The 144179-nt window shown below is 41.4% G+C and overlaps 1 protein-coding gene across 2 annotated transcripts; it reads left to right on the top strand.

Annotated features, from left to right (window-relative positions):
• Window positions 1-32665: 32665 nt before the first annotated feature.
• Window positions 32666-139469, top strand: GRB10 (growth factor receptor bound protein 10; the record flags this gene model as incomplete). Of its 2 annotated transcripts, XM_080610323.1 has the most annotated exons (16): window positions 32666-32734; window positions 55757-55850; window positions 85260-85476; window positions 88304-88445; window positions 117202-117358; window positions 123197-123312; window positions 126100-126174; window positions 128237-128374; window positions 128994-129104; window positions 130205-130303; window positions 132867-132944; window positions 133610-133726; window positions 134623-134689; window positions 135732-135819; window positions 138443-138536; window positions 139323-139469. In XM_080610323.1, exons 1-16 carry the CDS (start codon window positions 32684-32686, stop codon window positions 139467-139469), a joined length of 1791 nt encoding a protein of 596 aa, XP_080466449.1. In that variant the 5' UTR covers window positions 32666-32683. The 2 variants fall into 2 exon arrangements, with proteins under 2 accessions (XP_080466449.1, XP_080466450.1); XM_080610324.1 differs by lacking the exons at window positions 32666-32734; window positions 55757-55850; window positions 128237-128374 and having other exon boundaries at window positions 85143-85476.
• Between the last annotated feature and the right edge of the window lie 4710 nt (window positions 139470-144179).

Raw genomic sequence — 144179 nt, 5'->3', positions numbered from 1 at the left:
AGTGTACTGTTAAAGCTCTGAGAATCCTTGGAAAGGAATGAGGAGCTTTTATTATACCAGAGCACAAGTGTGGAATTAAACTTCAAGGAGCTGGAAAAGCTAAAAATTCAGAAGCTTGTGATATTTTTGTGTTGTGCCAAAGCCTTTCTTAAAAGGCTTGCCTTCCCTTCTGGCTGAAATGTATTCAAGTCCATTTAGGAGAATGTTAAGGGAGAAATATGTATTGCAAGGCCATTGATTCTTCCTGAATTAATGTCTTGTGGGTGATCATTCTTCATTCTAATAGCTGCTCGTGCTGACATCACCCAAGATGTCAGGGGATTATGTCAGAATTCAAGCCTTGATACTTTGCAGAACAATGGCTCAAGTGCTGGCAGATGCTTTCTCGGTGGGTCAGGTTGCTTTTGTTTTTCCTGTCCAGCTCTAACTGTGATGTTCCAGTTACTGTACATGGTCACAGCAAGGAATGTAGTAAACAATTTCCGAGAGAATTTTATCTGTGCAGCACAATTGTGAGGACAAAGTACTACTTTCCACTAGCTCTTATGCTAGAGGCAGATTTGCCATCAGCATCCATAGCCTAGACAGAATACATGCATTTTTAAGACTTTATAAAAAAGCTCACCAGCTTTAACTGTAAGTTTTCTTTTGTGTTGTGATAAAATATTTCATTCCAGGAATCCTGAAGTCCAAAAAGTTGAGGCTAAAATTGTTTGGGTTTTGTGGTAGAGGTGTTTTTTCTTTTTCTGGGGATGGTTGGTTGGTTGGTTGGTTTTCCTCCCTGGCTGCTGGGCACCTAACTTCAGTTTCTGTTTTTAAGTGATGGTTCGTAATGAAAGCCCTTGTAGTGGTTTAACCCAGCAGGCAGCTGAACACCACACAGCCGTTTGCTCCACTGGGATGGGGAAGAGGATGGGAAAAAGGTGAAACTCGTGGGTTGAGATAAAGACAGTTTAATAGGACAGGAAAGGAAGGAATAATAATGTGGTATAGTGGAGGGTGTCTGTGGCAAGGGGTTGGAACTAGATGATATGTGAGGTCCCTTCCAAACCGTTCTGTGATTCTATGGTAAAAGAATATAGAAAAGAAGTGATGCACAGTGTGGTTGCGCACCACCCATTGGCAGATGCCCAGTCACTCCCTGAGCAGTAGCATGTCACCCCCTGGCCAACCCGTCTCGCCCCAGTTTTGTTGTTTGGCATGACATCAAATGGCATAGAATATTCCTCTGGTCAGTTGGGGTTGGCTGTCCTGGATGTGTCCCCTCCCAGCTTCTTGTGCACCCCAGCCTCCTTGCTGGCAGGACAGTATGAGAAGCTGAAAAGTCCTTGATCAGGGTAAGTCCTGCTCAGCAACAACTAAAACATTGGTGTGTTATCAACATTATCCTCAGACTGAAACCAAAACACAGCACTGCACCAGCCACGAGGAAGAAAACTAACTCTATCCCAGCTGAAACCAGGACAGCTGTGTAAGGGGAAAGCAATCAAAATAGCCCTTATTATTATGCTCTAGAAATGATCCAAATAGAATGTCACAGAGCATATGTGATATTCATGAACTGATAGCTTTTGCTATTCTTTACTGGTGGGTTATTAGAACATTACCCATAGTCATTACATTTAACATCTGAAACATTTCTGAAGAGGCATTGCTGGTTTGGAGGTTTTTTTCCCGGTAAGGCTTCAGGAGAACTGAGCAAGGAGGCTATGAGATGAGCCGTAGGAGTGCAGAGCAAATGCTATTTGGGTTGCTGGCATTTCTGATGTGTGCTCAGGCTTGTTTTGCATTCAGCATGCATTTTTGTTATACAGCTGATGTTGAAAAGGTCAAGAAAAATCTCTGTGGAGTTCCTTGCTAGCAAAAGTGGATTACACTGTGAGCACATGGAAAGTCAGAGGAGTACTGCAAAGGATGTTGCAGCTGATCCTGTGCATGACAGTATGAGTTTAGATGTGTGATGACACTTGCAACACCTGGTTGAGTTGTTCTTTTTGTAACCTCCCTCCTCAGTGTCCTTTGAAAAACAGTACTGCTGATACAGCTTTTGGTAGGAGAATGGCATTGCAAGATGTCTTGCAAGCCTTAGCTAATTCTGGTAAATGTTTAATTGGTCCTGGTTTACTTGCAAATGGTTCAACTCTTTTTCCCAGGAGCAGGAGAAGTTCTCACAGGCGTCTAGAAAACGGACAGATTTGGAAAGTGAAGTGCATAGAGGAGTCCTGTGCTATAACAGCCTGACTTTTAGTTTTACTTGTATTCATCTCGGAGAACTTCTTGGGGCCTTCGTGTCCAACAGTCCAACTCTTCCTTACAGGGTTTGTTCCCCAGGGGCGTTTAATTTAAAATTCACATGAGCTGCGGTGACATTTTCTGTAGGTGATGTGAAGTATCCTGTCAGGTCAGTTTGGTAGCACTTGGTAGAGTTTAAGGGAGACAGCCAGTATGGAGCCATTGGTGATACAAGTAATTTTTTTCCTTTTATAAAGTGCTGAAATACAAATTTCTGTTGTGAAAGGTCTGGAATATGAAGAGGCAAAGAAGCTTTTTCCCTGCAGAAGAGGCAGATCTTCATTTATCAAAAGATGTGGGCCATGCTAAGAGCTCACTGTTACCAGAAGGTGATGTCAAGTTTGACCGAGTGTTTGGGTCTCTTAACTCGGGTGAACTTGGTCATTCACTACACGTGTTCATGGCTGACTCTCAAAAGCTGTCCTATGTACTGTTTTTTTTCTGGGATTGGTTTGTTCTGGGTTAGAAGATGGGATCAGCTCTTGGAAACATGCAGTGGGGTGGCTTCCAGGGGAAGGTGAGGTGCTCTTCCAGGGAAAGCAAGAGGAAGAAATGGGAGAGTAAAGAATGGGTCCCCTCTTCTTTCAGCGGCAGCAAACTTCTAGGCCAGCTTGACCAGAAGAGCCTATTGTATTTTCTGAAGAACCAGCATAGGGGTTTTTCTCTGTGAATTCCAACAGCATAATGGAGCTATACAAACAAGCTAGAGACTAGACCTGGCTTTGTAGCTGCAAGGTTTACCTGTTGAAGGGAATTTTCTGCAAGGGGGTGGAGATTAGGGGTGTAGGGTTAGGGAAAAGTTCTTGTGTTAACCTTGTATATGATCCATATGCTGTCCTGAAATGTGAATCTGAGTAACAATGACCTTCTTTATGTCTGTCTGTTTTTTTTTTTCTTAAAGGAAATGGACATGCGTTGTTGGGTTGTTTTCTTCAGATGAATATGAAATGTGTCAGTGCTAGGTGGGGTTTTTTATTGCACAACTCAACTGTAAAAAAAATGTTAGTATTGCTTTTGTACATTTAAAGAAGATAAAAATAGCACCTTCACAGTTTCAGAAGATTATGTAAGGTAGGTGTAGCTGTATCTTATTATGCGATCACCATAAACCAGAGCAACTGAGGAAGTAACTGGCATTAAATCCATCATTATTCCTATTATGAGAAATATCAGGCGTAATAGCTATTCATACACATGAGAATGCTATGAGGAATACTGGAGATTTGGTTGACTTGCACTGAAACGCTGTGGTAAAACATACTTGTCTCAGGCCAGTTACTGGCTGAAATGTTTTGTCCTGGAATGTTCCCAGTCTCTCAGTTCCAGAACTGCCTGTGAGCTGGTTCAGCTGCTCCACTCTAACCAAGCTGTGTTTCTATAGCTGAAGTCAAATAAAGGCATTGGAGGTGACTGCTCTTGTGTCTACTAGGGCTTGGTGGTTGTGGGGCAGATCTAGCCCACAAATTCCTGTGACTCTTGAGGGGCTGCCTTGGATAGAGCTGCAGATTTTGCAGCTTTGCTAAACCTAGTATGATTTAGCCTGAAAAAAGCCGAAATAACTGAACATCAACCAAAACCAAAACCCTAACCCTCTTCCCTGCAAATTGGAACCAAAAGTAAGTTCTTTGGTAATTTCAGTTAGTCTTGCTTGTGGTAAATCATGGAATGTGGAATGTAAATGTGGAATCATTTTTGGGGCAAGGTGACATGTCACGGCTTTCCTTCGTTTTGTCAAACAAGGCTTGGGAAGACATGTTCTTGGGTTTGGGTTCTTGGGTTCTGGATTGTACAGCGGTGACTGGTGGTTCTCTTCGGAAACATTTCTGGTTGGCTTTTTCTATAATTCTAACAAAAATGGTTGAGCTAATTGACTAGCTCAGTCTTTCTGGCTGGTACTAGCTCCATTATATGGGAATTTTTTGGATGGGCTGAGGAACAGATATTTTCTGAACTGTCATTAAAGGGATCTGCCTCTATCTAAAAAGAGTTTGTCTTTTTGCAAAGTCATCTGGAGAGCAACAAAACACATGAAGTGTTCTCTCCATACCCTGTGTTTTACTCTGAGCACTCTATACCAGCTGCTGAAGAAAGTTCAGGTTTTATACTAAATGCTACTCAAAATGCTTCAGTTGTTTTGCATAGCTGTGTTATGGTTTGGTGCTATTGAGATAAAGGAATTAATGAATGAGAAGTAATTTTACAGGCACTCTAACGTGGTTTCATAAAAATACCAGATTTCTTCCCGTTCTCTGTATACCTGGTTAACTGTATGCCGAACTTCAACCGTGTTGTATCTGTACTGACTTGGGCAGTGATTCATCCAGCCAGAGAAGCATCCATGGGGCTACTTATTTTTGTTTTATTTAACTTTTTTTAAGTGTGTGTGGACTGAAGCTTTCTTCCTGTACGTAACCATGGCTTGTCTAAAGTCAGTGTTTGAGGATGATCTACATTCAAGCTGTGTGATCAGAGTGAATTTTGGCCTAAACCTATGGTTGAGCTGTAAATCATTGCACTGTGGGCAAAGATGGTTTTGTCCAGTAGCTGGGCTTAATTCACCTCTTCCTGCCAATATCCTGTGATTCTGCAATTGTAACTCTGTGAAGCCAAGCAAGGAAGTGTGTGCTTTATGCGAGGAGCTTGCAAACTCTTCTAAATCCTGTCTTGCTGTGTGAAAAGACTGGAGGTTCCCAAAGTGGCTTTCTCTGCTCCCTGTCCTGTGGCCAAGGCCGCCTTCCTACAACTTGCTCATCAGCGGCATCACTTTCTGTTCCCAGCAGCCCTGTGCCCATGCTGTCTCCCATCCTAGCAACCCAAATACCCTGTTTCGCTCTCGGGGGTGGGTGAGGTGCATACACTTCAGGGTTTTGACAAATGCCAGAAGTCCCCAGTGGTGACTGTGTACAGGGAGTTGGAGTTTGTGATGAGCACCAGTGCTGCACAGTGGAAGAGGAAGCATCCTGACAAAGTATGCCACAAGGGAGGATGATGCAGTAAGACCAGTTCGCCGTGTGTGCTTTGCACTGTCTTAATGTGCTGTACTGACACTGTGAGTTAAAGCAAGTTTTCATGATAGGGACTGTGTCTAAGGCATGGTTTCTGGAATGTCTTATGGATGTTGAAGATTTGCTTATGAAGGCTCTTTGAGAGTTGATGTAGTTCAGTGATATGCTGGTGTTTGGTATAGGCCTTACAGTTGATCCATCTGTGCTGACTATTTCTGTCATAGGAAGATGAGGGAAAAGGTTAAAGGAAGAATGTATTGTATCTCATGGTCAGGGTGACAAATGTCCCTCTGCAGGTCAGGATTAGTAGATCATTAGCATGGTTTCAGAAATACATTAGTGTACTCTGTATTTTATACAGGCCCTTTATGGTGCCTGAGAGAGGTTATCTCCGCCACAGTTGAACGTGTACCACAGTCAGCACTTCATTGGTACCCTTGGAACCTTGCTACAAAGCTTTTCAGCAACATGATGTATGCAGGTCTGGTTTGTGTCAGAGCATGCAGTGGGAGCCATAGTCCCAGGCAGGGCTGGGGGCCATTGGGCTTGGTGGTAGCGTAGAAGCTTTGCGGGTCTGTGCTGAACTGAAAGGCTTGGAGGAGAAAGCCTTAGGTTATGTCTTCCTGTGGTCTTCTGGGATCCTTCTAAAGTACTGCTGTAACGGGATAACTTGTGCTGCCTGACACCCTAGGTTGAATGAGGTCCCCAGAAAACCAGTGGACTGAAGGAATAGTCATTAAAAGTGACTTTCACCTGAGATGCTGCCTCTGAAATCCATTAGCAGTTTAAAATTAGCCAGATACTCCAGGTAGCTTAAATGAATGTTAATGACTTTCTGCCACTTTTATTAGAGGAGTCTTTTTACAACCTTGTTGCCTTAATGAAGCCTGGATTGCAAAATGTTTTGGTTTTTAATCAATGAAGATGATTCTGCAGCATGGCTGGAATCTCTCTAAAGAGTGCCTGATCAATGAAGAAATAACAGGATTTGTGTATACCAGAGCAGCCTAAAGCAGCTATACCCTAAAACTGTGTCATGGTTTAAGCCCAGGCCGTAAATTAGAACCACGCAGTCTACTTCCCCCCACCCTTTCTTGCCCCTGCTCCTGGAGGGATGGGAAGGAGAATCGAAAGAATGCAGCTCCCACGGGTTGAGATAAGAACAGTTTAATAACTAAGGTATAACACAAATCACTGCTGCTACCATCAATAATAATGATAAAGGAAATAACAAGGGAAGAGAATGCAACTGCTCACCGACCGGTACCTCGCCCCCACCCAGCAGAGATCCAGCCCTTCCGGGAGCTCTCAGTTCTACATCCTGGGCATGACGTGCTGTGGTATGGAATACCTCTTTGGCTAGTTTGGGTCAGGTGTCCTGTCCCTGCTTCCTCCCAGCTTCCCCTCCTCCCTGGCAGAGCATGAGACTCACAAAGTCCTTGGTCAGGGTAAACATTCTGACCAGCAGCTGAAAACATTGGCTTTATCAGTATTATCCCCAGGCTGAAAGTCAAAACCACAGCACTGCACCAGCTACTAAGAAGGAGAAAAACTGACTGCTGCTGCTGAACCCACGACAAACTGACAACCTATAAAGCTTTGAATTACAATATCGTCTTCCACAAAGGTGCACTACAAAGTCTCCCAGCCCTTCTGCATCATGTAAGAAAGAACTGAGCTTATACCATTGTTAGGGAGGAAAAACTGAGTACAGACTGAAGACCTAAAATTTAACTAAGGATGTAAATTTAGCCTGAATTTTGGGTTTAGATGAACACCAACTAAATTTTTTTTTGTGACACTTGCTGTAAAAGAAGGATTAGAAACCATTCCAGTCTGGTTCTGAGGATTTGGTTGACACTTTCTAAATGACCACGCTGCTCATATGGGTGTTTTGTAGCTGTGGGAGGAGGGGAGGGAAGAGGGAAAGCTACTTTAAATGGGAGAGCCTGGGAGACAAATACAGAGAACCTAGAAGAGAAGGCACAAAGAAGGGCAATATTGACAAGGTTCTCAACTTTTAATTAACTTGACTTCTTTTTTTCCCTCTCCCAATGCACCTGCTTCTCATCAGTGAGAGGAGAAGGAATCAAACTGATTTCTATAGTCATGTAGGTATTTCTAGTGTGATGGACAGAAAAGGCAAAGCAGGCTGTCCCCTCCTTATCCCTCAGGTGAAGATGATGTGATGGCTTGGAGAGTGTCTTAGCTCAGAGCATGGCTGGATCACAGCTCTGAGAATGATTACTGATAGGATTATCTTTTCAGAGCAATAGTAGCACTTTCCTGGAGCTGCTGGTGGACATCTGGGCACATTGGGCATTTTTCCCCCTCTAATTTGCTCTTGTGAGACCCCACCTGGAGTACTGCATTCAGCTCTGGGGTCCTCAGTGCGGGAAGGACATGGACCTGTTGAAGAGGGTCCAGAGGAAGACCACAAAAGTGATCAGAGATCTGGAGCACCTCGCCTATGAGGAAAGGCTGAGAGAGCTGGGCTTGTTCAGCCTGAAGAAGAGGAGGCTCTGGGGAGACCTTATAGCAGCTTCCAGTACCTAAAAGAGGCCTGCAAGGAATCTGGAGAGCAGCTTTTTACAAGGGTATGTAGAGAGAGGACAAGGGGGAACGGCTTTAATCTGAAAGAGGGTAGATGTAGATTAGATAATGGGAAGAAATTCTTCCCTGTGAGGGTGGTGAGGCACTGGCACAGGCTGCCCAGAGAAGCTGTGGCTGCCCCATCCCTGGCAGTGTTCAAAGCCAGTCTGGATGGGGATTTGAGCAATCTGGTCTAGTGGAAGGTGGCCCTGCCCATGGCAGGGGATTGGAACTGAATGATCTTTAAGGTCCCCTCTAACCCAGACTGTTCTGTGATTCTATTTGTGTGGGAAATGGCTGCTGTTTCTGGGGGCTCTGTTTTGCCTGTGTGATGGCTCCATTGCTCTGTATTTGCTTCCACATCCCAGCTTATGGAAATTAATTTCTTGGAGATGATGATTGCTTCCTCAAAGGTGGAGGAAGTGTTAAGAAGAAGAAAAAAAGTGAGAGAATGAGTGTTTATACCTCATTGCATAGTAAACATCCCACTTGTGATACAGGTAGCTGATTTATGTCTGACACTTGGCCTGGCTTCAGCCCTGCTCTAAACCACAAGTGTCACTTTTGAGTAGATGTTTATTTGCCATGTCCTGTGGTCTGTCCCCATTCGGAAAGCCAGGGATTCCAGGGTTTACCACATGGTGAGGTTCCTGAGCAAAAGCGCTTCTGCTCTGAATACGAATGGGGGCATGTCTGGGCTTCGTGAAATGACAGTGCCCGGTCAACTACCTTGACTTAAAATGTCTACACCTACAGATTTTATTAAAGATAAAAATAAGGGAATTTTTTAATTCCCCAGCCCTGTCACTCTGTAGGAATGACTGGTGCTTTGCCTTTGTGGACTGTCAGCTTTGTTCCCCAAGATCCCAGTATCTGCAGTTGTAAAGATGCAAAGCAGGGAATGGACAGCCATTCGTGATATGGAGGGAAGGGCACTGGTGCTAATCCCTTAAATCCACAGCGGGCCCCTCCCATACATAGAAACCTGATCTTAACTCTTAGATCCTCCTTGCTGTTGCTGTGATATTTATATATAATTCCCACTTCTTAAAACAAGAGGGCGTTAGATCTAGTCAGATTTAAGGAAAACTGCATGAACCAGCCTCATAAATATTTATCCTTATATCAGCATTGTACTCTGGGATACTCAAGATGGTGAATGACTGTCATCTTGACAGTGTATGATACAAAGCAAATGCAATTTCAAAGCCTCCTGTAAGCCTCTGTGGCATGCTTAAGTATCTTGGAGTTGCACGGTTAAAGGCTAAAGTAAATCTTCTGCCCAAGAGTAGAGGGGTTTGGGAGATTTGTGAATCCTCAGCTACCTCCATTGATGGAAGTGATGAAGACCGAACTGTGGTGTGTGGGGAAACTGGAGATAGAAAATGGGCTGAATAAGATGGTAATGATTGCAGTTGTGTCTAATCAGAGTTCATTTCCTATAAATGCTTCCAGAGGTTTTACATAGTGAGAACAAATGCCAATGCAGTTTGGAATATGCTGGTGGGTGCAGCTCAATGCTCACAATACATACGCAAAAAAAAAAGACACTAAAAATTGAAGTGCTTGAGGTTTGTTTTTTGGGTGTTCTCCCCTCAAAACTCCAGCGATACTCACTATTGGGGAAGTGTTAATGCCAAGCTTGCAGAACGATAGGGTTGCACATTACAGTACTGACTTAATTGTGCTCAGGTAACTATGTATAGATGATTCTCTTCCATGCTTTTCTTGAAGAAATTTCTTTACTCCTTGTACTTTTCAAGAGCCTGACAACCAGTGAAACCTTGAGATTTTGATCCATAACTCGTAGATTGTGGCTAAGTATAAAAAAACTCATTCAAGACATTAAAGTGGTGTTTCTGCTGTTCATCCTCCAGGGTGAGACTGGAGAGCAGAATTCTTAGTGCTGCTCTCCACGGGATGCCTCTCTGTTGTCAGGTTCTTGTCTGCTTGTAGTGTTAGGACATAGTTGGATCCTTGTATCAACAGAGGCGAGTACATGGGGGTAGACTTTTTAGAAAAGATACTCTTAACATGTAAGGTTTGTAGCGGGTTGGGGCTTTTTTTTGTTGTTTTTTTTTTGGGGGGGGGAGTGTTTTTGTATCTTTTTATTTTAAGACATTTTGTTTCTGAAGGTTGCTGTTGGCATGCAGCTCACTGGTGTTCTCACTTTGGGTAATGTCCTTGTAAGAAAGAGAAGAGAAAGCACATCTGTGTTAGGCTTACTTTTTTGGGTAGCACAGTCCTAGGTCTGGAGAGGAGAGTTTAGAGAGGTCAGCTAGTCAATGAAAAGCTGAAGCATGGCTGTGTTTTTGACTGCAGTTTGGTGACAGTGATGGGGAGACTGCGTACTCCTCAGACAGTCTTGTCTGTTGACTCACTGTTTTTTTCCTTTTAGCAATTTTGACTTGGTGTTTTTCTTTCCTCTTTCCCCAGTGCCCTCACACCGCACCCTCCCTGCCACTCCACCCAGTAATGTTTTCCTAAATCTTCCCTGTTGCTCATTAAACCTTTCTGTTTCTTCTTCTGAAAGTTGGGGGCATGGAGAACACTCTTCCCTCTTTCTTTGCCCCAGGCTTTCATATATTTTAAAGATACCATCATGACCCTTGCTTTCTCTTCTTCTGGCTGAGCTCCAGTTCATTTTGTTTTTCCTTTTTTCCTCCCAGATGTCATGTTTTTCTAAGTCTGTGGTGTTCCTATTGCTTTTCCTTGGATATTTTCCAGTTGATCTTCTCTGAAATTTGCTGAAGAGTGGATACAGCATTGTGCTGGAAGCTTTATCAGTCACAAGTAGAACAGAACTGTTGCTTCACGATTCTCACATATGTTCCTCTATACATTCCTATATGGCATTTGCCTCTTTCTCAACAAAGAATTTTCCAGTTTTTAAAACTTGCTTTTAATTCAGTCTTCCAGTAAACCGGCAGCTTAAAGTTAGTAGCTTCCCCAAGTTTAATGAGTGTCATTTTGCTCCTTCATTATCTAGATCATTAGTATTAGAATAGTGTGGGACCGGGGCAGATCTCTGCGGAGATTATTCAGTATGTCAGCCTATTATGTGAGTTTTCCCATTTTTCCAGCTCTTAGCAAAAATGGTGCAGTTATTCAGTCACTTTCAAATCTGCCATAAGATGACTGATTGCATTGATAATGGTATGACAAAGTTTTCTTAACTTTTCGTAAGATTGTGGTTTGAATCTTTTGACAGTGTTTTTTGCTAATGTCAAGATTCAATGTCTACTCCTGCTATGTTCCTGTGACATATTATTCTGCCATAATGTGAAGCTCAATTGGTTTGACTGGCTTATCCATGAACAATCAGGTTTTGTTGAGTTCAGTCTTTTATGTTCAGTGCTAGCAGATGGGTTTAATGGGAATCCACGTGCAAATAAGCAACACCTATCATTCTTCAGGTTGTTCCTTCCACTCTTTTCTCCTCCCACTTCTTTAGGATATCACTGTTTGCCATTCTTCAGCCCCTGTTACCTTGTCAATCTGCTATGAGCTCTCAAAAATAACTGCTAATGGTTTGAAGTCTTAAGAAAAACCTGAACTGTTCAACATGTTCATAACTGAATTTCATGAAAAGCAGCTAACTTGGTAGAAAGTTGATTAATCTAACTTTTATCGATTCAGTCTGGGTTTTGGTTTTTTTCCTTCTCTTCTGTCGTGTCGCCACTAGTATTGGGTTTTGTTGCTTGTTTATGTGTTTTTGTTGTTGTTGTTTTGGCCTTGTTACTTGTAGCTTGAGAAGGTGATGAGTGGACTGACCTTTCCCTTAATCATTATTTTATTGCTGTGGAATTACAGAATGAGGGCTTGATACTTTCTATGTCACTTGCTTCACCTTCACTTATTTTGATATTGCTATAATTGTCTTCAGGCTATTGCTTTTTTAGTGGGGTGTAGATGGATGGACTTTGTTCGACCTCTTTAGCTGATGAGGGAGAAGTACTAACTGTTGCTTGCTTTTGGTCATGTATAGATAACTGCACAGCTTAAATCCCTTGGGTCTGAGGATTAACTGGAAGCCAGTTGAAAACTGGAGGTGAGAGAACAGTCACTGTCAGAAAGCTCTCTTCAAATACAGTGGCAAGTTCTTTCATCCAGAATCAACCCATTGAAATCGTTCATCGGTGTATGCCAAAAGGTTGAATCTTCACATTGGCTAGTTCTGTCAAATTTGGGTTTGAGAGCATCATTTAGTTGGTGCTAAGCCATAATTCGGAAGCCATGTAAGGTTTTATGTGTGGTGCTTCTGCTGAGTCTAGAATGGTTTAATAATAGAAACTACTGAAATATACTGAACCCAAAATGGCTAGGTAATGTCTTGATAAACTAGAGGCTTTGTTTTCTGTCACCACCAGGTCTAGAAGCTTGTTGGGTAAGGGTATGGTAACAGAGTGGAGATCGTGAACAATGCTAACGCTGTTCGCAAAATAAGAAGCCTCCGAAAGGAAGCGTACAGTCTCAAGAACAGATTGTCTAGTGGTAATAGAGACTTAACAAATTTTTGTTGGCTGGCAGCTGTCTTTCAGGTTAGGATCCTGTCTTTGAAGCTCTTTTATAGAGTTCACTTCCTTTCTGCAAAGTACATGATGAAAGAGACAGAGTAAATTCCTCATGGAGACTTGTTCTTCCTGGTCTAACAAAAATGAATTTACAATGAAAGCACAAGGTAAGCAGCATTAAGCTCATGGAGGCAGGTAAGTTTTGTTGGAGGAGCCTGTGGCTATTTCAGATTTTGTTCTGCTCTCTGTACTCCAGAATTAGCACGCTGCAGGACGGTTGTCACCCCTTTGATGGAAGGTGGGAAGACTAACTTGGTAACACGCACAAGTCTTGCTTTCATCATCTCGCTTCTTCTGCAGAAGAAGCATATTGTTTGTGAGACAGAGCTTACATAATCCTCCTTCTGTGTGTGTGTAAACATATTTAACACAGGCCTTTTGTTTCTTGACTAGTTTAAATTTATCCATAGTGTACATACAGTGTGGAAGGGGATGGGAAAGGGGTGAGTTAGCAGGAGGCATTTTTGGGGCACTGGAGGAGAGGAGAAATCAGAATTTATATGGACCCATAACAAGCAAAACAGAACTGAAATAATCCCTTTCTTATCTTCTGTCCATGCCCTACCCTGCTAAGAGTAAACTGACTGTCTCTAGACAGTGTATCACAGCCCTTGCTCTTGCTTGCTGGGTTGATTCTCCTGTTGCACAGTAGCTGGTAGAGAGGCTTTAAATGCAGAATTATCTTACAAGCTTGTGCCATTTTTGGCCAGCTGTTAGTGTTTGAAGTCTTTAAAGTCACCCACTAAAGACAACGCAGAAGAACAAAAGTCAGCCTGGATATGTGGTGTGTGTGTTCTTGTTTAGTATCGGAATTCCTGGTATGGCCAGGGACACATGCCAGCTTTGGCAGTACAGGGCACAGTTCAGATACTTAAGTACTATACTAAAAATAACGGAACTATTTTAGACTGGGACCCAATTAGGGAGGGAATAACTTGTTGCTCTGCAATCAGTAATGTGAAGTAGCAGGCAGGCTTCAATATGCAAGTAAACTCGGCTGTTTTGCTTGCAGAGTTGCCAGTTTTGATGCTGCTTTCTCACTGTGTTCCTTAGATGCTTTTCCAGAGGTTAGAAAGAAAATAAAATCCTCCTCTTAAGGCAGAGTGTGTGTGCGCTAGTTCAGATTTTGATATTGCAGTGTTTAATAGCATTACAGCTCCTAATCCTCCAGCAGTGGCTTGGGGAATTCCTAGAAGGCAGGGAGCTGGAGGCAGGGAGCCGCACAGTGCCTTCACCATTGCAGCAAGCAAGCTTTGCCCTGCCCTGCTGCAGGGCAACGAGGGTGAATCTGGGCAGCCAAGGAGCAGAGAGGCTGGTTTGAAGATAGTCACTTTTCTCCTGGTTTGCTTACTGGGGATGGAGGAGAAGGGAGCATGGTGCTGCTGTTGTTTGCTTTCATATGGCAAGAACTATGGTGAAAATAACTTGCACATTTAAGTGCCTGAAACAAAGCATTACTTTACACTTCAGTAGCTTCTCCCTGGTCTTATTATTGGTGATGCTTCTTCCTGCCACCTTGTTACTAGATTGCTCGGATTTCACTGAAGTGAGTTAGAAGACTGAATTTTTCCATGTGCAGGGTGTGTGGGGAAGGAGCAAGCATGCTCCAGCATCCGAATCTTCTGGAGGGCTTTCAAGTGTTTGCCTGCATTTGATCCCAATTCTGTGCTGCTCATTAGAGCAGGGTTGTGGATGAGGGAACACTTTATGGACACTTACGCAAATACTGCGTTGGATAGACTTGTGCTGGTGCTGGAGATGAAAGCTAAATGCACCTAAACCTTCTATTTTTATAGACATCTTTCTAGCATGCTATTTTGAGAACATGAAAAAGCTGGAATCTTTATGGTGTTGTGACTCTCATGCTATTTTGAAAGTAGCTTTTTGTTATATTCAAAATAAGAAAGTGATAAGAGGTGTCCAAGGCCTTGTTCAGCTGTGGTATCTTAACAGCTTTTGTTATAGTATTGAGCTTATGTTGGGTTTTGGGAGGACTTCATCAGATATGTGCAGGAAGCTTCATGTTCTTTAAAATCTTATATTTTGACTTGTTCTTGTCCTAGCCTGAAATGCAAAGGAAGAGACTTCCTAGATGCCCATTATGAAAACAACACCTTTTATATGCACCACTGAAATGTATCGCATCCTGGATGAAGTAAATTCACATGGAAATAGTGGGGGAGGCACCCTGGCGAAGGGGATCATGTTTTGTGTCGTAGGGAGCCAGCGTTTAGGCGTGTGCTTGTCAACTCGCAAGCTACATGTATTCTACCTTCTGCATACTGCAGCAGCCTGCGGGACTTGCTGTTAAAAGTAAATGTTACATGGAGGATGCTTAGCAACTGTAGTTTTTAAGTCTGTGCCAAATTGTTAAAGGTGCAAATCTGTTAAATCAATGCAGTGTTTCGTGGAGGACGCAGCGTGGCAGTGCTGAGGTTCTGCTTCTCGACCTCTGTGGTGTGGCTGTCCCTCCAGCTGTCTTTCACCGCCCCTGTTAGGTTAATGTGGAGCACCCACAATTCACAGCCAGGACTATTAGTTTTTAAAAAATAATAATGAATGATGATAATTTGAATTGTGAGCTTAGTTCATGCAGAAGGGCTGTGTTTAGTGAGCCCGGCTGAGTAGCCCTCTGTCCTGCTGTCACCTGGAGCAGAGGGACCTGCGGCCAGCAGCTGGTAATAGCCATGTCTTGAATGCAGAGCTTATGGCTCAGAAACCTGCCTTCTGCCACTGCCTGGGGCCTGCTGGGTGACCTCAAAATCCTTTCTGTCTGTCCTGGTTTCTCCATTTGAAAGCGGAGTTGGTACAGGGCTCCTTTCGTGGAAAAAGGGCAATAACCTGCTTCAGAGTGAGCATAGTTTTGGCTGTTCCTCTCTCAGTAAGCATAGCTGTAGTGGATTGAACCACAGGTTAACCAAGAACACCGTGTATGTCTCTGGGCTATCGGTAGCAGTTGCTTAAGTAGAAAGCCTGCAAGTTTTTCTCTGCTTCTTCGTCCTTCTGCTCCATTGTAAGCTGTGCTGCAGTTCTCTGGAGTGTGCATCTCCCACTGATAAGCCTTCTCCAGTGCTTAATCTGAATTATTGTTTTAATACATTGATAGGTCAAATCGCTCCATGGACACGATTTCCATGTTTCCTGTCCACTTCTAACTTTACCTACCCCTTTCTTTAGAGAAGGAATGGTCATTCTCTGGGCACTTCATGCGTGTCCTCTGTAACTGACTAGATGTCTGTCCTCTTCTACCCCGGCTGTCTCTCTTCTCTATGCTGAATGAGCCAGGTCTGTTAGTTTCTGCTTTAGGAATTCCTCTTCTCTGTACTCTTTCTAATTCTGTTTTACCCTTAGTGTCATAACAGCCCACAGATCTCAAGGAGTGGGTGTGCCCTGGGTTTAATGACTTGTCATGATTCTGCTTTGCTTGCGGCAGTTCCCTAATTCTTAATGCTGTATTTCCCTGTGAGGTAGTGTCTGCTTCCCCTACACCCCCGCCCACCCCACCCCCCCAAAAATGATACGTTCAAACAGGACTTCAGACTCCTGGTGCTTATTCAGCAGTACTCACAGGCAGGGTTATTTTTGGTTTTGCACATTGGCTTGAGTTTGTGGAAATTAAATCAGTGTTGCCCTCTTGGTTGCCTGTTTGCTCATGATCATGGGATTGTTCCACTGTACTTTGTGTGAAGCTCCAGCTCTGAGTGAACCCGTCATACCGCCAGCGAACTTCATGTCACCTCCCTGTTTGTCGTGTTTCAGACATTATGGATATGTTGAAAAGAATGGCAAATACAGTCATTCTTGAGATTCCTTGTATGGAAAAGGTGCTTTGTGTTTTCTTACCTTTAATTCTTATCCTTCAGCTGGGTGTTAAGGGAGGAACCACTCCTGCAAACTATAGCAATTCAGGTCTTTTTAAGAGCCTCTAGGTAGGGGTAACATCCAAATGTCTTTGTCCATACGGTATCATAAACCTTGAGTAGGTTTGAGTCATAACTTATACAAAAGCTGTACTGATTCTTCCTCATGCCATCTTGCTTACTATTTGTGTCTATGTTATCTAGTTTTAGCTGGTTCTTTTTGTAAAGAAGTTGCTTCCCGATTTTTCAGTTCCCTGGATTTACCTTGAACTCACTTCTGCAAACCGATCTGACTTACCATCCGTCTTTCATGCTATGTCCAAGTCAATTCAGGTGTGACAGGGTATATACAGCAGTCAACAGCTTGGCAGTTTGATAATTTCCTTTAGAAATCTTGGCTGAATTCTTTATGTTCTATCAACTTAGTACAGTCTTTTAGTGGTCTTAAAATGTCATCTGTCACCAGTTGTTTAGTATATATGGTGCTTGGTGTACTTCTGCAAGTTGGCTTCCTAATTTATTTGTAATTTATTTTTTTTTTAATGAACAGATACATCCTATCTTAAGGAACTAAACCGTAACAAGTGCTCACCTTTTCTTCAAGAAAAGAAACCTTGGAGGCATTTGCAGCTCATATCAGTTTTGAGGTGGGGGGAGAAGATTTGATTTCTGGTACTTTGCAGTAGAACTGGTAGCAGATGCCATTGTAGCCTGGTCTCTGGGTTCAGCCTGATGTCCAAGTTCACTCTGGGCATTTGTTTGAAGGTAACCATAAACATGAAACTGATATTTGCTATCCTGACTTCTGGGACTTTTGCCGTAGGTTATAGAGAGTGCCTGTTGCAGCATCAGTACATCCTGTGTTTCATTTCTGAACTTCAGTGTTGCTTCTCCGCGTTGCCTGTTCTCAAGTTACTGGGACACCAAGTTAATATCTTTGAGTACACTTGGCAGAACAAAGTCAGAGGAATGTACTTAGTCTCCAAATTCTGCAGCAAAAAAATGAATGCAAAATTTCCATGCCTGAGCAAGAAGTCTCGGGCAAGCCTCCCACTAGCAAAGGAAAAGACCTGGGAAGCTCTCGTGTACCTTCTGCAACGTTAATGAAATGCTGCTTTCTTGACCGGTCTGAGAACTTGTTTATGAAATCTAATATTGCCCTGTGAAACTCAACACTTTGCTCCTTAATACTACAGCTTGAGCGATGTTCAATGAGGTGGACAGGGTGCTTTGTATATCAGCTGTTTCAGGCGTCGTGAAGTCTAAATACAGCGCTTCCTTAGCTGGCACTTGGGAGCTTCACCCGCTCCTATGGAGGGGAGAGAAATCTCGGTGTCACAGCATAACCCTGTAGCAGATGCATCTTCCAAAAAAATAAGTAAAACAGCTGAGTCATTAGTTTGTTCTTTTTCTTCCATGCTGCCAGCCAGTCCCAATACCCTTGTATTGCATGCAGGAGGGAGAAGGCAGACAATACTGTCTTTTATTATTCATACCCCGCAGGACACTATCTTCACAAAATACGGGTGGCGTCTGTCTGTCTCCACTTCATGGGAAAGATTAGCAACAATTAAGGTCAACAATTAAGGTTGTGAAAACCTTTGAATAACTGCAACATCTGCTCTCGTACTAGAATAAATAAAATAAAGCTGGAGCTCTAATTGCCAACAGAGTTCTTGCTCATATCTGTTTTGTAATTGCGGGCTTGTGAAATGCATGCTGTTAACTGGTCCCTCGCTGGCCAATGCAAATGGCCAGCAGTCAGGGCGAGTAGTGGTTTGACCAAGAGCTATGTGCTGAAACTGAGGTTAAGAGATGAGAAGTGGGAGCCCTGTACAGAACTTGGGGAGCTGTGAGGCTTGCCATGGCAGCGGTACTCTGGTGACAGCCATGAGATGTCTTGCTCTTCACCTCAGGCAGGGCAGTTGACCCCCTGAACTTCCCAGTCCATTTCAGTGTCAAATAAAACCGGTTTTCCTCAACTGCTGTTGAGTCGAAGTGGTTTTACTCTTGTGCTGGGACAGAATAGGGTTGTTGAGGGGTAATTTGCTGTGTGTCAACTGAGTTGTTTTTCTATAAGCTCCTTAAACTTGATGGCAAGAGAGCACCTGAGTGTGTTCTGAAATGGACATTTCTAGGAGTAGGCATTGAGGCAGCACTGAGAGTATCTGACTTACAATGCATGTGGGCCTTTTGCTAATATATCGGGGAAAGAATGACAAAGAGAATGTCCTGAACTTCACTTTAGGGGCATTCTTTCGGATATAGCCATTTTGGAATAAAGGAATGTTCTCCTAGGAATAAAATAGACTATTTTAGTTAGAAGGGACCTAGAGTGATCTAGTCCAGTTGTCTGACCACTTCAGGTCCAAATGCCTCTTAAAACTTGACAGGCTTGGGGCATCCACCACCTCTCTCGGAAGCCTGTTCCAGTGTTTGACCACTCTTGGTAAAGGAAATGGTTTAAAGTATCTAGTCTGAACTTCCCCTGATGCAGCTTTGAACCATTCCCACACATCCTGTCACTGGATACCAGGGAGGTTTCCAGTAAGTGGGAATCCCATATTTACTTCATTTTCTCTGACTATACAGGGTGATTTCTTAACTTTGATCACTTGCTCTGCAGGCATGTTGTACTTTCCTTCCTGAGAATGAAAACTGCAGCGGTGGGAGCTGGAGCCTAGTCCTTCGTGGCACACAGGGCCTCTACAGAGGGAGCGGTTTGTGTTCTGACTCAGTGCAGAAGTAGCATGATTCTGCTCGTTACAGGCCTTGCTTTTCTTGCGTTTAAAAATGTTTCTAATGAGACATTAAACCTTAAAAGGCTTAACCCGCTAGTCAGAAATCTGTATCAAAAGACTGTTGAGGATCTATCATCAAAGTCTGGTAGAAACCAGATACGCCTTTCTATCTCTAAGACAACAGGAGAAATTCAGGTGTGTGGTTCCTTGGTTTGCTCTGTATTTCTCCTTTCCCATCTATTGTAGTGATTTTCTGCTACCCTGCATTTCTTTAGCTGCAGTATCTTTTGTGGCCAGTGCTGCTATTCGCTACCATGGGAAAAATAATATCCATGTTATTTCTGCTATTTGCTTCACTGTTCTGTGTCATCCCACTGTGACTGACCAGAGTGCTGTATTGGGCAATGTGTTGTTGCACTTCAGCAGGAGCAGAATATGAGGGTATGCCTGTAGTTTAGGAGACAACAGTGGGAAGACTTACAACTGGGAGCTTCTGTGGGAAGCTCATGGATATCTTCTCCTGCCATGGAGAAAAGAGCATTTTTTCCCTCTGCAGCAGCCTTCTCAAACCTGGTTCTTGAGAGGCATTCAGCTTCAGTGAACTTTGTCTGGTGTTTCAGAGGGAAGCTTTCTGGTTTTGTATAATGGAGATGTTCTCAGTTAAGAGACAGTCCTCATTACAATTGTGCTAGTTATTTTAGGCTATTGACTTATATGAGTTATTGGACTAGAAAAGATGAGTAGGCAAAGATGTTGCAGAAAACAAATGTGATAGTGTCCAAGCCACAGTATAATTTACCCAAGACAAACAATGTCATAAAGAGGAGAGAGTATCAGACTTGAGCAGCAAATTCTGTGGTACTGCTGCTCATTTGAAAGAGGAGGGGAATACTACAAGCCAGGGATTGCTGAGATTTGTAAGTGTCAGAGCTATTAGGAAGGAACTATTTACCCCTTCCAGTAACAGAAAGTAGCATGAAAGCCTGTGATAAGTATTTGTGTAAAGCAGGCAGTTCTGTGAAGCTATCTCTTCATGCAGACCTGGGTTTCAATAAAACAGTACTGGTAATTAGTGAGGCTGAAATGAAAATCAAGACTTTTCTGATGCATCTGTCAAATTGATTGTATTAATAGTGAGTGAATGCTTCTATAAATCAAAATACAAAGGAACAGAAAAACTCTTGAATTTTTATTTCATCAATTAACAATAGCAGTTGGAAATTTCAAATTTCTTATATTCAGAAAAGCTCTCTTGCAGAAGCCTATCTGCTGGTTTTCTTTTGATAAATCTTTTATTACACTGCAGTGTATTTTGGGAGGGGGGAGAACTTTTTGGAAGAGCAAAGTATGAACAAAATCTCTACCTCAAACAGTAAAGACAATCTAGGGAAGAGAGCTGAGCTGAGTATTTATTTTTACTTTTTGTAAGGTGGAGAATTCCCAATGCTGAGTTCTGCCATGTTGGCTGAAGGAGCTTTCTTTTGCTTTCTGTACTGCTGCTAAAGAAGCTCTTCATCTGCTTTTTGAGTTTACATATGCATATGTACATCCGTATGTATAATATATGTATATGTACACACACACACACAGAGTGAAATTAAACCCTAAAAGTTGTTGGGAGAAGCTGAGGCTTTGTCAGGATCAACTTCAGCAGTACAAAGACTGAAAGTCTGGGGATGCTGTGGGACTGGTCTGGTATGATTGTCAGCCTTGATCAAAGGTGCTGAGAGTTTGAAGCCAGTGTTGTACATTGAGGAGGGGTTCCTCCGGCTGGTTTTATGCCTCTGGTCCATAGATATATATATCTTAACCAATTTTTCTAAATGTACCTCGTAGTCAATGGAGAGAGCTCAGGTGTTCCAGTAGTGTGCTTAACAGCATGGTGTAAGTTGGAAGGGGCCTCTTGAGATCATCTAGTCCAAACCCCAGCTTTCTCTGACCTCTTCTAGCTGTTTGCCATGGAATCATAGAATAGTTAGGGTTGGAAAGGACCTTAAGATCATCAAGTTCCAACCCCCCTGCCATGGGCAGGGACACCCCACACTAAACCATGCCACCCAAGGCTCTGTCCAGCCTGGCCTTGAACACTGCCAGGGATAAAGCGTTTACCACTTCTTTGGGCAACCCATGCCAGTGCCTCACCACCCTTACAAGTAAAGAGCTTCTTCTTTATATCTAACCTGAATTTCCCCTGTTTTAGTTTGAACCCATTGGCCCTTGTCCTGTCACTACAGTCCCTGATGAACAGTCCCTCTCCGGCATCCCTGTAGGCCCCCTTCAGATACTGGAAGGCTGCTATGAGGTCTCCACGCAGCCTTCTCTTCTCCAGCCTGAACAGCCCCAACTTTCTCAGCCTATCTTCATACGGGAGGTGCTCCAGTCCCCTGATCATCCTCGTGGCCCTCCTCTGGACTTGTTCCAACAGTTCCATGTCCTTTTTATGTTGAGGACACCAGAACTGCACACAATACTCCAAGTGACGTCTCACGAGAGCAGAGTAGAGGGGCAGGATCACCTCCTTCGACCTGCTGGTCACGCTCCTCTTGATGCAGCCCAGGATATGGTTGGCTTTCTGGGCTGCGAGCGCACACTGAAGCCGGCTCATGTTCATTTTCTCATCGACCAACACTCCCAAGTCCTTCTCTGCAGGGCTGCTCTGAATCTCTTCTCTGCCCAACCTATAGCTGTGCCTGGGATTGCTCCGACCCAGGTGTAGGACCTTGCACTTGGCATGGTTAAACTTCATCAGGTTGGCATCAGCCCACCTCACAAGCGTGTCAAGGTCCCTCTGGATGGCATCCCTTCCCTCCAGCGTATCAACCAAACCACACAGCTTGGTGTCACCAGCAAACTTGCTGAGGGCGCACTCAATCCCACTGTCCATGTCACCGACAAAGATGTTGAACAAGACCGGTCCCAACACCGATCCCTGAGGGACACCACTCGTTACCGGTCTCCAGCCGGACATCGAGCCATTGACCACAACTCTTTGCGTGCGGCCATCCAGCCAGTTGTTTATCCACCGAGTGGTCCACCCATCAAATTGATGTCTCTCCAATTTAGAGACAAGGATGTCATGTGGGACAGTGTCGAACGCTTTGCACAAGTCCAGGTAGATGATGTCAACTGCTCTGCCCCTGTCCATCACTTTCGTAGCCCCATCCTAGAAGGCCACCAAATTGGTCAGGCAGGATTTCCCCTTAGTGAAGCCATGCTGGCTGTCACCAACCACCTCCTTGTTTTTCATGTGCCTTAGCATGCCTTCCAGGAGAATCTGGTCCAAGATTTTGCCAGGCACAGAGGTGAGACTGACTGGTCTGTAATTCCCCGGGTCATCCATTTTCCCCTTCTTGAAAATGGGGGTTATATTTTCCTTTTTCCAGTTGTCAATATCCTGTAGCAGAGTTGTGGTCAGCTCTGTACATACCCTGTATGTCAGTTTGGTTTTGTGGGCAGTGTACTGCAGGCCTGTATAACAATGTTGTGTATGGGGATGTTTGTACTGTCTTCTCTTTCCTACTGCTGCCAGTACCAGTTGGACAACCTTGGGAGTGGGAGAATGCAGATGGGACCTATGTGTGGGTTCCACGCTTGGAGTACAGGTGTTTGTGGGTTAAAATACATCTGTCTGTAGGGAAGGAGCTTTGGCTGCACCTGGAGCCTGCACCCTTTGGGAACAAATGTTCCCCTTCAGCAGCTCTGTAGTCTGAAGGTTAACTAAGATGTTTCTCATTTAACGTGTATCTAGTTAATCTTCAGTGCTGGTGATGTTCACTGTTTCATGCCTCTGTTAAATAGTCTTATAAGGCCTGAAACAACAGATTTCCTTTATGGCACTCTGAAAGAACAGGGAAGTAGCTCTTAATGTAGGTGGCTTGGCAAAATATTCTAGTCAAGTATTTGGCCTGCTACCCAGGCTTCGATATGTAATCTTTGGGTGCTGCCAAAATTCCTGTCTAATTAAGTTGACATAGTCTGTGAAGCCTGGGTGGTATTACTTCAGCTTTCTTTCCTGTGCTTTCCAGTGCTGCGTTTTGAAAGGGTTGATGGAAGCTGTGACAATTGCAACCTCACCAGAGTCTTCATTAAGCTAGGATTTCAGTCACCTTGTGACCTTCAGGATCAAAGGAAGGAATACTCTCTTTCTTCCTCTCTCTCTCTCTCTCTCTCTCTCTCTCTCTGCAGGTGCAAGTTAATAGCAGTAAATAAATGTACACTAATGCACATGGAACATGTGATCAGTTGGCCAGACCTCAGCTTCATGTTGAACATTAACACATTAACCCTTCTACAAAATATTAACCTATTCTGTAAGTGTATTTTCTGTTGTGTTTACACTTAGTTGGAAAAGCTATGCCCTGTTTGTCCCAGGGTGGTATATTTGCAAGTAGGTCAACATACTTGCCTTTGAGATGTCAGCTTGAAATTGTTTTTCAAGGGCTGAAAAACATAAAGGGATAAGAAAGACTTTCCCCCCCCCCCCCATTTCCCAGCCTGTATTCAAGAATAGAGCACCAGTAACATTCTAGTTGTGTCCTGAAAGTTGGGTGCTGCTGCAGCACTGCCTGCCTGCTGCTAGCTGTAAGCTACCCGTGGATTTGGAGCTTGTGCGTTGCATAATACCAGCCAAATGCATCTGGGATTACAAAATAGTCTCTTTGCTCTGGGAAGAGATTGTTGTGATTTGTTAGCAAGGCAGTGTTAAAATACACGAGGTATCTATGGCATCAGTATCTTAAAACTGCAAGTAGTTTTTTTTACAATTGAGTGTGCTCTGATACTGTTGATGCTTCGTTGCACAGGAGTGAATGTGAGTGCAGCCTCCAAATTGCATACTCCAAGCTGGAACGGCACAGTCTTTATGTTCTAGTCGATCAAGGGTCTATGGATTGCCTTAGGTTTCTTTGGAATCTCCTTTGCACTTCTTGCATCTCTTTACTATATCCCTCTTGAATAGACAAGACTTTGTCTCAAGAGCAACACAGTACTGGAGTTGCCTCCTTGCAGTCTTTGCAACTAGAAGCAGAGTTGGCCATCGTCTGCTTGTTGGGGTTGATGTAGTCCAAAGCTTGCTCATGGTTGAGTCAGTCATGGCTTTAATGAGTTATCACTTACCAGCTATACTATGGTAACTCCTACCCTGCTGTGCATGAGAGATAAAATGGGTTTGCTTGTTTATTTTTACTACTTACTGCTATTTCTTACTCCTTTGCTGTGTTTCAGCTGATATTGTGGTGTCTTTATGTTAATTTTTTGAAAAGTTGAATTTCTTAGAATAAGCCATATTTGGGAGTAAGTCACCATAAAATTCTTTGGAGGGTGCCTTAACATATTGTTGCCATGGGGGAATGTGTCTCTGCTCACAGCATGTAATTTTTTCAGAGGTCAAGCAGAAAGGCTTTCTTTCAAGTGTTCTAGCCGTGTGAACAAGAGGTATATTGAGAATAACCTGTGCACTTAAGTGTACCTCTTGTGATATCTCAAAAAGATACTATCTCAGTGCGTAGCCTGCTGTTTGAATTTAAATGTCTAAACTTGCCTTCCAGCTTCAACTGTTTATATGGTATTCGACAATGTAAATAAACTAGTGCTTATTCATGAGCATAAATTATAGATAACTGTAAAAGCCTCTGTTGGTTGATCTGTTTTAAAAACTTGAACCTCGCTGTCTAAATAAAAGCATTTGATAAGCCTAGTTAATAACTCTCCAAAAAAAGCTTGTACTAAGAGGACAGCAAGTGACACATGTACACTTACTGTGTTAACTATTGGTATTAAACCCTGTAAATCATCAAAATGAAAAACCTGTCCAACATCCTTGTTCCACAATGATTAATTTTATTTTTTTTTTTAATCTAGGAAAAGTATTTTAACCCACCTGAAAATTTTGAAGGGCAGGAGAGACGTAAGGAGCAATGAGGGTGGCGTTGATAGATACCTGTCTATAACTTTCTGTGCACGAGTGTGGATGTTAGTTTTGAGGTCAGTCCTATGGATGGTGTTCTGTGGCAAGTACTGTGTTACAAAAACTAGTACATTTGGAGAGAAGCTGTACTGAGACTCCCTGCGTGAATCTTACCAAGAAGGAAACTTCCTTGTAAAAAGCATCCAGACAAAGAAAAATAGGCTGTGAATAACTGTAATGATTGAAGAATGGAGCATTTGGATGAAACAGACCTAAAATGCTTGAAAAACTGATCAGTGGGTCATGTGATAAAAATTGTCATGTGTTCTCTTGTTTGTTTTTTTTTCTATATATATCTTTGTCTTCTGCATCAGTCAGAAAGGGAGGAAAGGCTTCTGCATGCTCCAGAAGATTCTCCTCCAAAATCAAGGAGTGTTGTAGATAAAGCTGTTGTTTCCACCAGCATCTGTAATGATCTGACTTTCTTCAGTAAAAAAGCACTGTACAGAGGGTGAGGAACTTCCTCTATTAATACAGGAGTTGGATGGGAGAATGTCTTGTGTGTAGTTTAGTCTCTGGTTTGAGAGTCTTGAGCCACTCCTGTGCACAGGGAAGGATGGTTCAGACCAGTAGCAGGTTGAAAGCATGAAGGCTTGTCAGTGTGTTGGATGCAAAAAGCCATGTTTTGGTACGTATGTAACAAAGGCAGATTTTACTTGGGTAGGTACCACAAGGGAAAAGTGCCTTCTAGAAAATGCGACTTTATATTTTGATTGGAGGCTTACCCAAATGTTTAACTTGTGTGAGATGCCTGGAAAGCAGTAATTCTCACGGACATGCAGTAGGAAAGGTCTGCCAGCTCCTAATGGCAGTAAACAAAGAAAATGGAAGTTCACAGGTTGCCTCCGCCGATGTAATAGTTTGCTGCTGCTGGAAAGGGGTGATCCTGTTCCCTTCTCCTCTTGCTCATGCTCTCCTGCCATTCACATTGTGCCAGCTGAGCTGCTTGTCAGATGTAAGTTTATTGCACTTGCTTCCTTAGTAGAAAACTAACCCAGCAAAACAAACAAGTTAATTAACAGAAGCTGAACTCATTAAGGACCATACATGGCACGGAAGGAGGGAATGCCGTGAAGTTGCTGGAAGGAAGTGGAGGAAGAAAGCAGAGCAAGGGCTGATGAAGAGAGTGGGATGTCTGTCCTGTTCTTGGCAGTAACAAGCTATTAAATCATCTTAACTGTTGTATAACTTCACTCTAAGTCTTCAGGTTAGATAATAAAAGCCTACAATAACAGAAGGAAATAATTATTTAGACTGCTTCCCAAACTGCTTACAAAACTTTGGATTCTGTGTTACGAGAAATGAGACTAGACTGTGGAGAAAAAAAAATGCAAGAAAATGACAACACAGAGAATAGAAGCAGTATTTTTTGTTTTTCTGGAAGTGAATGTAGTGAGGAAGTGTATATACAGAATTAGAGACTATTAATCATGGCATTTTCAGTTGAAGTTGTCCTTGGGCGGCCTCACTGCATCTTTTGTCCCAGTCAGGCGTCTATGGACCTGCCCTACTTCTGCATATGGCTTGATGGTGGGATTGTCTACTGTATACTGCATCGTTCTTTATTTTGGTTTCTGTCTAATTAACATTTCATTTAGACTTGGGTACATTCTGTTTAGTTGTCAAAGCTCCTGCTTCAAATCTATGGATTTAGCTATTAAGAGGCAGAAGAGGATTTCAGGGGAGATAGTGAAGCTACAGAGTTTCATAAATATTTCCAGAATTCATTATAGCATTTATTTATTTTATTTTATTCTTTTTTTTAACTGGAATACTTCCTTCAGGGACAAGGGAAAAAATCCTTACTTAAGTGGGCTAGGTGCAAAGTAACTGTTTTTCTTCCAGGACTGTTTCTTTGCTGTCAGTGAAGCTGCTCCATCAGGAGCTGAACATGAATTCATGAGTCTTGAGAAGCCTTTTCAGAATTTTAGGCAGCTTCAGGAAACCAAAAAATGCTGAACTGCATATATTTTATTTAATTTTATTTGGCAAGACTTGAAGTGGGATGGCATCAGCTCTTCTGTGCTTCTTCTGAAGTATATCTGTTTTGGCTTTCAAAAGCCTCAATTGCTGTTGCCAAGATTCTTCATTTTCTGGCAAAATTACAATGGCAAATGGCTTCCTTTACAAGGTGTAATATTTAGACTAACAGCTTTGCAATTAAGAATGGCAAAGAGAATTATATTCCCTTTTTTTATAAGACCAGATTTTTTAGTAAGGAATCGTGGGAGTGTTTGGACGTAACTGAAGTGCTTTTGATTGATTTATATTTTGAACAGTGCTTTTCATTTTAGTGTGCAACAGTCAGTTGAAATTTTAACTAGAACAATGCTTTGTTTTCAAAGATGTTCAAAGTATTACTCTAGTCAGGCAGTTCCTCTATATCATAGACTTGCAAATGCCTTTTGGGGTATGTATATGTAACACAATGTGGGTGCACATACCAACTCATGCAAGGGAAGAGGGAAGAAATTGAGAAATGTGAAAGTATTCTTGAATGTTACCTATTGCTAATATCAGTGGGCCATCAGGATATCAATGATCATTGAGTCTTTTGTAGTTAGGGAGTGATGGTGTTCTGGAGTGTTTTTGAAGGTGTTTTGGAGGCAAAATAACTTGTTTGAAGGGAGGTTAGTACTAGTTTTCAGCATGGAAAACTGGAGACTTTGGATGTGGGGAGGGGTGTTCAGAGCTGGAGAGAGAAGCAAAAATGTGCTTGGAGTAAGTAAAATGGGGAAGTGGACAAGAAAAGGTTTGAAATGATGAATCCAGTTCTCTTGAGCCGAACAGAGCAATGCTGTGTTGTTCTTTGCACAGGAAGCTGCCGGTATTGGCTTGAAGTCAGAATCTGTAGGTTGTATTTTTTGGCAGCCTGCACTAATGAACATTTGAGTCCTGCTGACCAAAGGATCACCTTGGGAGTGGAGGGCATCCTAAGTCTTGTAAACTGACACAGGTTCTACCTGAAACCACCACCAAAAGAGGGGAAATCACTTTAGAAATTCTTGTATATACTTGTTGCTAGACGTATGATGGAGTCTGGTGGCGAACATGAGTGCTTTAGGATCTTGGTCCAGCCAGCTAGGCTCCCTGGTCCAGCCAGCTAGGGTATCTGGTGGCACTTTATTTCCAGCCCAGGTGGTCAGGCTTCTTTCTTGTAAGAAGTTGTGTAGATCTTGTCCTTGCATGGAAAAGAACATCTGGATCCTGTGATTTAAATGCAGCTGGGGATACTGTTAGCTGTCAGGTCTTTCAGTTACAGAAAATTCGCTGGCATGCTTTGTGCTGCTCACATCCAAATCTTATTTCCATTGTAACTATGGCAATAGGAGCAGACTGGTAAGAAAGCATAAGTCTACGTGTCCTCGTGCCCTTGTGTTGGTGTAGGATTGGTAGATGCATCAATTTACTTTATCTTGAAGCCATGCTTCAGTGAGATGTGTCATATACATATATATATATATATAGGTCTATAGGTCTTTGGAAAAAAACAAAACACTTTCCTAGATGCTATGAGTAGTGGGGAACCTGGAGCCAGGTGGGTGGACAGTTGAGATCTTGGAGATGTTTCTTTGTGTGGACCAACAAGACAGTTGGTTTTGGTTTTTTTTTTCCCTGGTTCTTTGTGGTGTTAAATTGTAAGTCCAGTAGAGCTGACCCAGGCATTCCTGAAGGTGACTTAGGGGAGACTGTTGTATGAACTCGGTTGCTTTAAGACTTTGTTCTAATTTCTCGTAAAAATGCAGGTTTGGTCAGCTAAGCCTCATGCTATAATGTGGGGAGAAAGGAAGTGGTGACACCAACTGTCTGTAAAAGGTAGATAAAAGAGAGGAAAAGGTTTTTAACCTGTGTGTCAAACCTGAGGTCTTCAGCTAGGTCAAAATCTAAGGCTATATTGAAGCCTTTTACCGCCTCGCTCTTCCACAGCTGTTCAGTTACAGAAAGCAGAACATTATGGAACAAAAATAATGAAATACCTAGGACTTGAAAGGGAATAGTGTTAAAAAGTTAGTAAGCTACCTTTCGTAAAAGAGCACAGCTCCAGTTTTCAAGAGCTCTGGAGCTTGTCTTGCATCTCTGCCAGGTTATATTATTTTCTGGGTGGTTTTTTTTCCCCTCCCTCCTCCTGTTCCTAACTAATCTGCAAGTGATTGCGTTTTAAAAATTATTTTTCTCTTGAATTTAAAGACTTTGACAGATGGCACATGTAGAACCTGGAAAACTTCCTGAATTGGCAGAGTGACCATACCCCTGCCATCTTCCTACTGCAGTATCTGTAGGTGCGTAGGCTGTGTGTGCTTCCAGAGTGCTGGGTGAGATACTGTTTCCTCTGCTGGGAATATGCAGAGAGCAAGTGATAAATCAAAAAAGCATACCTGGTGACAGGCTTAATTTGCTGTTAATAGATAACTTAATCTACTGGTTTGGTGGGTAATTTGCTTGTGACTAAAAACAACTCATTCAGAGCAGTGGTAGTGTCCAGGGTGCATACCTGCAACGTTTTCCATGCAGGATGAATATCAGTCTTTGTTTAGATGGTGTGAGCTGGTTTAACACTTAAAAAGCTGAGACATCAAAGCTATCCCTCACAATAGACCATTCTTTAGGAATGAGAATATCATAGCAAAAGCAAATCTTATGACCTATGAAACTTGGTTTATTGTGACTATCCTTAGGGGTCTGTCCAGGGAAGACCTCTTTAGCCAATAAAAGCACATGAAGTCACTTTGTTTTGAATTTGCATAGGCTGTCTGGCTCAATGCTGCACAACAGTTGTTCTTGCCACTGAATGTCCTGAGTTTTGTAATAGTGATCAACTACATAGCTTGTTTTATGTTTGCAGTCCTTTGGAGTTGCCCTTCCCCATCTAAGGTGTTTTAGGAAAAGGTCAGTAACTTGCACTTAAATGTCTCTTTGATTTGTGCTGTTTAACTTGCACATGGAAAGGACAAGCAAATTTGCTTATGGTTATGGTTATGCTTATGATTATGGTCTCTGAAGAAAACTGGCAAGCTAAAAATCATGTTTAAAGACAATAACAAAGAAAAAGTTGATTTATTTTTTCTTTTTAAATCTTAATTTTTATCTGCTGAATGCATGAATTGGCATAGAGTTCTGTCCCTGTAAAACTTATTACTTGTTGATGTGGTACAGCAGAACCTTAGATCTTACAGGTGAGCAAAGGCTTTGTGTATTCCTAGGGTAGGAGTACTTTGATAAACTGCTTTTAGACAGACAAAAGAGATGCGATCTTAAATCAATGTTAATGTGTGACTGACCAGGAATGATATCATCTAGAGATTATTGCTTTCCTCTGTTTCTGCGGTGTTAACAAATGAATACTCAAGAATGTAGCAGTGAAGCAAATGGGTCTTGATAAATTATGCAGTCCTGACTCCAGCTATTGTTCGAGGTAATTTATGATCTTCCATTGGCGTAATGGGGCTGTGGCATAAACTGCAGCACGCCCTGGAGTAGACAAATTGGTCTGGTATTGTTTAGGAACATATTTAATCTGTCTTGCTATAAGTGAATCGGTGCCTTTTGCTTGAAACATCAAGAGGCTGACCAGTATTGTGATATTCAGTCCTAAATAACCTACAGTTAAATTTACAGCAGTGCCTGTTGTTGTTCTCTAAATACTGAAAACGTAATAAACATAAAACTGTTGCAGTGTAAGGCTGAATTCTTTTCCCTTATACCTGTAACTAAACTTTCTTTTAATCTTGGTGGATTTACAGGCTAATAATACAGTTCTCTTTTGTTTATTGATGCATTTTACCAACTTCAGAGCTGCCAGTGGCTTGCCTAATTTAACCATAGATGTACTTGCAGAAAACTCCACTCCCCAAAACTAAATTCTTTTTTTACTTTTTTTTTCTTTTACATGAATCATCCAAGAGAAGAAGTTTCCATAAATCTGTGCTTAATTCTCCCAGAACAAGCTGGCTGAATGAGGCAAATCTAGCTCTGAAAATGAGATATTCACATCTGTCTTAAAAGCCTACTGCAAACTTTTAGATGTGGAGTATGAATTGGATGGCGGTAGACTGCTGTTTGTATGCTTTAAAGACTAGTAACAATACCAGTTGGGTATTGTGCCTACAGAGTTAAGTGTTTGAGGTGATCTCCCCACCCCCCCCCCCCCCAAATCCTTTAAGACTTGGTATTAAACTTAAATGCTGTAGAAGAAAAGTATCTAGAATAAACAACTTGATTTATTCAGATTGGGTTAAACAGATTTTCAAACTTGATGTTGCCAAACCAGTTTCCTCCCAAGGTAATTGGCTATATGACTTGATCCCAGAAAGTTGCTACTTCAGGAAAGCAACAGAAGCCCAGTAACTTCTTCCTGGAAAGAAGCTCCCAAGAGTTTGCCTGTCTTTCTCATAGAGCCAGCTACCATACTTCAGATGAACTTATCCTGGAACTAGGTAAAATATAGCTTCCTTAAGGAGTGCATGGTCTGTGTGGACCATGGGCTGGAACTCCTCCAGGAGCAGTTTTCCAAGATGCCTTTTACCCTTGTCCATGACTTAACTGTCCTAGAAGTCTTGCTGGGAGCTTTAGTTTGGTGACGGTTCATGCCTACTGGAGAGCCTGTTTAAAGCTCAACTTTTGTTTTGCGTACGTGATTGATAATTAACAGTGAACAAGACAGGAGCTCGCTTGTGATAGGAGTGGAAGTTGTGGCTGTGCTTTGCAGTCTGTCTCTCTTCCCCTGTCACCCTTTTTTCATCTGCTTGGAGGTGGCATCACTTGGCTTATACTGCAGGAATGTCTCATTCTGAATGCCACTGGTTGGGAGAAATGCTGGGACCAGCAAATAGTGCTTTATTTATTTATATGGTTTTGTTTAGTTTTGTTTCCTTGTTTGGAAGCAGCGCTTAATTTTATTGACATTGGATTAATACTGCATTCTCTTTTGTCACTTTTAGTTCTTTAGCCATATCCACCTGCAACGGATTCCTTTTCAAGCTCTATTTGATCATGGAAGTGATGCTTGAAAGAAATACTTCTCACCCTGTGAAGTTGCTGCTAATAATCACTGAGAAGTGCAAGACTTAAATGCAGATTTGCATGGGACACCCTATTTCATATATTGCATTAGAATAAAGCTGTGAGAGAAAAGGCAGGCAGGAAAGGGTGAAGTTGTGCAATTAGGTGTTGAAGGCTAATGCTGCGTGATGATATCCATTTTATGGCTCTTTTCCAACCTGAATGATTCTGTGATAAATGGCTGACATACCAATTAACTCCTAGATTTCAGTGTTTTCTTTCTGCACTTGATAACATATCCTCAGTTGGAGAGAGCCAGTCTTCAAATGGTTAGGGTCTAGACATGAAGAGAGGCTTTCTTTTTTTTGCCTGGATTGTGGAAATAAAGGAGGAGCCGTTCAGCATGAGAACAGTCATTGAATGAAATACCCATTCGGAAGTGTTTTGTAGGATACAGACAGCAAACGTGCAAGTTTGCTACTCCAAGTTGATGCAAATCCTCGTCACCTCATCTTGCTCTTCTCGGTCTTTCCCCTCCAACTGTTTTCAACAATAAGTTGACGAAATGTCTTCAGTATGGTTTCTGACAGTTTGTTTGTACTCCGCAGGTCCTGGGAAGCAGTAGATGTAATTTGAAGAAAACTTGAAGGAACAAATGGCTTTAGCTGGCTGCCCAGACTCCTTTTTACATCTTCCTTATCGGATAGTAAGTTATGAAACTGCATGTTCCTGTCAGCTTGTACCATCATATTGCTGTGTGCCAGTGATTGATTGTGCATTCAAACTTTTCATCAAACTGCTAATAGCTGTCTGGCAATTCTCTGGGTTTTGTGAATGTTTGGGAACAGAGTCTCTGTTACCATCCTATATTCAAGACCTGCTGCTGAAAAAATTGGGTCACTAATATATACTGATTTAATGTTTGATATCTGTGCTCAAAATGGCCAGTTCATATTTGGGAGAAGGCACTTGTGTCCGAAAACAACAACAACAACAAAGCAGGCTTTAATACCAGTGAAATGCCTTTCACCAAAAAGTATCAATGTTTGCTCAATGCTATATTTGTAGGAACAAAGGCAAAGATTTTTACACTTGGGTAGATCCTATGTTTGTTGAGTCATTATGCTGTATCTAAGCAGCCAATATGGCATATTACAAAGAATATATTTAAAAAAAAATCAGCTCAAATCGAAGGTGCTAGGCAAAAATGCACTGTTGAAGTTCTCGTGTGTTGTTTTTTCCCAGGCAGTTTTGGTTGACACAATGCACACTCTGTATTCTTTATGGAACTGCAAATTTGTTATTTTGGACATGACCTGTTTTTTGCCCTTTTTTCCTTTTGTTTTCATAGCGTGCTCACCACCGTAAGGATTCAGTTATGATTTTGGCCGTGCAGATAAATAATTAAACAGAGTATCATGTGACACTGAAATCTTTTTCTCCCAAGAGAAGCATTACTAGTAGTGATTGCTACTGTCATGCTAGTCGCTTGAAAGAAAAGCAAAAAACCAAACAACACCACCAACAAACTCCCCAGCAAACCTCTTTAGGATTTATACATTTGTTTCATAATGTGCTGATTTACAGTTTTATTCCCCAACAGGAATCTTTGAATTAAACAACTAATGTTAGTGTGTGCCGAGTTGTCAGTTGAATGTACCTGAATGCTTTTCCTGATAACAAAAAAAATATAACAGTTCCTTTTAACTGTTTTTGCAGCTATAAAAATGGAATGGAATTTGAGTAATCAGGTGTTAACTGTACTTGGATCTTATGATTTTAAAAGAATATGTGAATAGATGTGTCTGGACTTCATAATTTTGATGCTTTGAAATTATGCTTCCAGTTCATTTAGAGCATCATCTGAGTCATGATACGAAGCTGAGAGAGAGGAGAGCTATATAAGAGAAACTTGACATTGTAGGCAGTCATTTTTGAGCTGCAAGTTCTCACTTTCGCATGAAAATAGTGTCTTTAGTGGTTCATAAGCAGTAAGAATGCAAATTTTCCTGGTGATACTTCTTGCTCTTACAAACCCTGTTGATAATCTGCTTTAGTCTGGGGCAATGAAAAGACTAAAGTGTCAAAGAAACATAGGTAACTTAATAAAGGGTCACTTTCCTACTGTCTTAATTATTTTTGGTCATAGCTTACTGTGTTAACTATCCTAAGTGCTTATAACCAGCTTAAAGACTAGCTTTGGAAGCCCATTCACAACTACTGTGCCTTCTGTCAGAAGTGAAGTTTGCATGAAAAAAATCCTGAACATCTGTTTTTCCACCCCTACTAAATCTGACTTAGAAGCTTTCATCAACTTGTCTTTCAAATTTGGCTGCAGTGCCAGTATTGTGTTGGTAAAGGGCTGAAAGAAGGTTAAACTAAATATGCTCTAGATTAGTGTGTGAAGAAGTATTCTATTTTTTCTAGTAGATTTTGCTGACTTAATCTGAATGGAAGGCTAGAGAGAATATTCTTCCAGAGCCCACAAGGTTAGGACCTTAATGTTATAACTTAAGTGTTCAGGATAAAATGATGGGTTCAGTTGAGGACTGCATTCAAAGCAGACAGCAAGAGAAATGACAACCTGGATAAGTCAAGTACAGAATACCCTTAAGGATGCCTTGTTGCCAGCCCCTCTCTGCCCTTCTTTTAGATGTTTTTGGGGAGTCGGGCAAGATCTCCAGCTTTTCTTAGTGGGCTCTGCCTTGCAATGTTTGCTACTTTGAGAAACTTTCAGGTCTTAAGAGCCTTTTTTTAGTATGTATTTGTGTATTTTTTTTTTTGCTTTCTCAGGAGTGAGCACACAAACCAGTCACACTGAGTGCATTCTCCTAGAAACAATCTCTAGCTTTGTGGAAAAAATCAATACTACCTTTTAGTGGCTTTCAGGAGCCCTTTCCAAATTCTCGAACTCTTCAATAAAAATCCAGCAGTGAGAATTGGCAGTGTTTATCTTCTGTTCCTGGAAATTCAGAACATAGTCCCAGAATTTCTCAGAAAAAAAAATGGGATGATTTACTGTGTTTCCGTTCTTTTGCAATCTGTAGTCACAACAGTATTTATGCACAGTGACTTTAACTTGGGGGGAAGATTTAGTTCTTTAACTCTTTGCATGAATTGCACAAGTCTCAATGACATAAATAACAAAAGGATATGGGGTTTATTTTTCTCAGTTTCTGAAGATAAAATACTGGGCATGCAGCAGTGTTCTGTTCATCTATTTTCTGCCTTCTGTTTATTTTCTCGTAAGCAAGATACAGGCATCACTTTAGTAATAATTAATAGAGTTTGTTCTGCGAGAGCTGAATTCTTATTAGAGAAGAGACTTGTTCACATCATACTCATCATCTGACTTGGCATAAAATGCACTACAAGCACTTGGTCACAAAATAGGGAGAAAATGGAAATTGCTTTCCCCTACATGTACAGAGCTGTGGATTTCAGGATTGCTAATAGTCCTCTTGACTGTTAGAGACCAGAACATTGCACATCATACTTGAAGCTTTGTGCCCTTCAAGAGTAGGGAATATCCAACAAGATTAATTGTTTAGAGGCCAGCTACTGTAATAGCCTTCTTTAATGATGTCAGATTTGTGGATGTGAAGATGAGGTGCTGCTGTTACGACAACAGTCACATTTCTTTGCCTTCAGCTGGAGGACCACCTAGGCACAGGGTCTCCGGGTTTTACTATGGCAGCTTTCATCCTCGTTTTCCATAAAATGACACGCTAAGTTAGAAGACCCCTTTGGAGGTCGCCTGATCCAAGTCCATGACATATTGAGGTTATAATTATTTTCCAAGGAGTGCTTTGTCTTGTTGAGTATGGGTTTTTGAGAGACTTGCATATTGCATTTAAAGGGTTATTTGCTTTGGTTGGGTGGTTAGAGAGGGTTTCTGGTTTAGCAAAGTTAAAAAAAAAAAAAAAAAAGCTTATCTCTAATTCAGAGTTATCTTGGTGGGATGCTGTAATCCTCATCCCTATGAAATCCAGATTCTTTCTTTGTGACTCTTATCTCTGCATCATTGGAATTGAACAGTCAGTTCAGTTCACTGTTACACTGCTGTCCGTGTTTGTCTTTTGACAAATGTCTTTTGTCCTAAAAAACACAGCATGAAAAAAATGAATTGCAGAATATGTCCAAGTAGACAGAAAACCTGTGTGGGAAGGGCTGTCAAGACCTATGTTTTGGCCCTCATTATCTGCCTGACACTGTTTGAAAATCTTTATTCATTTTGCTATTGACAGTTGCTTATCAAGACTCTGGAGATCTTTCTTATGACTTTTGGGTTGATCCTGGCTGGATGCCAGGTACCCACCAAAGCTGCTCTATCACTGCCCTTCTCCACTGGACAGAAGAGAGAAAATACAGTGAAAGGCTCATGGGTCAGGAAAAGGATAGGGAGAGATCACTCACCAATTACGATCATGGGCAAAACAGGCTCGACTTGGTAAAGTTAATTTATTACCAATTAAAATCAGGGTAGGGTAATGAGAAATAAACCCAAAACTTAAAAGCATCTTCCCTCCATCTCTCTCTTTTTCCTGGGCTTAACTTTACTCCTGATTTTCTCTACCTCCTCCCATTCCAGCAGTGCAGGGAGACGGGGAATGGGGGTTAAGGTCAGTTCATCACACATTGTCTCTGCTGCTCCTTCCTCCTCAAGATGCAGACTCCTCACACTCTTTCTCTGCTCCAAAGTGAGGTCCCTCCCACAGCAGACAGTCCTTTACCAACTTCTCCAATGTGAGCACTTCTTCATGAACTGCTTCAGTGTGGGTCCCTTCCCATGGGTGCAGCCCTTCAGGCACAGACTGCTCCCATGTGGGTACCTTCCATGGGTGCAGCTCTTCAGGAACAGACTGCTCCAGTGTGGGCCCCTTCCATGGGGTGCAGTCCTTCAGGAATAGAGGGCTCCAGCATGGGCCCCTTCCATGGGTACAGCCCTTCAGGAACAGACTGTTCCAGTGTGGATCCCCCACAGGGTCAACCTGCTCCAGCGTGGGCTCCTCTCTCCACAGGGCCACTGGTCGTGCCAGGAGTCTGCTCCAGTGCAGGCTTCCCACTGGGTCACAGCATCCTCCAAGCATCCCTCTGCTCCAGCGTGGGGCCCTCCATGGGCTGGAGGGGAACCTCTGCTCCAGCACCTGGAGCATCTCCTCCTGTCCTTCTGCACTGACATTGGTGTCTGCAGAGCTGCTTCTCTCACATATTTCCACTCCTGTCTCCAGCTGCAGTTGTTCCTGCGCAGTAACTTCTTTCCCTTGGCCTAAAGTTTGGGTTTCCCATATTGCTCTGTTACCATGAAAGGACCAGAGTGCGCAAGCAGGCTTTCAATGTCCTTGGTCATAGCTTGGTGAAAAAAAAGCCATCAAAGGCATTATTGCATCGTGTCATTCTTGTACATATTGTATGAAGAAATGAAGCTGAAATGTTGCTACTGCTAGTGTAGAAAGTCATCAGATTTGTGAAATACGGTGTCAGTCAACAGATACTTCGTTGATGATGCTCTTGTTTTAACAGTTTACATGTATGTGGTGTAGAGGGTTGACGGACTGCAGCAGACAAAGTACAAAGCAGCTGAGAACATTAGTGAATGTTTTTACAAGACATGTTGCCTCCAATGTGAAATTATGAAATCTGTCTCCCTGACTGCATACTGCAAATGGTTTTTACAGATAGAGTTGGTGCTGCTTGGTAGTTTTTGTTGAAGTGCAACTGGAGCTGGATTTCTAGCTGCTCTCTATTTTTCTTGGAAATAAATCTGCTTAAAAAAGTGTTCCAAAAGCAGTTGTTTTCACTAACATTGAAATAAAAATGTGTTGCTTACCTCTTAAAGAGGCCATTGGAAGTGCACTTGTCCCCGCTGTCATGTCCATCAGAATGTTGTATATGAAGCAGAGTAATGTCAAAGAAATTTGTATTTCACACTATGCTTTTATACAATTTATTACGTTTCTTTTCTTACAAGAAATACTCATCAGTTACTTGTTTTTTTACTGTACCAGTTTACCTTCCTGCAATTCCAATTGAAAGCCTGTACTTAACTGTTTGCACTTCTTTTGTATTCTGCTTTACACAGAAGTTGATTGGCAACACATGAAGCTTTTTTGGAGGTGAATGTGAGCAAGAAATTTCAAGTGACTCGGTCCACATTTTTCAATCATATAGTCAACCCTCCCAAAAAAGACTCAAACTACTCTAGTGTTCAGTTGTACCGTTTACTACTTACATTATTACTAACAGTGGTGAGGAAACAATGTAGATGTTGCAAATCAAGTGAAAAAATATAAGTAAAGAAGCTTAATTTTGCATCTTCCTATTAATATTTTCATGCTCGGAACAGCAGACTGATCTATCTTTAAATCTTGTCATGTCATTATATTCAAGCAGCCTCTTAAATGTGGCCCTTGATTTAGCTCCAGTTTTCATACATGTTTAAATCTCAAGTTTACCACTGTTTTTACTTGAGATAAGGCTGAGGGGGGATCTAGTGAATGTATATAAATACCTGAAAAGAGAGTGCACTGAGGACAGAGCCAGGCTCTTTTCAGTGGTGCCCAGTGACAGGACTTGAGGCAATGGGCACAAGCTGAAACACAGGAGATTCCCTCTAAACATCAAGAAGCGCTTTCACCGTGAGGATGACTGAGCACTGACACAGGTTGCCCAGGGAGGCGGTGGAATCTCCACCCTTGGAATACTCCAGAGCCATCTGGACATGGTTGCAGGCAACTGGCTGTAGGTTGTAGATGGCCCTACTTGAACAGACAGGTGGATCAGATAACCTCCAGAGGTCCCCTCCAGCCTTCACTGATCCTGTGGAAAATCAAAAGCAGTGGATCTCTTTAAGTTCTGACTTGCATGCAACTTTTAAGATGCCACTTCCAGATTGTAAAAACACCCACATTGATAAAAACAGATCGTTTTCTGGTGTTTTCTCAGAGAACTCCATGAGACCATTCTGAAGTAATGTTAACAGTTTAGCAGACTATAGCACCAAACTAAATCCTGTGTATCTTTTTTTCCTACAATGGGATCTTTTCCAAATGAGTAAATATTTAACAAGCTGTTTACCAACTGGTTATTTTGGAGAACTACCAGTATGCGTATCTTCATGTTAGTAACAGCTCTCACTTAGCAGAAGAAAGAAGTTGTGTACCAGTCCTGAGACGGTTTCATGCTTCAAACGTCAGTGTATATATTTGAGAATAGAAACCTGAAAGATAAGAGAATGGAAGTCTTTTTTTTTTTTTTTTTTTAACTGGCCTTGTTATAGTCAACTGGAATTACAATCGTGATAGTTTGGTGGGGGGAGGGTATGTTCTCAATGAACTTTCCTTTGACAGATACTCTGTGCTTTACATAAATAATAACCTCTGGAGAAGATTATTTTGTTTTTTAAGAGGAAGATAAGATTGCTGTGCATTTGGAGCTGTCACTTTTTAAGAAAGTGCTGTGGCTCAGATAATTCTTAGTGTTGCTGTCCATGCCAGTTGGCTCAGACAGGCCTTTTCTATCCTTGGAAAAGACCAAGAATATTGTGTTGTCTTATACTTAAGTATTTCCAAGAAATATATCTAGATACAGACCCTGCGAAAAGTTATGCCTAGCAGATTTTCTTGCCTTATACGCACTCTAAAGGGAGACTTTGGTCACAGGACGGACAGTATTTCATAAGCATTTGTGATTTTTTTTCTTTTTTAGTGTTAAAAATAGATAGAGGGGGAGGGAACTCCAAACAACAACCCCACAACCAAAATCCTATGATTCTGCATGAAATTGCTGAAGTGTGATCAACTCTCTGAGAGGATAAATTTTCTTCTTCTAAAAAGAAGGTTCCAAATGTTACTGTAAATGTGATGTGTCATGGCAGGGATCATTTTGTTCTTATACTTGCAGACCAGCTAGTTGTAATTCTGCAGCTGAGTCCTGAACCAAAGCTGCTGATTCAAACAAGAATGGATAGCTTAAACTCACTATGGCTTTGGTGGTGGATGTGCCACTTACTTTGTAAAGCTAGGGATGAATATGTCAAGGCCACCTAGCACTGTCACTGAAGAGGATCTTCACCTGTTTCTTTTGCATCTTCTAAGAATTTTTCTTTTGTTTTCTAATATAATGCAGCCTGAAATACTATTTTTAAAGTTTTCCCTAGGTTTCCACAAAACTTTGCTGCGTTTCAGGTGTATTGTTTATTTCTAGAATTGCAGGTATGCTCCCTTCATAGAGATGTGGGTTGGAGAGTGTGGCATAAAACAAGGACCTAGTTCTTGAAGGGTTTGCTTTGCTTTTTCAAGGTGGAATTTTACTAAATTGATCAGCTTTTAGGAATCCTTCATGTAGAAAGAGCCAGAGATTGGTATTAATAGCCTTCTATGCTAGATAGTATTGATATTTTAATCTGAGGCATTAAGATACAGTGTTTTTCTTTATGGTTTTGAAAGAAGAAGCAGTCAAAGGTAGAACACAAATACCCAGCAAAGCTCTCAGGCTTTACTGCTATTTTAAGATAGCTTTGGCTTGCGTACTGGTAAGGCCAGTGTGCATAGTTGAAATTCTAGCCTCTACAATGAAAAGACCAGCCCTCGGAAATAGCCAGTGGTTTTGGAGCATGCCTGTCCTTTGCAAGCTGAATGTTAAAACAATGACTTAAGACTCTTCTACACACTGGCTGCAGCTCTTCATGTCTTACACACTGGCTTCATTTTTTGACATAATTTTGGCAAGTGGGGGAACCTGGCAATCCTTCATGCTAGAGGCCTTAGCTCTAATAAAGCGCTTTAGTTATTAGCACAAGTAAATAGTTGTCCATTTGTGCTTTGTTAATGCATATTAGTCATACAGTAAATACTGTTATGCTGGCAAGTTCCCCAGAATACTGAATACTTCTGCACAGTTCAGGAAGGGGTTTCTGACAAAGTGGTGTTGGCACCTTTCTTGAAGAAGTTCTTGAAGCTATTAGTGTAGGGGAATGACAGACCATTATTTCAGCTCATGTGGGTTCTAGTAAAACTGATACTTCAGTGGAGGCGCATAAGTATTTTTGATGAATTTTATGCTGTTGCAGTAGGTCCTTCCCATGTTTGCAGTTAACTTTTCTACAGTCTTCATCTACATCTGAGCAAGATTGCTTTGGGCTATGGAGAGTATAAATGAAGTGCCTACTTTTTTCCAATGAAAATAATTAGATATTCTAAAATCCCATAAGATTGGCCAATATTGTAAAATTTTAATTATCCATGTGAAGAACCTAGCGTGTATGAGGAAATCAGAAGGCAGCTTGATGATCTATGACGAGCGTGTTTTGGTTTCTTGAGGGGTAAGACCTTCAATATATAAAACCATAAACTGAAATGCCAGTTACGACTGTTCTTTGGAACAGCCAGCATAGATTAACCAATGGCCTTTTTGTCCTGTGTGTGCCTGACAATGGTTTCCAGGAGGACTTGTTCTATAGTATTGCCAGAAACTGAACAAGGCTGTCCAGCTTCTGGTTCCTCACATCCTCATGTTGCGGATGAATGTGATTTTTACCTCCTCAGTCGTCAGGATCCTCCTCTCATCAGTGACTTATGTTTTGAAGATGAAGAGGGAGTAGCCTTGCAGTGGTATTGGTCAGCTTCCTTAGCACCTTCTAACGCTTCCCATCTGATCCCAGTGACTTGGTTCAGTTACCTTGTGTGATCCATAACCTTCCTTTTTTGTGAGTAATTGTTCAGTCCCCCAGGGCTGATACAATGCTCAAAGAACTGGGAGATGTGAAGCTTAATTTTACTAAGAAAAACTGAGGCAAAGAAGCCATTCATCTTTTGTGTCCTTAGCTGCTGGGTCCCATGCACAACTAACTAGACTAATATTAGACATCCTTTTGCCCTTGCTTACCTGTAGAAGCATTTCTTGTTTTTTCTTGGTATCCTTCACTTACTCTAGCTTTTCTGCTTGGACAGATACTCTCAATATTCTTTCTTGTAACCTCTTCCTGCTTTGATCTTTCCATTTCAGCATTTGAGCTGAGGCAGGAGCTGCCTGTCCATTCACCCTGGCTTTCTGCCATTCACCTGTGACTTTCTGCATGCCAACATGCACCATTCTTAAGCTTTGAGGAGGCTGTCTTGGGGAGATCAGTTTGTTGTTCTGGACCCCTTCATCCTTGAGAGCAGTTTTCCATGAGAACCTGCCAAGCAGATCTTTGAGCAAGCCAAAAATCTGCTCCTGCAGTCCAGGACTGTAATTCTGCTACTAGTCTTGCTCCTTTTGCTTACTCTTCTTACATCACAGTATGGCATCAGGTGATCATTAGACTCTGCCTCCCCACCTGGTGGTTCTTTGTCCATGAGTTGGCTTTGCTGGCTTTTTGGTCAAGCAGAGTACTTCCCTGATTGGCTTACTGATCACTTGCCATGTGAAGTTATCTTGTCAAGACCCATTGGAAAGGTTTCATACATGTTCTTCAGTGTCTCACATTAATTGTACTTGTTAGGTCATTTCAGTTAGTCTCTGGAGCGTAGCAGATTCGCATTTATTAAAGCAGCTTACAGAATGTTTACCTGCCAACACATGCACACGCAATTTATGTGAACTTTTTTCCCTTTTCACATTCATGACAGGCTCAGGATTCTTTCAAATCAAACAGCAGCATAAACGTTTGAGGGAGTCACCTTAAGCCTTTTGTAGCTGGAGGCACCTGTAGATGCTGTTCTAAGGTGAATGCAAACTAAAGCTTCAGAAGCTTTAGAAGCCTAATTCTCTATTCTGACTGTACAGAAATATAAGACAGTGTGGTGTTCAGTTTGATGGGAAGAATGCCTTTCTACATGTGTGCTGATGAAATTTCTGCATGATCCCCTTCCACCCCGACAAGGCCAAATGGTTATCCAAGTGTGCTAAAGATGTTCTGAAAAAGGCATGTCTGGCAATCTTGGGTTTTTTTTCTGGAGTCCTTTATGATGACAAACTGCTGGCTGTTGAACATGATTTGGCTGGATGGTTTAGTTGCAAACCGTAACTGCTGTGCTGGATGAGAGCAGGTTGGAAAAATAGTTTTCTGACAGCATATCTTTTAGAGCATGACTTGCCCTAGAGATTCAAATAAACCCAAACCCACAAGACCAGAAACTTCTTATCAGCTGCCCCGCTAGCATCTTCTGGAACAGGGATGCTGACACAACAGCATGTGTTATTAGGATGCTGGATTACACACATGCCATCAGGATTGCGGTGGTGTGCTAGTGAACTCCCAGGTAATTTGCCATAGTTAGTTTTGTTGTTTTAGCTACATGCAATGGTCTTCAGTTCAACTGTATCCAGAAGGTAGCTTGTTCCTCTTGCCCACAGCTTGCTTCTTGAAGCCTAATTCAAAGTTTGTCTCTTTTCTTCCTCATCCTATGATTTCTTTCTTTCTTTTGATCTCTGGTTTGACTTTAATCTCAGCAGGAAATCTTTTTGACTAGCTTTATTTCGTAGATCTGCATTTTTGGTTTAGAAAGAATAGCTCAAACCTAGAGAAAGCATTGAAATAAATACTGATTGTGCTGTAAAAGTTACCATCCCTCATCTCAGGAATTAATCACCATTTCAGCTGAAGCATGGTAGCTTCTCAAGTGCAAGCTGCTAGCCCCTTAAACTGTATGTGACAAAACCAGTCACATACTTATTCTTCCTCTCTAACTTCAGCAGTGTTTTCAGGGAAGAAAAAAGAAGGGAAAGGTGTTTTAAAGCCACTTTAATACAGCTTGAACTGCAGCTCATCTGCAGTTCACTCACCTTCTTTGGAATGAACAGTAGAAATCCATTTGCAGAAGCATTCTTGTGGTTAGTAGTTGTAGCATTTCAGCATTGCTAAAGCCAGCACGATCCAAGTGTTGCGTGCCCATGGTGGTATTATACCTGTGGGATTTCTTGACCTTTTATTCTGTCTGACCAGTCTCTGTAGAAATCTCTCCATTTGGAGGGCCTTTATCTGGGCAGGTTGTGTTTGTAGAGGTTTGCTTGCTTTGTTTTGTGTGCTACACCAGATCTTCCTCCAGTAGCATACTGGTAGTTAGGGAACTCTTTGAACTGCTGAAGCCTTAATGTAGCCCAGTATTCAGAGGATTTGTGGAGAATTAAAGCAGCTGCTCCTGCTAACCACATTGAAGCATTGCAGTTTATGTTCTGACGTGCTGTGGGTAACTTTGTGGGATGTGCCCAGTAGGCGTTAGAAAAAAAGGGGGGAGAAGCTGCACAAAATAAGCGGTTACTTGACACACTTATGCTGTGAACAACTAGTTATAAAACAAAACCAAAACCTTCCAAGCAGGAAGAGGTGATTGGCATGCTTGCTTATAGCAAGCAGGTTTTTTTCTGAGCGCCAGTTTGTGGAAAAACTAAAGATTTACACTTTGTATTGGGTTTTTCTGGGACAGCTTGCAACTTTACATGTAATCTGTTACTATTTAAATGCAAATTGCTGGGCTTTTGCAAATTTTTTCCCTTCAGAGAATGTTAAGTCAATAAAGATTTTTCTGATAAAGCCAGCTTCTTATGCAGGATAACTGCTAGAGCTACCTCCCATTAGCTCACTTTCCTCAAGGAGGGGAAAACCACTACATTGAGATGGAGATATATAAACATATATATATATATAGTAATAGCTGAACAAGTGTAACAATTAATTTCGTACTTTATCTAGCTTTTTGTAAATTAGAGATAGGTGAAGTATCCAGAGCACTGAGAAGAGTTATCAGGCTAAAAACTACCTTTGAGCTGCTTGCATTTTGACTACAGTCAGACTAGTTACTATTTTTTGTATTCTCACAATGACTCTGAAGATGTGGAAAATACTGCAAGTTTCTTTCATCTTGAGAAACAGGGATAAGACACTGAAATACCCAGGATGACCCGTGTTAGTCTTACCTTAGTTTTTGTTTTGTTTTCTGTCCAGCTGTTGTGAATTGACAATTTGTAGGTAGGCAGCACTACAGCATAGTTTCTAGTAGAATTTTTGTCCAACCACTGCTAATACATGGGTGCAGTGACTTTATGAAATCTAATAGATCATCACTGTTGACAACTTTGTTTAGTTTCAGGACTGTTTTGCACATCAGTGTGAAAGGTGTGATGATACGATGTTCTTAAAATTGTGAAGGTCAAATGGGATTCAACCATGATTAAAGAAATGCAGAAATACAGGTATTTTACTGGTAATAGTTGGAAGTTTTGTTTTCTTTCTGAGGGCTTGTGAAGTAACCTATTACCGCAATATAAGCACTACAAAAGAATTGTTTTTTACTTGGTACCCATATATATTTTAGACTATTTCTTTACACTTCATTATTTTCTTTGCATAAATTGCGTTACTGATTTGCTGTGAGAGTTTGAAACCCTGCCATTTGGTTAGGGGAGAACACAGTGGTCTGTTCCAATACAAGATCTGATGCTGTGTTGTTAACCATGAAAAGGTATGATTGTTGTGCTTTACAGATATGTCTGTGATTTCTTTGGTGTTTTTTAAATAGGTTGTGGAGCTATCTTTACCCTGTATCTGAGATTTCTTCCTTTTAGGTAAGGCTTGCTGTTCAGGAGATGTATAAAGAGTTACTTTAACTGAAAGCAAGTTGCCTGATCTACAAATGTCCTTGTCTGAGGTGGGCAATTGGTTTTGGGCAGATTGCGCCATGTAGCAGGTAAATGGTTCTTTATCTAAGCAGAAAGGTGTGTGGTCAATATAATTAGGGTCTTAGGTTTGATCAGATGGGACAGCCATTTCTAGACCTGGTTGATTACTTATCTAGTGCCAAGGATGGCTCTTCAGGGATGGAAGGGAGGGGTATCAAACACACCCTAAATTGCAGCAATTGAGCAAATTGACTAGGAAGTAGACAGATAAGGCCCATACTGCCTATAGTTGAAGCAAGTAAGGTTTGCAAAGTAGTCTTCTATGAAGTTGTTCAACATGACACTTGAAATTAATCAGATTTTCGGTTTGAAGACCTGAAGAACAATTTCGTTAACAATCTGGCATCTAGTGAATTTTAACTGTCTGTGTGAGCATAGGAGCTCTTGCCCCATGGGAGACTTATCATTTTATCAGCGCTGTGAAGAATCATCTTCATGTCGGCCTGTTCAAACCCTGAGTTTGAACCTGAACCATCAAGACAACAGAAGGGGATAGCACCATTGCCTTTAAGAAAGGAGACCCACCTTCAGATGGGATAAATTCCTTTGCTCTGTGTTTCATGCTACCTTAATTCCTTTGTAAGAGTTTCATCAGTCTTGAGTTTTCAGATGCTGCCTAGTCATAAGGGTGCATACGCTTAAATGTAATTTAAATTACCGGGCTTTGGTTGCTGAGTATTCTAAAAGAGAATGTAAATGTATGGGAACAGTGGTTCTTGCAACTTAAGTAGCTTCTGCTCTTCTCTCCTCCCTCCCCTGGCTGAGACACACAGATGTGTTGCTGCAATGTGAGATCCCAAAGTCCACCAGGTCATCATTTCAAGCACTGAGCCTTCCAAGGTTAATGCAGGGCACCATAAGCTTGCGCTGGGACAGACTGTCCAAGCCAGTTTACAGAACGTCTCCCATCCACTTGGTGCAAGGGTGCTGTCAAAACCTGACTCCCAAAGCCAGCATTCTTGGAAGCAGCTGGCCTGCAGTGCTGCTATAACTAGAGCTCTAGTAGATTCGATGCCAAGTAGAACAGACGAGCTACCTTGTATTTCACAGGTCTGAGCATGTGGAGGGCAGTGGGTTGAAGAGGATCAAATATCCTGTACCTTCTTTCTGTGTGTTACAACTTACTCCGAAAGAACATGCCGAAGATTTTTATTTTCAGTGCAAGCTAAAGGAAAACAGTTTTGAAGACTCTGTCACAATGTATGGGTGTGTTCGCAGCTCTCTGACATGCTGAAATCTTCATAGCACCTGGGTACAAATACTCTCATTATGTTTCTTTTCATCCTTCTGATGAGGAAGGAATATACTCTGACCACTTGCTTCAGAAACTTGGAGAAAACATAGAGGGTGACCCTGGTAAGGGTTCTTGAATATGCAAAAGACTTCGTGAGCAACAACACATCATTCTGGGTTGCATTACTCCCTTTGATTGTGTGAGCACCATCCAGTTACAGTAGTTAACACGTATGGATTGCTAAGTTCATTAGAGCCTTGCTGTGCTTTTTACTCAATTTAAGTAGCATAGTCTATTAAGTATGAGGTCATCAATAAGAGAATGACAGGAAATCTCATTGAAAGCCTCTTAAAAAAGGAGAGGAATATAACATATTACTTTAGTCTGCTTTATATTTTCTCAGGGTAACAAAACTTCCATTTTTCAATTCAATTCTTATTGGTAAATACAACTCTCACAGAAAACAGATTTCTCAGGGACTTTATTGGTTTTGGTTAATAGTGACTCCACCAAAGAGCTTGGAACATGCAGTAAAATAGGGTTTTGGTAGCTTTGTCAATGTCAGTCCTTGCAAGTGAAAGTGACTTTGGAGGTAGGGCTAATTTACAGTTAAGTACAAGCTAAAGATGCATTATCAAGTATCTATGAGCGCCAGCAGAAGAAACAGAATTTCCATGTGAGTGTAATTTTCTACTGTGAAGAATTCCTTCATACAAACTTCATTCGCTTAGTGGTGTTTTGTTAGGAGTGAAAAGGGGGCCTAGTTTATGTTTTAAAAAAAGAAGCAAAAAGATACTTTATCAGGAAGTGCTTCATTTTTGTACATTCTTTCTAGCTGAAGACAGTTCTAAGAAGTGATTGCCTTAACCACGAACCTTCTGCATTTGTTTCTTTTCTGTATTTCAAGACTTTATTTTAGCTATAAACTATGTAAACTGTCTCTAACAGCCACAGTGGTTTTAGTCTCATTAAAAATAGAACAAAGCTTTTAGCATTTCTAAGCCTGTCAGTTGGATTCCCTCCTTGCTAGCTGATTAAAAGACAGCAACCATGATGCATTGAATTTTCTTCTACCATAATAAATGGCAGTCTGGTCCAGAAAGTGCACACTGTGGAATATACTGTCCATTTTCTCTGTACAGGGTACTGGGAGACAGCTAAATTCTTGCAGAAGTGGTTAGTGTCTACTAAGACAGGACTGCATCTAGTGAGAGAAATTTAATTTGACGTAGCTCTTGCCAAATTCTGGGTTCAGCAGTGTTTAAAACCCTCTAATGCTGGTTTTGTAAAGACTAGCCTAAAGAAGCTGAATTTGTAATGCTAGTGTGTATGCTTGCTGTACAAGTGCATTGCTGAGGCTGTCAGCTAGCTTGGTATGCTCACTCCTGCCTTGCTGGAGAAAAGCCTTTTATGAATAAACCAGATACTGTTGGAGGTTGCTAATCATGGTCTAGCTCTTTCTAGATTAGATTTATCTATTTATATTTATTTATTGGGGTACACTTTTTGCAAAAGCAGGGGATAAAGGGGGACTGGAGAAGGTGGCTAGTAGGTTAACAGTAGGTTTTGGTGTGAAACAGTACTGCCCTGATAGCAGTTGCAGTGCAGGTAATAATAAGTGCTGTAACTGGTAATAACCCTTAAAAATAAACCTGAAACACTTCCAGAAAAATAACTTTCTGGCTCAGCTATAGCAGTAGATTGTATAACTATATCAGTCCATGCATTTAGGAAAGCTGTTTTTCTCAGTGTAGGAGAAGGAACACTTCACTGACTTGAGGCACACACACTACAGGGTTTTTGTGTTAACAGGGTCCAAACCCCCACTTTTTTGCTGTATTGAAGGACTTTCTGCCCAGTGGGTGACTGAAACCCAGGCGGGGGTCGGGAGAGAAGTTCCTCCAAGGTCAGACTGGCAAGCCTTTCTGCCTTCCCCTGTATCATGGGATGTAATATAATTCCTATGATTCGTTTAACAAATTCCTTGCCACTGCAGAGACACAGACCACAGACGCAGGTCTGTCTTGTCTGGCACTCTCTCTCATTTTCCTTCTCTCTTTGCTAGTTCCTGGTATGTTGTATTTCTTGTAGCTATTGTATATGTGGTGTGGTGGGCTGGCAAGTCTGCTGAGGGTGGTATGAGTGTAAGAATGGCAGTAGGTCTGTGCGCCCCGCCAGGTTTATTGCATGTTGTCAGTGACTGCAGCACTGAGGATCGGAGGTGCTGCGGTGTGTCGGGAGGAATGTGCTGCTGCCTTTGCTACTCCCATAATCCCAAGATAGGCTTGTTTGTTCCTGGTCTCTAGGGTTATCGCTCTCTGTCTTGACAGCCAGTACTGTAAAATCAGAAGGATTCATGCACTTAGTGGCTTTGCTACTTCAGGAGAGAGAGCCTGACTTTTGGCAAAGCTAAGTGGCTTTATTTTAAGCCCTTGTTTGTACAAGCTCTCTTAGCAATGGGAATGCTAAAATTCTGGGTTCACGGTTACTCTGTTGACTTACTGAGCCTTTCACTTGGCTCTTACCTAGTTAAATAACTATAGTTAAGAGGCAGGAAACCTAGTTACAGGTCTATAATTATGTAACATGTGGGTTGTCTAAGAATGTGCTTTAAAGTTGTTTGGGTTTTGTTGTTGTTTTTTTTTTGTTTTGTTTTGTTTTGTTTTGGGTGTTTTGTTTTGTTTGTTTGTTTGTTTTCCCAAGTATACAAAGCCTGTATTTTCTTTATTTCTGTGACATGTTAATCGCTCTGGCAGAAGACAGTAAAAAACATTAACTGTTTCTGAGTAAATTTGACATCGTCTGCAAAGCACTGACTTTGGACAAAGACAGGAGCCTTGGTGTTTCCTCACAACTGTATGTGGGACAAATTTCCTCAAGCCCTGGGGTGCCAGCAGGCTGAAAATATGCTGTACCAAACGGCTATCTCGTGGCGGACTGTGCTGCTGTATTTAGCCACTAAGAAGCCCAGTGACTTAAATCTTCTAAGCAAGGAGTGTCCTATGCATTGCTAATTGATCTTAACTGTGGAATTTGGATTAGAGCATGAACGTTGGTCTGGATCTGTCAGGTGGATTTCTTCCTGTGATAGCCTGCGTGTTTGCCTTCACGGGCTAAGAGTAACATTGGGTGACAGAACAGAAACTCTGCAGATGGATGTGGATACCAGTAAGCTATAGAGAAGTTTACTTCGATGAATAGCTGGCAGTTCAGCACTTGCCATAATCAAATTTTCTCCTCATGTTATATTTGATGCTTTAAGTAAATCAAAATGGCAAATCATGGTATAAAGAAGAAGCATAGCATAGAAAACAGTGCAGAAAGTTACTTTACATAAATGCAAAGTCTTTTGTTTGGGAAGTGAAGAATCATTAAAGGCAGACCTCAGAAGAAATGCTGCCTAATCTGTTAGGAAAGGAAACTCCACAAGCATGTTAAAAATGGCAGTACTGGGTCAGGTAAAGAAATGTTCATTTACCTCTGTGTTCTTTGGCTAAGTTGCAGATACGAAGAGAGAGTCCCTCGGAGTATCCCTTTTCCGCTTCTGGATCCTGGAGTTGTGTCTGCTCTTGCATAGCCCCTGGTGGACAGTGAATTTGAATAATTGCCTTTTTTTTTTTTTTTTCTTTGGTTTCTTTTTTTTTTTTAATAACTCAGACTTGATCACTTTGCAGTAGTTTCCTCAGTCTGTGCTAGCAGAAGGTACTTCACTTTGCGTTACACAAGTTGCCTCGACAGAGTAAAGCTAAGGTGGCTCAAGTAGTGACTTGGCTGATTTTAAGGTTTTAAGACACCTACCTCAGTGTGATGACGTGTATTGCCAGGTAGACAGCGAGCTCCTGGTGCAGCAGGAGTGCCTGTGTGCAAGCCAAGGTGTATCTGCCTTGATAGTCTCCTGAACCACAGTGGGACCTGTCAGCACGCCTGACTTGACTTTCTGTTGTGCTGGACAGTGTACAAACATCAGAAGTATGTCATGATCTTAATTTGTCGCTGTGGGACTGCTGGCATGAGTACGCGTGACTCTTGCTCAATTGAACCTTTTGTTCAGGGGCACGGCTGTGTGGGTTTGCAGACAGCTACAGTAAATCCAAAACCAGGGGCTGTTGTCTCCGTGGTCTGGACGTCCTCGGTCTGGCCATGCTCCCAGGAGCTTCCGAGAAGCCGTGCTGCCAGTCGTAGCCTTTCTTCATCTTGTAAACTTCCAGTGACTGCTGAAGTTAGAAAAAGTTGAAGCCTTCAGTTAAAGGGGATTTCCAGACATCTCGAGAAAGCAACCCTGTCTCTGCTAATGTCAGGCCCCTTTCTTCACGGAGAAAGGGGGAGAAGTACGGATGGTACTTTATTATTTGTACTTTCAAATCTGCTTCCTCCCTTCTCTGAGCCCTATTTACCTGTAAGATTATCCTGGATGAGTGGATAACCTTTGCTGACGGAACCAGGATGAGAGAACAGAGTAGTAGCAACACGCTGGTTGGCCTAGTAACGCTGTCTCGTCCTCATAAGTACTCTCCTGGGCTAAGCTGCAGGTGGGAACAGTAGCACTTTGAGCTGAAGAAGTCATTAAAGAGCACATGTGTAGACAGCAGGGCTGCTAGAGTATATGACTGTCTGATTCTCTGATTAAAAGGCCAGATTTAATGTTTTCTTTGATAACTGAAATGCTTATCACGCTAGCACCAACAGCAGCAAACATTGTATGTTGTAGTTGGAGGAGAGCGCAACTTGAAAGGCTTGGTTATAGATTGAAAAATAAATCCAGATTGTCCTGGTTACTGATACAGAGATAACACTGTCTATGAATGGACTTTGGCTCTTAACGTGTTGCAAGCATGTCACATTTTTGCATCATGCAGTAGTGGTTTGCAGAAAGACACTGGAATATAACCTGTAATGATGGTGTGTTTGGATATGGAATGTTAATGCTTTGAGGAACTCTAAAAAATAAACCCTGCTTCAGATCCTTAAGGCACTGTTGCTAGTCGCTCGATGAAATCATCCTTGGTCGCAGATGCTGACTGACAGAGAGACGAGTACATGCAAACAAGTCAGCGAGGGCTAATGCTCAGCTAGCTTCTAAAAATACTACAATAGCTGGATGGTACAGTGAGTTAAGTAACATGCTTTAATTTCATATTGAGAGCATTTATTGGAAGGGGAGGGAGAGCCGAGGATTAAAACACAGAGCAAACACATGACTTCCTGGGAGCCCAGTTTCAGCAGTGACAGAGGGGAAGGTGATGGATCAAAGCAGGTGACCACCTTGCTGAGGGCCTCAGCCTGAGCTGGAGCCCAACAAGGAGCCTGTTGGCACAGAGCAATTATACACCTTTTTTAATCTTTCTTCTCTTACCCTTGTTGCAGTGGCTGGCTGATCTCTGCTGCACATGGCCTAGTGCCAGTGTTTGTGCACAACAGACACAAGCAGATTCTGGAGGGCCATGTGAAACTACCCTGAGCCCTTTAAATCACACCGCGCTTACCTTTTCTCCTCTGCTGCCCACATTGCTTTAGCAGGTGTGGCTTTGTTTATGCATGTCTGTTGCTTTACTTCAGCACTAAGATTTTGCTGGCCCTTGGTGCCCGGAGGAAACCTTTGGCTCCCCGCCTTGCTCAGGCTGCAGGAGAGTTCTTTGGACCTTCTGGGGAGGGGTTTGCACCTAATGAAGGAGGTAGGGGTGTCAGCTTTGTTAAGGCAGCACTGGCAGCCATTGTCATGGAAACCTCTGCTGCTGAAAACTTCGATACATCTTGCCATGGCTTTGGCTTAAGCGTTGTGAAAAAGTTCTCTGGAATCACCTTACATCTATACCAACATCTTCTGGTACAGCCGCAGGGTGATTCCAGAGAGGGTCTATCCTATTCCTGCAAATTATTGGCAATTGCTAGCCTATTAAAAAAAAAAAAAAAAAAGTTTTAATTGAAAAGTTACAGGCTTGCAGCCAGCTGTAAGCCTGAAATAAGGTCTTTGTGTGTTACTGCTGTGGGAAACCCAAAGGTAAGAAGATGCAGCTTGGCCCCATCTCACCTCTGTTACTACATATTACTGGGTCCAGAGAAAGACAACAAAGCTGGTGAAGAGCCTGGAGCACAAATGTGATGAGGAACAGCTGAGGGAACTGGGGTTGTTTAGTCTGGAGAACAGAAGGCTCAAGGGGGACGTTATTACCCTCTACAGCAACATGAAAGGAGGTTGTAGTGAGGTGGGAGTCGGTCTCTTCTCCAAAGTAACAAGCTATAGGACAAGAGGTAATGGTCTCAAGCTGCACCAGGAGAAGTTTAGGTTGGATATTCGGAACAATTTCTTCACAGAGAGGGTGCTTAGGCATTGGAACAGGCTGCCCAGGGAAGTGGTGGAATCACTGTCCTTGGAAGTGTTCACAAACTGTGTAGATGAGGCCCTCAGTGACATGGTTTAGTGGTGGTCTTGGCAGACCTGGGATAACGGTTGGACATGATGATCTTAAAGGTCTTCTATAACCCTGTTGATTCTATGATTCTGCTGCATGAATCTTGCTTCCAGTAAGGACTTTTATGTGGTGGAACAACTGAAAACAAGTTTAGGTGTGCAACAACTAATTTATAACTGGTTTTCTTGTTCCACTTCTCATTTCTCTTGGGATGCCCTGCTGCTCTTCCCAGCCAAGAGGCAATACGCAACGGCATACATGCATAGGAACATCTGGACTTTCTTCCTTAGGAAGTGGAACTAATGCTGCTAAACTGCATCTGTGGGGTTTTAGCTATACAACAAAAATACTGGATGTTGAACTGCATAGGGGGAAACACACAAAGAAAAGCTCTGTGCTAGGAGGAAGGAGGTTCTGCTGTGTTCTCCATGCCTGCGATGCTCACCTCTCAGCCTTTGTAGGGAGATCAATCAGCTTCAGTTTTAAGTTTTTACTGAACAAAAGTTTTTACTGAACCTTTTCCTAGATAAGCATCTCCTCCCCCTTGTTGTCCTTGGAGCCTTTGGAAAAATTACATGGGAAGCAGACTCTTAATTTTCTGTGTGCTTTGCGCAGTTGCCTTCTTGTGCTGCAAATCCCAAATTTCCTGCCTGAAATTTAAAATTGAGATGTTGTGGGCCAGGTCAGTGCTGACTGTGAGGTGTCCCGGGGAAAATGAGGTACATCCAGTGAAAACGACTAGTGCTCCATAAGCAGTAATAATGTTAGGATGTGATACCCTGCGGTCGCAAGGGAATTGACAGACAGGAGCTCAGGAGTTCTTTGTTTCCTAACACATGTTCGGTTAGCTGCAGTGAAAGAGCTAACAAATACTATCATGTTTCAATAAAGTAAGAACAAATATGGTTGTGCTGATGGATGGTCTGGTTGTGTTTGGTTGTTTGAGTTTGATTCCCAAGGAGGAACTACAAAAACTTGTGAGGTTAGATGTGGCTCGTGAAACAACAGCCATGTCATGAAAATCAGTGGCAAGGATGTAAAGAGCTGTAAGGGGAGGTGGCCAGTACGGAGGCAGAAGTCTGAGTGGTTCCAGTTTTATCTGGCGTATAGATGGATGCCATATGTATCTTATCATATATTGTTTACTTGTAAAAACCTCCTTTAGTCTTACCGCCATTGGCAGTTCTTGTCTTACAAATGCCTGTGAGCTCCTGTTGGTGAAGGCGCACAAGAGAGGTGCTTGAGCACTTGAGTCAAAGCTCAAGTATTTGCTGTTTGAGACAGTCTCTGCGAGAAGAGATAATGTAATGTGTTTCATATCCTGTGTAACTGCATACAGTTCTCAACCCCAAACACTACATCCATTATGTTTTTGAGCATCAGCTTATATTCTGTAAACTAGTAATGTTGGGCTGAAAGCTCACAATTGCACGTAGTGAAATTGCCACTCACTGTGTGTATGTTATTGCTCTGCCGTAATTACAGCGTTATTTGCCGTGAAGTGATTCTTATGTTTTAACATAAATGTGGGTCATGCCATTGTGTCATCCCACACTTTGGGCACAGCAGGAACATGTATAAAGTCACGTATATCATCACTACAGCAGTTTATGGTTCGTGGTATGTCAATGCAGTCAACTTTGTGCACTTGCTTCTTTTTTTCCATACCCACCTTTAACTGGTATATGCAAAAGTGTATCAACTTTGTAAAACTGTACCTGCTCCGAACCTCCTTCTCATACTTCTAAAACACAGTGAGATTTATCTTGCTTTTCTTATTTTTTGTTTATATTTCAATGTCCCTGCTTTCCCTTGGTTGTCTTCTTTGGCAAGGTCTGTGAGAAACTGTGGTATTTTAGACTTTGCCAAATTAAGTCTGTTAAAACTTCTTGAAACCTAATCTTGTAAGAGTTCTAACATGGAAATAAAGGAAAATAAAAAACCAGGTTGGCATCCAGAGCCATGGATGTTTATCTAAACTGAACTTCTGATTCCTCTTGAGGTTTAGTAGTTCACTACTGGATCTGTTTCAGCCCAGTTAATTAGTTACAACCCCCTAAACCACAGACTGGGAATTAAAGAAAACAAAGCCCCAAGCCTCTACATAGTTTGATGCAAGAAGAAACTTCAGTTAAACTGGGAAGTGCATTTATGTCGCTGTTTCCCAGTTTGCAATGCAAACTGGTGTACAGATGAGACAACAGCATATCATTGATTCTGGATTCATGCCACATGTATTAATGTAACAGTCTAGTGTCTTCCTATAATCTTTTCCCCCTTTCTTCTCTGACATTGGTTTCTCCTTTCAGAGGTATGGCAGGGATTATTTTCTTTTTTGTGTGAGTGGTTTGGCTCTGGGCAGTGCGGTTTACAGGGAGTACAGAATGCCTAGTTTTGATAAGACTTTCTGCTCTTCTGTCTTTAGGACAATGTAGATCAGACTTCAGCTCATGGTCGGCGGGATCTGGTGGAACCAGGGTTCCAAGAACCATCTAACCGCATCTCCCTGAATCATCAAGGTAAGGAACAGTGGGTGGCAATCCAGGACCCTCGTGGGAATGCAGAGATGGTTTTGCCTCCATGTTGCCATTTCTCCATGTAATATAAAAAAAAAAAAAAAAAAAAAGAGGAGGACAGCTGAAGAAATAATTTTTTGTCACAACTGTCCTTCGAGCTACGGATGGAGATGATGAAGAACTTGTGGTGCATCTCAGGTCTTGTAGCCCAAACTGGTTCTGGGAGTGGGGAGGAGTGAAGTCCTGAAATTGAATCCAACATTTGTAATGTTAAAGTTGCATTTAAAAAAATAGCTTAGCTTCTGTAATTCAGCAGGACCATACAAAACATGAAAGTTAAAATAAATCTTAAAAGTCTTTTTTTGACCGTTTCTGTCAGTTCAGATGCCTAAAGAAGACAGTTACTGTTATAGCAGGGACTTTTTTTTTTTGTTTTACTTTGAAATTATTAGTAATAGAGAGTGCCATCTTAATCAGTGAACCCCTTACCTTCAGGGTTCCCCATGGCTTAATTTGGAGCCAACTCCTTGAAGGTCATCTTCAAATGTTGTTTCTTCAGTGCAGCAAGGAATAGTAATGCAGTCAGCACAAGGCTGTTGAAACAAAAAAGGTCATGAATGTATTACTTAAAATATTTGCCAAATACGACATTCTTAACTTTTCCTTTAAAAACCAGCTTCTTTTGTTTGCCAAAGGCAGCAAGACTGGAATTTCATGACTTGCAGATCCTCAAGACTATTTAAGTTTCACAAACAAGTCCCAGAATGTAATAGGGAATGTATTTTAATTTACTTCCCTCACCATGCCCCAAGTCTTCAGTTTGTTAAAGCTTTGCTTTCAATTGAAAATAGAAACTAACAGGTTGCCATGTTATCCAGTCTAAAACTTCTGCAAGCATAGGCAGTATGTTGTGTCATGCTTGCATGGATACAGTGGAGTTTTTAGAAATTCCGTTTTTCATTCTCTTTAGAATGATACTGTTAATTTCACCTGCCTTGGGATGCACAAATCCTGGAGCAGATCTATATAGGTGACTTTTTCTGAGGCTATTTTATATATTCCTGTCATGGTTTAAGCCCAGCCGTAAATCAGAACCACACAGTCTCTCTCTCACTTCCCCCCTTCCCCCACCTGCTCCTGGAGGGATGGGAAGGAGAATTGAAAGACTGTAACTCCCATGGGTTGAGATAAGAACAGTCCAGTAACTAAGGTATAACACAAACCACTGCTGCTGCCACCAATAATAATAATGATAAGGGAAATAACAAGGGAAGAGTATACAACCGCTCACCACCCGCCAACCAATACCCCACCCGACCAAACAGTGATCTAGCCCTTCCAGGTAACTGCCCCCAGTTTCTATAGTGGGCATGGCGTGCTGTGATATGGAATACCTCTTTGGCTAGTTTGGGTCAGGTGTCCTGTTTCTGCTTCCTCCCGGCTTCCCCTTCTCCCTGGCAGAGCATGAGACTCACAAAGTCCTTGGTCAGACTAAACATTACTGAGCAGCAACTGAAAACATCGGTGTTATCAGAGCTGTTCCCAGGCTGAAAGTCAGAAGCACAGCACTGCACCACCTACTAAGAAGGAGAAAAATGACTGCTACTGCTGAACCCAGGACAAGTCCCCTTTAATCAAGGGATTTTTTTGGGGGGACACATCCTGAGTGGTCTTAATTTATGTGTATGTGCAACTGCTGCTTATGAAGTTTGAACGCTTATTGAAGAGACAGGTAATGCTGCATTTTGATGGCAAAATGCCAACTTTGCAGCCTGGTATTTTCCTACTTTCTCTTTAGATGTTTTTTTCCTCTGTCAATATTGTAGTATTGCAGAGGGATTCATACAGTGTCACCTGATTTGTGGCTCTCCCTCAGCCAGTTTGAGACAAAAATCTGTATGTGAAATAGTCCAAATTAATTTACAAAATAGCTCTCTTTAAAGAGAATGCCTTGCGGGCACTGGCAGTTTGATGCCTGTTTCTAAAGGAAGACCTAGTTAACATTTTTCCCAGTACTTTCTGAAGTAAGGATCGCTTTTGCACCCACAAATTGTTTGAGATTTTTTCCTATATCAGCTGAGTGACAGCAATTTCTAAAGTCCCGCATTTCTAAAATCCAGCATTTCTAAAGTCTGTCTGATTTTTTTTGTTGAGGTAGGTATTTAGTGCATTATTAATCTTGCCTACCCCTGTGACCATGAAATGCTGCATATGTTAGCAGCATGAATTAAGAGCTGAAACCCGAATGCCTAGAGGTGGGCTTCAATACTGCACTTGGCTGTAGCACTTCCGTCTTTTTGCAGTGTTGAAGGGAGGCAATGTGCCTTACAGGCATGATACCTGCTTCTTTGGTATCTTTTTGAAAACGGAAGGGACCATAAGCATGATGTTATATTGTGTTTTGTGTGTTTGTTCTGTCCAGGTGTGAGCATCTATACTCTTTCGCAGCTTATGAAATATGATGTCCGAGAACTTGAAAGTACAAGTGTTTTAAGAGCTGTGATATATTTCAGTAACTGATTTATGAATAGTACATAGAAAAATATAACATGAAGAGCTTCAGAGGGAGTTGTGACATGGTCTGAACTAACTCCCATGCAGTCTTATTAGTCACAGAATAAAGAGACTAGATTATTAACATAAAGTGGGGGTTTAAATTCTGTTGCAGCTGTTTGCTTTGCCTTTTTACTCTTACACTAAACTCTGTTATCCATTACTTTCTATTAAAGTTTTACTGGCACTGGCACTGATGAAAAACTTAGAGTAAATCTGTATCCAAAAGCAACTTGCAGGGCCACTGTTTGCATATAATAAATGAATCTGTTTGGTGATATGACTTGATTACATTGATGATAAAGATCCTTGCAACAGGCTATGGCAAATTTTGCTTCCAGTTGCAGACAGCTTGCTGACTTCAGTTTATACCTACTAGCACATCTAAAGCTTTTGTTCCCGTGTTTTGCAAGACAAAGAAAACGGACAGGCTTGCAACAAAACTGGTTTAATACATATTTATCATGAGCAGAAATTGTGGAAGGGTTAGAGTTGGCTAAAATATTTCATGTATTAGGTGCTCCCTGTCTTTTTAGTGTACTGTGCCTTAAACTGCAGCTGAACTTCCAGCAACCATACCTACTGTGTCATTTTATGTATACACTTCCTATTCATACTTGACCACATTGCTCAGTCTGCACAGCAGATTTGCCAGTTTCTGTTGAACATTAACTTATAGCCCTTGGCTTTTCACTGGGAGAGCTTTGGTACAAGCACTTGCAATTCTGAACCTGGACTGCTTTCCACAGCCTATAAAAATGGTGATTAGCTTCCTCCCAGGCATCTGAATCCCTTCAACACAAACTGGAAAAAGAGCATTCAAGTGGAGACTGAGATATCCCTGCCAACTGTCCCTGCGTGAATAAGCTCTTTCTTGTGAAGGGTATTTCAAGTGCATGTTTCCTGCTGAATCACTCTTTTTTACACAAGCAGATGCTTTATAACTGTTCAGCTTTTTATTTTAGAAGAATATCTTGTAAAGATTGAGGAGTAGAGAATACCTTTTATAAAGTGAGGGGTCTTCAAAATAGGCAGGTTTCATATGAAACAGATGTAAGAAGTTGAGTGCAGATGGAATAGTATTTTTTCCTAGAAATAGTTCAATAACTGCTTATGTGTAGGTATGCTTGATAAGCTTGCTTTCTTTAACAAGAAGTATTTTTCTCTACACCATGAATTAGCATTCACTTTTCAGTGATGCTGGTACTTGGGCAAATTTCGTAAAGCTACTGAACAGAGAGCAGGAACTAGGATTTCTTACCTCTATTCCCCAAAAGCTACTTCATAAATTGAATGTGATAGGAAAGAGCAAGCTTCATTCAGCTAAAGAATACTAATATCCACTGATGTAAAGGAGTAGATAGACTTCAGCTACCTATAGAAATTACAGAAAGTTAACAACAGCCAGTTAGGATTTGGCATTTAATAAACAGCAAGTCAAGTATCTCTCCAGCAGTCCCTCCAGAAGCTGTAGTTAAGCCTCTAGGCTTAGAGAACAAAAATACATCTGAACTATGTGGCATTTTCTAAAGTGTTAAGGAAGGAGGTGAAGAAACAATCAATAAAATTATTTACCATCTGTAAAAACACCAAGAAGGAAGTGAGAGCATCCTTAGGATGGGACAGGTAATGTTATTATTCTGGTTTTTAACCCTTCAGGAGTGGAGTGTAAAGGTGGAGGAAACTGCAGCCTCCTCAGCCGTGTCTCACTTAGCAAAACATTCAGCACTCACAAACGTTTAATAATTTGCAATGAGAGGTTCTTTGCAGTATGTGGCCTGCGGCATTTGTATTCTGCCCAGTAGCAAGGGGCAGAGCTGGGAAGCACAGTGGTGGTTTTAGTGAAATGCCTGCATTCATGTGGAGATGCCATTTTGAGGCCTTCTATAGAAGTGATGGGCTTCAGCACTTGTTCTTCCTGTCCCATTCCAAAGGATTCTGCTGGTTCTTCTCTCTTCCAGGCACCCTGGCATTGCAGCCTCTGTTCCTCTTGGTTGAGTGCACTGCTCTGCAGTGCCACCAAAGTCAATCTTGAATGTGTCGCAGCTGTAAGACAAGTTCTACGGACTTTTCCTGTGTTGCCTAGGAGTGGCCTTGACATATGATAGCAAAATATACTGTGCCACAGAAAACTGTAAGCCAAACAGAATTTGTTTACTCTCGGACTTCAGAGGGGTTTAACCTGCCAGTGATGCTACCACGGTTTCTTGTCTTGCTCAGTACTTCTGGGTTTTTCTTCATTGAAGCATGTTTCAGAGCTCATTTTTCAACTTGTATTTCTATCAAGCAGCAAATAGTGCCAGCTGTAGTCCTGCCCATGAAGTTTATGGGCAGTACCTTTCATGGTACTTGATGTGTACTTTTTGAGAATGTGGAGCTACTTCTTATTCAAGATTTTGAAGCCAGGCATGAATAAGATGCATTTTGTCACCTTGTCTTTCAGTGGAAGTATTAGACATGCAACTCTGTCACTTTCTCTGTGTGGGTACTTGTGGGATGATTTGCATTGTCTGTACAAATGTGTTTTGCACATGTAGTACCTCTGGCTCCATTGCCAGGTGGCCTTGGCAGCAGGAAGAAAATGGTGCTATGAGTTGTTTTAGGCAGCAGTTGTCCTTTGTCAACATCCAGCTCATGCTTTGGCCTTTCCTAGTTGGTCATGGTAGGAAGTTGTGCCTGTAGTAAGATGATGAAGATGCTGTGGTTGTGGATCAGTTGGCATTGGGTTTCCTGCCTGTATGTACAGGCCACTTGTTCCCACTGAAACTGGAGGGATCCAGAGTAACTACCAACTTGCATTGCACTGCAGCCTCCTCTTCAGGTAGGTGCTGTCCTGTACCTTGCTAGTAATTAACACATTAACTTTTATAGAGATGGTTAATGTCAGCAGTGGTGGAAACTTCTCTAGCACACTGCCTGGGTCCAAAAATTGCAAGTCTATGTAAATACAGACAGACTTTTGAATGAGTATGGGCTTAAATGAAGTATTACGATGCCTAAGAAAAATAATCTTGTATAGCACTTTCCTCCACCACTATTATTATTACTACCACTTGCTTTTAATATATTTTGTTTTGTATCTGTCCCAGGATAGGCATAAGAGGTTGAGGCGATTTTGTTATTCGTTCTATAGTTAAGGAAGGATGTATTTAGTAACAGCTGGTGCTATTAGTGATATGCTGCAGTTGTGGAATTAGACTGGGATGAGTTGGTTATTTGGTGTATCAGAACTAACCCATGTTTTGGAAGAATCCAGCTGGTACTGAATTGAAAATGCAGAGTGAAAAACAGATAGTCTTGTTTGCATTGCAGAGACAATACTGCCAGACATTCATGAATTCTCATGCTTTGTATAAATGTTGTTGTCATTGTCCAGCCTTAGGAAAAAAACCACCATTAGTGCCAAAAAGATTTACACTGACTACCCTTACGCAGTGAGCAGAGCCCCCGCTTCCTGCCTAGCTCATTACAGTACCTTTGTCTTGTTTTGGAGAAGGCTTCCATTGTATTTAGTGATGAATCTTGTTAGCACAGCTACTAGGAGGGCACCCATAATAGCTGTGTAGAAGTTTAACTTCCCTCATTATATTAGTTCCCAAACCCTTGGGCTGACAGAACTCTGAAGAAAAGCAAAAAGAAAAGATGAAAGAGAAGACAAAGTAGGTTGGTGTTTAGTACAGATAATTTAAGAGATTTGCAGCAAGCTACAGGAAGACAAAATAGACAAACTGATTGAGTTTAGCAGGAAGGCTCTGTATATAATGAGGTTAATGGTGATTGAGTGAAATCAGTGAAATGAGAAGAAACAGACCAAAACTGGTTTAAAACATTGCATGCTCAGAGGAACATATTTGCAGGTGACTGGATTTTCTTTCTTTTTTTTTTTTTTTTTTTTATTGTTGGTTTTTATTTTCTTTCCCACATGTTAACTTTTTAGTATCAGTTTTGCAAATGTTAAGTTCTGGACACATTTAAAACTGTGTTCTTCTAATGCCACATGATATGAATAAAAAAGTTTGAATATCTCGTGGTGAACAAGCGTGGGATTTTGAGCCAGTTAAATCTCAGGATTCAATGAGTCCTTTGGGAAAATTTCTCTGGTGGGATTCAGTACAGGGAAGGAACCCTCTGTCTTGGTTGTGTAGGGTGTAGTGTGGTTTGCCTTGGGCCCTTTATTCATTGGAAGTTTTACAAGTGGAGATGTAGAAAAAAATAGAGAATTTTAGAGTAAGCCTGAATAAAAAGTATTACAATATTAAATATTAATCTTCCTTATTTATGTAACTGTCAAAGTAAATTTGAATCATGTTTTCTTCTGTGGCCTGTGGAAAAATGGTTATTACCAGGTTTGCAGTGAACTTGTCATGTTGGGAAGGACATGGTTGCTGAAGCCGAGTGGCTGCATTGAAAGAGCAGGTGGGGTTGGGTTCCTTGCTTGAGATAGTTCATGACACACCATACCCATCCCTTGAGGACTGAGGCTGTATGTGGGTGTATGACATCTGAGACAAAGGGGGGTTTTTTTTTCATACTGAAGATAGAGGGATTGTGTGCCTCCACCTTCTCTTTCAAGATTTGTATCTCCAGTTATCCCGGGGAGGGGTGGGAGGAGATTCACGAGGTGTGATTTAGAGTAGATTAGAAGACTAAGGTGTGATTAGAAGCTAGTTTCTTGTTGCTATTGTTCAGTTCTTGTCCAGGGCATTAGGAGGGGGAGGCATAAACTGGATGGTGCAATTCTGTTGTTTCTTTCCAGATCCTCAGAGCAAGAGCGTTTGTCCCTCACCCTTTAATGTCTTACTGGAGAACAAGTTAGGTTAGTACTAGTATAAGCCTAAAGTGGTGACTTCAAGAAACTCACCGCAAATGAGATACGGAGAGGGAGATGCGGTGAAATAAACTGTAAAGTCAAATGTAGTTTTAAATTAAATTTTGTCCTCAGTACTAAGGGATGGGCCAGGCTGGATGGGGCTTTGAGCAACCTGGTCTAGTGGAAGATGGCCTTGCCTGTGACAGGGGGTTGGAACTAGGTGATCTTTAATGTCCCTTCCAACCCAAACCAGTCTATGATTTCCTCCTACCACTGAAGCTGAGCTGCCTGTCAAAAAGAACACATTTTGCTTTGGCTAGGTGTAATGCAAGAGGTGTAGCATAGGGATGCCCTCTCTTCTTGTCTGGGGGTGTGCACTCTTGGGCATCTTGTATCAAACTTTGTGCTGCAGATATCACACCATTATGGGTGGAGTGAAACAGTGCACTTTGGGGGTGGTCAGCAAGGCGCTGTTAGGTGCACAAGGGCATCACTGCCCTTTCCGAGTGCCTGCTCTGTCAACAGGAGGCAAGTGTGTTTGTTTACTGCTGGCACACTGCCCCGGAGGTATATCGGCTCAGCGAGGAGGTGATGTCACCGGCGGCACACATACTTTGTGCTGGTGCGGCTACTCCGGTTGTGTCGGGGCGGCTGGCTGCCTGCCGAGCGCCTGGCTGCTGGCAGCCTGATGCAACAGCCTCGCCGGAGACTGCCCACGAGGAACAGCACCTTGCATGGGCTGAGAGAGGCCTCCCGGAGGAGGACAACCTGCAAGCCCTGTTGTGGAGACAGTGTTGTCCAGGCTTTTCATTCCTGGGGCTTGAGCTTGTGAGTCTCCAATGCTCCTACTGGAAATGGCATGCTTAGGGAAACTCAGATGCCAGAGGGAAACCAGTGTCTCCGCATCTGCTCATGATGAGGTGTTTCTCCCAGGTACCTGAGCTCATTTCTTCTGTGCTTGTCTCATGTCTTTTGTGAGCAAAAAAAGCCCCGAATCCTGCGGGTATTGCACTCTCTCCTCTGTAAATGTATTTACTCAGCAGCTTGCACCATCCGCATCCTTTGTGTAAGCAGGTTGCTAAAGCAGCCAAATGTAATAGATTTCACTGTTTTAAAATTGCTTTGTATACTTACTTGTTTACTGTCCAGCAGGTATGGGGAGATGTGTGGTCTGGGGTTGTCCTCTGCCTCCTAGGTGGCTCATTTCTTCCATTTGAGCTAATGGTCATAATTGAGCTTACTGATCTGAAATGCCCTCTTCTAACTTAATCAATACAAGTTAACCCTAAGATACTGGGATGAGCTCATGTTTTCTGGCATAACTTTATTGCCTTTATGTTTTCTTTTATAATCTGACTAAATTGGTTCTGTCAAGATGTAAGAGAGCAGAAGGATGAAAATTAATACTTATCAGCAAAGGCTCTTGATAGCTTCTGGATGACATTTTTAATGTGGCTGAGTTGAATTCTTGCCTGTGCTGCTCCACCAGCTTCCTGCACATCCTTGGGTTTTGCTTATTTTTTCTCCTGTTAGGGGACATGTTTTAAGTGTATTTAGCTTTATGTAAGGATCTTTTGAACCTTTCAGTGGAGGTGTTATACCCAAATGTCAAAACATGGCTGTGGGCACTTAAATAGTCTCAGTACTAATGAGCTTTCCAGCTAAGAAAGTTGATTTATTAGGTAGCCTAGTTCTTAATCATGCCATAACAATGACAGTTGTTCAGTGAAAACAGTGATTCTGCAGCATCAGAATATTAACTTCAAATTCTGACACCTTAACCAAAATCAAATACAAAATTTCAAAGGCAGTTTGACATGTAAAGGGGAAGGGTATGTTTAGAGATGGAAACAATCCATGCTCACTGCAGCTGTACTGCCTGTTATGAAATACTGCTCGGAAGATTATTTTCAAAAGTAAGTATCTCTAATTTTTGAGATAAAAGTACAATGTCACTGTTCAAGGTCAGCTTTAATGGAGAGAGAACTGCCTTTCAGTATCTGATTACATGGAAAGCTCTAGGGTACTAATGGGGCTTTATGACTGCTGTGTTCTAGTCTGAAATAAAGCTATTTTGCTTATTCGGACACTTGAGAGTGTCACCTATAAATAGATCAGAAATTGCCATTCATCTGCAACGCATGTAATGTTTGAAACTACTGTGACTGATGGGGGGGCCTATGTTCTTTTTAAAATCTGTCTGCTTTGATAAATTCTGTATGAAGAGCACAGTGTTACTGAATGTCTCTGCGCTTTCTGAAGGCAACTGGAGGTGAAAGCCCCCCTTGCTTATGAAACTGGTTTCCAAGAGTGTGGTAGCAGTGGTGTGGCAAACAAAGGGAGAGGCAGTTGTAATGCTGGAGACTGCTCCCTGAATTCTTGAGATTGGCTGGATTTGAACTTCACAAGAAACCTTTTAAGAGCCTTAGTTCACCAGTACATTTAGTGATTCTGGGACTAGATATCCCCCCCACCCCTTGCAATGAAATCCATTTAACTCCTTCAGATAAAGCCCTAGTTACTCCAACTCCCATTTAAAGTATAGGGAACTGATTTGTGTCCTGTCTCTGATGAGCCATGCACCTTTGATCTGTCTTGTAATGGCAGATAATTTCTAATAGCTGACACAATGCAGACCTCTTGTCTGCAAACAATTCTGAGAGACGTGTGTTCAATTTTTTAGGCTTTTGTTTTTCCCTGACCTTCGAGGTTGTATTTTTGGTGTCTGTCAAAGTAGTGAGAGGGTGGAGAACAGGCAGTACAGCTCTTGGTTTCCTTCCATTGTTTGTCCTAATGATAAAAGTGTCCTAACCTTTTGTTTCTGTCTCTTTCCAGTGCTTCAGGTGGGGCAGAATATAAGTTAATTTTGCGTTTTATGAGCTACATCCTCTAAATAAAGCTTTTATCATCTTAGGAGTGAATGCAGAAATTCACTTTGCTCTTCTTCTAAAAAATAAAAATCATTAAATAACCAAGCAATGTCTAAATCCTTAACATTTCCAGGGATAAGAAACAGAACAAGGGTGAGGTAAGACTTGTTTGCAAGAGTAAAATGAGATGTATTTGCGATACAGCAATTGTCCTGGCAAAGGCTTCTGTTGCTTTTAGGATTCCTTATGATTCAACAACTTGGTGCCCTTCCTTTTCCGTTGTTAGCTGGCCTTAATTAGAGGAAGAATTATTAATGCTGACCAAATGTTGGCTTTGTGCTTAAAAATCAAATGGATATTGAAAGTTGGCTAACACTATTACAGCAAATTTAGGTTAAGCAGTCTGAGCAAGTGTAGAATTAGTTTAAGGTTTTAGTATCATTTTCTGCACATTAGAACAATTTTCAGGAGCTTACGTACTAGAAAACCGGGATTATCGCATAAAGATGTAACACATCTTACAGCTGAGAGGAAAATGCCCAATTCAAGTTACAGCTTAAACATCATCTTTCTTAGAAATCCCTTTTCTAATCTGTTTGTGAAAAAGACTGGTTCTGCCAGGTGACTGGGAAGGTGAGGACTGTGGATTTTAAGGTTTTTCCAGCGTAGGAACGTGTGTCCTTTAGTCAAGACAAACAAGTTGCACTGGAATGTGCTCATGGTCTGTATCAGCAAGTATAGCTTAACTTAGTTATGTCAAGAAGAATATATACTGTGGTGTATGCACAAAAAACCCCAAAAAGGATCTCACCGGAAATACCTAGCTGATAAATTTCTGTGGTGTGGGGTGAATATGAAAGTAGGCTTTCTTTGGGGCAGTCTTGTGCTTAAGTATCAACATGATTTTCTATGTTTAAAAAATGATTAAAGGCTCATGACTGAAGTCAGGCTTAAGCAGCAAGAATAGAGTAAAATGGCATAGGGTTTGATTACAGCAATGTGCTGCTTCTTTCTGTAAGCCCTGCACCTCTGCAGGGTGTACTGCGTGTACCCGCAGCCAGGCCTTGTTGAAGTCAATTCAAAGGCAATGAGTGACCTCGGACAGGCTGCCTGCGTTCCTGCCAGCAGGGTCTTTGTTGGGGGGACAGTTCCTTTTCACTCATTTTGAAAGTTGAACAAACCTCCAAAGGCTGTGCTGTGGGGTTTTGCAGAGACTTAGGCTCATACACAAACGAGCGATTGCGAAGTATAGCAGTCATATAGCCTTCCAGTACCTAAATGGGGCCTACAGGAAATCTGGAGAGGGACTTTTTACAAGGGCGTGTAGTGATAGGAGAAGGGGGAATGGCTTTAAACTGAAAGAGCGTAGATTTAGATTAGATATTGGCAAGAAATTCTTTCCTGTGAGGGTGGTGAGGCACTGGAACAGGTTGCCCAGAGAAGATGTGGATGCCCAGTCCCTGGCAGTGTTCAAGGCCAGGCTGAAAGAGCTTTGAGCAACCTGGTCTAGCAGGAGGTGTCCCTGCCCATGCCAGGGGGATTGGAAGTGGATGATCTTTAAGGTCCCTTCCAGTCCAAACCAGTCTATGATTCTGTATGATTAATGATGGCAGCAGCAGACCTGACTCCCATGTGCTGTTATGTTCCATGCTCTCTGTACCCTAGGCAGCTATAAGCTGCTCAGAATAACTAGACTCACCTGACGTTTTGATGAAACTGGGCCCCAGAAATCATTGCAGGATGCTGCGAAGTGGATGCTGCTAAGTGTATGTTGCTTCATATGAGCATGGAGAAGAACCAGTGGGCTCTCCATGACCTCCTCCCTGCCCCCCCAGCATGAGTTACAAAGTACCTAATGGGTTTGGCGTATGTGCCAGTGCAGAGTGGGGCAAAGAGTTAGAAGTGCTTGTTCAACAGATCAGCTGTTAAAGGGCATGAAACAAACCACTGTAGATGTCTGTCTACATTTTCCCCATCAGCAAAATGAGGATACTGCTGTTGCAAAACTTCTGTCAAGTATGTGGTTGACATCTGCTTCATAGAGTGCATGCTATTTTTGAAGATGATGTTCCACTTTGTTCATGGTATTAAGTTAAGAGCCAGTCCTGAAGAGATGAAATCCAGACTGAAATGTGAACATATGTGAGATTATATCCTAATGCATAGGGTAAACCATAGACTGTTACTTTGACATTGTGGGTAGCCTTTCTGTAGATTGACTTGTTTGTATGCAGTGTGTGACACAAAGTGGTGAAAGATAATGCAGCTTCTAAGTACTGTAAGTGTTCTTTGATTTAGGGTGCATAATTCTTGACTAGCAGCAGAATGTAGCAGGGTCAGTGAATTAAGCTGAAGGGTAATTCAAGCTTTCTCTTTGTGCATACAGGGGTTGAAATTGAAGTTGGGAACAGTGACCAGCCTTGCAAGTTGACCTTAGAACATTTACTAGAAAGGAAGAATAAAGGGAGCATTAAATGAGGTATAACAAGATAAGGGAAAGCCATTTGAGGCATAAAGCATGGTGAAAAGCCATGGAGTTTTAGATTGTTTTAGTATGTAGCTGAAGTGAAACTACTGAAAGAGATGTAATTAATTTTCATTACTGTAGGAGCCGAGATGTCTCCTAATACAGTGTTTATGTTTGTGGTAATATCTTTCCACCATTGTGTATCTCTGTAAACCTGTTTAAAAAACCTGACCAAACAAAGCAAAACGAAAAAACCTCTCAACCCTCCCTCTGAATGGCAGCAGGGCTGAGCTGTTTGGGCCAGGATACATGTCTCCTGCTGTGTTAGGCTGGTGAAATACAAAACAGAGAGATCTCTTTTTGAAGAGCAAGTTTAGAGATGAATCTGACAGATTGCTGGCTCCAAGGCAAATTGAGACTATTGGGGAGAAATTTGTTGAAGTCATGGCTCGGGTGAATGCTTCCTTTCTTACAGTGAGGGTGTTTGAGCAGTAAGACTTGGTGATCGTGGTGCTGATGACTTCGCCCTGAAAAAAGATGTCTTTTCAAGTAGGCTGTTCTCAGACCATTTACATTCCCCAGAGTCTGGTGTCTCCCAAGGGTTTGGTGGCACGGCTGTGCTGGCACACTTCCTAATGTACTTGTAATGGCAAAACCCCACTTTCTCTGAAGGAAGCTTATTCTGGTTTGACAAGTGAAATGAAATGCAGCAGTAAAAGCATTCTTAGACACTTATACTGGGCTAGAAATACGGTTATTTTAACAGGAAAAACAGTTGAAATGTGGAGTCATTTCTACTGAACTGGTTGTGAGCAACTTTTCCTTGTATTTCAGGCGAACTTGCAGACTTATACAGAGTGAGGGCTGTGAATTCAACAGCAAGAGGTTAACACTGATTGTTGTGTGTGTCTCAGCTCCAGCCTGAAATTAGTCCTTTTGATGTTTGTGCCATACAAATACAGAAGAAGGCTCAGTTCCCATCCTCCCCCTACCCCAGTCGGATACAAAAGGGATAAAGAAGAAATGCTTTTGTCCTATTAAGTTGGTGGCTTCAAATCTGTGGGGTGGAAGAGAGATTTTTGGTGCCATGGGTTAAATAGCTTTTTAATAGACTTGGAAGAAAGTTAAGGGTTAATCTATTCCCGGACCTTTTATGGATATAGTATTACCAATGTAGGTTTGTAGTTACTTTACAGTATTTGCTATGTGTAATGGGCCTTTTAATATAGATACAGTTGCCCTGAAAAAATGCTGCTGTTTGGCATACCTCACTTTATTCACTGACCTGATGTACGCAGTGAGAGTGCTTTTCACTCAGTAGTGAATGCCTCCCTGAAAAACATCGGTCAAAATACTTGATGTGTCTCATGCAGGCATCTAGATTACTTCAAGACCCATTTTATTGAGAGCATGTGGGAAGAAAGAATCTTCTAGTGCATCCTCAGTTTTGAGACAGACAGCCTATCTAATGAGGGCAGAATTCAGGGGTGTTGTTGACAGAGTGGACACTACAGAGGTTAATATGTTAAAAAAGAGTGTAAGTGGCTGTCAGTGAAATGGGTACCCACTGTGGTAAGAGGAGAAGGCAGTGGGGGTCTGACATTTATTTGAATCAAGTACAAAAGAAAGCGTTGCTCTTCAGCTGATGCAAGATAACTCTCAAAATTAGTTCACTGAAAGTTGAAAGAAAGCCCATATGGGCTGTCCACTCTGGAGGACTGTTGGGGATGGAGAAGACTTTGAAGTGGGTTCTGGTGCTTTACGTAGTGCAGGAGCTCGTAGTGCAGGTCTTTCCTGTTCTGGGGTTTTATCCGTTTTATGATTATGCACCTAAACGTTCTTAACTCTAAATATATCGGCAAACAGAAGAAACCAGCTGAGAGAGTTGGGGCTGTTCAGCCTGGAGAAGACTCTGGTGAGACCTTACTGTCGCCTTTCAGTTCTTAAAATGGGCCTGCAAGAAAGATGGGGAGAGACTTTTTAGCAGAGGCTGTTGTGACGGGACAGGGGGTGATGGTTTTAAGCTGAAAGGGGAAATTCAGGCTGGATGTGAGGAAAAAATTTTTTAAAATGAGAGTGGTAAAAAACACTGGCACAGGTTGCCCAGAGAGGCGGTGGATGCACCGTCCCTGGAGACGTACAAGACAAGGCTGGATGTGGTTCTGGGCAACCTAATCTAGTTGAAGACGTCCCTGCTTATAGCAAGGGATTGGGCTAGATGGGGTTTGAAGGTCTCTTCCAACCCAAACTAGTCTATGATTTGTTTATTTTTTACTGCTAAAACTTCAAAATATTTTTAGGTAAGTTCTGATGTTATGCTGCAGCTGCTGTGGCTTGTGCTTTAAGTTGTGTATTTTTCAAATAAGGAAACAAAATCTCTAGGCTTGTTTGTTTCCCTAGGTCCTCAGGTTCATCTAAGAAAAGATTGAGGAACATAGAAGAAAATATGTTGTCATTCCTAAGAAAATTCTTTTGGATTTTTTTAAGAGGAGTAAACCAGCAGAAGATAATATTGTACAGTTGCATTATTTATGGTGCCTGTAGCTTTGAAAAAATCCTGCAGTGCCAAGACTGCCCCAAAATGAACTGGAATGGTACACTTCTGTAACCCTGATTTCTTACATTGTCTATAAATCTCAGATATACTAAGCTTGGGGCTTGTGTTAAGTTCACATGAAAAGAGGAAGGAGGAAAAAAATGAGTTTCATAGCTAATAAAGGAAGCAAAATCTGTAGAAAAATAGCTCTCTTGTTATTTGATGTCAGTTCTGCACTAAAATATTTCACCACAGTGCAGCCTTGTAACAATAAACCTCAGTCATCAGTGTCCTGGAACTTACCTGTCTATGATAAGCAGTACAGTATTTATTTCTGCCTTTATGTAAACACTGTGCTGCAAGTTTTTCTTGACAGCACTTCAGTATGGGAAGCTGTGTCATGTAAGGATACTTTAGAAATGCATCATTTCAGAGCAGCTGACATTCTTGCATTGAGGATGAAGAAGGTTACGGCACTTTTATTAGAGCCAAGAAGCTTCAAGGGGAAGATCAATCTGAATTTGTTAATTTGTGTAAGTCTCTTTGTGCCTATTAAAAGAGAAAGATTTTTTTCAAGCTAGTTGTATTTTCAGCTAAAAAAAAAAAAGAAAAAGAAGGACTGAAATGGGGCAAAGCAGCTAAACAAAAAAAATGCAGCATGAGATGTAGCTAAATTTGGAGTTCTTAACAGCAAGCAGCTGCCTGAATAATTAAAATATATAAGGTGCTACTGACCAAAGCAATTAGTATGTAATTTCATTAATGGTATTAGGATTGCAGTAACAATATTTAAGTCTTTCTGTCCAAATCAAGATTGCGGGCAATTTGTGACATGTACATGAGGTTAGAAGCAGTGCAGTGTTACGATGTGTTACAGCACCACTGTCTGAGTGGATTTGTAACTGCGCAAGAACATGGCTTAAACCGGCTGTATGTGTTGTTAGTGCCCCTAATTGGTATATGTTGCTTGCAAGTTTACATATACATGCAGTTGGACATTTTTATAAGCTTGTGTGTTTGTAATTTTATATATAAAAAAGGCTTAATGGGGGCTGCTAATTTTTTGTTTATCTTTGGAATTCAGTTATGAGCTTATGATTTATAGAATCATAGAATCTGGTTTGGGTTGGAAGGGACCGTAAAGATCATCTAGTTCCAACCCGTTCAACAGCAAAAGGGAATTACTCTTTAGGTACATGTTTTTATGGTTTGTCCTTAAGTGGCTGGAAAATCCTGGAGAGGTCAGGCATAGTAAAATATTACAATATGGATCAGGAAGTGAATCTGGAATATACTAAAGTCTGAACACAGGTCACCTCCAAGGGTAAGGTAGCATTCCTGAAGAACCAGAACCATACAGAAGCAGTGGAAGCTTACTGCTGCGACACCACTGGGTATTAGTACCAGAGTGGCTAACCTGTAGTTGCTGATGTTGTTAAAATGCCATTGACGGAAGTCCTTCAGAGCGTTGGGGCTTTACAGCAACACTTTTGGCCTACCTTAAACTGTGTCCTGTCCACTCGTTGCCTCTTCTGAGGTACGTAAATACATGGTGTGCTTTATGAGGGGGAGCCAGTCTCTCGTCTGCTTTTCTGGGCTGTATTTCAGGTGTGAAACAGCGAGATGAGCAGGTTGTCTGACCTCTGCAAGCACTGAAACTGTGCCCTCAGGTTTTTGGAGTGTCTTTCCTAAGAGGAGTGTGTGTGCGAGGGTGATTTAGAGAGGCACAGTGCAGGACACTGGGGCCTTGTGAGCTCGTTTGAGTGTACTGATGGCATCCTTGTCACTGGGTGAAGGAGATCGAGACTGCCTCATAGAAGTGATGGTCTGTGAACAGTTAACATTTTCCCTTGGGGAAAAATGTCTTGCGTCCTGCTTCCAGCTTTGTTTTATGGGCATGCAGGGAGGCAAGTCTAGGTGGGAGCTTGGGTCCCTACCCACAGCAAAAACTGACCAAGCAGAGAACAGCAGCAGGCTAGCTTCCCAGAATCATGGAGCACCTTGATTAAGTAGCTGAACTGGGAATGCACACACCTCGTAAAATCAGGTGTGTGGGTCTTAGGAGAAAAGTAGGTGTAATGGGTAAGTTGGGTTTGACTTATGTCAAGCTGTGATGAACACCTGCAGCTTTGGTTTTGAGTGAGCCTGATCCTGGCTTATTTTAACCAGTGCAGTGTGTTAACTTGTGAAGGGCCTCACGTCGAGTAGCTGATTTAAGAAAGGAAACTTGTTCTGGTTAGTCTAGGAGAAAAATAAACAAACTTCTGTTTTTCTTAAGCTTAGGTAAATTTAGGCTGATGTGATTGCTCTTCATTGAATGTTAAATTCAGATTGCTTTTCCTTTCCTGTGGTCTTGAGTGACTGACTGCAATGACTTGGTTTTGTTTTTTTTTTTCCCATGGCTTTTTGTGTTAGTTTCTTTTGTTGGTGTTTCTTTTGCTGCTGTTGTTGTTTTCTCCCCAGTCTTTGGTTGGTTTGGGGTGTTTTTGGTGGTTATTCTTGTTTGGTTATTGGTTTGTTTTTTGTTTACCCTTAAAAATCCCCAAATTAAATGAAAGTTGGCCAACAGGAGCTCTAGGGGTCACAGCAGAGGGAAGTGTGGCAGAGCTATTATAAATGACTGGTTTCTGCATCAGCAGTGTGGGGTACGGGCGCCTTCAGCAGTGGCTCCACACTGCCATTTGGGATGCGACTGCAGCAATATGCTGTGCCATCTGGGGATCCGTGCGGCAGGACTGTGGTGTTCCCTTCTCACGCAGTGGAGGTTCGCGCTTCGCTGCGGCAGTGATTCCTCGCAAATTGTCTGCCCTTTGCTGGCAGTCCCGGGAGATAGCTTGTTCCACACCCAAAAGGACTACGTGATTTTCTGACACAACAGCTGGGTTTGCGTGAAAGGAAAGCCTAAAATAGACAGCCGGCTCAAGGACAAGCTATCTGTGTGCAGATGAGATTAAATGCATGCCCCAAAACATTATTCCCTTAGTAGGGCAAAGAAATGTACGGAAAGCTTACATCAAGCTTCTCTCAAGGCAGTAAGGTCATCTGATGGCCACCTTCATCTATGGAGCGAAGCTAAGGTAGGCAAGCTTGCTCGTTGTTATCTGTCAGGTGCCAGGCTTGCAAGTCCCATGTTGAGGGCTCTTAGGGAGCTTTTTTGATGCAGTGTTGCAGTTCCAAACAACTCTCCCTCAGTTTAGTTTCTTGTAGATTATTTCCCAAAATGACAATTGGAGTTAATAGTAAACTACTAAAGAAACTGGTAAAAGAAGCCAGAATTACCCTGGTGTTAAAGCATTTTATTTTTTCATATGACTTTGGTTCTGTTAACTAAACTCTGACTAGAAATACCTTAAATGTGACATATTGCTGTTGTCTGCTTTGTAAGTACATCTGTCACAGCTAGGTAACTATTATGTGCTCAAAGCGCAATCTTTAATTAACTCGGAGGAATAGCTGATTCATTAATTGCTGTGTGCAACTTTTGGAACTTGTGTTGCATCCTCTTAAACATGCTTTCTAAGCCAGCAATGAACCTGTTCAAAGCAAATTTTAAAACTCACGGTTTAAAGTGAGTAGGATTAAAGGTTAGCCCAGGTATCAAGTGATGAGGTTCACGCCTAATTTAATAATCCTAATTTTCCAGCATCAGCTGTGTGGACCCATCGCTTCCTGAAGACTAACACTAACGGACTTTTTGGGTTAATCCAACCAGCTTTCACTTGAAAGCTTTAAGTTGTCAAGAAGTGGCTTTGAAATGACATCCCTGATGCAAGAAGCCTGGGGTGCGCTGGCTGCCGGGCGAGGACTTCCCCAAGCAGGCTGGTGATGCTCTCACCCAGCAGACGCCAGCACCAGTGCTGGAGCAGGCAAGGCGATACAGGCTTTGGCTGGAGCTATGCTGCTGCATGTTGGGAGGTTATGCACAATGTTTCCCAGAGCAGGGATAAAGCTTGGGTTTTCTTGGCAGGACAGGAGGGACTAATCTGTGCAGTGGTACTTACATAGATTTGTAAGGATTGTTCAACTGGGATTATTCAGTTGGGTATTATGGTGTTTAATCAGGAAGGGAGAACACAGGTTCCTTAAAGGAAAGCAATAGATGCTTTGCCTGTGTTCTTAACTTTGCCTTCAGTAGCTTTAGACTTGTAAGACACATGGTAGCTCTTCTCTCTCAATTTTTGAATTGTGACTTGTCTGTTAGTATTGCTTATTTGTGTATATTTGATTTGCACAGTCATTATTTATTTTCTCTGACATGAGCAATAAGGAAAAGGTAGCTAAGTAAAACTTTGGAGAAGCATTATAAGTAGAAATGTATATATATATGAAATGGTAGAATGCATTTTGAAAAATGATTTTTGTTCATGTAAGCATAAGGAAAACGCATAGTATTTTAAAGCTTTTTATTTAGTTTCCTTAATGTAAAGGTATGTAGTCTTAATAAATACATAATCAAACCTGAACTTTGCTGTGTTAAATTGCAGCTCCCCCAAATACAGGATATCCTCTTAAAGTTATCCACCCATAAATATGACTGTCTAACATAAGGTGCAGGCTGTCAAGCATTTGGCCATGTGGCCAGCAGACAGTCTTTCGTTTCATCTCTCTATTGCCATCCAACTTTGTGCTTCCTGAGTTCTGACTTGGAAGTACTTTAATGGCTCAGTAGGTTAGCATGTTTTTCCCCGTTACCTGGAAAGCTTAAGCGGATTCTCTGTTCAGTTTGTGTGGGCTGCACAGGCTAGGAGCCGTTCTGCTGCCCAGGTGTTACCCCAGCCATATCCTCTTGATCCTTCTTTTAATCATGGATAGGATTGTACTTGTTTTGGGGATATACTGCCAGAACCTTCTTTCGTGGTTTTGCCATAGAAGTGATGTATCAAGATTGAGGCATCCAGTTAACTTTACCAGGGGGAGAAGACCTGAATAGAAGAGTCCTGGGTTGGTCGGTCCTTTTGTGTGTCATGTATTCACCCGTGCTCGCTCTGATTTTCTTTTTTTTGTCCTGAGTAAAGAAAGACCACACTAAGAAGATAGGGGCATGACTATTCCTTGTGCAGTTATTACTTACGCTTTAAATTTCTCTCTGTTCACATCTCCTTTTGGGTCAGGAAAATCAGTCTGGCCTGCTCACCCTGTGGCGCATTGCTTCTTACACTTCGTCTTTCTCAAAGGTTTTTTTGAGAGTTAGTCTATTGTGACTCCAGGTTTGGCCTTGGAAAAAGTATCTCATTCTTACCCTCTGGTGCTGCTGCTTTCCTCAATGAATGTTGTTTTCTATCATTTGGGTAACTGGGTCTGTTTTAGGTTTTTTCCTGCCTTGCTAAACCCAATCGAACAAATGCTTTCCTCTGAAGGTCCTGCTCAGTCTTCTTCTTAAACTAATGAACTAAAAGTAGGTGACCCGAGAAAATGGTCAGAGAAACCACTGAACCTAATGTTCATAGAAGAAAGCTGCAGATGTTACCAGCTTCTTGAAAATTAATCTTCTGACTGGATTTTGTAATCAGCTCAGGAATGACAATTTCCCAGAGGTCTACTTAACCTCAGATTCTGTTGTAAGTGATCTGTTTACTCGGTATTTACTCTACAGCAGTCTTTCTGCAAGTATTGGCCTACAAATTGAGATCTGAAAGGCTGGTAGTTACTGCTGCAGGAGCTCCACCATCAGCAATAGCTATACAAGGGTGTGTGGTGTGTCAGTCCCCCTGTCTGAAGTCACATGGGATCAGCTGGTAATCTATTTGGCTTTGGGTTCAAATTTTGACCTGATGCATCTTTTAGGAAGGTATGCTTTTTTTAATTTTTTTTTTTTTTTTTTAAGTTGCAAACTTCCAACTGGAAAATTGGTATCAGGAAGATTGAATCCCAGCTCTGTGTTCTCAGAATGAGGTGTGGGGGTCTGGAAAGGGGACTGGCCATAACTTAGATGATTTACGTATTTTATCTTATCTCTGATAGTTGTAATAAAGCTGGTATGTATATGCATAATCGTTATTCTAGATGTTTTAGACTTTAATCCTGGGGTTTCAGACATCTCTCTCATAGTGATGCCATTAGTACTTCAACACTTGTACATGCCTTAGAGTCAATCAAGGGCTCAGCATTGGTGGTGATGATTGATACCCACCTACAGCAATTATCTGTCCAAGTGACCAGCATCCATCTGCTCCACAAAAGGACCAGTATGACTCTTCAGGGTTAGAAAAGGGAATATACACTCTAGGAGGTGCTTCTGAATGTTGTCTATGGAAAAACTGCAGCCTTATCAAAGGGTAAAGCTGCTAAAATCTGTGTCAGAGACATGCTTTATGTTAGTTTGTCTCTGGAATTAAACAAACCAACCCTCCTTATCCACCCCCCTTCGCATGAATGCCTGGCTTTCATCATCTTTACTCTTTATGATGTCAAGCAGTAGATGTGTGACCTGGAGAAGAACAGAATTTTCCATGTTTTAACCTTCCATTTTTTTTCCATCAGAATTCCTGAAACCTGTTTTATTGGCTAGTCTGAGGGTACAACTTCATTCCTTCCTGCTGCAGGGTACCTATAGCCAGTTGCTCCTGTTACTCGTTTAACGCATTGATTTTTTTTGACTAACGCCTTTCATATGTAGCTTATTCCTATAGCTGTTACCTAGCAACATTAATTTTGTTCAATTTAGTTCATCTTCTATTTCAAGAAATCTATCAGGTGTGGTTTAAGAACGTTTCTGGAGCCCAACCACAAATCTTTAGTAAAGAGGTGTTTATAAAGTGAATTTTCTCCAGCACCTGTAGTTAGTGTAAATAAATGTGGTGTTAGCTATCCCAACTTTAGTGACAGAAATGGGAATAGATGCATGTGGGATTTAAAAATTACCCAGAGAATACTGCAGCACTTACAGGTTCGCTGGTGACTTCTCTGTGTGACATTTTAATGTGCTAAAAGAGCATAGATGCTTATCTCAATTTCGTGCTCTTTTACCAGCCAGCATCTCTGTTTCTTGCCCTTCTTTCCACAGCATTGTCCATTTAGCATTTTTAAAAGCTGCACATGCACTGATGTGACATTTTGGAGGCCAGCAACCATAGTTACAGTACAGAGTAGAGGATTTCTTTTCAGCCAGTGAAGGTTAGAAAGCAATAAAGGGGACTCTTCAGTGCAGAGTCTCACTGGGACTTACAGGGTACATAACATCCTGGAGTTTTGGAATTTGGGATTGTCATTTTTAATTCAGACTATGACCACTCTGGAGTTGGTGATGTCTCTAGGACATAAAGTTGGGTTTGTGTCTTCCGCTTTCTCTTGGAGTGAATAAAAAGACCCTCCAGGCTTCTAATGTTCAGCTAAGGCAATCTTGATATCCTTATAATTGAGTCTGGCAGCAGACCTGCAGAACAGTGTGAATGGTTTGTGAATGGTTTTACACTGTCTCTTTGTTTCTTGTGCAACTCACTGTTTGTACATAGTTCTTAATAGGAAAGGGGGTTGCATAAAGTTGGAGCTGGTGTTGGGGACTGGAGGGTGTCATTCAGCTGCAGCACCACTGTAGAGGTCACTGTGGGGTTTTTAAAAAATTGTAAGAAATCTGCTTGTTATCGATAGGCAACTGATTCCTGTGGCATTAGTGGAGTAGGATATGTAGTGGCATAGGTTATGGAGGGAGGCAAGGCATTTGTGTAAACACAGCAAATGTTGTTAAAGCTCAGAGAAAGTAACAGTGAGGGTGTTACCTACAGTGGAATTATTTGTGCATCATTACAACAGTGTGGTCAGCAATGGTGCATTTTCAAGAAGTTTTAGTGGTTGGCATTTCTGAAAAATCCCATCAAAACAGCATTTGGACATGGCACTAGAAGAACAAGCTGCAGTGCTGTTGTGGAAGGGATCCCCTTCATAAGGCATTATCTTGTAAAATAAGTTTGTATGCACATCTCACTGTGGTAATTATTACCTGCACGAAATCTCCCCAGTATCAAAAACCTTGCAAAATATACTTGTGTCGCCAACATGAATCAGAACGACTTATATGTGGTATTAGGAGATTTGAAACAGGATGTTGAGGTGGATGCCACAAGTATTTTAGATGTCTTTTTCCTTTCAAAATTCTAGTTAAGTCCTTCTGTTCATTTTAATGTAAATATGTTTTCACTGTATTGCCTTTAATTTACATAGTGTTCCACTGCATCATCAATCTGGGATGCTAGAGTATATGTAACTGTATGTTCTTTTTCTCTCACTGTTCCTCTCTATCTCCCGGAGGGTCAATTAACCTGTGCAGGAGGGCCTACTTCACACTTCATTATCATCCTCTGCTGAGCTAAACTTGAGTGAAATACTTCAAGGGGACCTACAAGAGATCTGAAGAGGAACTTTTTTCACAAGGGCAGGTAGTGACAGGACAAAGGGGAATAGCTTTAAACTGAAAGAGGAGAGATTTAAATTAGATACTAGGAAGAAGTTCTTGACTATGAGGGTGGTGAGACACAGGAACAGGTTGCTCAGAGAAGTTGTGGATGCCCCATCCCTGGCAGTATTCATGGCCAGGTTGGATGGGGCTTTCAGCAGTCTGGCATAGTGGAAGATGTCCCTGCCCATGGCAGGGAGGTTGGAACTGGATGAGCTTTAAGGTCCTTTCCAACTGAAACCGTTCTCTGATTCTATGAAATCTTGTATTAATTATATTTTAGCTTCTTTACCTTGTTAAGCTAGATCTTGAATGTGCTGCACTGAAACTCATTTCGGGGAACTGATTGCAGGGGTTAGGCTGTCAAATAGGAATAGGTGCTCAATCAACAGCTGCCTTACTGTAACATCGAACACTTGTTTATGTACATGCTGTTAGGCTTTAAGTAGTGTCACTTCCATGGTGACAGAAAAGTGGTATAGCCGTTTCATAAGTCATCTGCTGAGTTCCTGGTAGCACTTGCATCTGTCTTCTCTGTGAGCTGATATGAGGGATAATGCTGGATAATTCTGAAATGAGCCAACAACAAGGAAATAATTTATGTATGTATACAGTTTTTAAAAGCCTCTTAAATCACAGGTAATTTAAGTCCTACGATGTTTTTCATAGTATTCCCTATGAACTGCAAGGCATATGTTTAAAGGGAAAGGTATTTATTGAGCTGCCATTTAGAGACATGAAATGCATCCTGGTCTGTAGGGCAAAGCTGGGATTCTTTCCATGTTCAGCTCTTTTCTTCAGTAAACAGAATTTCTACAGTGCAGTGAGCCCTTTGACAGCCATGGAAGTACCTGCTTTCTTTGAGAGGCTGGAATGGATGAAGCTGCGCAGGGCTCATTTCAGCTTTACGTCACTGCAGAATAAGCAAGATCCCGCTTAGTCCTTTTAGCTGAGCTTGACACGTCAGAGCCAACAACCACCAAAACAAATAAATTGGGATCTAAGGGATAGAAAAGGGCTAGAAGTGGAAAGACAAGTGGGACATGGTTAAGCACAGATTAAAGTTTGCTCAGGCCTAATTTAGAGCTTATTATCCCTCTTATGGTATGATGGAAAACACTCAAATGGTGCTCCAGTTTTTGTGGAACGTGATAGCTTAGCTCGCTAGGTCAGTGAGAGGTTTTATAACACAGTTTTCTTCTTTCCTTGAGTTGAACTTAATTTTTTTTCTTGTAATTAAAATAATGATTTACTTCACAAAAAATACTACTTGTAACATCCAGCGGAGCTGGTTTGTGAACAAAACCAAAGTTTAACAAGCTGTGGGTAAAGAAGCAAAACGAAGTTCAGACAGCTGCCAGTGTATGCACTTTGGTTCTAGTTTGGGAAAGAATATTGCTTGCAGACAGGCCAAGTATTTTGTTATGGTATCAGAAGTCTACAAAACTGCCAGTTATCATATCTACTAGCAGAAGTATGTCAGAGCTAGGTTTTGCTAGTGTTTTCCTTTAAAAATTACTTTCAAAAGCAAAAGGCTGCTTCCATGTTTGTACATGGAAGTGGTAAACTGGCCCCTATACTGTTCAATTGAGAGAAGAAGAAGCAGACCTCGAATATCCACTTTCATACTCCTTGATCTTATGGCAAAATTCAGTGCAGATTAAGGAAAATAGCTTTTAGTACTCCTGGAAGCATGTCTGCGAGATAGATGGAGAGCTGGAGGCTCCTCAGCTCTGTCTGCTGTAGCCTACAAAGCTGATCCTTCCGGGTCAGTCACCAATTTGTGTGTGCACACTAAGAGGACCAGCATGATGCCATACTGGCTTAAAGCCCAAAGACCTTCAAATTTTGCTGTTAAGTAGCAGGCATCCTCAAGATCAGTTTTGTCAGCTTCTGGGTTTTTTTTTTTCCCATGTGGGATGATCTTGATAGAGGCTAGATCTCACTGGTTGGTAGATTAAGATACTTTGAAGGATTGTACTGCGTATGAAATACCCTTCTGAATAGTACATCTGCAAATGGTTGAAGTGGCTTAGAAATCCCAGGGATTTCTTATTTCATTTTTATTTAGTTAAGTTCTGTAGAAAGCCATCACAAGTAACATACCGGATTACTTGGCAGGCTGAGACATCTGCTGGCACTTCCGAGGTAGGCTACAGCAGTGAAGTTTCAATTGCAGTGTGCTGAAATCTCTCCAAAACGTAATGGTATTTACTGGTAAATGCTTTTGTTTAGAGATGAAACTGTACGAAATTCAAGGTTGCAGGCTTTGTCTTCAAAAAGCTTAAGGATCTACGCTTCTGCAAAAGTTCTACAGCAAGGCTGAGGGCTATTATTAGCTGCAGTGTACCCACAGAGAAAAGGAGCTGACGGAGGAGTGAAACCAGATTCTGGACTTCAGTGCAACATATTATTAGGAGAACTCTGTGTGCACCTTGTCAGTGCCTGTCCTGTTGGAAATTGAATTTAGGTGTGTAATTGATATGCTTAAAAGCCTTCTAATGGTAATTCAATGCTTTAAACTATGTACGTGGTTTGCTTAGTATTTTGCATGAAGTGCATCATTTTATGCATATTAGACTTCATATTACACCTTTGTCCCTATTTGATTATTCAGGGATAGCTTGAGCTGACTCTTAATCATTTCTCCCATGTTACAATCATCTGAAAACTTAAACATCTTGCATGCTAATAGCTTTGTCTAAGTTGTTAATAAATTAGCACCCTCGGGGACCAAGCCATACGGACTTCCACAGAATATACGCCTTGACTTTCTTCGCTTTCTTTTTTTTACCCAGCTAGACAATTGCTGTTAGTTGCTGTAATTTACTCCCTGACTCTGTGGCCAGGGTCTGTCTTTTATGTCTCCTTCATCCAACCCCATAGCTTTTAGTTGACAGCCATGTGACACCATACAGCTCAGTCTTCTGGTACTTTAGATGAATGATAAAATTCAAAAGCCTTGTAATTCAGCATCTCCCTCTTTATACTCCTACTGCTGTGATTCCCTTGTGATTGCTCAAGAAATGTTTTCAATATTTCCTCTCCAAATACAATAAGAATCTGGAGGATGGAATGAAATTTAAATTGCAACTCTGTCTTGAGATCCCTGAAAATAGCAGGAAAATTACTGTAGACTTTGTCCAAGCAAAGCAAAGTCTAGATTATTGAAAATGCATGAAGTAGCTGATAGACAAAGAAGTTGGTGTAGCCTAGTGAAGGCGAGTCTCCTGAATCCCTCAGGGATCGGTGTTGGGACCGGTCTTGTTCAACATCTTTGTCGGTGACATGGACAGTGGGATTGAGTGCGCCCTCAGCAAGTTTGCCGATGACACCAAGCTGTGTGGTTCAGTTGATACACTGGAGGGAAGGGATGCCATCCAGAGGGACCTCGACATGCTTGTGAGGTGGGCTGATGCCAACCTGATGAAGTTTAACCATGCCAAGTGCAAGGTCCTACACCTGGGTCGGAGCAATCTCAGGCACGGCTATAGGTTGGGCAGAGAAGAGATTCAGAGCAGCCCTGCAGAGAAGGATTTGGGGGTGTTGGTTGATGAGAAAATGAACATGAGCCGGCTTCAGTGTGCACTCGCAGCCCAGAAAGCCAACCGTATCCTGGGCTGCATCAAGAGGAGCGTGACCAGCAGGTCGAAGGAGGTGATCCTGCCCCTCTACTCTGCTCTTGTGAGACCTCACTTGGAGTATTGTGTGCAGTTCTGGTGTCCTTAACATAAAAAGGACATGGAACTGTTGGAACAAGTCCAGAGGAGGGCCACGAGGATGATCAAGGGACTGGAGCACCTCCTGTATGAAGATAGGCTGAGAAAGTTGGGGCTGTTCAGGCTGGAGAAGAGAAGGCTGCGTGGAGACCTCATAGCAGCCTTCCAGTATCTGAAGGGGGCCTACAAGGATGCTGGGGAGGGACTATTCATCAGGGACTGTAGTGACAGGACAAGGGGTAACGGGTTTAAAGTTAAGCAGGGGAAGTTTAGATTGGATCTAAGGAAGAAATTCTTTACTGTGAGGGTGGTGAGGCACTGGAATGGGTTGCCCAGGGAGGTTGTGAATGCTCCATCCTTGGCGGTGTTCAAGGCCAGGTTGGATGAGGCCTTGGGTGACATGGTTTAGTGTGGGGTGTCCCTGCCCATGGCAGGGTGGTTGGAACTAGATGATCTTAAGGTCCTTTCCAACCCTAACTATTCTATGATCCTATGATTCTTAGTGCAAGGGTAGTAGCTGTTAAGTACCAAGACTGAGGGAAATAACCCTACAGAAATGAAAGAAAGAAACCTGTTTTGGGGTGATGGGTTTTGTTTTGGTTTTTAACACATGTTCAAACCTAGAAATCCTGTGAGTGTGTTTTCAGATAAGACTACATGGTTTTTACTTTGGTAAAGACCTGCTGCCTTTCAGGGAGGAATGTAGTATTTCAAGTCATTTAATAGCGCTCAGATGTAGGGACATGACCAGCACCTGTTTAAGTCTGAGCAGATCTTTGATTCATCCAACACAGAAAACTGGGATTGTCAGGGTACAAAACAATTGCTGTGTAAATGCAGTGTTCCTTATCCCTTTGTAGTTATAGAGGCATGTTGATGGTGGACAGAAACTGTTTCAGATTATATTGTCAAGGAAGGTGATACTGATACCAAATTAAATCGATTGATACTAAATTGTTCGTGGTATCTTAAAGAAGTATTCTAAGTAGTTGCAAGCTGAATGGTCGTTATTTACCTAGAAAACATGGCAAGAGCATAGGTATCAAAATATTTGCAGTGAAAAGCTTATTTTAACTGCATAGCGCTGTGTAGATGTTTGCTGGCTCCATTGCTTTGATCTGCTTCCCATTCGTGTCATGAAGAGTTGCGAGATTCAGAGTTTTCAGACAGCAGTGGTATATTTTTACCAGTGTGATTGATACCCCTGGAAAATAAGGGCATATTTTTGGATGCTCAGAGTTGTATTTGGTCTGAAGTAGCTGTTCAGGCAGTGGCTGTGCAGTAACCAGAAGCAGATATCGATGTGTGTGTTCGTCAGCCCGCTGAACTCCTGATAGGGAGTGACGTAACTTGTGGCTAGGGAGTAATTACAGTGCTCTGCAATAGGAGTTCAGAGAGTGGTTAGTGCAAAGGGCTTGTGGAGTTCTGTTTTCTTGCAGAGTAATTATGATCGTTAATACCCCTGTATCACAGAAATACGCAGAAATACAGAAGGGATTTTTAGCAAACTATAATGATCGCTTTCCAATGGGTACAGCAGAGGAGTGTTTCTTCCACCTATTGACTTCTGCAATACTGCCTTTTTTTTTCTTCAAAATTACTGGATCTTGCAAAGTGTTTATTACAGTGTGTGACAGTCTGAACTTGATAGATTCACAAGCTGAACTGAGGTATTTGTAAGTGATATACTTTCAAAATGCATGTCAGTTTATTAGTAAGTGAAGTGGTTTCACATTAGCATTGACATTACTAAAAATCCCACCAAATTTTGGTGATTTACACATATATTTATATATATATATAATGTTCGTATCTATATAGTAAATACTGTAGTAGGAGTACTTCATTCTGTGCCAGGAGCTTTTCACCGAGGAAGACAAAATACATCTCCACCATTTCTGCTCTAAAATAAATCAATAATTTCTACAATTAAAAAAAAAAAAATTGTACTATCAACATATAACTACAAAATTATGTGTAACATTATGTAAACTTAGTCTTTGGTCTTTCCAGACTTCTTTATCTGGGATTTCCAAATGTGTCACACTGCCTTTATTTTGTCTTTCAGATGACGATGTGGACCTAGAAGCTCTGGTAAATGACATGAATTCCTCATTTGAAAGTTTATACTCTACGTGCAGTATGCAGTCTGAAACCACTCCACTCCTTCACAATGGTCAACTCAGCCGCAATCAGTTGCCATCTTCAGGATCAGGTGCGCTGCAGCCCATGTCTCCAAGGCAGAAGGTGCAGCGGTCTCAGCCAGTGCGCATTATGGCAGTAAGGTAGGAACGAGGGACTTGCCTACTTTTTGTTAAAGTTGTCTTGATCTAGCTTTGAAAGAACTAAGTTTTAAGATAGATCGACTCTGTTAAGAGCAGACTAGTTTTAGACTGGACTTTTGCATAGGAAAAATGATGTATCAGATAGGTGAAGGACATAGATACTCTGTAAAATTAAAAAATGTCACATTTTCATCCTTGTTTTTAATCAGCAGTTTGATGTATCTATAGTAGCAAGAGTGTAGAAGTGTCCCATTTGTGCCAATCTGTTGTACAAATTGTATGTTATTTTACTAATTGTAAAAAGTATATCTATATTAGGATTTATTTTCAAATTGTTTATAACTGTTCTCTCAGGTATGGTGCCTACTGACAGCTTCTTGGTTTTATAAAACGTAAGATCATGCAGATGGAAGAAGGCACATTCAAATAGTTTTGATATACAAAAAAACCCCTTTCTTTGTAGAGGTTTCCTGACTGGTCCAAGACAAACAGGCAAGGAGCACATCATAGTTACTTAAGTATTCTTCCTAGAGCACTTTCAGCTCTTTCACTTGAGGTGTGCAGTATGCAAGTCATAACAAAAAAAAGTTTGTTTCCATGTTGTCAGGATGGGGTCCTGAATTTAGGCTTCAGGTGGAATTCTCTTGGTAGCGATGAGGGTGTCCGTAGGTGATGCTGAGATTCTTAAAATCTTCTTTTTAGGCAGTAGGAGGAAAGGAGCGCCTATCAGCATGAGTAGGTAAATGCCTGAACCACAGATTTGGAGTGTTCCTTTCCTTCTAGTTAACAGTGTCTTCTCCAAAAGAAATGAGAAGTAATAATAATAGAAGAAAAATCACAGATGTGGAAAGGGTTGCTTCTAATTCTTTATGCTAATATATTTCCTATAGAAAAGGTATTATTAAGGCAGTCAGCTTTTTCTATATGAATGTGTAGTATGGACTAACTGCAACACAACCAAGTCAGCTAATGATGCAATCGTTTTTACAAGTATTTCATATTTAACTTTGAATAGGGCTGTAACTAGAAAATGCACTCTCTAGAGCACTGTAACTGTCAATGTTTTGTAAATATCTCAATCAAAGCACTTCATTTAAACTATTTGTGGCATTTCAAAACTCAGCAACTCTTTTTTGAGAACACTCTGCCTTTCTGAACTCTAGTACTTTCATACGCACAAGAACATCGTGTGTTTACCATTAAAAAAAAATAATGAACTTTTGTTCAGTGTTATCTCGACCTCCATAGAGGGGGGTCTATGAAAGAATGGTTGACTGTGGTAATTCTCTTAGGAGCGCAGTTTCATATGTGTATCAGTCATGAGGTAAATGATGCACTGCAGCAGTAAAGGCAGAGCAGAGCGAAGCATAGTGAATTCCTATTTTAAGAAAACTACAGCTTTCAAGTCTTGCAGTGCTGTAGTTCCACTTCTTATAATGGAGGTCTGTCAGAAACTTGCAGTACAGAGCTGCTGATACAAGTCTACGGGGTTGAAGAAGTATTACACTGTCCTTTACCCTGTGCTGCAGGGATGTGCACACATGGATAGCACAAAAAAAATCAAACAGGTCAAGGAGTTGTTTGTATGGCTCACAGTTATGGTTGGAATCTGCTATTTATAGCAAAAAAAACCCAAACAAAACCAAATCTGTAAGGCTCATTTATGGAGGAACACCAAGGCAACTAAACTGCAGGATAGTTACCTGCAGAGCAGATTTCCCAGTAGTTATTTTTCTCAGCCCCCATGTTCTGGTACAGACAGAGACAGTGAGTGTGCCCAGGGTGGGATGCGGTGCCAGAGGCAAACCTTGTAGTTGTCTCCCAGGCAGCTCTGTTAAGAAAGCACTGCTTCCGAAGGCATGGGAAAAATGAGTGCAGGTTGAGTTTTTAATGATCTGCATTTCAAACCCAGCAGTCAGTGGGTTGTCTCTGGAAACTTCCACGGTTGCCACTAGATGGTGCGTTCTGCAAAGGCGTTGGCAGGCCAGCCTGCTGCAGTCACCTAAGTGACTGAGTACATCTTCAGTGATGATGCCCTGACGGTAGGGAACCCTAAAGCTGTCTGTGTGGTCATGAGTAGGTCTTGCACGTTTTCAAGCTTTTCTGTGGCAGCTGGTAGGCTTTAGTTTTCCTTCTGTTGATGTGGGCAGTTCAGGTGTGTTATAAAGTGGAGATGGAAGCTCTGTTGGTGTTGTGTGGAATCGTGGCGTATTTCAGGAGATACGTACTCATCTGAACTGTAACTGTACAACTAGCATAAGATGGGAGGGTGTAATTGCAGTTTATTGCTCAAGCTGAGTCTTTGGATTTCCACTAGGAAATGCCAGGTTGCCTGGAGATGGAATCTGGTATTGTAATGAGGTGACGATATTGGTTTCAGTCTCAGCTTAGAGATTTTACAGGGATACACCTTCGTGTGCAGATCCACATGGAATTCGGCTCCAAGTGAATGCCATTGTGCTCTCCTCTTTCACTTTAGTTTGGAAAAGCTTAACTGACTTTGTGGCACACAGAGCTTAAGCTTGTCAGCTAGTACTTACAACAGCGAGTACAGACAGATATTTCTGTTTATTTGCATAGTTACCTCAGTTACGCACCCAACTAATCAAGTTATAACCAACAAAACATAGATGCCAGATTGGTCATTTTTAACATGCAGTTAACTACTTTGAGCTTGCAGTTGCTGTAACTGTATAGTAGTTGCTTAGAAAAAGAGTGATTTTGGTTCCTTTTCCTTAGTATCATTATTGTAAATGGTGGGGCAGGAGATCCAGGTCTAGTGATGCCAGTTTGCTCCTCTTAATGCTTAGTGCTTCTGTGTTTATAGGCGCCTTCAAGAAGAAGAACAGCAATTCAGAACATCATCTTTGCCGGCCATCCCAAATCCCTTCCCAGAACTTTGTAGCCCTGCAAGCTCTCCAGTGCTGGCCCCTGGATCTTTACCTCAGGGTCAACCCGCTAGTAAGCATGTGAGTATGGGACAAAGCTTTGGATCATCCATTCATTTTCAGACCAGGAGTGGATTATTTCATTTTGAAGGTAGAAATAGAGTTTCAAGATAAATAGAAGTACCTGTAGACCTTGTCTGAGAGTAGGACAGCACTGTCTGGGAGAGTGTCTTCAAACAGCTTCAGTCCTTTTTTAAAAGGCTTGTAAGAATGAAGTATTAAAGTGAATCAAGTCTTGTTTCAGATGTGTGCACATTGTGAATGAAGCGGTAATGCCTAATATCTTTCGGATTTTGTTAAGTAATGACTTACTAATTCAAAGTCAAGTTAATTAGCTTAGAGTTGGAGGAGGATTTGTGCATGATATACAGAATATTCTAGGTGCCACAAAAATACTGAACAGCTGTTTAAGCACATGGTGCTGCTTCATTTTGCTGTTTTTCATGAAGCTGCTCAAAAACTAAAGTAATGTTATTAGAGCATGTAACTAGGCACAGCTCTATAATGGGATTTAAACAGAGCACTGTCCCATGGAAAGCTGGTTGAGTGGCTCTCTGGGTTCTTGGCAGTGAAGACAGCACAGACTGAGCTCTCACGTGATCCAGAGCGATAACCTCAGTTACACTGCAGTTTTTCTTCTGTCCTATTCCACTCTCTGGGCAACAACCAACCACCTATTTTGTGTCAGTCCTTGAGCGCATTTAAAGACTAAAGCTTGGCTCAAAAAAACTGTATTTTGTAAACTGTGCTGACTTGCATTGGATGAAAAGATGGGTTGCTCTTACTGATTATTGGCTTAGAACAGTTCTGTGAGTACCCAAAATTAGGATGGTGTTCTGTATCAATGCTCAATTAGTTTGTAAGTAGCTCCTGCATCTGCTCTGACTGATAAAGGGGGTTGGGTGAAGAGCCGAGCTACGAGCAGTAGACTAATGTATGCATTTGCGTCTTCTGTATTGCTTTACATTGCCATAAACAGCTGTCTGTTTTCTTGAAAGACCCAGTGCATCTTCATTGGTTTTGCTGTATTTTTTTTTTATACGGACAAGACAGATAACCAAAGAATGCTGTAGAGGAAAATTAGAGTCATCCTCGTCAGAATTCTTCAGGACCTCATCAGAGGTCTGGGTGCTGGCTAAAACAGAGAGGCTGTTCTGCCAAGGCAGTGCTAATCTGACTCCAAGGAGACAAAACAAGGGGCAATTCTGCCTCCTGGCACTTGCCATCAGGACAGCAGCATAAGCTGCCTTTCTGAGACAAACTGAGGCGCTGATCTACCTGCATTTACCTTTCCAAGTATTCTTCAGTTTCAGGAACTCTTTGCCTTTTAGCTTTATGCCTTAATAAAATTAACCAAGCCACCATAAAGATGACTCTGTAAAGCCTTAAAAGGTCTTAGGTGATCTGTGCATCAGTTTTTGATGGAATTTAGAAACTAGTGGTTAACAGCACATAAATACAAGTAAGCAATCTTTAATGTACATAAGAAATAAGAAGATGGCTATAAAGACAGAATAAAAGTAGATTTTTTTCTCCCTAAGTTTTACTTTTTAAATTAATCTACCTAATTTTAAAATAGAAAATTTTGACAAGCCTTTTGAAAGCCTAAAATGAAATAAATACTGTGTAGATATGCTTGCTGCTGAAATTATTAATCAAAAACAATCCATTGTAGTAGTAAAGCATTTTAGGGTATAAGATGAGGAAGTAAAGCTTGTTGGACAACAATGGCTTCTTCTGTAGATGCATGTATATTGTTCGTTTCAGTTTATTGACTAATTGAGAGCAGATGAGAAACTGGCTCAGTGTGAGGGAAGGATAAGAAAGTGTTCTTTTCATTTTCATTCTTCATTTTCATTTTCATTTCTTGTGAGGATGCTGCTGATCACGAAATCATAGAATGGGTTGGAAAGGACCCTAAGATCATCAAGTTCCAACCCCAATGCCATGGGCAGAGACTCCTCACATTAGACCATGTCAGCCAAGGCTCTGTCCAACCTGGCGTTGAACACTACTGGGGATGGAGCATTCCACCACTTTTTTTAATAATGGGTTTGTAACATTGCTTACGCACTGCTCTGCATTTATTTCATGCTCTTCTTGGCTCAGCAAAGAAAAGTAAAAGCAGTAAAACAATGCTGCAATAAACCTTATTTTTTTCAGTAGGTGGGTTTTTTTTGTTTTCTCACGATGATGAAGCATTTTCTTTATCTTGCTTCCAAAAAGTGCACATATTCGGAATATTTTTTTTTTTATGTACTATATTTTCTGGGATCTTTTGAATAATGGTACTGATTTCACTACAGCAGAAAGCAGTATGCCACCTCTAGCTCTGCTGCCTGTCAGGCAGTGAATACTGCTTTTAAAGTTTGGTGGCTGCAGGAACGCGTCACAGCTGCTCCCCAGAAGACAGAGAACAGTGAGAAATAAAGGGTCTTCTGTACTAGCACAAAACTAAAAACACATGTAGGCAAATGGGGTAGTCATTTAATGGCAGCATCAATATATCTATCTGGGAGGTAAAGCTGGAATGTTAGGCTGATCGAAGTCATTGCAGATTTTTCTTATTTGACTCTGGATAATATTCCCTGTTATGGAAGAAAACCTAAATTAAAAAAATTTTGTAGATACTACATTTTTATTTATTTATTTATTTTTTAGCCCACAGGCAGGTTGAATAACTGACACATAGTTTAGCAGTAAAAGAAGAGAAATAACTGAACTTTTAGGTTATGTTTCAACGGCTATCATGCACTGAGCAACCTCTACAGTGCCATGGTCTGGACTGATACGGTTGTGTGACCAAACACATCTGGTGGCAGAGGATAAGAAATGACTTGAACATGCTCCTTTGGAGTTCAGTGCTGATTTTCTTTATTAGAGTTCTGCAGGTGGAAACAGCCCATTTCGGGTTAAGCTCTGCAGTCAGAATGTTAGATGTTGACCTGTTGATAGTGAACGGCACATGGTTCTGTAAATTGGCACCACTGAAGCTTTAGTAATGTAGTCAACCAGCTGGTGAGTACATTGGACAAAAGTACCAACTAGCTGTGCTGTTGAGTCAGTAGCTACTTCAGCTACTGGTGGAATGAGATACCGCCGATGTTGTATTTGGAGAAAGCATGACCCTTCAAGCAATAGCTGCCAAAAACCTCTGAAGTTCTTTAGTTGAGAGCGTTGTTGTCTGTAAGCTTCAGCAGGAGGATGATGGGAAAGGAGCTACCTGATCAGCGCATGCTTGTGTTTCCCCCTTCATCGTGTGCCTCTCTGTCCTCTTAAGTACCACCTTCTGCCTCTTGTTATGGAACCTGACTGTCCTGGTTTAGCAGTAGGAGTCATTTTTTCTACTACTTAGTAGCAGGTGCAGTGCTGTGTTTTGACTTCCAGCCTGGGGATAATACTGATAAAGCCGATGTTTTCAGTTGCTGGTCAGAATGTTTACCCTGACCAAGGACTTTGTGAGTCTCATGCTCTGCCAGGGAGGAGGGGAAGCCGGGAGGAAGCAGGGACAGGACACCTGACCCAAACTAACCAAAGAGGTATTCGATACCACAGCACGTCATGCCCAGGATGTAGAACTGAGAGTACCCAGAAGGGCTGGATCACTGCTGGGTGGGGGGTGAGTTATCGGTAGCGGGTGGTGAGGTGTTGTATTCTCTTCCCTTGTTACTTCCTTTATCATTATTATTATTGGTGGCAGCAGTAGTGATTTGTGTTATACCTTAGTTATTAAACTGTTCTTATCTCAACCCGTGGGAGTTGCATTCTTTCGATTCTCCTCCCCGTTCCTCCAGGAGCGGGGGGAAGAAAGGGGAGGGTGCGGGTGGGAGAGGGGAAGTAGACTGCGTGGTTCTAATTTACGATCTGAGCTTAAACCATGACGCTGACCGTGAGAAGCTTCAGCAGATGTCTGTGAGCATGTGAATGCTCCACTTTTGATGCTGGGAAGGGCAGGTTAAAGGTAGGAGCAGGATGGACATTTTTTGGGTGATAGCATGGGGCATTGCAAGACCATGTAATATTTTTTCTCCTCTCTCATTTCCCCACGTCTTTGCTCGTAAAACACATGCACACATAGAAACAGGAGATCACCCTGTGTCTGAGGGGTACAGTGATTGCGGGCTGGGAGAAGGGACAGCTGAAAGTTTTTTAAAATATCATTTACTTAAGAGGATAAATATGTTTGTTTAAGAAAAATGGAAACCAGAAAATTACACCAAACCAAGACCAAACATTTGTCCAAAAGATTGCTAAAAACATCAGACAGCTAGGTTACCACTAATTGAAGTCCATCTTTGTGTTGCTGGTATAAACGAAGAACTGGTTGGTAACTTAGGTTATAATTTCTGGTTGTGTACAAATATTTTGGAAAAAGCATGCAATAATTACATGTAGGTCACTGCAGTGCCACAGGATATTAGGCTAAAGTATCTTGTGCTAGTCAATGAAGCTTTCAGCTGTAAAAATAGGGCAAATTTCTCACATCTCCCCTCTATACAGCCCAGGCAAACTTCCAAATAGCAGTTTGATGGACCAAAATTATTTACCCTTTTCTAGCAAATTAAATTCACAAACGGGTATGAATTCATGCCATTCATTTTTCCAGATTTAGTTACCCTTCAAGGGAACTCTTGTAAACAGACTTCTTAGTTTTAATTGTTTTAATTGCATGTTATGATGCACTTCTTGGTTGGTTTGTTTTTTCTTCCCATAAAACTTTTATGCTGGCTCTTCTGGAGACAAGGATGTTGATTTCCAAAAGAAAAGCTGTGTGAAAATACAAACTTCTGTACAATGAAAACTTGATGTACTAAGTTGGATTTTGCATGTGCGGCAACAAAGTTTGTTCATTATGCTGGAGCTGAATAACCTTTAGCAACAAAACATTCTGAAAATAAAAAATGACATCAGATTGTGCCAACAGGACTTTACTTTCTCTGAACAGGCTAAATGCTGTAGCTGAGTTAGTCTGGACAACTCCTTAGGTCAAGGACCAGGCAATCCCTTTGGCCCAACTTTAAAATACTGTTTTTCATGGGTATTTCCCATGATACGTGATGTTTCTCTCAAATCTTTCTTTAAAGCAAGACTCTTAAGCAAAATAAATAAATCATACATAGGTTGCTCTGAGGCTTGTTTGATGCCTTTTTTCTAAGAAAGTTGCAATTGTGTCTGGAAAAATTGGGAAAGATCAAACAGCCGTTGCAGGGCTGTGATCTCACTGTATGAAGACAGGCCTTGCACTTCCCTGGGTGCCCATTTCTTGTTTGGAGAAGTAGCAGTTTCCCAAACTAAATGAACTGAATTTGATGAACAGTGAAGGTTGTGTTACTTGTCTTCTTGTCCTCTGTGTCATGTAGGCATGTTGTCCTGTTATCCCTGAAGAAATCAGCAGGGGTGAGCTCACAAGTTTCATTTGCCTGTGGCTGAAGAAGAGAGTAACAAGTACTTGGAAGACTGATGAGTCTGCTGGACTAAGCTAAAGACAGTCCTCAGCACTGTTCGTGCTGGGCAGTCATTGGGGGCTGCAGACTTTTCAGCTGGAGCCCCTCATATGATCTGCCAGCACAAAGTCAAAGCTGCTGTTTCTCCTTCCTCACACCTGTTACAGCAAGAAGGTTGGTGGTAGAAAGCAGTGAGTCTGTTTGTTCTTGCTTTTGGAAAGTGCCAGAACAGTAGTTACAGTCCCACCATGAATTACTGGAAATACTAAGGGCATCTCACACTCAGACCCAGAAGTATGCTATTTGTTGAGAGTTTTTGTTTTTAATGACACAGACCTGGCCCTGCTCCCAGGAGCACTTTGGCTCCCCACCCATAAGTGATGCTCCGGCAGTGGGAGTGTGCTGGGAGGAGGGCTGCGTGGTCAGGACCAGTGGCAGTGTGCCAGGGGACGCATTGCCCAGCCAAGGGTGGTCTGGCACGCACTCTGTAGGATGGGACCAGCCTGACCCAAACATGCCCTGCTGCACACGTGCTGGTGGACCTGCTGGATGTTCAGCCACACGTTAATGCTTGCAGTGTGTAAAGAGCTGTTTTACAGTAGTAATGCCATTGCAATTAACCTTTAGGATGCCTTGTGTAAATACTGAGCAGTCTGTAGTATAAGCTGCGGTAGCAGCACATCCGTGTGTTCACACTGGATTTTTGTGTGTGCATCTGTGTTGCCTTGTACATTTTTGTTGTGTAACGTTACTTGTGTTATAATTAATTAATGGCATGATGAGAATATAATTTAGCTGTTCTGTGCTTTGCTCAGGAATTGACAGAATTGAGAAACTAGCAGGCAGGGGAAAACGGGAAAATGTAAGATGATAGAAAATCTTGTTCTATGTCTGGCGAAGCAGGCAGGAGTGGGTTTGGGTGTAAACATCAGTGCAGTAGGGAATAAAGAAAAAGCCCAGAACTGTATTGAGTGATTGCAGTTATACCATAAGTGAATGACTGAGATGAATCAGAGATGTCATAATTATATACTGATAGCCTTTAAGGAGTTGCTCAGCATCGTGGGAATGGCTCTGCTGAGTCTCAGCTCTCCTTGCTGTCTGTGCTGTCTGGACTCAAGGTGTGCGTTCAGGTCAACTTTAGACCTTTTGGATAGAAACTTTTTTGGACCTCTGCTACCCAGTAGGACAGATGCAAGAAAGCACGAGCTCATAGTTTAGAGACCCTGCTGCGTATCCTACATGACCTTGCGGCACCACATTGTTGCCAGCAATGAGCAGGTGAATTGACCGCGAGGTCCTTTGAGGAGAAAGCTGAGGCAGCCCTTACTGAGCTGTGCCAACACCTATAGCTGAGCTGAAGGTGATGCCCCAATGGATGCTGTGGACATGCATAGTGCAGGACTGGGAAGATGCCCTATTTTTTGCTTGCTTGCTTGCTGGCATCTGCTTCTAGGGACAGAAGGTAAAGCCGGTGTTTAGTTTGTTGATTTCCAGACCATCAGCACAGTGTTTGCTTAAGTATCAGGAGTAATGCTGTTTACTCACAGCTGGGAAAAGGCTACTTTGGACTTGTTGTCATTACCTGGGCAGTGAACTGTGCCCACATTTAAAGTGGAAATCTGTTTGAAATGTCCATCTTCACTTAGATGGTGTTTGTGTGTGGATGCACAGGGGAAGAATGAACTTGCAAGGTCATTGGAGTGGTAACAGGATGTTTATGCGTTGCTCCAGAGCTTGCAGATACGATTTTGTTCCATTTCCTAAACAGAGGGGGCGTTAGTTGGAATTTAATAATGCTTTTGCATTAGAAGAATACTGCTGAGTTAATTAAATCATTATGGTATGAGTTTCAATTCTCTGTGCTCTTGATTTATAGTCTTCTTATTGCTATCAAATTCTTATTGTATTATTCTTTCTCCTACTAGGAGTGCAGAATTACTGTACTAAAAAGTGATTTTGTTTAATTAATGTAAGTACCTTTAATCTTTGCTTCAGCCTGGCTGTAATCTGAATATCATTTACAAAGCGTATATAAAAGAGAGCTTAATCTCGACTTGTTAAAAGGCAAGCCATCACTGATTCATAAAACTCATGTTTCTGGGTTGGCATTAGGATGGCTTGTTCTCTCCAGTGGTAGACCCTGCTGCTGCCAAGGTTACTGGAGCTGGTTTCTCCTGCTGCATTTCAGGAAGCAACAGAGTTGGAAATGGCTTCATTATGCCACGTCATAAGTGGTTGGTTTTCTCTGGTTGCTGAGGAATGGCAGCTGGAAGCAAATGGATTGACTGTCAGCTGAGGGTTTGGATGGGATATCCCATTGAACACTGGATGTTTTTGGGGAACTTGGATAAAGCAATTTTATCTCAGCAGACTTATTTATTACCAGTGAAATTTTATTATCAGCAAAGCAAAAACTATTCTGCAGGGGTTTAGAAAGGAGTGAAAGTGAGAGAGACCTTTACAAGCTGCTTTTGTTCCTCACCAAACGGGCCATTTCAAAGCACCTAGATCTTTCCGGCCACCTCTTTTATCTGCCTATCTGATCTCTGTCTGGCTAGAGTAACAAACTGTTCTGCTTTTTGGGATACTCAGATATGGACTATGAGGACACCCCTTTACCATGCACATGCCCAATGTCTGTGATGTGCACTGCCCATCCGGACATCTGAGAACATCATCCCCACCTATGCCTCATGCTTGCCGAGTGGTCAATGCCATTGCAGGAGGCATCACGCTCACTGAAGTGTGCTCAGCAGCCAGAAAAGGCCCTAGCATCAAGCTCAAGAGAGGTCTTTGAGTGCCAGGAGCAATGTCTGCACCCTGCAGCCACAGGGGAATGTTGGCTGCCTCACCATGTGGTGACCTTGCACGTGTTCCTTCTGTCACTTTTTAGGTTCACCTTTTAAAATCACATTTCCCTACAATCCTTGCCAGAATAGGTAACAAGAATTGGAAAAAGCCATCCCCAAGGAAAAAACGTTACTTAAAAAAACATTATGGAAAAGAGTATCCTAAGCTAAACAGCAGTGTCCTGATAGTAAAACACCAAGATTTAATTTTACAGACAATTTACCCTCAGGCTTCTGTGAATCATTTTTGAGCTTGTCCTTGCCTGCAGACTGTTAAGAGCAGGTAATTACTCTGAAGTAACTTGTTTGTCATACTGTTGCTGGTCACACTTTATTTTCCCTATTGCTCACTAAAATCCACTGAAAGCAAGCCAACCACAGTATTTCCAGACCTTATAAATAGCTTTACAGATGTTGGCAGCAATTTCATTCCCCAGGTATTCAGTTATGTAGAACAAGGTATAGACAAGATCTTAGATAAGTGTCAATATCAGGTACACAGTTTTAGCATTGAAAAATACCTGCTGTCCCAAACTCCATAATACTGTTATGTTTAAGTGATTTAAGCATATATGTGTGTGTGTGTGTGTATTAAAATATATATATAAGATTAAAAGATTGCTTGCAGTACTGTTGCACACACTGCAATGGATTTATGGAGCAGCTTGAAAAGAAATAGGCATTGAATATATAAAGATCATCTGATCAGCAGTGCAGTCTAATTGAAGGCCTGTTGGCAAGTTCCATCTGAATATGAGGAAAAACTTCTTTACTTTGGAGGGTGGCAGAGCACTGGAACAGGCTTCCCAGAGAGGTTCTGGTGTGGTCTTCTATGGAGGTACTCAAAACCCATCTGAATGCAATCCTGTGCAGCCTGCTCTAGGTGAACCTGCAGCAGGTTTGTATTAGGTAATCTCCAGAGGTCCCTTCCAACCCCAACCATTCTATGATTCTGTAATACATATCCATCATGATTTGCATCCTTGTCTATTGGGGTGTTTTGGTTGCTTTGGGGGAATGGGGTTGGTTTTGTGTGGGTTTTTTTTTTTTTAACTGCACAGATGAAAAAGGTAATCTAAATCCCAAATCTCTTATTGTTTCAGAGAGAGGCTGTAATTCCAAGAGGAGCAGAGTTCTTGTTAGCTGGGGGTAAAGGAGAGCATCACATAGAGCTCCAGGGACAGGGATTGCATATTTCTAATCATTTGTACAGTGTGACACATTTCTTCTTATTAATATCCTAGAAAATATTAACGGAAAATCAGGAGGCAGCCAACTATATTTGTGCAAATGTGCCTCAGTATAATTTCCCTTTGCTCTCAGTGAACATTTAGTTCTGCATTACACTGTATGCAAGTTACAAATGAGCATTTGCTTACAGGCTAATTAGGCATAACTTAGAGCAGTACTTAATTGCAACACTTCAAGCAATACAGAGGAACTTCAAGCCAATCTGGCTAACAAGAAATTAACTTTGTGCTGTGCTCGAGGTTGTGATAGCTGCTGTTTCTGTAAGGTTTCATTGTGACTTGCCCTCTCTTATGTGCATGGAATAGTGCTTGGGCAATATCCAGAAGTCACTTTTTGTCTAGAAGAAGCCTTCAGGATTTAAACTATAGTAGGATATTCTGCAAGAAGTGAGTCAGGACAAGGGCATGGTGGGGTCTTTCAGTGGGTAGGGAAAGTGCCTGTGCAGTTGATACTGGCTTTGAGTGTCTCTAGCAGTTAATCCATCCAACAGATGTCCAAAGGGGTCTCAGTTGAAAGACTGCAATGTCGATGTAAAACCATTGAAGTGAAAAAGCTGAATGAACTTTATAGAAAGGTTTCTATATGTTATTTTTATCCCTTAAATAAAGGAATAATCTAGTAGTTCTGAAGATGGTGAAATAAATTCTACAGCACCTTAAATACGCTCACATCAATTTCTCCTCTTTGCCTCTTTCGCAAGCCTTCTCTAAGATGCAGCTGAAAAAGCTGTGGTGGTGAACTGATTCTTATCTAGCAAAATGGTTGAGGATGATGTGCATACAAAGGGCTTGTTTTTCCCCTAAGCCAGAGTCTTGGAAGTGCTAATTGCCCTACATTCAAATAGCAGCCATTAAGGAAGGGGAGACCCTAATAAAATCCCAGCAAAAAATAATACTAAATAAGTGGTTATAGTGCCAGACATGTTTCACAGTGACTGCATTCCTTTAGGAGTTTGCAGCAACCACTGCTTTCTACATAATTGAGTTTCTCCCTATTACAGTTACATCATTTCTGAATATATAAAACTGCAAAGTATCTGGAGGTTCAACTTAGGGGCAATGAGGATGAGGACTGCTGGAGTGTAGAGGGTTTAGTCCCTTTTCTTGGTGAACTGCTTTGTTATTGTATTTTGAAATCTGTAAATGTAGGGAACTAAAAGCTGATTTTTTTTTTCCTCTCAAACTATGTGACAACATTGAAATAGAATTTCAAGCCAGGAAGATCTCACTGAGTTCAAGAAATATATTAGAAATATTTGAAGAGAAGGTATCTGAAATTTGAGTTTACTTATGAGCTCAGATAGCTTGGCTTAGACTTGCATGTCAGTGCAGAACTCTGACCCTGATATAAAAGGACTTCTATTATTTCTGTACAAAACCACTTCTGTTGGTGCTAAGGCCAGTTTTCTTGCAATGACTTAGCAAATCTTTTGAAATGTTAAAGCATATTTCTTTATGCTGAGTGAGGCTTCTTTTTCAGTACAACCATGATAAAGTATTTTGGGAAGGACATATTTGCCTTTGCATAACATGGTTGCAAGTTAAGTTTGTATGCTGCAGCTGAACTACCAATATCTGGAATTAAGTACCTATACTGACTGCATTAATGCAAGACAAACTTAGAAGTCTTTATGTACGACAGGCAAGCATTAAGAATGACCATACTGTTTATATTATTTGCTATGCAGTGGCTTTTTTTGCTGCTGCTCGAAGGTGGCATATAGACTAATGAATGTATCCAGCATAGCTGCTTTTCCCAGCTGTAGGCAGTCCTTTCTTGAATCTCAGCTTGCAGGAAGTGAAGCTGAAAATCTTCAGCTTTGGAGGAGGATATTGGTTGGGTCCGTTATCTTTTTGCTGAAGAGAATCTTTACCTTTTTGTGTCTGACTTTCTATCATGAATGCTTGTATCAGTGGCAGTTTGGACTCATTGTCGAAGTTGCACTTAAACTAGCGGAGAGTTGGGTTTAATTTGGCACCTGCTACCAGATTAATTTGAGGTAGACATGGTAGTCTCAATCTCTTACTGTCCTTCTGCTTACAGACCTCTTCAGGTCTTTGAAGCTACTTGCTTCATGTTAAAAATGGTGATGTCAAGTGCTTTCTTGGGAATTAATTGCATTCCACATTTTGGTTAATTATCCTTATGTTTGACCATGGGACCTCTGCATGTGCCCTGCTCCTCCCCACCCAGAGTTACATTGCTCTGTGCAAGGGCAAAAATTTATGTACGGAATTGTATGTTTGCTTTTAAGTTTATTCCACAGTAAAACTGAAATGAAACTTCCCAACAAATACCACTGCTGAGCAAATCTTAGATAATTTTTTTTCTGTTTTACATTCCCTGGTCTCTTTATCATTATATGTCATATCAGGCAAGTACTTGTCATAGTTCTTCACAGTGTCAAGAAATATGATAGCTTTAAACAGCCTTTGGGTGGGAATTATTTCTGTGAACTATGGCTGTATAAAAGTTAAACCTCTCATTTGGGTTACATGTCTGGATATCTCCAGTCAGTGATGAGATAGAGGAGTACTTTTTGAGTACATTCAAGCTGTATTAGGGTAGCAAAACTGTAGAAGATGATAATTTGTACTGATGTTCCTCTTTTTATTGGCCACAGTGGGAACCTGAGTGGTTAGTGAAGACAAGATGAGCTTTGACTGAGGTGACTAGTGACAGCTGAAATGGCTACCACCATTTGTAGTGGTAGTTTGGGTGGAAGGCAAACCAAACCTTAAACTAGGTAGTGATCTGTGATGGAGAAGATCCTTGCCTTCCCCTAAGCTGTTCTATTAGGACCGAATCTGGCCATGTTTCCAAGTGGGTAATTTTTATTGACTGTTTTTCTGAATGGCCGACTTCCTCATCAGTTATTCCTGGAAGAAACAGTAGAGTTTGTTTATCTGGAGAGATGCTGGGAGCTGCAGGGCTGATTTTTTTCTGTCATCTGTTAAAGGCCTGTGAAAAATTAGCAGTTTCTAACCACATTCTTCTTGTGTAAGTTAAAGTCAGTGCTCTTCCACACATCTCTGTAGTGCTTTAACTTCAGTGTTCAGACATCAGAGGTAGCCATTGTCAATAGATGAACAGATATATAAGATTTAGAAAGGGAATACAGTCTTTCATACTTTTAGCCGTAGGTACTTCATACACAATAGTATGCCAATACTATTACAATACACAATAGCAATGCCAATTCTTGCGGGAAAAAAAAAAAAATTGTTTTCTGAGGAACAAATGGGGATCTGAGGGTGTTGGTGGGAGTATCTCCTCTTCCAAGAGCCAGTAAGCCCACAGGGGAGAGTAACAGGAGGAGTTTCTAAGGTGGAGGGTTGTGGAACTGGACCACTATTCCAGAAGATAAATGACCTCTGATTTGTCTGCTGATTTTTGTGTGAGGAAAAGCTACCCTCAGCTCTTATTTTGAGTAGCAAACCAAATGCAACAAACATAAGTTGGTTTGTGAAGAAGGAAGGAGGTTTAATTTTTCCAAATTAATTATCTTTGCAGTGTAAAATCCAAGTCATTGGGATTTCTTTCTGATGTTTTAGTAAAAAAGCTGAATTTGTCATTTCAAGGTGGTTTCCTCGTCGAACCCCAGAATGAAACTCTCTGGTAATTTATCTAATCCAGTCTGTACACGTGGAAAATAATGGTCTTTACAGATAAGGTTAAGCCACCAGGCACTGTCTGTGGAAGGAGGATGAGTTACATGCCACCTAGAATAGGATGCACCTTTTTGCTTTCTCTTTAAACCCAGTTTTCATGATGTAGCTTGAGCAAGTTCATGCACTAGCTATTTTGTTACACTTTAAAAACTGAAATTGGTAGAGTGTATAGGTTGGCACAGCCTTGGTTGATGTGAGCCAAGCAAACTTGGGTTGTTTTCTGTACAGCTGGGTGTACTGAAAGAAGAACCTGCAGAACTCTGGCAACAAATCCACAAAACCACTTACTCCTCGCAAGTTACGCTTTGGTTCTGATCAGTGTCTGTTATGTTGAAGGGTGTTTGAGCAACAGTTGAACTGAAAATAGTTTCAGTACAGAGTATTTTTTGTTAATACCCTGCAGCTAGCCAAAAATTTTTACTTTTGCCATGTGTAATCTTGTGCAACAAGATGGGGGAGTTGTGGAAGAAGCAAGTGTTGTGACACCTTTCTGTACTGTACAAAAGGCAAGATAGATTTTTCTCCACTAGGAAACCGTGTGGTGGTTATGCTAAACCACCATCCAAAGACACAACCTTCTGAAGCTGGAAAAGGCAATAGCTTTTTTCCCAAGTGTAGCATTGTCTCTACGTGAATGAATAAAGAGTGATGGCAAATGACATTTGCTGAGTTCGCAGATTTTGTTGGACACAGAGTTAGAAATGAAGCAATAATTACTAATTACACATAATTATTACTTATTAGCTATTATTATTGGAGATTGTAATCATTAATGCAATATTTTTTAATGGGCACTTTTCAAAATAAATTAGTTATGATTTGTGCAGCTATTTGTTTAACCTTAGAAATTCTACATGGGGATTGAACGGAAGAACAGAAGTAGGTGTTGTAATTTGAAATCTATAGAATGAAATTTGAATGTGTGTTACTAGTTTACATATATGCAAGACTGCAGTAAGCATATGGTCTAAAAGATGCATATCTTAGTATTCAGATTCATATCAAAACTAAGCTAGTGTTTAGGGGGGGCAGGGGAGGAAGGAAAACCACTGTTTACGTTCATATGTATTTGTTTATAAAGTTTTGTCTAGCAGGGACTATTAAATTATTATGCTGCCCAGGATCCTAAACTGAGATGTTTACATATCTTTTGGTACATGTTGATCTAAGTTGTACTTTTGCCCTTTAGGCCTAGCCTTTTTTATGTTGTTCTTACATAGCTGGGTCTGTTAAGTGCGCAACGTTTTTTGTTAAATGTTTCATTTAATTCTGGGAGCAGAATTAAGTCACTCATGGAAATAGAAACTTCAGAATGTGAAAGATGTCCAAAGGTTGATCTACCTTCTGCCAGTCAATCTGGAAAAAAAATGAGCTTGTGAAAAGGCAAAATAAACCTGACATCAGTGCTTTTACATTCTCTTTCAGTTTCTCTGTGGTTTGGTTTAAGAAGGTTTTAATGACCTGGATTCTTTTCTCAGCATAATTCGTGAGGAAGATCCATGATGTAAATACAGAGCCATCAACATCCTTTTCAAAATTTGTGCCAGGATGGAAGTAAAAGTTGCTGGTCTCTTTGCATGGTGTATTTCTTTAACTTGTTGCCAGTAATTTAGGGAGAGGGGGAAAGGGAAGAAGGGAGCATACTGGAAGGTAGTGACTATTAGTGTCTTATCTAGAATACGTAAAAATACAGAGTTGACTCCCTTGTTGATTGCCTTTCTGAGTCTTCAAAATCGTCGATTTCTCCCCGATCAGCTACAGTAGCAAGGCTGCTGTTAAAAGATTTCCCACTTAATCCCATGCTGAATTGGTTTCTAGGAGTGTCTGTTGTCTTACAGAAAAGATTCACTCAATATTTGGTCTTTTCTATGGAGCTGTTTTTCCTATCCGTATGCCTGCGCTAAACAAAGAAACTAGCATGTGAGCTATTTGAATATAAATGTCTTTCTAATGCAGCTAATTATTTTAAATGTTTAATGGGAGCTTCATGAAAAGTGTTGCATAAATGTTTCAGTTAGAGAGAAGGCTCGTTGATTGCATTTGCGCAATGTTTAATTGGGTGGACAACACAGAATAAATACATTTGGAAATTATCTCAGATTACCTACTATTAGGGAGATGCCTATAGGGAGGAGAAAGCTTTGCTTCCAGTCAACTTCAAAGATAAGAGCTTAATTGGAAGCTGACTATGCCTTGACAGCTTCAGAGCAGCAGTGACTTCCATGTAAAATAATCTGAAGCAGATGCTGAATGAAGAAGTAGCATTTTCTTTCATGCAAGCTTTGGCATCAAATCTCTAGCATTATGTTATCTAGTTCTATATCAGGAAGCATTTTTATTATTGTGACACTGGTTTCAGCACACTACCTTATATTTAGACTTTCACAGTTCATCAGCCTTTGACAAATGGATTTCAAGCATTTCTGAAACATATACCTTAAAGGGAACTTCGAACCACTGTGGCATGGCTTGGGAGAATGCCGATGAAAGATCCTAGGAAAAGACCCAATTAGGACTACTAAGCTGTGATCAAACTTCACTAGATTTTGTGGTTTTGTTTTTTTTTTTTTAATGCTTTTAGTTAGTGTCATGGTATTTATGTAGCCCTGCACTATTTTTGTAAGATATTACAGGCTAGGGAAATGGACTGCCAGAAACCCCGTAAAGTTCAACTGGAGCAAGTGCAAAGTCCTGCACCTGGGGAAGAATAACCTCAGGCATCGCTACAGGCTGGTTGGGGACACCCAGCTGGATAGCAGCTAGGCAGAGAAAGCCCTAGGAGTCCTGGTGGACACCAAGTTGAATGTGAACCAGCATTGTTCCCTTGCTGCAATGAAGCCTGCTGATCTCCTGGGCTGGCTTAGGCAGAGCTTTGCCAGCAGGTTGAGGGAGGTGGTGCTTCACCTTTATTCAGCACTGGTGAGGCCACATCTGGAGTGCTGGGTCCAGTTCTGGGCTCCCCAGTACAAGAGAGGCATGGAAATACTGCAGACAGTCCAGCAAAGGGCCACAGAGATAAGGGACAGGAGCATCTTTCCTATGAAGAAAGGCTGAGAGAGCTGGGACTGCTCAGCCTGGAGGCATCTTAGGAATGTATAGAAGTACCTGAAAGGAGGGTGCAAAGGGGACATAGCCAGGCTTTTTTCAGTGGAGCCCAGTGACAGGACCAAAGGCAGTAGGCATAAACTGAAACTCAGGATTTCAAAATGTATCATCTCTGTGTTATGTCCTCATATTAAGTTTGGAATTATGAGGATCAAGTTCACTGTTACAGTTCACTGTTAATTCAATTCTAACTACTGAGTTTCTAAGAAGAGTAATCTTTTTACTTGCCTAGTGTGTGCCAGCATTATCAACATAATCCACTTGAACATCTTGTGAGGATTCTGGGAAAATTTGCTTTATGGGGGGGTTTCTGTGTTGAATGTTTGAATCTTATTTGACCATCCATACTGAAATGAAGCAATGGCAATCGAAGTATGCCTAAATATCTGTTCTACTTCATACATCAGCAAAAATAGAGAGGAGCCAGTTGTCTGATTTATAAATGCTGAAAACCTGGACCAGAGCACTTAGAAAATGATCTGTTCTCATGGGAAATCCTTAGCCTTGGAGGCACTAAAAATGAAATCACTCAAATGCTTATTCAATTAATCATAAGGGATAGTACAGCTTTAGAATGAAAAATTACCAGCTGGCAAAAAAAGATGACGGAAAACATTTAAGGGCTGTGAAGAGAGATTTATATGATTCAGTGAAGCTTTGCACTGAAATCTGTTCAATAAGTGACAGTGGAATACTGGTAATGATGTACCCTCAAAGGTGAAAGCCTGGTCTAGGAGTATGATATGAATCACCGTGGGGGGTAGGGGGATGTATTGATGTCAAGGTAAGAGGAGCTGCTTTCACACAGGTAGCTGTGCTGATCAGCAGTACAAAGCAGCGCTTACATCTTCATGGTGTGACCTGCAGTGAGAGATGGCAGAGAGCTGACAATGTGTTAGTTTTCAGGGATGGGCTAAGGAGAAGAGTTGCAAAAGAAGAAGGATGGAGCAGTGTGTGGTAACTTCAAATCAGGCTGCTGAAAACAGCATGGAGAATGTGAGAGGAGAGGCTGTTACTGTTCAGAGACAGCTACGTGGCCACAGGTCCTTTAAAGCAAGTGTGCATTGCTGAACGTCTTACCCCTTGCAGCTTTAGCAAAGTAACCTTTTTAGAAGTTGGAATGAAGGCTGCAGCCTTCCAGCCAAAGAATGCCATCTATAATGAGCTGACCACTTTTGAGCCACTGCTGCTCCAGGAATTAGTGCTTGGAAACCTCAGTGTACCTAGACGATAGAGGGGAGCTTCTGGAGGACATTGTTGTCAGTAAGAATGTATAGAGGACCGTTCAGTTGCCTTTGTTTCTCAGCTTTTGGTAAAAACTAGTTGAATCTTTTCTGTTCCTAACAGGCTATGTTCAGATGCTAAGGTCTGTTTCTATGTCATGTATTGCTTGTTCAGTATCTTTTTAATTAGTGACATTTTATTTAGTCCAAATTAAATATGCCAGATGTAGCTGATTTAGTGGCTAACAATGATGAGTGAGGGGAGGGAGGGAGAGCTAACATTATATAGCCGTCTGTTCTCAGGGAAGTTGGTTGTGTGGTGGGGTTTTTTTTCTTATTTCCAGTTCCACAAGAGAAGTTGGAGTGGTAACCATGGCAGCAGGGAATTTGTCCCTGTAAGCTCAGTGAAGGGTTGGGTTCTGGGGGGTTTTTTTGTGTTTGTGTTTTTGTTTGTGGTGCCCCTACCAGGAGGAAGGGGTGCGCAGAAATGGTCTCAAGCAAGCGCTGGAGAGGGGACTCAGAAATGGATAAGTTAGAGGCGCTTGCCGTGGAGTTAAAACTCATGCTTTGGTCCTGCTGCAGCGTGCACAGGTGGATGGGTGCAGCGGCGAAGCAGAGCAGGGTGAGATGTGGAAAATTTCTTGGTAACTGATGTCTACATGAGGTGTTTTGGGGTGGGGTGCTGAGACGCTGTGTGCTAATAAACCTCTTGTGTTGGTTGTGTTTAGGTTTTCGCCAGTATTAATCTTTGCTTTTTGTTTCCACTGAAAATGAAGCCTCCTGAGCAGGTTGGAAGGGAGTGAGATTTGCACGGAGCTAGCTACATTCAAGAGAGAATATCCAGCTTAGTCATGGTGACATAACCCCAGGTTTTGCATCAGCCCTGGAAACTTTAGGTATCTCGTTCTCGAATTTGGGGAAACCCATTGTTTTCCTCTGATACCTAAATTTATCAGAAACAAAACAGCAGGGCAGTTTTATGGAGCAGTTTCACATTAAAGCAATTGCTGAAAATGAGAATTATACGTGCCTTAAGAGGGCATGTGTAAGGGAGAGGATAACGTAAGCCCTCTTCTCCCATTGACATAACTTTTCCTATGCTCGGATCTGCAGGGGGTTAATTCTGGGCACACAATCGATGCTTACACAGTTGCGCAGAAATACTCTCCCAATGTGAACAGCTCTGTTAAAAGCATTTATTGTGTGCGTGTGACAAACTGACCCATAAAACATCCTGAGCGTTGCAGGCAGCAACAATTAGCCGATACTCGCTGCTTGAAATCGCCAGCTTCCAGAGCTGGTAGCTTGGGAGACAGCGAGTTAAGCAATATTGCTGAACACTGTACAGCAAGGAGGCAGCTGACGGCCGGGCATTAGGGATGCTTTGCCATGCTGCTGTAGTTAAGCCTGTTACGCAGTTGTTTTAAAACACTCCTCTTATTGTCATAGTAGTATGAACTCAGCCCTATTAGGAAGACCTATTACTGGGTTGTGACTGATGCTATTGGAGTGTGGGAAATTGACATTTACAAGGTGTGCTTGAGATTTTTTGGGATTTTCGGTACATGGAGGCTGTTAAGTTGTGAGTTTTCATAATGTATTTATACTTCAGGTTCCCCTCATTAAATGGTCATCATTTCTGGAGAGCCTGTGAGGCTGTAGCAGTCTTCATTAGGAGTCTTTCTCTGTGTTTTGCCCTTTTTTTACATTAGCTTCCATTACTTTTTCATTGCCCTAAATTGCTCTCATCTTCACGTTTTCACACTTTGATTGGTTGTAGCCCTGTATTGTGTCCCCATATGATATACCATACTTGATCCTTCTCTGATCAAGCTACACAGGTTAAGTTCAGAGATGGGGTTTTTTTTTGATGTTTCATTTTTAGTTTTGCTTTCTAGCTTTACCCTGTCTCCCAGCAGCTCTGGTGTAACTGCCTGGTCTGGGATGTCAGCGTTGGTTCATCTGGATGTGGAGGGGAATAAAGGGACTCCTGTAATGAGAGATAATTGACATTTGTTTAATCTAGTGCACCTCTGTATGTGTCATGAAAACTCTTTTTCTCCTGCTGCTGTCAATTCTGGCAAGACTTGTCGGATCCAGGAGCTGGGGCTTCAGCTAAGAACTTGTTCTCATTAATTTCTTTAATTTATTTTAGCCTTCAGGGCTGCAGAGAAAAACCTGAGGAACTCAGCGCTTGCAAGCACCAGGGAACAAACTCACAAATCCTTAAATCCTCGCCTTTCTCACTCTTTGTGGTTACTTTTTGGGGGAGGAGGGAGGAAGAGACAGGAGTGGGAAGGTCTATCTTTGTCTTCCTCTGCATTCCCTTCTAAGTTTGTAATTTCTGTCCAGCTCTGCATCTTATGCTTGCTTAGATTCCTTTGCTGATGGACTAGGTAAATTGGATTGCAGTTGTTCAAGACGAATTTCATAACTACCAGTTCTTAAAATAATGTGTTTGTTTTGTCATGTCTGGACATTCCAGATTTAGCTTATTTGGCATTGTCCCCGATTATTGGGCTGTTTTGTTGTTTTACCCTATTCCTGTTATTACATCAACCACTCTCAAAATCCCAAGGCCCCATTGTATCAGAAAGGAGACTGTAACTGCCCCAAAGGTTTTCCCACGCATTAAAAATGCAAATATTTTCAAATACTAATCCTCGGTTTCCAAAGACATCTTCAAAAGTGATCTCTGATCCCTTTCCTAATAATAATTGTGGCTGGACCAGTGCATGCAAGTGGAGGGCTGGAGCCGAGTCTAGCTGTATATACAGCCCTTATTGGTGTTCCTGTGTTCTGCTCTGCAACATCTCTGCTCCTTTCCCTTAAGAAAAGCATGCGAGGAAAGGGGAATTTTGTGGAAGTTGTGCTTGGACAACAGTAAATCAAAGCAAGAAGCCAGTAGTACATTGCTGGACCCTATGCTGAAATGGCTTTCTGGCTCATAGGGTGGCCTGGGCACTCAGGTGACCAAGTGCCTCAGCAGCAGTTCTCACAGTGTGTTACTGGGAAAGAAGGAGCCATCCAAGCCTTTGGGACCTGCACCATTTTTCTAAATCCTATGGGAAGCTGCTCCCTGGAGCCTTGTTGTGCTATCTGCCAAGCTTCAAATTAATGTGGTTCTTGTGGTTGAAAGCCTGTGCAGTAAGGAAGATGTGGTAATAATTCCTTTTCTACAGAGTAATTTATAATGGCAAACCAATTTAAAATACTCAGTAACTAGCTTGGTTACTTAAGAATTTTAATCAAGAAATTATTATGGGTTTTCTTTGTATTACCCTTTCTAGGCTTGTTAGTGACTTAAATTGTGTTTGCAAGAACTTTTCTACTAAACCTTTCTCTTGGAGCAAATTCAGACAATAAATAATGCAGTCTGTAAGCACAGCTGAGGAAGACTGCAAACCATCTAGGGATAAATTGCACAATAAAATATATGAAAGATAAAGGTTAATGCCAGCAACATCACTTAATGTCTTTCATTACATAATCAAAGGAGTGTAACAGTGCCTGTAACTATCTTTTTTTCAGTATATAAAGGATCTCAAAACCAGAAAGGATTTTTGCATGAAAAGCAGTTGCTGTTGGGAGGAGCTGTGTGGAGAGATGGGAGCACATTTACAGATTTATAATCAAAACTAATGGGAAATGCTGGAGGGGGGAGGATGCATATGAGGAAGAAAATGTCAACTGACGGTGCTGTGACCACAGGAAGAGTCTCGATCCCAGGTTCGGGTCTGGGTGAGCTGACTGTTGCCAGGCTGCCTTCCCACTGTGCCCTGGTACTGTCAAAGCCTATCCAAACTGCTTCCCGAGCTTTCTCTCTTCAGGCATCCTGCAAATACCCAGAAGCTCCAGCAAAATTCACAAAGGCCTATTGTTACTCTTAAAAGGATTGAAAATTAGTCTTTCTTCTTGCTTTTACCTAAAAATGAGGAATTGAGTGGGAAGATGTGAAAATGTCAAACGGGTCAAATGATTTGTCTGAGCATATGAGCGTTAAACCAAAGTGGGGAAAAAGTGAAGCAGCTTTTGGGGGCAATGGCACAAGCTGGGTTTGTTGTCTTTATGTAGGCATGTATCATTTTCAACTGCATTCTGCTATTTAGTTGTAAAATAGGGAAATTATAGGGTAGCAACTTACAGTTTCCAAACCTTTGGTCTCTAAGTATGTGAACACGTGTTGGAATAGATCTTTTGTTCATGCATGTCTTGCAAACATGCTCTGTACAGTGTTTTCTTAAAAGTACGTTGCACAGTTCACACCTTTGTATATAAACAGATGGGATTTTTGAAGAACCTTTGATGCAAACCGAGGCCTATACAGACGGCATTAATACTTCAAGTTCTGAGACGACAGAAACAAATAGTGAGTATAGATTTCATCCAGTGGGACCATAACAAGTAGCCATTTTCACACATAGTTTTCAATGACAGGAAAAAAAAGCTTTAGCTTGTTTTTACAAAATTCAGGTTTTAAACTTTTAATAGTACCCCAAATTTGCTAATTTTATATGTTCCTTTAAATGTGCTTTTTGTATATACAGCATCATAGGCTTTGCTTATTTATTTTTTTTTAGCTCATATGTCAAGATTTGCAGTGTGTAATTATGCTGGTTTTGGCTGGGATAGAGTTAATTTTCTTCATAGTAGCTAGTAAGGGGATGTGTTCTCTATTTGTGCTGGAAACAGAGTTGATAATTCAGGGATGTTTTAGCTGTTGCTGAGCAGTGCTTGGGCAGAGTCAAGGCCTTTTCTGCTCTTCACCCCACCGCACCAGCAAGCAGGCTGGGGGTGCACAAGGAGCTGGGAGCTGACCCCAACTGAGCAAAGGGATATTCCATACCATATGATGTCATGTTCAGCATATAAAACTGGGGTAACAAGGAAGGGAAGACATTCAGAGTGATGGTGTTTGTCTTCCCAAGTAATTGTTAATGTGTGATGGAGCCCTGCTTTCCTGCGTATGGCTGAACACCTGCCTGCCCATGGGAAGTGGTGAATGAATGCCCTGTTTTGCTTTGCTTGCATGCACAGCTTTTGCTTTACCTGTTGAACTGTCTTTATCTCAACCCACAAATTTTCTCACTTTTACTCTTCTGATTCTCTCTTCTCTCCCACCTGGAGGGAGTGAAGGAGCAGCTGTGGGGCTTAGCTGCTGGCTGGGGTTAAACTACAATAATAGTTATGCCATTAGTGCAGAGACATGTTTGCTTGATTAGTCACTGTGGCTTGAATTCAGCCAGTATAGCTTATGGCATCCAGCTGAAGTCCAGAGTCAGGAGCCTAGATTCTCTGTGCAGCTAGCAGAGGGACACAGATGCCTTTGTCATGTGCTTTAGATCTTAAGTTACTCCATCTCTCTCCCTTAGCTTCAGAAGGAATTTAACTCTCTAATATTACCTGGGGTGAATGTGGGCCTGGGCGTTCATATGTGACAGGTTCGGCAGCACTAGCCTTCCAAATATAGCTGCTGAAGTGAACCCGACGCTAATCCTGCCCTGTTCTTCCCTGCCCACGCTGCTGTGATTCCCAAAACCTGCCTGTCTGGTATGACCCTCACAGAGTTCATGACTTCAGTATTGGTGTTTAATGACCACTGAACATATGATGTTACTGTGACTCTGTGACTCCCTTCCAAGTCAAGTGATTTCTCTGACTCTCAGAAATGGGTTTAATGTTTTTTGTGTTGTTTTTTTTTTTTTCCCCAAGATTGCTGTTCTGAACATGAAAGTCAAAGACTAAGGTCTTGATCTTACAATAGTTGTTCTCCTTTGTTGTTCATAGGCTTTTAAAGTGTACCTAAATATAGTATATGCCAGAGGAGAGAGTTAATGTTGCTATGAGAACCTTAACCTCGGCATTTCCTAGGGTCTTACGTTTATATGGAGGGGAAAAAAGAAGTGATCAAATAACTCATAGTTGATTTTGTTTTATAAGAAACTACTATCTGATGCCTTGTATATAAGTGATCATATCTGCAATGTATTGTTGTTTGTCTGAAGGGCTTTTTTCCAGCACAAGCTAGGCAACTGAGGCAAAAAGAGCCTTAGTGTTGACCTATATATTAACTTCATTGCAGCACTTGAAATTCCCATGTCTTAGAAAGCTGCCTTAATGCTGCTGGGCAAGTAAGGGGGAGAATGGCTGGTGCTCTTGTGTGTAGATGTGGTTGAGGAAGTTGCTTGCCAGTCAGGTGTGTGTAGAGTGTGCTTAGAGGCTTTTCTTTGTCAGAGGTTTGCAACTTTAGGAAGCAAACCCTTCCTATTTTATTACTCCTTCAACTAGGCAAATAGCAGTTCACTGCTAACCTGCATGCAGAGCTTGAGTCTTGAGCAGCTTTGAGTTGACTGATCGCAATTGAAAGCTTCCCCATTCCTCCAGTGACTCTGATTTTGCTCTTGTGAGCCCATAAGCTTTGAGTATAAAAGGCTTTTGGGGAAACAATCTCATCCAAAGAAGGTTCCAGTGGAAACAGCAAGTACCTGCTTGGTACATAGGTGTCTTTCTGCAGTAAATTGCTCCTTCTTGCACAAGGTACATGCATTTCAATTCAGTTTTCTTTCTGTTTGCCTCACTGATGGTATGGCTCTTATGTCTGAACAATCTTGATGAATGAAATTGGGTGATGAAAGTCAAAACTTGATGGACTGATTTTCAGTTTGTGCAGCTCTTGGTAATGATTCTTCAATGTATTTTAATGCCTTTCTGTGATGTCTCTGATCTTCATCTGTTACAAAGGGAAACTCTTGAAAAAGTACAGTACTGAAACCTTTTGTCTATCAGATTTCAGTCAGAGGGCCTTCTGATACCTGGTACTCTCTCCTTGTACTTAGTTTGGAGTCATAATCCAGGATAATAAAGGATGGTTTGCCCTGATATAGATTACACCGTGATTAATTTTAGACTGTAGAATGCAAATTTAGATCTGTTTGATGCTGAAGATTTTTAGCATAAAAGCATGATTTTTTTTATTATAATTGTATACGGTCATGGCTTTTCTTTTGCAGAAAAGGAAAAAAATAGCACAAAGAGAGAAGTGGAGAAGTAGTAATGTGACTGTGACACGACTAGGGGGCTTTCTTTTTTTTTTTTGTCCTCATTCCTAATAGCGCTTGTGTTACTTGATGCACACAAAATACTGCAGTGAGGTTGAGGAACTGAGGCTGGAAGATGAAACAGCCATGAGGGTACTCAAGATACATGACCCATTATATGAAACCACTGAAGTGATGAATATTAATGTTCTTTTAAATTTTTAATTTTTAAGTCTTTCTGTCTTTCAAAAAGGGAAAAGACGAGGGGAAAAAAAAAAAAAAAAGCTTGGGGGAAGAATTCTTCCCAGAACAATGGTGCAGTCTGTTATCTGCTCCTTTGCACTGTAAAGCACTGAATGTTCAGCCAATATAGTGCTCTGGTTGGCTTAGCATTCTTAACCTTAATTTTGAATAGAAGGTGCCTTGTGCTGCTGACGTAATTAGGGCCTTTTGTAAATCACTGTTGCAGGCAGTCTGCTGTTGCATTTCACTGCATTTCTCGGAGGGATGCAGGGCAAAAGTGTCAGACTAACTTTCTGAACCTCTCTTCAGGCTAAGTGTTTTCATTATTGCAGTATTTTATTCAGAATGAATTCTGCTTCGTTTTCCTCTGTAGATAATAAGCCCCAAATCAATTTTGCAAGTGAAACAGTGTTTCTGCTGGAAAAAATTTGAATAGGGAACCCTTAACATCTCAATGTAGTAGATGCTTCCTTGAAAAAAAGAAGGGGGGAAGGAGGGAAGGATGGAAGGATAGGAAATGTGAGAGGGTTGGATTTGACCGTTGACTTCTGTCAAATTAAGTCAAATTAAAAAAAAAAAAAAAAAGTCAAACCAAATTAAGTCCTCTCTGTGATACAGGAATATTGTTATCTGCCTCTTTTGTCATGGGAGCAAGTTTGAGCTGGAGCTTTGTCGTTGATCTGGTTTCTTATTTGTGATTATACGTCATGCTCTGCAGCATTGTGCGGGGGCATAAAATCCCCTTACCTTTCACATGAGCCTCTTGGGGATTGTTGCAGTCTTGTCTCTGCAGAGGCATGGGGTTTCATCTCACTTCTGTCTCTCTCCTGTCCTCTAGGGCAGGGTTCAGCTCAGGCCATTTACATCCCCTCCTGATGCAGTCTTTTATATCCGTGATGTCAGTGGTGATACGCGGCCTTGCGCTGTCCTTGATAGCGAACACAGCACTATTAATAGTCAGTGAAGTTAACTTGCTCATTTCTGCGTTCACACTGTCCACCCACTGCAGCTCAGTCCCTGGGCTTTAAAAGGTGTCATTAAAAACCCCCACTCCTGACTGGCCCTGCGAATGGACGTATTTGAAGAAGAACGTGGCAGCGCAGCAGACTGACACACCAAACAGCAGCCGCTGTATATCCTGAACCTGCTCAGGGATGCTCTTGTCCTTCAAGGGTAGTTGGCTCCTGGACAAGGAGCAGGACAGTGGTGGGACACGTACCCGTGACTCTTCATACTGAGGAAGCACAGTGTGAATGTGCATTGAAGGCAGCTGCAGCTTTCTTCCAGCAGCCATACTTCATTAAGTCTTTCCATGCTTGGGAGTAGGGAGAAGTGTGGTGGTTGTCTCACAGCTCGCTCTTTTCCACCTGCAAGGACTTGAGAGGCACCCTCAGCACAACAGCTTTCCCTCTCTAGGAGGACTCGTCAGGGACAAGGATCAGGTGCACCCTGTCCTGTATCACTGCCGTATTCCCAGCAAAACCGCAGGAGAGCAGAAGGGGGGGTGGGGGATGTGCTCCAGGTGTTGCAGAAGTGGCAATTCCACTGCGTATGCCTGGTGCAGGCTCCCCTGTGAAGCGTAGGGCTGCGCTTCTTGGCAACTAAGGAATGAATGAATGATGTCACCAGGTTGGTTCCTGAGGCAGGAAATCCATCTGAAACAGTTCTGTTTCAATACAGAAAGTGCGGTTATGTGCACAGAGTAAAACCAAAAGGAGAAAAGAGTTCTTTCGACACGACCTTTTGGTTGTGTCACTCCTGTCCAATCTCACTACAATAAGAAGTAGAAGAAAAAAAAAAAATCTTAAGTCCCAGCCCGCTCCCCACTAAAAGCAAACCAAACACAAAGGCAACTTTCTGCCTTGCTGAATACTGGCTTTTCAGTGTGCCAGCACGTCCGGGGAGGAATGCGAGAACCGTGCTCCTCTGTTGCACACCGATATTCTTTCAGGGCGTCCCTCGGGCGCTCACTCATGCCCCTGTCCCACGGGCACTGTGGCAGGGCGGCTAGCACATGGATGTGATGCACCGCTCCCCGTGAAATGGGCGCTCACTGCAGAGAGAGACTTGTTCACAGGGCAAGAAACGGAGGCACACGTACACCACAGCACCCCCCTTTACCCCCCCAATCCAGATTTCTCTGTGTGTGAGGATGCCTCTGGCTTGGTGAAGTGTTGGCAGGAGTGGGAGTGGAGCTGTAACACTGTACGGCGTGCATGCCTTCCCCAGCGACACAGCAACCGGGATCCCCTTCCTCTCCCCTTCCTCATTCTTTCTTCTCCCCTTCCTCTCCCGAGCCTACTTCTGAAAGAGCTGGCTCATCCTTGCTGTCAGATGAAGCCGTTTCCTGAACGCGGTTTTGAGTCACTTGGGCTGGATGAGGCTTTAACTCCTCCCTCACTGGGCTTCAATTTGTGCGGAGCCGGGGGAGCGGGGGGAGGCGGGTGGGCAGGCAGGCGGTCGGTCCGCGGTGGTGCGGCGCTGCCCGCCGCCCGCGGCCATCGCGGGTCCCGGAGCGGAGCCGGGTTCGCGGGAGGAGAAGTTGAAGCGCCGAAGTTGCGGGCAGATGCCATGAGCCGCTGCCAGGCCGGGCTGCGGGCAGCACGCGTGTGCCGGTGCCGGTGGACCCCGGATCCCCGCCCCCCGCCTTTGAACTTGAGAGCTGGCGGAGGGGTCTGGAACGGCCCTGGGTGGTCACAGAAAACCCAAATTCCCTTTGTAATTTCTTCTTTTTGGGGAGGGGTTGGGGGGGGCGGGAATAATTTGGAAGTCTGATAGTGTGTGGGAAATGATTACATCAGTCGGAGGGAGGGCTAGGATTGGTCTACACGGTGTGGTTTGATTCACTACCGCAAAGATTGCGTGTAACCCTTTGAGTGGAGCTCTGGCAGAGTTGTTTCCCTCCCCAGAAACAGTCCCCATAGCAGGGGCTACGTGACAGGTAGGGCACCGCCACCCACTGATACCGCCGGCACCCCGGGCGCCCAGCCGCAGGCTAACAAGGGTCGGTGGAGGCAGAGAACAAACTCTCTCTCCAGAGGCAACCTCTATTTAAAATGCCATCTTGTTCTTCCGACTGCTGCCTTTTACGTGCCGTTGAGGTAAGATTTTCCATCTCAAATTACCATCCAGGTTTTTGTTAGATTCCCCTGCTAGGATGCAGAGCGTTTCTAATGTGGAGTTGATTTAAATCTCAGACCTGCACGTTAGCCTAGAGAAATAATTTTGCGGCAAGTGCCTCTCGCTTGAGCGGAACAATGCAAAGAGGGAAGCATCTGTATAATTCAGGAGGTGGGGAGAGGGTTCCTGACTTGTTCTCTCATCTCCCATTAATATTTAGGATGTGCAGCGTATGCACGTTTGGTTTCAAACTACTTTCGAGCTAGGATCAAAAGAGAAGTCGGGACAGGGAGAGAAATGCGTGTGGACCGTGCTAGCTAATTGATCCGCTGGCAAACTGCGAGTGGGACCTCCCCGGGCGAAACAATCAAAAGTTAGTGGGAAACAAGAGAGCCATTTTTAATCTTCAGGGTCTCGGCCTGCTCCTCTGTACATGTTTGGAGGCCTCCGATGGGATCGCAGAGACAATTGTGTGTTTAACTGGATGTAATTTCTCTCGGTCACTGTTGCCCAAGTACTCTCGATACTGTTTCACGTTTGCTTACCTTACACAGCTCTACACAGAACCTGCTCTCTCACTTTTCTCCTCATGTATGCGGTCCTGTTAACCCTGCTGAATCTTTGTCTAGCGCAGGGAGGTGTTGGGAAGGGGGGAGGGGAAGCAGGGCAAGGGGACATGGAGAGAAAGTGTTATAAAGTGAATCCATGTTGTTTGTCCTGGCTGCCAAGGTGCTTGGAACCCTCACACTGAGAGGATGCCTTTCTGCAGTAGCTGTATGGTTTCCCGATGTTCAGAGCTGTTGATCTGTAAGTGTACCCTTTATGTTGCAGGATGTAAAAGTCTTTAGTGAAGATGGAACAAGCAAAGTGGTCGAGATTCTAGCAGACATGACAGCCAGGGACCTCTGTCAGCTGCTCGTTTACAAAAGTCATTGTGTGGATGATAACAGCTGGACTCTAGTGGAGCATCACCCTCATCTAGGATTAGGTAGGGAACGGTCAAAGGGGTGGCATGGTTACCTGGGAACATAAAATATGTGTGATTCATATTAATGTGCTTCCAGCCGAACGTTTTTCTTTCCACTGCTTTTATTTGTACAATTAGCTGAAGTCGCATACGTGCTTTTTGTATATTACAATTTCATGTGTTAAGCGTTTAAGCCATTTTAAGTCCTTCCCTGATTTCCCATTCCCTGTTTTTTTATTATTAAAAAAGAAAAATAATTGTCTAATCTTCACACCAGTGCTCTGTTGCTACCTTGCTGTGTCTGAAGCTATTGCAAATAAACAGCTTAGGCAAATGAAGCTTGATCCTTAGAGTACCAGTCCTGTGAAACAGCTCAGCTCATCACCAGCTGGGAGACCTGGGTGAGCAGACTCAGCTTTGCATACCTACAGTAACGCTTATGAAAGCTAGACATGCTGAGCTGGGGGAGGGGGTTGGCTGAACTTGACTTGAGGCAGGGGAAAAAATGGTGGCACCACCCGCAATATCCACGGGCAATTTCTGGACCAGCAGTGGCATCTGCTCTCCAGGCAGCGGCTCCTCCACCTGATTGAAATTAAGGTGTCATGGTTACAGTTCCAAGAAGGCAGCAAGAGGAAGAACTGGGGGGAATTAAATAACACCATGAATTGGTTTAATTACAGTACCTGAAAGGATCTCATGTTATTCAGGCTTGCTTTTCCTGTTATTTTGTGGCACTGATTAGTTGCAGGGTTCTGCTATGCAGCTTGCAAGCACGTATCGCTCAGATACGCTATCTGTAATTCTGCATAGCATACAATAGCGCTTTAGAAAGTGTAGCGTTTGGGAGTATTAGTCAATATAGTTCACGGGGAATTCTTTTCTAGAAAATAGAGGAAGACAAATCATAAGCTGCGATCGCCAGCGCTGAAGCTGTGAATGCTATCTGTAGCTAACAGAGGGGTTTATGTTTAAAAATGTAAGTCAGAACCACACAAGTGAAAAAGGGGAAACAATTTGCTGGAGATGTAATGCCCGAAACTGGTACTGTTAAACGCAGATAAATTCACAGCTCTGTGGAATGGCACTCAAAAAAAAAGAGAAAATAAAAATCATAGGATATTCTGATTTAATGGCATTATTGGGTATCTTTCTTAATTTAGAAATACCTTACAAAATCAACATGAAACACTCAGTTGTATATGTCCGTGATATACTTTCAGGTCTGAGGACATAGGACTAGGTGAAGAACGAGGGTATAAATTACAGAACCTTTATCACCATAGTTTAATATGCCACATACGTGCTTCTAAAAACCTTTACAGATTTTCAGTTTTATCAATGCTCATTAAACTACCAGGCTCTCTTTTTTCTATATTCTCTTTCCCATCATTGCTGATTACCAAGGTATTGTGTAAACAGAAGCCTTCTCCTTTGTAACCAACATCCTTCTCCTGCCAGATTCATTCAATGATGCCACAATTCAGTGTTTGTGACATCACAATAGCTTCCATGGTGACTAATTGTGCTGTCAAACTCTGGTGTGTGACATCTCTGAATGAATCGGGCAGGAGGCTGATTAGGAAATCAAAAGCTTCTGTTTACACACAAATAACTTGGTAATTAACAATGATGGGAAAAGAGCAAGACACTTATCGGGCTGCATTTATATACATGGGGACCTGCCTGCCTTGGACCTCTGTTTCACACTGAAGCACAAAGCGGGGCCCTGGCTGTCCCAGAGGAATGGGGTGTGCAGGTTGAGGCTTCAGCATCCACCAAACTTTGTTCCGTGGGCCATGCAGTAGATCCATGTGGAAAGTAATGCAGCCTTTGAGGGTGTAAAGAGAACGGACAAAGAAAAAAGTATTTAAAGCATCAAAAAAGATGTAATGATACAGATTTCATATACTTGAAAGGATGTGGACAGAAAAGGGAATAAAAGAATTCGTTTAATAGGAGGCAACAATATCCAATTTCTTGGCATATATACATATATATGCTAAATATACTACACATAGTATATATATAGTATATGTAGTCTATATATAGTATATGACAGCATCCAATTTCTTGATGTTGTCACTGTATACACTGTGACATATCCAATAAACTTTATGAATACCAGCTTTCGTGCATCCACCCAGTTTTGGTTGCAGTTTAAATTTTTTGTTACACGGCTGCTTATTTCTAGTTTCTCAGTAGCATAAATGCTTCCCTGTATCCCTGAGACTATCAGATCAAGGTAACAACCTCTTTGCACTTTAGGTAAAGTTATTACCAGGTGTCTGGTGTTCCATATTTTTCCCTGTAGAAATAAGACTGCTAGTGTAAGTGTGAAATAATGGGGAATAGATACTTAGCAGCGTGGAAAGAAATATGGTTTAAGAGCAGTGAGAATTCTTTGTTTCCAGAAGACAATATTTCTTACTCAAAACATCCTTGCCGACTTAATGATGTAGGCAGTAATCTTGAAGCCCACCAAAAAAGGCGAGTTCCTTCATTAAATTCACTCTCTTTTTTTCCCCCTAGTTTTGCCTAATATTACTTGCCGAAAGAGCTCAGTTTGCAGAAGCAGTTCATCTTTTTACTGTTGGGCAGACTGAGAACAAGAGCAAATTTTTGAAGCCAGCTGCATATTTATCATTGTGGTGATCTTCTAGGTCCCAGTTTTTACAGAACCACTTTCACCTAACTGCTTACTTTGCACACGTAGTCAAGCATATTCCAAATAACACGTGTGTTTGCAAATAACTTCAAACAGCTATTGGACTGCAAAAAGTATTTGTGTTCTCACTGGAGGCAATGCTATGGCATGCTACTATCAGACTTGCTTAGATTTGACATGTGGCAATGGTTCCTCCTGCACTGTACCACTAGTATTTAAAATATTTTGTGGTCAAGATTTAAGCAGTCTGTGATACTTGAATTGGTGCCATCATTTCATTTGCAACTAGGAATACACCTAACCTGTTCATAAAATGTGGTACTCCCCCTATATACTTCTCCATGCTTAACTACCATAATTTAGAATAGGAACTGAGATACCTCTATTGGACATTAACAGAAATAATAGTTATGAAGACAGACTGTCACAATAGTATGTGTCTGGACACTGGAAGGATCCCTACCTAAAGGCCTCATTTTTCCAGCTCCAGAACTGACTGTACGTGATTTTAAGGGAAAGTAAAGTATATGTAGAGTTAGAAGAAAGAATTGCTGCATAGTTTTGTACATAGATTTTCTTGCTTACATGTGCATTGAATTTGATTTGCCTTAACCTGAGTGAATTAAAAGTGGAACAGTTAGAGCGCTTGCTAAAATACAAAAGCAGCGTGGGCTATTTCACACATCAATCCACCTGTCATTTGTAGTGATTCTCTTAATTGAGAATTTTGGGCCACGCCTGCAAGTTGTTCATGATGGAATCCAGCTCCTTTTCCGATCTTGTATCACTTTATATTTCTGTAGAAGTTTATACAATAATACAGGGCAATTTTCTGGGGAGAGGGGATGGAAAGTCTGTCGTGTTCTTCTGGGAAGCAGGTAGAGATGACTGATTTAAGCCTATCAGATAAACTAAAAGGAGACATTTCTGGTCACTTCAGCAAGCAATGCCACTTGAAGATAGACTGACCTATTGAACTTAATAGACTGACATCTGTGCTTCCAGTTTTGTAGCAGGAATCTCCAAGCCGGGCTGAGGTTGAGTTGCTGGTGTGTCAAGTGGCAGTTCATCCCATTTGTGCTGACCAGGTGCAAATTACCAGGGACTCCCCAAGTGCACAGCCTCTGTGAAGAAGCAGCAAACTGGCCAGGACTAGCTTCCGTTTTACACACGCATGCTATGAAATGCTGCACCTTTCCGTCAGGGTGGCTTTCACCATCAAAATAAAAATGTAAACATTAAATCAGCAGGAGTATCACCACAGAATCTCAACAAGGATCTTGGTTTAGTAAAAAAAGGACATCTAGGTCAGTTGCCTGAATGATCTAAGAAGTAGGCGCTGGGTATACTTACACAAAATAACAATCGAAATACAAAAAAAATAAACAAACGTCCATCTGTACTGCATTTCCTCAGGAGAGAATGAGCAGGATGTGGTTTATACTTGCCCTTAGGTGAGCAGTCTTTAGTGCGTTAGGAAAGCAGGGACCGCAACTTTGTGCAATGACGGAAGCAGGCAGATTCAGAACACGTGGTCTTTCAGGGCTCATACTGTGGTGAAGATTCATACCAACATAATTAGATGTTTTTTGGAGGAAGCGTAATTTAAAAACCGGAAAGGCCCTCCACCCCCATAGGCCCACCGTCCTCATCACAGTGTGGAAGAGACTGGACTTTAACCAGTTGCTTAAAACCATGGCAGTAGCAACAGATCAGCAGCAATACCTGAAACTTCGCCTGTGAAGCCCCTAGGTAACATGAAGGTTTAGGTGATGAATGCTCAGGTGGTGCAAAATGTTCTTAATTAACTACTACCAAAAGCAGTATTGTCACATACATTAGTCAGATAGTTACCCCTTAAAAGTGTTGTTCTGGCTAATGTGTTAGGAGCAGCTCTTAATTTGAGAGCAGCCCAGTTAAACCTTTGAAACACAATCCATAGCAAGGCTGGATGTTGCAAATGCAGTTTGAGTGCTGAAGTCATCCATGAGCTGGTGGTGACTGACAATGTAAATGCAGGTGTAAAAGACAATGGGATCATTCAGAGATGGGTTAAATTTTCAATCGAAGAATTTACATTAATCTGCAAAGTTGAATAATTCAGGTGACATTCAGGAGCCTGCTGCTTTTTGAGGTACCAGTGACTGCTTGCTTTCTAGCCCCAAACAAACACCCCAAGAGAACCTGGATGGCAGCCTGGCATTTCTAACCATGGGAATGCAAGGATGCAGGAACACGAAGTGGCAAAGGGACTCTGCAAACTGCTTGGGCCAGCAAGTCACATGCATGTTGGATAGGGCTTTGCAAAAGTGATTTTTTGTTTGCCCTTGTTTTTTATTTACTGTTATATAAGGGGTGAAAGTACTGACTATTCAGGCTTTTGAAAAACACCTAAATATTTTCTCAGAAACTTCTGAAGATTTGCCAAGATAATGAGTTCATTAAGTAGCGCACACTTAGCCCAGTTGCCTTCTTTAGAGTTACTGCTTTCAGTGAATTGGATTTGTTAAGCTATCTGTTCATGCTTTGATGTGCCATTCTTTTGACCAGGGCAGTGGTGGTTATGGGGAGTTACCTTGTAACCAAATCTAGAGCAGAAAATTGCCCTGTCATGTGTACAAAACATTTGTCTCTGTCAGTATTCCTGTAAAGTAGATCCTGTGACCTCTTTCATAATGAACCCCATTGTCTAGCATCTACAATAAAGGCCTGAAGTTCACCTTGAAATGAACTGGTTTTATAGAGTGTAATCAAATAGGACACTGTATTTCTGTGATAGTTCAAGGCCTAACGGTGCCCTTTGCCCAGTTTTTCCCCCTTAAATCTGTGCGCCTTTCCAAATCCACAGCATATAGCCAGCACCACAAGCCAAGGTTCATGTGTATCGTTTAAGCTACTGCACACAGAAAAGTCTTAGTCCTGTTCTTTCCTTTCTCAGAGTCTGTGCTTATGAAGCCCTGATGTAGGAAGTCTTTGAAGAACACTGCCATGTAACAATAAACTTTGCGATATTTAGGCCCTAGTTCCTGTAAACGCCTCATGGCGGTGCGGTTTGAAAGCTATAATGTGTTTTGCTAACTTCTTAAAAGGCAATGGAATTAGTCTGGGTTGTTTTACTCCTGTTCTGTGAAAGTTAGTCTGGCTGCTTCTGCTAGTTGGCTGTGTGTTAACATCATGTTCTTTTTCCACAGAGAGGTGCTTGGAAGATCATGAGCTTATAGTTCAAGTTGAGTCCACAATGGGAAGTGAAAGTAAATTTTTGTTCAGGAAGAATTACGCAAAATATGAATTTTTTAAAAATCCCATGGTGAGTCTCATTACTTCCTTGTTTTCACCACAGAGAGAGGGATGGATCGCAGTAACATTGCTGGGCCTGCTACGTCTTAAACATCTATTAAAAACCAAAAATCAACCAACAAACAGAATTCCTGCCAAAGAAATTTTAACCGATGTTTAAGTTCCTTATACCCTCCTCCCAGCCTTAAAATCTCAAGTTACCAAATCTACTTGTTTCAAAATGGGTATTATATTGGAGAGTGACCAAGACAAGGAAATCTCTGTTGGTTTAAGAAAAACAGTCAGAAGTGCAGTTCACTCATTATCTTCAAAGTTACTTTATTTGAAGCAAATTGATCGCACAGCGTGCAGGATCCAAACCTTTTAACTGCTGACAGTAATACTTTAAAAAAAAAACCCCTTCTGGATAACCCCTAAAGTACTTAAGGCATTTCCAGTTTATTGTCATACATGTTGAACAGCGTCTCACCTATGGGTGTGCTTTACTAGTGTTCTCTGCTTTCTTTTCTGATGACAGTAAGTTGTCCTCTCTCTGTCTTCATGTATATCCATGTTTGAAAAGTATTGGATGTCATAGCTATACTTATTCCTGGATTTGTAAGATTCTTTGAATGTTGTCATTTTAAACTGCTTGCAGTGTAACTGCTTATGGGGGGACTACTTTTCACGTTTTATCTAAACAGTTAAGTTAAAACTGGTTGTTGGCATGAACTGATGTCAGCTGGTGCAACCCTTCTAGGTAGCTGATGAAGGATAATTCAGAGGCAGTTTAGGTGAGAACAGGTTTTGGGTCAGTCAGGTATTTGAAGAAAAAAGATACATGAGGTCACATGAAGATTCATTACTGAAGTTACTGTGGATGATAAATTTATTCCTGTCTTCATAGACACTAATGCACAGTTGCTGCATCCTTGCACTTGTGCTTGCATGTACATTTGTCATCTGCTAGTGCTTGTTTCAGAGGCTGTGCCTCAACTTACTGTGTGAAACATTTCTGTACATGGGAGTGTTTGTAATTTTTTACTTGTGTCGATCTTCCCATCTGATAACCTATAAACATCTGAGTGTTGTGCAGAAGTTTTGGTATCATGGGAGCTAGCACATTGGCTTCATGCGGTATACTTTAATTAATAACAGAGCATGGAAGTAAAACCGAGAATGCTTGGCATTCAGTCCCAGGCTCCTGCAATCAGAGAATAAATCATTCTTTTGGTGTAAGAATGTGAAGGCTTCCTATCCGTTGCATTAGCTGTTGCCATATGGCACTGTTTCTGCTCAAGAGAGGCTGGTAAATGTTAGCTTTCATAATTCATTTTGCAGCTTACCTGGCAGAAGGGTGGTTCCTCTTCATCCCTTTTCTTTATGCCCTAAAGCCTGAAATACTGCCTGAAGAGTGATGAATGTTCTAAACTGGAAACCTTTTAGTTGTGATTCATCTTGTTATAATCAGTCATTGTTTTATTTCAGACATTTCTGCATGTCTTCATACTTCAAATAATGTTTAAAAACTTCAAGAATGACTTAATGTAATTGCTGCGTATAGTAAATTCATTGTGCTGAATTACATAGGCATTTTAAAACATAGCAAATGAAAAAGGGAACTGGAAGAATAAATCTGAAGTCAAGTCATTGATGTAGCAGTAAGAAAACTGTCTGACCTTTGTCATGCAAAGATTCAGTATGAATGAGATATTGTACTGGATGCCTGAAATCGAAAAGCTCTGTAGAAGCACCTGTTTGGGTGTTAAACAATGCTTACTTCTGTGTTTGCGGAATGGCAGAAAGGAAGTAGATGTTCACTCTGAGTTTACTCAAATGTGGCACATGAAGCAGGGTATACAACACAGCCTAATTACTGCACGTGTCCTCATTCGCATGAAATAATGTATATTATTTCATTTCATGGAATGTATGCTGGCCTATCATTACAAGAAAAAATACTGGGTTCTCTTATGTTACACTGAAAAATAAACATACGGGGTAGATTTTGCAAAGGGCTCTTCTCTTGACAGATTGAAGGGTTTCAAGCTCTGAGCATAACCTGACTGTTCAACAACCAAATGAAAGCCACAGTCACACATGAACTCTTATCATAATTAAGGTCTGCAAATGGCACTTTGTTTGGAGCCTTCTGAGGGACTCGGCAGGTTTTAGGGGCACGCAGATACAGCACTGAAAAACTGTATTTTGGCTAGAAGGAAAATGCTGTTGAAGGTAGAGATATCCATACTGGAGATCGTGCAGCATCCCTGCCTAAGACTTCTTTTAAGGCATTTGCATCCAGCTTACCCCTGTGAGGGTAGAGAAAACTTGTTATTCCTCCTGTTCTGCATCTTCCATATGGCAAGTGGCATTACAGAGAGTTTGTTCGCCAAACAGCCTTTCTGGATGGAGAGGGAAGGCCAGAAATCTGGTGGCAGAATATGCAATAAGCAAGGAGTCACTGCATATCCAACCTGCAGCACCATTCATCCTGTCCTTTCCTAGAAAGTAGAGGCTGTTAGAGATCCCTGAAAGCCTTCATCAGAAGTGGAAGTGATGGGAATGCACTTATGAAATGCTGCATATCAGATATTTTAAAAATCCACATTCTGTCTGCATGGGCGTTTGGTGAGCAGAAGGAAGGGAAGAGCTGCACTTGAAAGCCCTGGTATTATTTTCAGTGTCAGGGGATCTCCAAATTGGGTTAAGAGTGATAGTTTAAATAAATTAATGACTGGAAGAAAATTCCATGTTTTCAATGTAAGAGTGTTGAAATACAATGTGACTTCCAATTGTCTTCTTTTTTTGTATCTAGAATTTCTTTCCAGAGCAAATGGTTGCCTGGTGCCAGCAAACAAATGGCAGTATCCCACAGTCACAACTGTTGCAGGTACTGTAAGTTATCCGTATGGAAAAAGAAAGTTTTGGAGCTGGAGGGGAGAAGTTGAGAGAAGGGGAGGGAGAATTCAAAGGTCTGGAAATAACTGGTTGGAGAAAGACCAGTGTAGCGGATTAGCATGTAGCACTAATACTGAAAATACCTGACAGAGATCTTACCCAGCAACATTGATGTGTAAGTTGTAAAGACGAAGTATTCATAGATGTGTTCAAACATACTTGTTCCATTAATACTCATTCATCTGTGCATACCTGGTTTGGCCACCCAGTGTTGTTCCTAAAACGGTCTCAGCAGATATATGTCTATAAATGCAGAAGTTCTTCTCTATACTCCACGTCATAGCACAGGAGAAAGTGTAAAAATGTGTGTGTACACTAGAAGATACTTTTGAGATGGTGAAAGCCTTTGTTTTTTTCTTCTTATGTCCCATGTTTGGGCCTGGCAAGAATTAGCAGTAAGGACCAACTTCCTGATGATTCAGCCAACTACCTGCTCTTTTATATAGAAAAATAATTCCCTAAGAAGTAAGTCCAAGTCATTACGGAAATTTGTAGGTAGTATTTGCAAAATAATCCCATTTAAAGCTCCCCAAGTTAAATTACAGGGGTGTGGACCTTACATGTACGTGTTGGTAGAGTTGTGTAATCTGCATGGCAGTAGCACGTGCACTGAGTCTATACACAGGGTTTGATGTTGCTGTATAGTTTCTTGCTTGCTCACGAAGGATCTGCAGTCTTGGCACAGCTGTTTGGCCTCCAAGGATGGTGCTGAAGGATGGGCTACGTCTTTGATCCGTAACTCGTTCGCTTAAACCTCTCAATTTAAGCACTCTGTTCTAAAACCTGTAATCTAAATCTTTTTCACTTTAGTTTTCTCCTCAAGTGGGAGACTTTCAACTCATGAGGCCAAATCAAAACACAGTCTATTATAAAGAGTACTATGTTAAGAATATAACACCCTGATGCCTGGAAGACAGTACCATGAATAACAGGCAAATTATAAAGCAGAAGGCACAAATAGATAAAGAAAGTATGCATACAAATAACTGATTTTAGCTTGATTTCTGTCACTTTGCATATTTGCAGATTTTACTGACTCTCTTTTGTTGAGATGGGGAGGGAGGAGGACTGGGAAAATAGGCTAGGTTTTAATGCAACTAAGGATTCTGACACAGGGCACTGATTTTCAGTTTTCTTTCCTGTGGGCATTGTCTGCCAAATAACACCAAAACAAAATTTCCAAGAATTGCAGAAGCACCTACACCAACCAGTTTTATGCATTTCTCTTTCTGCTATTGAATTTATGAGTTTGGCTTTTAACATACTAAGCAAGCTCTCTATCATTTAAAAATCTGGCCCAGTGTAATAAGGGAGCAATCCATCAGTTCACTAACCATAGTTAATACTTCATTCCTTTGATGTATCACAAATCAAATGATTCCATATGTGGTCCCTCTAATTATGCCAAGAACTTAAATACTTCTGGATCTTGAGGCCTGGTATAATTGCTGACACTTATTTGACTGCTCTATGTTTCATTTTGAGTTAAATACTCTGTTGTCTGTCATACCTCTTGGGTCAGGTGCATGTGATATATAAGACTTTAACATGGGAAATCCTGAAATAGGCTGTTCCCATTCTAAAACTTCAGGATAAATTTGCAGATCTTGGCCAATGTTTCCAAGTCAGACTAGTTGCCAGAATTGTTGTGACAAGGTATTATTTTGGGAATTAATAAGTGTACTTTGTGTCCCTTCAGGCCAAGTGCAAGAAGAATAGGGATAAAGAGAAATGTTTAGCCTTTTGGAGATTTAAGTATTGACACAGAGAACAGGAAGATGTCAGTGGCAGGAGGAGTCAGGTAGATGCAACAGGAGGAGCATGAGTATCCATTTTGGTCATAAATCAGTATAAACATCTTGGTCAGTTTAAGCATAATTTGCCCCAAGTCAGCAAAGTGATTTGCCATTTGCTTCTCTGTTCTGCGAGCACAGTGACAGTTTTATGATCCATCCATAGGACATGAGCCTCATTTACATTTTTCTCTCCAACAGAACTTTTTAAACTCCAGTAGCTGCCCTGAAATTCAAGGTTTCTTGCATGTGAAGGAGCTGGGTAGGAAATCATGGAAGAAATTGTATGTGTGTTTGAGGAGATCAGGACTTTATTGTTCTACAAAAGGAACTTCAAAGGTAAGATTAAAAAAGAAGTTGCACAGTAGTAGCATGTGAAAGCATTTTCTGCTTTTACAGTGGGTATTTTTTGCTGGTTTTTAAATATCTGCACACAGTGTTCCCTTTTTTTATCGCATAGAAAAGGATAAGCAAGTCATGATCAAATGACAATCAAGCCCTGGGCTCTCAATGCATGAAAATAGCTATACAGCATTATTACATAATAAAACCAAACTAGCCAGACAACATTACCGTGGCTCCTGAAGTCATGCTAAGAAAGTTAGCAAGAGAAATCTTGCTCTCTAAGCACATGAATTTAGTTTAAATGATACCTTAAACAATATTTTATATCATCTAACTGTCAGATTTCTCTGGAGCAATGTAATAGGCTATGCCATTTTTAATGTGATATGTTCAAATAAGTATTTTGTCAGTTTCTAGCATAAAGCACCTTCTGTACTAGCCTGATGTTTAAAAGGTGACATGCTATGTCCACTTCAGGCGGCTCTAAGAGGGGAACACAGTGTTCATACACTGCCCTCTGTTGGAGCTTGGTCTTGAGAGACTGCAAAGCTTGTAGTAGCAAAATCTTCCAAAATCTTACACTTACCTATGGTGAAACACGTTATTTCCCCAGGAGCCAAGACACTTGCAATTACTGGCTGACCTAGAAGACAGCAATATCTTCTCGTTGATAGCAGGCAAGAAGTTGTACAATGCACCTGCAGAGTTTGGATTTTGTATAAAGGTAATTCTTCTCATTAAGTACTTCCAAAGTTCAAGATGGTGTTGGTAGCTCGGAGTCCTCCCAGCCCCCAGCTAAATGGGATTTGTATGTAAAACTCTGTAAGCATTTCTGTCATGAGGACTTGATCTTTAACGTCTTTCATTTGGCAGGCATGTCCTGTGAATCTTGCCATCATTTTATGTGACACTTCTAACACTCTGTCTGGTGCTCCTTTGGCTTGGGAAATTTTCAGTGCAAGATCAGCTCAGTGCTGAAGCGTGGTGTGCCTGTGAGGTGGCCTTGGTTCACCCTACAGATGAAATCCTTTTTTTTTTTCCCCCCTTTACTCTAATTGAATAGAAATGTTTCTCTGGCCAGCAAGCACCAAAACTTAGCAACAAAGGACCAAGGTCTGATCTGGTGTAATTGCGCCATTATTGTGGGCAAGAGGCTTTTATTTAAAGAAGATGATTGTCTCGGAGAATGGAAATACGAATCAGCAGTTGCCTTTGAGGATCTTAAAAACTGTTAAAAACTGTTGTGCTGATGGATAGGTTTGGAAAGTATTTCAAAGCTCCGTGTAATTTTCTGAGAAGAAAATAAGGCTGGGAGCTGGTTTTATTGACAGCAGCGAGTGAAATAGACTGCTTCCTAGCAGTCGTTCCAGAGCTAGACAACATGGCTTTGCCTCAGTAGAGACTGGCTGTGGGATGGATCCTGAGCTGATGGAAGCAGACTTCCAGTTACAGAAACTTTGGTTCTTCGTCTCAAAATGGGGACTCATAAAACTTACCACAGTTCTAAATAAATAAATAAGAAACCAAAGAACAAATGCCTTGGTTCTGGTTCTAACATGGCATGAGAACCTTGTTCTGATAAACTGCCGGGCTGCAGGGTATTTCAGAGCAGGCACTAAGATAAAATGTTGATCTTACTGCACCCAGCTGAGAAAGTGATTTCTTTCAAAGCATGCTCAGCCTCTCCTGAGCTTTAATTCAAGGTGATGTAAGCTTTTTCTGGCCAATTCTGACTAATACTGTACCTGCCTTTACTCTGCAGTCAGCTGACAGTGGTGTTGGTTTTCTGCTCAGTGTAGCTGACTTCCCTGTAATGCTTTATAGCCCAACAGGGTGAGAAATGAAACTAAGGAACTGAGGTTGTTGTGTGCTGAAGATGAGCAAAGCAGGACGTGCTGGATGACTGCCTTTCGACTCCTCAAGGTACCTAATCTCTTTTATGGAAAAAGAGCTACACTTACAGTTTAAGTTGCATTCATTATTTTGTTCATGAGAAGATACCTGTATGTTCTTAAACATCATCTGCCTCCAGAATGACACAGCTAAGAGCAAAATGCCTGGTAGATCTGTCCCTCCTAAGCTTAGCACAGAACTGAGCTCAACTCCTTCCATATATGAATTAAATATAATTTTCATTTTGGAGCCAAATTTATGATATGTGAATCAAAAAAAACCAGCTTAACAAGGTATTTGCAAGTTTATATGAAGCTAAAGAAAATGTTTTGATGATGGTAAGTGGCTCTGTCTAGTGCTTTTGCAGTCTTTTCATTTTTATGAAGGTTCTATTTAAAAAGTAACAAAAATAAGCAACCCTGTCTCTAGGCGAAAGTTATTCATATCTGAGAGGAAACAATGAGATTACTTGATAATATGGTAGGAGGCTTCACAGATTTTTTGAAACAAAATCAGCGTGGAAGGAACTGAGAAGAAGCTTGACTTACGCACTCTTTGAAGTGGGGAACTTCCTGATCTTCATAGGGAAATGTGCAGAAGTTTTAGTTTTGTTTGTCTTTAAATCTTTCCCTGAAGATGCTGCCTTGAAAACTACTGTATTCTTCTCTGTACCTTACTACATCGTCCCTCATATTAAAGGGAATATATGTAATAAATATGTACAGATGTCATTACCCATGAAAATCTCACCTTTCTTCTGCACAGTTACCCAACTCTCTAAAAATTTGTGCCAAAGCATAACATACAAAATGTGATAAAAAATAGAGGCATGCACAAAGTGGTACTGTGGCACCTGATGCTATATACATGTCCACCAAAATAGGATGGAGAACCTTCAGCTTAGTCAGCTTTGGCTCTCTGGGTAGCAAACAGCTAGTTTCAGATTTGGAAATGAGGGCATGGCTGCTGCCTGCAGCCGCTGAGATCAGTGTTTATTCCTCCCCTCCCTTTCAAAATAGTTTATCTCATTTGTTTATCCTCAAAACATAACAGATGTTTGCTACAGTTACCTGTTCCTCTCGCCATGCAAACTGTCCATCATGCAAAACCCTGTAAGCACAGGGAAAGCAAATCAGACTCCTAGACCTGTGGGTATGAAAACACAATGCCTCTTCTCCATCTGCATGAAGTGGTCACCTTCCAAACTGGAGCATCTCTCTTTGAATGCTCTCCAAGTATTACCTTATTCATTAATCGTAAGAGATTCTGTGTTGCAGTACAGAAATTTAAGTTGTTACAAAGCAGGTGCACTAGCCATAGTATGGGCCAGGACGCAAGAAGCAATCCCAGTTACAAGATGCATATTTAATTTCTGTGGAGCTGATATCTCTGTTGGCTATCATAATCCACTCTGCAGTTACTTGACTTGACTTATGTTTAATACACACTAACAATTACGGTAAGAGTTTAGTCCCAGTGCTTCTTCTCAGCTGTCCTTTATTTTCCTTACTTACACAAAATTTTGCACGTGGGGAATGTGCTCAAACAGAGGATCAGAAAATTGTAGTGAATTGTACCTTGAAGACACCTCTGAAGAATACACTGGTCAAGGCACCGATATTCCTTAATGGCAAGGAAAAACTTCCACAGTGTACAGCGTTAACTCTTCTTACCAAATATGTAGGCATGCCTCTTGCAGTGACTGTTGGGAAGAATCTCTCTCTCTCATGCAGGGTACTGTATAGCAGTAATTTCTGTATATAGAACATTCACCCTGAGGCAGTTAACATTAGTTAAAAAAGTTTGAGGAACACTGAAAGATGATTAAAGGTGTACAGTCAGGGAGAATTAAGGCTGTGCCCCAAGGCTGTGGCTGTGACCCTCCTTTTTATATACCTACTGATTTAGCTTTCTATGGTCATATATTACCATGTTTACAAAATTATTTATACCATTTCAGTTAGAACATTCAGTAAGTAATGTTGCTATACTTCAGCACTGTGCCTCTAGGGAAGGCACTGAGTAGGTGTTTTCCTACCGTGCTAGTTACTAGTGTTGCTAAAATTTAACATGTTCAACGAGGAGCATGATTGGAATTCAGTCACCTTATTTTTATAGAAAAGTACCAAAAGTGTTATTTCTTGATGAAATTTATTAAAAGCGCTAGTGAATTAGAAAAGTTCTTACTTTTTATCATTATGAAAACCGAGTTTGAACATCTTATGCAGGCATTTCTTTAAGTTCACATTACTAGGGAGTAAAAAGAGGGGGAGTTAATGCAAGTGTTCTGACCTCAAGTGAAAGCTTGTATTCTACAAGGAAAACAGGGTGGTAGCCAAGAGTGGCAGAAATTACCTGTGTGTTTCACCCAGGCTTGTAAAAGCACTGTCTTAAATAAAACTCGTGCATATTTACTGCTCTATTGCCACCTACCAATCACTGTCACTCAATGCAAATTGCTTTGGGACAGCTTCTGATCATGAAAATAATAAACTGGTGGCACCTTGTTCCAGTGTAAGGTATTATGAAATACTACAGTTTTTTACTTAGGGTATATATTTGAATACTAATGACCTTGCATTTCTCTTGGCAGTATGGAATGCTACTGTATCAGAATTACAGAATTCCCCAGCAGAGAAAAGCCATGCTTCCACACTTTTCCACTCCTGTAGTAAGTAATGACCTTCACCTCATTAATGTATAATGTTGGAAAAGATACATTTGCTTTTGCATTTTAAAAGTGGAAAATTTTATGCTAAGAAATGTAAATTCAGCATTGTGTAGCAAATCAATGTAAAGTTCATGTTTCGCATGAGTACAGTTTATGTGGTTGGCTCTCCATTATCTTAGGCTTACATGATCCACATGATTGAAAAATCTTGGATACGTCAGGCACTTTGAGATGTACAGTACAGAGACATCTGGCTGTCTGCACAAGCCAGCTTAGGTCTGGCAAAACTAACACGTAAATTTCCTAAAATATGTTGGGCCAAGAGCTGACTTGTTAGCTATCTAAAAGTGAAGATCCTGTATTTGGATCCCAACTGGCCCTGAAAATAACTGGAGAATGGTAATAGGGCAGGTGGGCAACTTGAGCAATATAGATTTTATTCTCAGCCTTTGAATCCTCTCCCTCCCCTACGGCCTAAAGAGAAAAAACGTCTATTTTTGTGTCTGCAAATCTTTTGGAAGGGATTAAAAAATTAGATGTATTTTCTGTGCTGTTGAAGGATAACTTTGGACAGTCTTCTGAAACCAAAACATTTTGAAATGAAACTCTCAAGCTGGATTCTTTTCTTTCCCTGTTTTTTGAAACAAGTGAAAATTCCTTTTCAGAGAAGTGTATCTGAAAACTCACTAGTAGCAATGGATTTTTCGGGGCAAATAGGAAGAGTTATTGAAAATCCTGCTGAAGCACAGAGTGCTGCCTTGGAAGAAGGACATGCTTGGAGGGTAGCTATCTTCTCTTCTTTTCTATTTTTATAATTAGCAAGTGTCTGTTGAGAGCCAAAACACAGAGTGTGCTATGATGTTAGTGCAGTGCTGGTCACAGTATAGCTTAGCTCCGACCTGAAGCAATCACACTGCAAGCATGCAGATCTGAAAGTCAATATCCATCTTTAGCAAAACTGTCACATTCACAACAACCTTCTACCACTGCTTCTCTGTCCCCCTAGTGTCCAGAGGAAAGTTGAGGGGGAAAGCAGACCCACCAGAACTTTACTACCAGTTTGCAAAACCAGTCTCTGAGGAGGAATATGTCAAATTAAATGCTTCCCCACATGGAAGAGGCTGGGGCTCTGACTAATGGCTTGCTCCCAGTAAGTTTAATTGCAGAATATACAAGAGGCAGGACCTCTTGCAATGAAAACTGATGTAACTTGTTTATAGTGTCTTGTGGACAGACAGCTGCAGTACAAGTTTTCCCACATGCTCGTCTCTTAGGGAATAGGAGTCATTACTGAAGCATTAGCTGGTGCTTTATGTACGGGAGGGAAATACTGCTTGATTTACCGAGTGCCTGGTGTTTTGCCTGAGCAGAAACATACCAGAATTTTCTTTTTTCTGTCTTTTTTCTTTTTCCTTTTTCTTTTTTTTTTCTTCTTTCCTTTTTGTATTTTTAGATACTGAGCTTTCATCATTAACATCTGGCTTGTGTTTTAAGCCAACTGAAATGAGCTGCTGCTTGTAGATTAGCCCCCTTCAAAGTTGCATTTCTTTTTTTTCATCCTTGCATTAAACTTGCCCAGCCCCCAGTTTCCTGTAAATTAAATCTGTATTGCATGTGCACTAATTCTCTTCTGTTGAGGCTTTAGTGTGGATTTAACGGTAATTCATTTTCTCTGTAGAAACGTAGCACAAGAATGAACATCTTGGGTAGCCAAAGTCCACTCCATCCTTCCACACTGAGTACAGGTAAATTCTGCTGGTTCGTAAGCGTAGTATCAGAGGCTTCTGTGGGTAAATAAGAGTTACATTTCATGTAGGGACATATGAACTGGGGACTGCACATACTTAGTACAGTCATGGAGTATTAATGCCTCAATGTCAAATACAGTGTTTATGTTTATCAGTAGCTTCTGTGTCATTACCGGTAGAAGGAATTTGTTTGCCTTTGAACATGCATTGAAACTTTTCTTCAATATTAATCTTTTGAAACTCATTTTATAAATGTTTCCATTTAAATGGAAAAACATTTATTTCCATAAATGTTTCCATTTAAAACAATCCAGAAGTCAGTCCTTCGGTTTAGCCAAGGAAAGTCAGTGAGTGATCTGTTAATCTTGTAAGAGTAAAAATGAGTCTTCAAAATAGTATTTATTCCATAATAACTCAGTAATTTAAAATGGAGGCCTGTGAGTTCTGAGCATCTCTTTGATATTGTAAGTTTCTTAAAATAACAAGAAATTGAATATTAATATCTTGGAGAGTTTAGAGGAAAGATATACTCTGTTTCTAGTCTATGTTTCTATTCAGAACAGAATTTAAACATACCATTTGAAAAACAACAAAACAAAACCCATAAAAACATTGGTGGGTAACTCCACCCTTGAAAGCACAAGCTAAAGTGCTTTTTATTATTTGAGAGATAGACTTGGTTTTAACAGGTTAGCTTATACGTTGTATTCTAAGAATTGTTTAGTCCAACATTTTCAAGAAGCTATGAAAAGGCCATATTATAATAAGAGATTCCTCTCGCTACCTAATCATATATCTGCAAATCACAAGATACATGGAGATAATGCCTCTCTACTTGATACGTTAAGTAGATGCAACAGCTGGTGCATTTTTCCCATATCAATTAATTTCTTATATAGAATGATGAAAGACATTTTATATGATGTAACAAAACTATACCCACTTTTAAAATGTTTACATAATCAGTGTGTGGAATAAACTGTTGCACATTACTGGTTTTAACCATCCTCTCATTCTCTCTTTTCCCTCTCACCTTCAGTTATTCATAGGACACAGCATTGGTTTCACGGCAGAATCTCTAGAGAAGAATCTCACAGGATCATTAAGCAGCAAGGGCTTGTAGATGGGTAGGTATGCCTGTTGCTTAGTATTTATGATCTGATGCTAGGCATTCTAGGCAGGAGCACAGCTTCTGCTGTAGGGGTTTAACAGATTTGTAAGTACTTCTGAGTAACCTGGTTCTTGCGTAGTCCCATTGTAACCTGCCTGGATTTCAAAAAGTCAGAGTGTGGGTTTGTAGGAGTACGTTCTAACCCTTACTTTGGAAAATACAAGTATTAAGGATACACTTCAACTTTAATATTTTTTTCCAACAGAAGCAATCAAGTTTTGGAGAAAGTTAGAATTGGAAAGTAATTCATTCCTGTAATCTGCATTGAGGACCTATTTTTCAGGCAAAGCTGTACCTAGCTATTTGCCCACAAATTTATGATCAGCCATTTGTGCTCTTTTGCATTAACCAGACCAGTTCATGATGATTTCTCACTATCTGTTTCTGTTCTAGAGCAAGGAAATGAAAGTACCTGTTCCAGCACTGTCTAAAATTTCTGCAGCTGAGATTTCAGTATCTTCTGAGCATCTGTTTCCCTTACTTATACATAGTTATGGTTAGTGAAGGGAAGCTGCTTAAACTGCAATCAGCAGTTCTTAGTTTGTAGGATGGAAGGCGCAGGAGAGGATGGTTGCCTTTAGTTCACGAATGTCACTGCTGTCAGGGTTAGAGGTAGAAATTTCAATGTTGGCTTCTCGGGAGACAGTTAAGTTCAATCCTTTCTTTGGCATTTTTTGATTCAGGAGCATCAGTAATCTTTGTGAAGAATGACAAAAATTAGAGAAATAGAAATTGCTATTGTATATACGTATTCATCAATCAGTGGTTTTAAATTGTTTTGGGGTTTTTGCTGGGCTAAGGATATTGGGTTTTAGCTTAGCAGGTCAAACAGAGAAGAAGGGCTAAGAAAACAAAGCACTGCTGACTTGTTGGGTTTCTCATTCTCTCTCACACTGCAGATCTTTACAATTTTGGGCTCATTTTGACTTGTTGCCTTAGGAATCTAGCTGCCTGTCTTTCTTGGGGTTTTCATAAATAGGTTAATGCCTCTGAGGTGGTGTAAGACAGCTTACTGACTGTGGAATGTGAAGACTGGTTAGTTTGGCCGTAGCGAGGTCAGTGGCAAAAGGAACCATGTTAACTGTGCTCTGAGATCTAAGGATCATGGTTTACAGGACAGAAGAATCTTACCTGTGTTTTCCTGCTCCATGTGTTCTTGAACAAAGGAGGTAGAAAATTAACAGTCTTCTCATGGCTCATGTAAGATGTTCTGCAATGTATGCAGGCAGCTGATAGTGCTATCATTTGACTGTCTCTGGATACTATTGTTGTGGATATATCTATCTTAGTAGTCATTGTTTATGTGGACAGCCTTTTGCTTGCCAGAGGTTGAGTAAACACTTGCAGGATCAGTTGTGCTGAGCTTTTTTTGTGTCACCAGCTTATGCTACCATGCATTATGAAATGGCTAGATGAAAGGTAATTTAGAGATACTTGCATGAATGCTGTAACCACAGGGCAGGTAAGATCCATCTCACTGAGATGGATCCTAATTTGTAAAGTCTTTGGTCCCTTTTCCATACATCTGGTCTTGCTAGGATTAAAAAGGAATGTTCAAACACCATGAGTGGTTTCCGGTGGTGGCAAGACATGCCTGTCTCTGAGTATTGGAGTGACTCTGGTTATGATGGTGCATTTTTGTGGTATTGACATTTCTCAATCAGTTCTGAGGAGCTGGAGGAAGTTCTTTTGGGTTCATAAGACTACAAGCAGTTCTTGCAACTCAGCCTTAGAAGAGTGTGTTCCTGGCTTAGTGGTTAGCAATTAAGAGGGCTTGAGGCCTGCCCCAGTACTGTGCTTGGCAGTCTCACAAATCCACTACTGATTAGCACTGTAAGCCTTATGCCAAAGGTATATTCTTGTTTCCTCTGGCATGGAGAGGTTCTCCTTCCTTAGTTCATAAATGGCAAGGGGAGAAAATATTTTTTTACTAGATTTTTTTTTCTCTTCCAAGTAGGTATTTGAGTTAGGACTTCAATTTTGTGGGTCAGCTTAAAAGTGACAGTTACATAGTGTATGATGTTGCTAGCTATACTCCTAAAGTGTATTATTTTCCAGTGATGCTGAAGGAAAAATCCTGTGAGTGCTTTAGAGGAAAAATCAGTGTGTGTTTTCCACATTTTGATAATGTGGGTGCTAGTTAACTGTTGTTTTAAGAAAGTATTGAGCTGTTCCTGTGCAATTGCAGTCATTTAACTTACAGTAATTTTGCTAAGACTGGATTTCTGTAAACTGATGCAAGATCCCATTTCTGCAGAAATCCAGATTTGCTTTAGAGTTAAATGAAAACACTTTTCTTCATGAGAGTATATATCAGTAATGGAAAGCTCAGTTAGGGAGACTCTTTTGGAAAGCCTCATACATTCATACGGGAAGAACTACTGCCACATGTCTTTCCCTTCTTGTTTTCTTCATCTGTTACTTTGCATGGCCGTGGTATAAAAACTGAAAGCAAATTGCCCATTATGGAATCACCAAAGAAGAGTTAGGCAATAGCACAAAATGCCATAGTAGTTTTGATTATTTATGAAGAAATGGATTGTGGTATTCACCATGTACTTAAAAATGTTCTCTCCTAGACTATTTCTTCTCCGGGACAGCCAAAGCAATCCAAAGGCATTTGTACTTACACTGTGCCATCATCAAAAAATAAAGCATTTTCAGATCTTGCCGGTAAGTAGATTGTTTTTGATACTGATCACAAAAAAAGAAATTTTAAATCTTGAAGCTTTGCCAACATCTGAAGAGAACTTCTTATTAATTACTGAGGTAATTAACCGTGATGTTTCCATTAGCAAGTATATTAGCATGTATTCTTTAGAATTGTCAAATGTCTGATTAAAATTCTTTGTTCACATTGCCTGGAAAACTAGTGTAAGTCACTGAGGTATAGAAGTAATGCACAGAACTTGTTCTCTGTGACTGACAGCAACATCAGCGGCAGTTGTCTCCCTGTCACTTAGGCAAATGTTGAATAACTCAGGGAAACTTTAAAAAGTTTTATTCTGGAGGTTATCCAATAACGTTGAGCTTAAAATAGCATTACACTGAGATGTCAAGAACCTATGTGAATTTTATCTTGATCAAGAGCAGCATAAGAAGTTTAAGATCATGTAATCTCCTTATTGGTCCTCTTCCCTTGCTTTGCCTGCCAATTTTACAAACTGCTAACAAATACTTTGGGAGTATTTTTGTTTATGTAGTGAAGAACAGTGCTGTCTCCATGACTTTCAATTACTCTGCCCGCAAACTTTCACTTTCATAAACAAAGCATTTCAAGTTGAGCTAACGTGTGTTCTTTTCTAGTGCTGTGCCTCGTTTCTCAAAGATCTCTGGGTGCTAGGTTGCTGGGCAGTGCCCATCATTTATTTTATGTCACATGCTTGTACTCTTATGTTTTGCCATGCTTGCATCTCTTCAGGTGCAGTCTAACTTGAAAAGGATGTTTTGTTTCCCCAGTGTGAAGATGATGGACAGATATTTTTCAGCCTGGATGATGGGAACACCAAATTCAGTGATCTAATCCAGCTTGTTGAATTCTATCAACTAAACAAAGGAGTCTTGCCCTGCAAACTCAAACACCACTGCATTCGAGTGGCCTTATGACCTCAAATCTGACTCTTACTGAAGACTGGATTTGCTAGAAGAGTAATTGTAAGAGAACGTTGACACTGGGGAATTGGCAGATTTGTAAGTTGGTTAAAATAAATAAAAATATTATGCACCTTGGGACTCTGAAAGGGATGGATTCGACAGGTGCCAACAGACCAAGATTGCTGGTTTGTCTAACACCTAAGAGTGATTGCTGCTGAGTGTCCCAGCATCCCAAAAACGGGGGGAGGGTATGTAAAACAATGAGTAAATTTGAAACAGAACTGGAAACTATTTTGGCTGGGCCACTTAACAGGAACAAGTGTGAAGAGAAATCTTTGAAAGAACTCTTGCCCTGGAATAATCTTGACAATTAAGACTAGTGTGTTTACTTTTTGTATTGATCACTTTTTTTGCACTCCTACTTTGTTTCGGATATTGTATGCAGCCTATATTAGGAGCTGATGTGGCTTTTAAAATTCATGCAGGAGTTGGGTATTAATCTGCACCCTAAAATGTATGGAATGCTTCAGCCTAAAAGAATCTAGAAGAAAATCAAGAAGTGTGTGTGTGTGCGCGCGCGCGTGTGTCTCAAAACTTCTCTGGAGACCTGAGGTTCGATGATCTGCAGATGTCTTTGAAGAAGCAATGAGGATACAATTCTAAAAGAACATACCACCATATACATACTCTCAAAACTGTTGACTTGTAGCATTATGGCTGTAGTATGTTGATGGCATATTAGTGGCATCCAGTCATGCAAAGACTGTATTAGATTCTATGCACAAATTTTTATTATTGAAGTGGTGGTTTGTTTTTTACAGCCTTTTGACTGTTTTCCTGAGGAAACTTACTGTTACTAAATAGAATAGGACTGAATGACTACACTTGTATTTGAAACCACCATTTTTTTTTGTGAGAAGATTCTTCTGCAGGTAGTCTTAGTATGACAAAATAAAAAAAAAAAACAAAAAAAAATCAAAACAGTGTTTTTAGCTTTATGGCTCCTTGAATTTTCAGACTGTTTCAAAGAGCTCTTTCCATATAGTAAAGCTACAGTGACACAAAGCTCTCCTGGGGAATAGGGCATAAAAGGAACTGTACCCCTTCTGCTTTCTGTAGGGCCATGAAAGTTTACATGCTGAGAAAGAACATACAGGGAATGGAAACACATTTGATTGTAAACTAGCTGCTGGCAGTATCATCCGTTGAGGTAACTGGTGATCTCTGTGTCATACACACTAAGGCATGCCAGTACCTATGGCAGACAAGCATGTATCCTGCTCTGGTGCTGGTTTGTCATCAGAACTACTTTATTGTTAATGTTTAAATCAGTTATTTAATGTTTACACAATAACACTTTCTGATGATAAATCAGTATTAAAGTTAGATGCCTTGATCCTCCAATTGCAGATACCATTCTTTCAGCAATGGGGCTGGTGCGGGAACTGGATTAACTTCCCAGTGCTTCCTGCAGTTAGCCATGGCGAGAAGTACTCCACCCTGGGAACCTGCAGAGTGCAGTGCAGAATGGAGCATTCTTGAGATGGGAAATGATTTACGCAGGCTAGTTCATCCTTACTAATATTTGCCACTGGGTTTGAAATCCTAGCCATCTGAAAGGGTAAAGAAGTAAAACCAATTCTACACCTTTAGGTCTTCATGTAGTGTTGAGAATAGCTTAAGACAAACCATAACCTGCCTGAGTCGTCCATATCAGCTTATAACTATGTCAATGGTATAGAAACACTGTATTTTAGTTTACAGAACACATTTAGTATTTTTTTCCATCTTATGTCTACATACTAAAAATGAAGAAACTTGATTTTGTTTTTAGTAGAAACCTTTTTTTGGTTTTGTTTTTTTGTTTTGTTTTGGTTTTAATTGTACATAGTGAAATGAGTGTTCCTGCTTTCTAGACAATGTATTTTAAAACCTTGAAATTAAGCTAACTTAAGTCTGACTTCACTTTGCATGCTTCTATTTGGCCCCTATTAGGAAAAAAAAGATACTTGTATTGACTACATTACCAGTTTAATAAGACCATTTATGCTGTAGTTTTAAGTTTTTCTGTTTACATAGCTTAGTGACAACCATGCATTTTTCCCAGTAGGCGGATAGTATTTGCAGTGTTTCATATTTATAAGAAAAAAAAAACCTTGCATCTTATTTAAATTGAGAATAAAAGTTTGACTATGAATCATGATTTTTGTATGTAGATGGTTGACTTAGTATTTTGTACTTTTCCCAGCTAAAGTGAGCTGTTTTGAGAAAGTGACCACCTTCAAAGTGGCAACAATCTTACTTAAGCAGATCACTGCTTTGTCTTCTTTCTGCTGGAAAACAGTCAATGCCACCTTAGTTTTCCAACAGATTCAGCTGGCTGCCAGCTCAGAATACCAAGGACTGAAGGACATTTGACTCTTATTTTTGTATTTAAATGACATGAATGTAAAGGGGATGCTCAGGGTTGTTTTGGAGCCTGTTGAATTTTTATCTTTTTGCCTGTGATTTTATTTTCTAAATAAATACTTCATGTAGCAATCTTGAATATGTTGAGAAGGAAAATGCCAAACCATTTTGGTAATGGGGTTCCTAGTTAAGTTATGTTACGATAGGTGTTAAAGTACAAAAAACTTTTTATTTGTTAATTAATCTTGAAGAAACACGTGCCTCAGTTTAGATGTTTTGTCTTATCTTTTCTGCACTAAATACCTGACAGTTTGACCAATCAATGCACCTTTCCAGTGGCAAGACTTGCTTATCGTAAATTATATTGTCACAATGCAAGATTTAGTGACTGTAAAATGGAATAAAGTTTAAAGTTTCAGGGAATGCAAAAGGTATTAACTTAAGAGACAAAACCTTTATTCAATATGCTTTGCTTCATACTGTAAATAGCTTTTTGGCTTGTGAACCTAATTGTAATCTTTCAGGTATTTTTGTACAAATAAGGGACTGATATTCTGTTTCTTGTAATTAGAAATAAACGTTAATACAATGCTATTCATTTTATATTGGAATGAATGTCATCTTTTGGTTGTACCTGTACATGATGTATGTCGTGGTTTAAGCCCAGCTGGCAACCCAGAACCACGCAGCCACTCACTCATTCCCCCCTTTCCTCCTCCCACTCCCAGGAGGATGGGGAGGAGAATCGAGAAAATGTGATTCCCACAGGTTGAGATAAGAACAGTCCAGTAACTAAGGTATAACACAAATCACTGCTGCTACCACCAATAATAATAATGATAAGAGAAATAACAAGGGAAGAGAATACAACCGCTCACCACTCACCAATACCCAGCCCAACCTGAGCAGCAATCTAGCCCTTCCAGGTAGCTGCCCCCAGTTTATATAGTGGGCATGACGTGCTGTGGTATGGAATACCTCTTTGGCTAGTTTGGGTCAGGTGTCCTGTCTCTGCTTCCTCTCGACTTCCCCTCCTCCCTGGCAGAGCATGAGACTCAGAAAGTCCTTGGTCAGAGTAAACATTACTGAGCAACAACTAAAACCATTGGTGTTATCAGCATTGTTCTCAGGCTGAAAATCAAAAGCACAGCACTGCACCAGCTACTAAGAAGGAGAAAAATGACTGCTACTGCTGAACCCAGGACATGCACCTTTTGCCTTGATTCTGGTTTATTCGGGGTGGGTTATATTAAACAGCCTTTAAGAAGATTTAAGAGGAAAACAGAATCCCCAAGATATCTTTATTCTGGCTGTTCTGTCTTATGATTCTGATAAGGACAGATTGTCCTTTATTTAAAGAACTTGATCACTCCTTTTGTTTGAGGAAAACTACTGGGGGTATTCTACGATATTTACGGTATTCATTTGGGAAGGTTACTAGGGTCAAATCAGGAAATACACTGTGAGCATCTTTTGGAGCATAAAACAAAGCCATAACTCACTGAATGTATACACTGCAAAAAGTACTTTACTGGCCTAATGGCTGTTGTATCAGAAAACTTATCAATAGTACTTTCTGAAAGCAATTATTTACCCTCATAATCCTTGTATTCAAGTGGTTCATCAGCATTTGGCTGGAAAAGCACATCTGCACAGAATATGTTTTTGCTTACAAAAGTCATTTGGGGTGGTGGGAGGAGATTGGTATTTCTTCTAGCAGATAGAATAATAGAAGGCTGGAAATGTTTCACTTTTTTATTGGACCAAATCCTTTCCCATTTCTGCCTTGCTAAGCCATAGAAGACCTCAAATGCATTCCACTTCAAGCCTTAGTCACACTCTGGCTTCTGCATGCTACGTCTTCATGCAAGTTTGTATTGCACTAGGGCATGGGTTACATGTTAGCAGTACGAAATTCAGCACATAAAGGCAGAGTACTTTGGGGGTTTGATATTCTCAAATTTTTTTCTATCTGGAGATGCACGTTAAAGTGCTTAAGAGTTTACTGTCCTGCACGCAGCAACTTACTCTTTCACTGAGTTTGAAACAAAGGGGACTGCTTGCTTGCAAAGTTTTGAAGATGCCTGTTTCTTGCTTAGCTAAAGGCAGCTGTGCTAACACTGTAACTGGCCCTGTCTGTAATGATTAGAAGTCAAGGATTATAATCCTACACAAACCTGTAAAAAACCAAAAGTAAAACAACACCAGAACCCCCCCTTCCCCCCCCCCCCCCCCCCCTTTATTGTATATATTATGTTTGGAATGGACAAAAAACATGAAAAAAAAAAGCAGCACAGCAAAAATGTCAATAGT

Source organism: Psittacula echo (genome assembly GCF_963264785.1).
Source record: "Psittacula echo genome assembly, chromosome: 2".
In the NCBI taxonomy this organism is placed as follows: domain Eukaryota; kingdom Metazoa; phylum Chordata; class Aves; order Psittaciformes; family Psittacidae; genus Psittacula; species Psittacula echo.
This window is presented reverse-complemented; position numbering and strand designations above follow the sequence as displayed.